The following is a 144,179-nucleotide window of genomic DNA, read 5'->3' as shown; positions in this document are numbered from 1 at the left end:
ACACAACGAAGCGAGAGCATGAATCACATGCTCAAGAAAGGGTTTGTCAAGGGGACCCAGAACCTACACACGTTTGCTAGGCCGGTAAATGCTTGCATACAAACTCGGATGTAGAAGGAGAACTAGCAAACAATGACCAGCATGGTATTAAGACAAAAAAACACCCCCATATTGTGACTAACTTGAACATGTGCACTTGGTATTTAAAAAATGAAACCCATGACTCTGCTCGACTAATATCTTATTTTTTGACATGTGCAGAGCAATCCTGTGAAAAAAACAACTTACGGCTATGAGGAAGACATGGCTATCCAGTACAGGAGAGCCGTGCACAGCGAGATGAGAACTAGGCTGAGAAAAAGCCACACTATTTAGCACAAAGCCTACAACAGAGCCCACTAAGTACCTTGTGTACTACCGCAACAAGGCTGGCCATGATGATGAAGAAAGATTTGCCTGGTCAAAGCATGAATTCCAGGTTGTAGCCGCACAGAGAATGAAATATATAAGTGCGAATGCAAGCTTTGGACACACACAGGTGAGCAAAAAAACAAACTCATTAAATAGCTAAACTAGTAAAATCATATCAATATATGAAACTCATTGCTGGCTCACAAACTATATATTCTGCATTCATCACAAAAATGCAGGTCTGTTCTGCCTTCACATAATGAACATACTGGACTACTTGAAGCCTGACAAATTTCCAGCCAAGTATATCCTCAAACGGTACAAAAAGACTGCAAAGTCACAACCAAAATTTGATACAAGGGACTACAACACAATTGCATCAGATGGCAGCTCAAGACTATCCAAGCAAGACATCCTACTGCAGCTAAATTTGACAGCTAACAAGAAAGCGATGAGATGTGAGCAGCAATATGACAGAGCCTTCTATGTTCTCAAGAGGCTCATGGAAAATCTTGATGCAATACATTCAGCAAATCAAGCAGATGCTGGCAAAAGGATGGCTGAAGAGGATGCTGAAATTGAAGATGACCTTCATTATTATGAAGCTGAAATGCTCCAGATCGCTGCTCAAGCCAACCGATGCAAGCAGGATGTTGACCAATTAACGCAGCAGCACAAAGAGATAATAAAACTACCGTTGTACTTTGAAACAAAGGGTAGGAAGAAACTTCTGCAGCAAAGAAAAGAGACCAGAGAGCTCAAATAAAGGCACCATCTACAGATAGAGTTGTCGTGTTGGATGAGAATGGAACGCCACTTGGACAAAGGAAATGTAGTGTGTGCAAAAAGGTTGCAGGACACGACAAACTGACTTGTCCAACACTCTTAGAAAGAAACAATGCCGAGGAGGTCAAGCAACCCAAAGTTCAAAAACAGTAGCCCAATGTTCTAAAACAAAAGAAGGGACCACACCCAGACAAGGTTAACAGCAGACTTTGCAGCATATGCAAGGAATATGCTCCACAAAATGCATGAACATGTCCGAAGGACGTAGAAGCTGAAAAGACAAGCCAAAAGCCAGAAAAGAAACAGAAAGTAAAACCTAGAGCCAGCAACAAGAAAGTGGTGGAAGATGAGGAAGACGAAGACATCATCGGCGAAGAAGAAGAGGAAGAGGCAGAGGAAGAGGAAGATGAAGACAAAGAGGAAGAGGAGGATGAAGAGGAAGAGGAAGATGAAGAGGTACATGTCAAACAAAAACCACTACAAGCAAAGCCTAGGAGGAGCGCAAGGCTGATGAACAATTAGACTAGGTCGATTAAACAAAGCAAACTTATGTCATGTCAGTGTGCAAAATGTTGTTCCACTATTGAGCAGTATTTTAGGAGAAGCTTACTTGAACTTCTATTGTTGAAGTTTCAAAGAAATAATACAGTAAAAGTTCAAGTAAGCTTACTGTAGAAGTCCTTGTATATTATGACATGAGGTGCTGGTGATGTATTGCATGAAAGAGCAAGCAGGAATAAAATGAAATATACATTGTGAAGTTAAAGTAAGATTACTATTGAAGTCCTAATATATTATGAGAGGAAGTGTTGTGTTGGTGATGTATTCCATAAAAGTGCAAGTTGAAATAAAATGAAAATATACACTATCAAGTTCAACTAAGCTTACAGTAGAAGTTCTGGTATATTATGAGAAGATGTGTTGGTGTTGTATTCCATAAAAGAGCAAGCAGCAATAAAATGAAAATATACAGCATGAAGTTCAAGTCAGCTTGTAGAAGAAGTTTTGGTATAATATTCGACATAGGAAAAAATATGCTTGACAAATAAGTTTTGCTGTATAAACTAAGGTAGTAAGCTTAAGACGACGCGTTCAGATATGAAGTTCTGTTTGGATATGATAAGTTCATGTAGAATGCCAACAAAAGATAAAGAAACGTAAATGAGTGTATGAGAATATTTTTACACGAAGTTCTAGTTGAAAACTATTCGCAGTTAAGCACATATAGATTCTATGCAAAAGGTTACATCTTGGTTAAGTTGAAAAATAACAATACAATACACAACACAAAAATTCTATCCATCTGAAACCAGCAGCCCAGCCAGATCTTAAGCAGAAGTTCAAGTTCATATGTTGGGGCCAAAAATTAAACAACACTGGATTTGTGGGGAAACAAACATTGTCCACAAAAAAACTAGTAGTTCAACCATAACCCAGACAGAAGTTCAAGTTGATATGTTGGGGAAAAAACATACAACACTGGAATACTAAAAACGACGCAATATATTGAAATCCACAAGCTAGTCATTCTTCATACTAGATACATTTGTCCTCAGTAACATAAATAACAGTGTTGCAGCTATAGATACGCAAGTTACTAAACCATTCTTACAACCAAATCTTTATGAAATCGTTCCAATCATTATCAAACCTAAACCTTTACGAAATCAAATCTACACTAAAACTAATGTTTCTACAAGCAGAATTCACTGGCCCAAGGACTGGATCACGCAGGAAGCTCTCCACGCACAATTTCATTCTTCTCGCTAAAGACTAGAGTGTGCATGAACTCGGCCTTACAGTCATCTACAGCAGCTTGCAAACAAAAAAGAATGAAGAATAAAAAAATAGCAAAGGATAACTAAAACCACAGCAGGAGCGTGTCAGCAAAAACACACAAGAAAAAGGAAAGGATGGTGAGACAAGAACAAGGACAAAACATACTTCCACATCACCAAAATCTTCAACAAGCTCATTGCCATCATATGTAGAGCAAAACTTCACGGCGAAGAAACCACAATCACTATTCACAAGCTTTGGAACATCTATAAAAGTCGGCCTCTTTGCAATATTCACCCAGTTTGGCTGCTTGCTAGCTTTGTAAGAAGCCTTGTCGTACATCTCCTCCAGAAATGACAAATAAGATGAAATCAAAAACATCTTAACCAAAATAGTTAAGTTCACATACATAAAGTGACACTTGAATAAAATCCAGCTAAACGATACCAGAAGTTCAACTGTCAAATGATAGTCAGTTCAAGCACACAACTTTCAAGTTGTAGCGACCAAACCTCAAACAGTCTGATCTCTGTGCATCAGTGTCATCCATGGATTGGTAATGCTGACACACATAGTACTTGAAGGATTTATAACAGAGTAGCAATCACACACTTATTACATCGAATGTCTCAAAAGAGAACTTATTACAATAAATATGGCTTAAGGCCATCTAATAATGATAATAGCGGAAGGATTGGAAGATAAGCGAGTCCATCAACTCCAACGGCATCACTGAGTATAAGACCACGACCTAATGGCACCTTACTCATCGTCTGAAAAGTACACAACATGAACGTTGTAGCCCAAAAACGGGTCAGCGCATGGAATATGCTGGCATGTAACACATAGAGAGTAATGAATGGAATAATGCTATACTACATGCATATATGGTTGGTGGAAAGCTCTATGGTTACGGTTTTGCATAAAGCAAATTTTTTCCTACAACAAAGGGATAAATTTTATTTAACTATCATGGTGGTTGTTAAACATTGAGAAGGTTCCTCCAACTCAATCCCAATTAAGCATCGACATTAACCCAACATAATTAAATTAAGTAACATGATGAGATTCACATGATAATCCAAGTACTAGATACTCAAAACGTCCATAACCGGGGACATGGCTAACCGTGATTAGTTTATACTCTGCAGAGGTTTGCGCACTTATCCCCGCAAGACTCGATCTCCTCCACTTGATTTCTCGCACTACATGCTGTTTGAGAAACGGATGACTGAGACACAGTCTTTCAGAAGCATTAACTCTCTACTCCGGGTAGACAGTACCAACCTACATCCCCTACATCTGCTAGTCTACCTCTTCAAGAGCTCACGCAGCATACTCAACTATGCTAGAGCCCACAGTAGCATGCGGCTGCACACGGAAGTTTCTAGCATGAATAATCTCATGATCCCTTTGAGCCTGGGTGGCGGTCCATAGGAAAATCACACGGTACCCCGGGATTTCCAAAAATACAGGCAACACTGGGTTCCCCAGGTGCCTCAATCCACCCAGATGTGAATTTAAGTTACCACCTTAAATAAACCATTAATTAACAATCTCACATCTGTCATGGATACACTCACCCAAACCACGTCTACTAGCATAGCATAGCAATATAAGCAAACGTAGAAGTAACTCCCAAAGGTTTGATAATAAAACAGGTAATAGGTACTACCTCATCTACTTCCCAAAACCCACATATTAATCAGATCCTAATCATGCAATTGTTTGAGGTTTGATCTAATTCAAAAAAAACTAGGTAGTAAAGAGGTATGATCAAAGTGTTACTCGCCTTGCTGATGATCCGTGAAACCTAGAGATTCGAAGTAGCAAGCGGCGCACTTCGGGTACTTATCGCAAACAAACAAGCATACAATAAGCACTCATCTAATGCATAGGTAAAACTCAAATAAAAGATCTAACCAGAAAGTTCAACTTAAGAACTCCGGTTTGCAAAAAGAATCAAATCAAACGAAGCAACGAAAGTCAAAGGGCGAAAGAAACAAGCTTTGTTTACTAATCTGAACCTAAGTCAAATTTTACAGTATCAAAAACTTTTTTGTGTTGGTTAAACAGAAAGAGGGTTTCGAGACGAAACTCTAGGCGCTTGAATCGCCTGATTCTGATAAACGAGCGAAAAGTTATACTAGAACGAAAATCGGATCAGAAATCGCGGTCAGAAATAATAGCGGAAAATCCGAGAAAAAGAAAAAACGGACGAACAGGCTAAAGAACAAACGTTCTCTGTCTGCGGCTAAACGAGAAAACCGTACGTTAAAATGAACATACGGATGAACGTTCGCTAAATAAACTAAACCGATAAAAACGAACCGGATCTAATAAAAAATGGATCTAGGTTTTTTTTTAAAACCAGAACGGTTTTCTTCGCGAAAACCGAGGCAACAGCGGCTTCCTCGGGCGGCTTCGGCCAGACGTCGGTGGCAGCAGCGCGTAGCGGCGGGTGGCGGCGGCGGCGGGCGGCGAGGCGAGGGGCGGTGGCGGCGACGGATTCGCGCGGCGGCGGCGGGCGGCGACGGCGGGCGGCGACGGTGGCGCACGGATCGAGGGCGGCGGCAGCTAGGGTTCAGACTGGGGTGGCGGCTGGCTCGGGCCCTCGCGGCTTTAAAGGCCGGCCGGGCCAGAGTCCTAGTCGGACACGGCCCGGTTAGGTCGGTATTTTTTTTAATAATTTTGGAAAAACAAGTAAAAGAAATACTAAACGGACTCCAAAAATCCCGAAATAAATTTTCCCCGTCCTCTAAAATCAAGCCGAACAAGATGAACATTTATTTGGGGCCTAAATGCAACTTTGAAAAATGCACATTTTTCCTAATTCAAATAAAATAGCGATAAAACTCCGAAATAAAATTTTATTTGACTTTATTATTAAATGCTCAATATTTATTAATTTTGGGAAAGTCATTTTATTCCCTCTCTCATATTTTTATAATTGAAATAATTGAAGATAAAATAATTAAAATCAAATGATCCTATTTTCAAAATTTGAGAAAACTCAAATATGGAAATAACGAAATCCCCAACTCTCACTGTGGGTCCTTGAGTTGCATAGAATTTCTAGGATCAAGCCAAAACGTAATAAAAATATGATATGCAATGATGATCTATGTATAATATTCCAAATTGAAAATTTGGGATGTTACAAACCTACCCCCCCTTAAGATGAATCTCGCCCTCGAGATTCGGGTTGGCTAGCAAATAGGTGAGGGTGGTCCTTCAGGAGATCTTCTTCTCGCTCCCAGGTGGCTTCATCTTCTGTATGGTGGCTCCACTGTACTTTGCAAAACTTGATAACCTTGCTGCGCGTCACTCGGCTGGTATATTCGAGAATCTTGACCGGTTTCTCCTCATAGGTCAAATCACTATCCAACTGAATCGCTTGCAGTGGTACTGTATCTCTTAGCGGTATATCAGCCATTTCTGCGTGGCACTTCTTCAACTCGGAAACGTGAAACATATCATGAACTCCTGACAATCCTTCGGGCAGTTCCAACTTGTAAGCAACTTCTCCCATACGCTCCAAAACTTTGTATGGTCCTACAAAATGTGGTGCTAACTTTCCCTTAACTCCAAAGCGCTTAACTCCTCGAAGTGGAGATACACGAAGATAAACTCTGTCTCTGACTTCATAAACTGTCTCCTTGCGTCTAGAATCTGCATAGCTCTTCTGCCTGGACTGGGCTACCTTGAGCCTATCACGAATCAACTTCACCTTATGTTCAGACTCTTTAATCAAATCTGTTCCAAACAACTGGCGGTCTCCAACTTCGTCCCACAACAATGGTGTCCTGCACCTCCTTCCGTACAGAGCTTCAAAAGGGGCCATCTTCAAACTGGATTGATAACTGTTGTTGTAACAGAACTCCGCATATGGCAAATTGTCGTCCCAACTAGATCCGTAATCTAGCGCACAAGCTCTCAGCATGTCCTCCAGAATCTGATTGACTCTTTTGGTTTGTCCATCTGTCTGCGGATGAAAGGTTGTACTGAACTCTAGCCTGGTACCCAAAGTTTCGTGTAACTGATTCCAGAACTTTGAGGTAAACTGGGTTCCTCTATCTGATACAATGCTCCTCGGAACTCCATGCAGACATACGATCCTGGTCATGTATATCTTTGCCAACTTAGCACTGGTGTAAGTGGTCTTCACTTGGATGAAATGAGCTACCTTCGTCAAACGATCGACTACAACCCATATCGAGTCATAGCCTGAACGAGTCCTAGGCTACCGTGATAAAATCCATACCTAACTTATCCCACTTCCATTCGGGTATCGGCAATGGCTGTAGCAAACCTGCTGGCTTCTGATGCTCTGCCTTCACACTCTGACATACATCACATACTGCTACATACTCTGCAATATCCTTCTTCATTCCGGTCCACCAGAAAGTGTCCTTCAAATCCAAATACATCTTGGTATTTCCTGGGTGAATCGAATATGGCGAATCATGGGCCTCTTGCAGAATCAACTTCCTGATCTCCGGGTCATTAGGCACGTAAACGCGGTCCTCAAACCATAAGGTATCGTGCTCATGTCATCCTCACGAAAACCTTTAGCTTTTCATTTGCTCATCTTCTCTTTTATCTCGGCAACCTCCTTGTCAGTCTTCTGAGCTTCTATGTTCTTATCCATCAAAGTAGACCGAATCTCCAATGCTGCTACATAGCCTCTTGGAACTATATCCAAACATAGTTCGCGAAGATCCTCGGCTAACTCCTTCGGTAACTCTCCAGTCATGAGTGTGTTGACATGGCACTTGCGGCTCAACGCATCGGCTACTACGTTAGCCTTTCTGGAGTGATAATGCAGTCTCATATCATAATCTTTAATGAGCTCCAACCATCTCCTTTGCCTGAGGTTCAACTTCTTCTGCGTGAAGATGTACTTCAAACTCTTGTGATCCGTGTACACCTCACAATGGTTTCCAATGAGAAAATGTCTCCATGTCTTCAAGGCATGCACTACGGCTGCTAACTCCAAATCATGTGTAGCATAATTCAACTCATGGGGTTTAAGTTGTCGTGAGGCATACGAAACAACTCTTCCCTCCTGCATAAACACTCCTCCAAGTCCTCGATGAGAAGCGTCGCAATATACTTCATAATCCTTGCGCTGATCTGGCAGAATCAACACTGGTGATGTAACCAGACGTTTCTTCAACTCCAGGAAACTGGCCTCACATTCCTCAGTCCATTTGAACTTGGTGTCCTTCTTCAATAACTCCATCATGGGCTTTGCTATCTTCGAGACATTCTCAATGAACCTCCGGTAGTATCTTGCGAGTCCAAGAAAACTCCGGATCTCTCAAACTATTGTTGGGGCTTCCCAATTTTTCACAATGACAACTTTGGTGGGGCCTATTGCTATGCCTTCTCCGGATATAACATGTCCGAGGAATCCAACTTCCTTCAACCAAAACTCACACTTGCTGAACTTGGCATATAACTGATGTTCTCTGAGCTTCCCAAGTACCAAACACAAATGCTCCTTTTGCTCCTCTTCATTCTTTGAGTAGACCAGAATATCATCAATGATCCCCACGACGAACTTATCCAGAAACTCCATAAACACCTTGTTCATCATGTTCATGAAATAGGCAGGTGCATTAGTCAGACCAAATGACATAACGTTATACTCATACAGCCCGTACCTAGTGGTAAAAGCCGTCTTAGGTATATCCTGCTCTCGAATTTTCAACTGATGGTATCCTGATTGTAGATCGATCTTGGAAAATACCTTAGCTCCTTGCAATTGGTCAAACAAGTCATTGATCATCGGCAGTGGGTACTTGTGCTTGATAGTCACTTCATTCAATCCTTGATAATCAACAACCATCCTTAATGATCCATCCTTCTTCTCCACTAGAAGCACTGGCGATCCCCAAGGTGATGAACTTGGGAGAATATAGCCTTTATCCAGTAGCTCCTTTATCTGCTTCTTAATTTGCTCCAAATCTTTTGCGGGCATCCTGTACGGTCTCTTTGATATTGGCCCTATGCCTGGCAAAAGCTCAATCATAAACTCAATGTCTCTATCCGGTGGCATGCCTGGCAACTCCTTTGGAAATACGTCGGGGAAATCCTTTACCACTGGTACTTCCTTCTGTACAACTCCTGATAAGGAATTTACTTGAGTCCTCTTCGGCACATGCCTAATATCACATCCACTCCTTGTGATTCCAATACAATTAGGTCCGAGGGAAACACGTAGTTACCAATCCTTAATGGTAACCGATCACACCATAGACTAGCCATATACTCTGCTCCTGGCGAGGTTACTAACATGGGTGACCTAAGGGCTTGGGTTGGTAGTTTATACTTATCCACAAATACCCTTGATATGTACGAATGCGATGCACCAGTATCAAAAAGAACGATTGCAGTAAATGACTTAACCAAAAACTTACCTATTACTGCATCCTGCTGGGCTTCAACCTCCTCCACGCTAACGTGGTTCACCTGTCTTTTGTTGAAAGGGTTGGGCTTCTTCCGAGAGCTCCCATTGCCATTTCCATTCTTCGCTTCAGGACATTCAGTGGCATAATGTCTAGTCTTCTGGCATTTGTAACAGGTGATGTGCCTCAGATCCCTCTTGGCTGGTGCTGATGGGTTGGTACGGTTCTGTCCGTTGCTTCCTCCATTCCCATTACCATTCTTGGGGCCACTATGGTTGTGCGAACTCCCTCCTCCATGGGTATGCTGAAAATGTCCTACCGAGTTCGGGGTAAAACGAGGCTTCTGCTGAGCTCCAGAATTGTACTTCCCTTGTCCATACTTCCTCTTGCGGCTATCAATCTGCTACTGCTTCCCTTCAATCATGAGAGCTCTATCTACCAACTCCTGGTAGTTGTTGAAGGTTGCTACCATCAACTGCATGCTCAGCTTATCATTCAGTCCTTCCAGAAACTTCTCCTGCTTAGATGCATCCATAGCAATGTCATCTGGGGCATAATGTGTTAGCTTACTAAAGTCATCCACATACTGGCCAACTGTACGTCCTCCTTGGCGCAAGTTGCAAAACTCACGCTTCTTCATGGCCATAGCTCCTACTGAAACATGAGCTGTACGGAAAGCCTACTGAAACTGATCCCATGTGACAGTGTCGATGGGATAAGTGGCGGTGAAATTATCCCACCATGATGTTGCGGGTCCATCAAGCTGATGTGCGGCAAAATGCACTTTCTCCGCATCTGTGCATCCTGCAGTGGTGAACTCCCTTCCCATCTTGCGGAGCCAATCATCTGCAACTATCGCCTCGGTGCTACTGGACAACACCGGCAGATTCAGCCTCAAGAAACGGGCTAAGTGATCAACAGATGATGGTGGTGGTGGTGGGTTGTTGTTGTTGTTGTTCCCCTAGTTCTGATTCTGGACTAGCATCTGCATCAATGCATTCTGCTGCTGGATCAACTGTGTGAGCTCCGGTGGGAAAGCAAATCCATTATCACGTCTCAGAGGCATCTGAGGGTTTAGAAAAGATGAGAATATAGAATAGAATGAGGTCTAGAGAAAAAGACACTACCCATATGCGCATGAGACAATTGCAAACAATATCACTTCAATCAATCAAACAAGGGCATACAATGATCTAACTACCATTACAAAAGTGCTCGGACTATATTATATACATGGGGGAATACTACTATTGTTATGGTGGTCGACTAGAAAAATTGATCGGTCGAAGACTCCATGATATCCGCTCCAGCTTCATCAACAAAGTCATCATCGCTATAGTCTGGGTCCAAGTCGGTGTCGTCGATGATGATGTAGTTCTCTGAGCAAGTGCAATCACCATCTTCTTCTCTAGTCGCGGGGAATCCCATAAATACTTTTAGCTTCTTCTTCAGATCTTCATTGTTTACCACGAGTGTCGTCATTTCCTCCTCATAACCATCGCTTGTATACTTGAGTTCTTCCTCCAGCACCGTGATCTTAGTCATAGCCTTCTTCAGATCTATCATGCCTGCACACATCTGGTTCTCCTGGCGACGAATGTGCTGGTTTAACTCCTGGATGAAAGCAGCAATTGATCTATCCTTCATGCTGCTGATCATCTCCTATTGCTCATCTCGGTGCCCACAAATATGGTAGATAATATCCTTGAGATCCTTGTGGTAAACTTCTCCAATGCGTCCCATGGTGATGTGGGTTGCCATGCTCTTTCCTAGACTCCAGGTTCGTGCATCAAAGGATAACTCTATGGGCTCAGTGACGGGCATGAACGTTCTTCCTGGAATTTGAACTTGAATCATCCAACGCTCCTCTTCTGGTAAAGTGGCGATGTAGGTCCCGGTGAAGCTTGGTACTCCGATGTTCAGGTATCTAGTGACTTCCTTCAAGTGGCGTGATACGTCCATTTTGCATCATGCTTTTATATCAATATTTATTGCATTATGGGCTATTATTACACATTATATCTCAATACGTATGGCTATTCTCTCTTATTTTACAAGGTTTACCATGAAGAGGGGGAATGTTGGCAGCTGGAATTCTGGCTGGAAAAGGAGCAAACATTGGAAACCTATTCTGCACTGCTCCAAAAATCCTGAAACTCCACGAAACATGTTTTGGGATTAATAAGAATTATTGAGTGAAAGAAATACACCAGGGGGCCCACACCCTGTCCAGGAGGGTGGGGGTGCACCCCTTGTCTCCTGGGCCCCCTGGTGGGCCTCGGTGTCCATCTTCTGCTATATGAGAGCTTTTACCCTGGATAAAATCGTGGGCAAGCTTACGGGACGAAACTCCGCCGCCACGAGGCGAAACCTTGGTGGAACCAATCTAGGGCTCTGGCGTAGCTGTTCTGCCGGGGACACTTCCCTCCGGGAGGGGGAAATCATCACCAACGTCATCACCAACGATCTTCTCATCGGGAGGAGGTCAATCTCCATTAACATCTTCACCAACACCATCTCCTCTCAAACCCTAGTTCATCTCTTGTATCCAATCTTGTATCAAAACCACAAATTGGTACCTGTGGGTTGCTAGTAGTGTTGATTACTCCTTGTAGTTGATGCTAATTGGTTTACTTGGTGGAAGATCATATGTTAAGATCCTTAATGAATATTATTACTCCTCTGATTATGAACACGAATATGCTTTGTGAGTAGTTACGTTTGTTCCTGAGGACATGGGTGAAGTCTTGCTATTAGTCATGTGAATTTGGTATTCGTTCGATATTTTGATGAGATGTATGTTGTCTTTTCCTATAGTGGTGTTATTTGAACGTCGACTACATGACACTTCACCATTATTTGAGCCTACAGGAAGGCATGGGGAAGTAATAAGTATATGATGGGTTGCTAGAGTGACAGAAGCTTAAACCCTAGTTTATGTGTTGCTTCGTTAGGGGCTGATTTGGATCCTTATGTTTAATGTTGTGGTTAGGTTTACCTTAATACTTCTTTTGTAGTTGTGGATGCTTGCAATAGGGGTTAATCATTAGTGGGATGCTTGTCCAAGTAAGGGTAGTACCCAAGCACCGGTCCTCCCACATATCAAATTATCAAAGTACCGAACGCGAATCATATGAACGTGATGAAAACTAGCTTGACGATAATTCCCATGTGTCCTCGGGAGCTCCTTTCTCATTAGGCTTATCCTTTGCTACATAAAGGATTGGGCCACCTTGCTGCACTTATTTACTTTATTTACTTGTTACTCGTTACTATTTATCTTATCACAAAACTATCTATTACCCATAATTTCAGTGCTTGCATAAAAAACCTTACCGAAAACCGCTTATCATTTCCTTCTGCTCCTCATTGGGTTCAACACTCTTACTTATCGAAAGGACTACGATAGATCCCCTACACTTGTGGGTCATCATGGCATCCAAAGTGTGTATCTTCATCCAGTTGCGTGAACTTGTTCCTTGCATCCGCCATCCTAAAAGAGTAGAAAAGATGAGGAGTCAGAAATGAGAAGACAGAGTAGCGATCTAGGGCTTTAGCTTAGTAGTCGTGTCCTACAGTCAGCGTGTGCTCTGATACCATCTTGTAGCGACCAGGCCTCAAACAGTCTGATCTCTGTGCATCAGTGTCATCCCTGGATCGGTAATGCTGACACACACAGTACTTGAAGGATTTATAAGAGAGTAGCAATCACACACTTATTACATCGAATGTCTCAAAAGAGAACTTATTACAATAAATATGGCTTAAGGCCATCTAATAACGATAATAGCGGAAGGCTTGGAAGATAAGCGAGTCCATCAACTCCAACGACATCACTGAGTATAAGACCACGACCTAATGACACCTTACTTGTCATCTGAAAAGTCTGCAACATGAACGTTGCAGCCCGAAAATGGGTCAGCACATGGAATATGCTGGCATGTAACACATAGAGAGTAATGAACAGAATAATGCTATACTACATGGATATATGGCTGGTGGAAAGCTCTATGGTTACAGTTTTGCATAAAGCCAAATTTTCCCTACAACAAAGGAATAAATTTTATTTAACTATCATGGTGGTTGTTAAACATTGAGAAGGTTCCTCCAACTCAATCCCAATTAAGCATTAACATTAACCCAACAAAATTAAATTAAGTAACATGATGAGATTCACATGATAATCCAAGTACTAGATACTCAAAACGTCCATATCCGGGGACACGGCTAACCATGATTAGTTTATACACTCTGCAAAGGTTTAAGAAACGGATGACCAAGACAGAGTCTTTTAGAAGCATTAACTCTCTACTCTGGGTAGACAGTACCAACCTACATCCCCTACATCTGCTAGTCTACCTCTTCAAGAGCTCACGCAACATAACTCAACTATGATAGAGCCCATAGTATCATGCGGCTGCACACGGAAGTTTCTAGCATGAATAATCTCATGATCCCTTTGAGCCTGGGTGGCGGTCCATAGGAAAATCACACGGTACCCCGGGATTTCCAAAAATACAGGCAACACTGGGTTCCCCAGGTGCCTCAATCCACCCAGATGTGAATCTAAGTTGCCACCTTAAATAAACCATTAATTAACAATCTCACATCTGTCATGGATACACTCACCCAAACCACGTCTACTAGCATAGCATAGCAATATAAGCAAACGTAGAAGTAACTCCCAAAGGTTTGATAATAAAATAGGTAATAGGTACTACCTCATCTACTTCCCAAAACCCACATATTAATCAGATCCTAATCATGCAATTGTTTGAGGATTGATCTAATGCAACAAAACTAGGTAGTAAAGAGGTATGATCAAAGTGTTACTTGCCTTGCTGATGATCCGTGAAACCTAGAGATTCGAAGTAGCAAGCGGCGCACTCTGGGTACTCTATCGCAAACAAATAAGCATACAATAAGCACTCATATAATGCATAGTTAAAACTCAAATAAAATATCTAACCAGAAAGTTCAACTTAAGAACTCCGATTTGCAAAAAGAATCAAATCAAACAAAGCAATGAAAGTCAAACGACGAAAGAAACAAGATTCGTTTACTAATCTGAACCTAAGTCAAATTTTACAGTATCAAAAACTTGTTTGAGTTGGTTAAACGGAAAGAGGGTTTCGATATGAAACTCTAGGCGCTTGAATCGCCTGATTCCGATAAACGAGCGAAAAGTTATACTAGAACGAAAATCGGATCAGAAATCGCGATCAGAAATAATCGCGGAAAATCCGAGAAAAAGAAAAAACGGACGAATAGGCTAACGAACGAACATTCTCTGTCTGCGCCTAAACGACGAAAACCGTTCGTTAAAATGAACGTACGGACGAACGTCCGCTAAATAAACTAAACCGAAAAAACATAAACCGAACCGGATCTAATAAAAAAACGGATCTAGGTTTTTTTTAAAACCCGATCGGTTTTCATCGCGAAAACCGAGGCAACGGCTACCTCGGGCGGCTCCGGCGAGACGGCGGCGGCGCGGCTCCGGTGCAGCGGCGAGGGGTGGCGGGTGGCGGCGGCGGCCCCGACGGCGGGCGGCACGGCGGCGGCGGCGGGCGGCACGGTGTCGGCGGCGGGCGGCGAGGCGAGGGGCGGCGGCGGCGCGCGGATCAAGGGCGGCGGCGGCTAGGGTTTAGGCTGGGGTGGCGGCTGGCTTGGGCCCTCGCGGCTTTGAAGGACGGCCGGGCCAGAGTCCTAGTCGGACACGGCCTGGTTAGGTCGGTATCTTTTTTTTAATAATTTCGCTCAGAAAAACAAATAAAAGAAATACTAAACAGACTCCAAAAATCCCGAAATAAATTTGCCCCATCCTCTAAAATCGTGCCGGACAAGATGAACATTTATTTGGGGCCTAAATACAATTTCGAAAAACGCGCATTTTTCCTAATTCAAATAAAATAGCGATAAAACTCCAAAATAAAATCTTATTTGATTTTATTATTAAATCCTCAATATTTCTTTATTTTGGGAAAATCATTTTATTACCTCTCTCATATTTTTATATTAGAAATAATTGAAGATAAAATAATTAAAATCAAATGATCATATTTTCAAAATTTGAGAAAACTCAAATATGAAAATAACGAAATCCCCAACTCTCTCCGTGGGTCCTTGAGTTGCGTAGAATTTCTAGGATCAAGCCAAAATGCAAATATTATATGCAATGATGATCTATGTATAACATTCCAAATTGAAAATCTGGGATGTTACACAAGTAGTATTACCAAATAGAGACAAAGAATATTTTGTCAACAGAAGGCAAAATAAACTTCATGTCAAAAAGAGAATATCATGGGAGGTTGAGGCTAAGAAACACTCATGATTTTGGCAGTCTCCGCGGAAACTTGTTCATGAAATTTCCTTCTTAGAGTACAGAAGTCAATCAAGGATGTCAATGCTCCCACGATATCTATTCAGCGCATACACACTGTAGTGCGCTATTTGTCAATTGGCTTGAAAACTATCAAAAAAAACTGTCAAGATTGTAAAAACTGGTGAACACAAACTATAAAGCATAAGTATGGAACAACCGACATGAACAAAAACTTCTAGACAAACTCAGCAAAAGGATGTCCATAAAATTAAAAAAAGCAAGAGTTATGAAAACATAGCCAGCTTTGCATCAAGAAGTTCTTCTTCCTTGCGAACAAACATTGGGAGGAGTTTAGCCATTTTTTTGCAATGAATTTTGGAACTCATGCACCAAAAAAATCATACTCCAGGCAGTACTGCATTCACAAAACAAACAATAAACAAAAAAGATTACACGAAATAATCACGACAAAATTAAAACACCTCCCAATGCCACTACACCAAAACTAGCGCAAAAAGGGAGATAGGGTTACAAGAACAAAAGCCTGTATGAAGTACGGACTCAGTACAACCCTATCAGCACAAGAGAAGATATCAGAGGTCTCCATATTATCCTTCCACAAGTTTATGAGAAAGTCCATTACGTCTCCTTCAATCTGCTACCCTTCACCGAAAAGAGTATAAAGGACACGTCCTGTGAGGTCAATCACATTCCCAAGGACGGTAAACATGCGGTAGCTTGTACTGCAGATTTAAATGATGGGAAAATATTAGAAGCACAACTCCAAGACAAGGAGAATGAATAGAAGTTCAGATACCATAACATCAAAAGTTCACAAAAAGTAGCATGTCTGGTAGCAAAAAACATAAGAAGAAAATACTCACTCAGAATACTTCTTCAGACCATCTTCACTAAGCACATACTGTTTCATCCTCCGGGCCTCAGATAGATGAGGGTAATTGTATTTATTTAGGGGAGTGATAGTAGAACACCACTTCATAGGCAATCCTGCTGCTCTCTTCGAGGAAGTTATGTTGCCAGACTCAACTGTCGGATTCCTCCTGGTGATGACAACATTCTTCCCACCTCTCCCAACAATAGTACCATTAGTAGACCCTTCTTCGAGTAAGCATTCTTCTCAAAATCATCATCCGACGAAATCACCTCTACTTCGACTGCACCAACCTTCCTGGAGCAAGGGGTATTTGGAGCAGCACAAATACCGATAGCTTGCTGCCCCAACTTGGAAGGAATAAGGGTTCAAGAGCTATCATATTCTCTCGGAGTTGTACTCATCAATCCCTCCCTAGGCTGGTATTCCTGTGACCTGAGGAATGAGTAGTGGTAATTGGCCAAGTCCAATGGCTCCACTGTCAAAAAAGGAAAAATGACCATTAAATATAACTAAAGTTCAGGTACAACACAATGTACAGTCCAAATAAACAAAGATGACATGATTACTACCCAAGTTGAAATAAAAATGTGTTGCATTTAAAAACTAATGAAGTTCAGGCATAGCCCAAGGCACAGTTCAAGATAAACTGATGAAATGGAAAACATTCAACTACAGCTAACAAAAGTATATAAAGGTATCTCTCTGAAGTTCAAGTAGAAGAAATGTTGCTGTCCAAGTAAACAATGAAAGGAAAAAAAATACTAAAACAAAATACACAAGCAAAATAAAAAGAAGAATGAAGTTCATGTAGAATAAAAGATGCAATCCAAGTAAGCAATCCAAGTTTCGAGACATACATGTATTGTAGCCAACCAGACCATGGAAGTCTGTTTGAAACAAGTTGGAAGTAGCAATTGAGTACAACCGTGTCTTCCTGATATCCACGATATTTCATGGGAATAGTTTGCAAGAACCCCTTTGTGAAACAAATTAACATTCGTAAGCATGAAGAATCCGCAGTCGATGCTGTCATCAAACAAAGAGGACAATGTTAAAAACAAAATAAAGCCGGAGAATAAAAGACATTGCTGCTTACGTACAATACAACTAAAGAGAAAGTGATAGACAGAAAGAGGAACTCATACTTGTTAGTCTCCTGGGGGACATCAATCCAATCCAAAGGGAAATGGTCAATAGAAAGTGGACTAAAGGGTGTCTCCCTGTCATTGGTGGCATCGTTCCAAAGCTTCTTGATGTTATCAGTCATCTGCCGAAACAGGTCAACCGCACAGTCATCATTTGGTCCATAGTAGGAGTCGAGAAGCTGGAACCTAGAATTATTCAGGTCCAGAAATATGGAAACCCAATGAGCAACACCACCCAAGTGAGCAGATAGTTCAGGTGGGTCAAAAGTGGGGGAAACAACCTGACGCAAGATAAACACAGAAATCACTAAAACTGAAATTAATATCAACATACTAGTGCAGGATGCTGATAACGCGACACTACGATCAGAGACCCTTCAAGAAACTGTGTGCGATGCAATAATCGCAAACGGTGGTGTCAGAGAACCGTCAAAAATGTCCAAAATGTTTGCGATGACGGATGCATCAAACACGGTTCAGATTTTAGTTGCGTGTGCGATGCAGGGCATATGGCTCATTTCAATTAACTGTTTGCTATGAGGAGTAACGAAAGAAACGGGAAGCCAGATGAAGGCGTGTGTGATACACAACATATGGTTCACTAGGATGAACTATTTGTGATTAGGCAACACAAAAGAAATGGTCAGCCAGAACTAGGTGTGTGTGATATACAACATGCGGTTCACTCGGATGAACTGTTTGTGTTGAGACAAGCGAACATAAACGGTTCAATATAACAAGATGTATGTGATACGTAGAAAACAGGTCTGTAATCAAAAATGCACACGAAGACCGATAATAACACAGGCGATAGCTTCTAATAAGACGTATGTGATATGCTCTGTCTACACAACATGTATTGGCCATTGGGGGACGGGCGGTCATCCGGTTACGCCATAAGGATGCGAAGAGGCATCCTATATCAGCAAGGACTAGTTGTTCCACCAGTAGCTCATCTAAGAGAACTCTCAAGTTAAGTGTGCTTAGGCTGGAGCAGCCATGGGATGGGTGACTGGATGGGAAGTTGTGTTGATGTTAAATTAGCTGATAGGATGGGTCATTTTGGTCATCAAATGACAGAAATGCCCCATTCCCTCAGCTAATTTAACCTCGAGGTCCTTGTTTTTTATTTTTATTTTACTTTTAACATATGTTAAAGAAGGTCTACCGCATTACTTTTTGACAATGTGTATACGTGGCATACAGTTGATCCACCCAGCCTATTTGTGATGGAATAAGTCGTGTGTGTTGTGGGCAAACACTTGCTGGTGTACAACCATTTGCGATTGATGAATTCATCACCGACGGGTTTCCTAGTGTGGTCCGTGTTCATCTCATCATGTATACGTGTCCTTTCGTCCTTCTCTCGCACGTCTTGTCACCCCGCTGCCGCACACGGTCGAGCGCAAGCTTGAGCAGCATGCGGGGGTGTTCTTTTGGCCAAACGGTGCTGAGCCCGTTCCCGCACAACCGTGTAGGTTCCCGCGCAAGCTTCCCGCCCAACTCAGTGAAATCCCCCAAAGCCCCAATGCTTATCAGCCTACTATATAAACCCTCACGGTCGGCGAGTCCTGCGTCGCATTTCCCCCCTTCCTATAGCTTATCTCGTCTGCTTCTCCCAAAATTGGCAATGGCATCGGACCGTCGTCATCGCTCAGCCACTCCACCGTCATCAGAGCACAGCTCCAGCTGGGAGGCTACACCCCGGCTGCGGCACAGTCCCCGGTGTAGTATAGTGCACGCGGCATCCCAGTTTGGTGTGCGCAGAACACGCACCACACACTCGGCCGCTGGTGCCCGTCGGCAGCTGTTGCCGACCGCCATTGCCGCCACAGCTCCGTTGAAAGCCAGGGCCATCACCCGCTCCGCCACTGTGGCCATCACCCGCTCTGCCACCATGGCCATCACCCCACTGCCAGCCACCGTGGCCATCACCCTCTCCGCCACCGTGGCCCGAAGGCGGGAGGTGGTGGTCATTGCCAGCACCCCATCATCGTCCGCCATGGCCGCTAGCCAACCGTCGACCGCCGGGATCATCACCCGCTCCCCCATCGTAGCCTGCAGGAGGGAGGCAGAGGTGGAGGCCCGCATGTGCGGCAGCGACCTTGCGCGCTAGATTGAGTTCCTGTCGGAGGAGGAGGAGCGCCTCGTCGAGCACGCCAAGAGCCATACCGCCGCCATGGCCGTGGCACACGCCGACGCAGAGGCGAGGAATCGTAAGATCTACGAGGAGAACCACCGCTTCTAGAGGGGTCGTCTGGAGCGACAAAGGGCGTTTGAGGTGAGCGTCGCTTAAGGTGCAGCAGCGGCAGGCACCGTATTGCAGTTGTCCAGTTCGTCGGTAGCCTCCTCCTCCTCTTCCTCTTACTGAGTGCTCGGCAGAGGAGAGGCTACCGGAAGTAGTACAAAGCCCCTCCGTAGTAGTATTTAGGGGCTATTTTGTTCGGTTCATCTAACTATATATGTGGTGAAACTGTACAACGTACTTAAAATTAGCTAGTATATATAGTTGAACTAGCTATTTCAGTATGTGGTCGGCAACAATTGGGGAAAAGTTTGGTCGGTTCAGCTATGAAGTTGAACTATTTGTATAAATTAAGCACAACTGCTTAATCTATGAATGAAATCTATGCTTAATTACTGAATATTAGTTGCAAAAAGTTAATAGTGCTAGTGATTTTTAGCTGCATATTTTGACAAATCGTAGTCTTACAAGGATTGACAAATGCCAATGTTACTAGATCAACAATTGTCAATCTTTCCGATTTGACAAATGGCAATATACCCAATATGACAGATGCAAATCTTACCAAATTGTCTGTACGTGGTTGCACACGGGTCATTTGAACAAACCGTTTGCATTGAAGGGAGCTAGAAATTCTGCTTGCCAAATTTTCTCTTGGCTTAGTGCCAAAGCCTCGCTTTGCGTACCTTATTCAATATGAACCGTTTGCATTGAAGAGATGCACAAATCTTGCACAACGAATTTTCCCTTGGCTTACTACAGAAGACCATAGCTCTCACTTTGCATACATGTGTTCTATCTAAAACATTTGCGATGAAGAGCTGAACAAATCCTGCTTGGCACATTTTCCCTTGGCTTACTGGGGAAGTTGTCAGTGTACATACGGGTGTTCTATCTAAAACGTTTGCGATGTTAGAGTGGCAGCTAGTTGTTTCAAAATGCCTTTGTTGACTGTTATTTGAGTGCGCCTTCTCTCAAAATGGACACGAAAATTACCACAACATGTCGGGTGCTATTCCACGATAGCATGCCAAGTTTCATGAATTTCAGACGAGTTTTAGATTTACTAGAATTTAAAAACAAAGTATCTCAACGTTTTGTCGACAGTCAATAGTGCTAGTGTTTGAAATTCATTCCCATTTCTTGCATGGGACCTAAGCATGCACCCAAGGACACATATTTGATTTTTCAACCAATTTATATGCACTGGAGCTTGTGCATGTAGTTCAAATTTGAATTATGCACATAAAATGCCTAGAAAACCCAGTTAATATATGAAAATGTCCAAACGAACCCCGAAAAATTCCAAAATTGAACACAACACTCCTATTGTTCTATGTTGACACTAGAAATTTTTTGGAAAGCAATAACATGCAATGGGTATCGTTTTGGCCCCAAAGGTGGCACGTTCCCTACCGAAACCATCAAGCTTGTTGTGAGAAGCTCTGGTTTGTGAGGAACTTATACCCAAACCTGCCCCAAATGGGACAAAGAAATTTACCATGGCATGTCGGGTGCCATTCCATGATAGCATGCCAGGTTTCATGAATTTCAGACGAGTTTTGGATTTACTAGAATTTAAAAACGAGGTATCTCAATGTTTGCGGCCGAGTGACAGTGGCAGGGTGTTTAACATCCATTCCCATTTCTTGCATGGGACCTAAGCATGCAACCAAGGAGATAGATTCGAGTTTTCAACCAATTTATATGCATTAGAGCATGTGCATGTATTTCAAATTTGAATTATGCACATAAATGCATTGAAAGGTCAATTAACGCATAAAAATGTCCAAACAAACCCTGGAAAAATCCAAAATTTAACACAACACTCATGTTGTTCTATGTTGACACTAGAGCAAAAATTGAAATCAAGAAGAGGCAACAGATATCGTTTCGTCTAGAAAGGTCAAACGTTCCCTACCGTAACCATGAGGCTTGTTGCGAGAAGCTCTGGTTTGTGAAAAGCTTTTACCCCAACCTGCCCCAAATGGGACAATATTTTTACCGCTTCATGCTGCTGCCGTTCCATGATAGCATGTCAAGTTTCATGAATTTCAGACGAGTTTTCAATTTACTAGAATTTTAAAACCGTGTATCTCAATGTTAGCGGCCGAGCGACGGTGGCAAAGGTGTTTGACATTCATTCTTGTTTCTTGCATGACCTAATTAAGCATGCAACCAAAGACACAGATTTGAATTTTCAACCAATTTATATGCATTAGAGCATGTGCATGTAGTTCAAATTTGAATTATGCACATGAATGCACAGAAAACTCAGTTAATGTATAAAAATATCCAAGCAAACCCCCAAAATCGTAAAAATTGACACAACATCCCTGTTGTTCTATGCTGACACTAGGAAAAAAAAATTGAAATCGAGAAGATGCAATGGATATCATTTTGTCTAGAAAGGTGAAACGTTCCCTATCGAAACCATCATGCTTGTTGTGAGAGAAGCTCTGGTTTGCGAGAAGCTTATACCATAACCTGGCCCAAAATGGGACAATATTTTTTTTACCCCAGCATCTTGATGCCGTTCCATGATAGGATGCCAAGGTTCGTGAATTTCACACGAGTTTTGTATTTACTAGAATTACAAAAGCAAGCACATCAACATTTGATGGAGAGCCACGGCGTCGTGCTGCTTGAAAGCATGCTCCTTTCTTGAATGGGACGTAAGCATCAACCCATGGACACATATATCATTTTACAACCCATTTTGGTGCACCGGAGCATGTGCATGTGGTTTAATTTTGAATTGTGCACCTGAAATTCCTAGAAAACCAAGTTACCGTATAAAAATGTCCAAACGAACCCTGAATAATCCTAAATTTTTTGACGACACATTGCGTGTTCACTACAGATAGAAGTTCTAGCAATTCAAACACCATCCTTTGCAACTGTTACCCCATTATGTAATTCAAATCAAGATGAAAAATCAAGTAGATCCCACACAGTTTATTATCACCAACCGTGTGAGATGCAGTACAAAATATCCTGGGGCACAGTCGGTGCATGGCACGCTAATGGATAACGTGAGAAGGTTCATCGGCTATAGTCCACAGCCGGCGTGTCAAGCACACTAGCTCGCTCACCAAATATCATTTCACTGTTTAATCATCGCTGGTGAAAGATGGGGACGTGGACCCGCGTCCCAAGGGCAACTTCGGCGGCCCACTCCGGCGAGAGCACGGCCGCAGCCACTAGGCACGTGCTAACAAGCTTCGTGAGGGCGACCAGAATCTGCAACCGGGCGGCAAAGGCAGCCCAAACGGCCGTTGTTGCTTCTCAGGCGGCGGCAACAACATCTGCCTCGGGGATAGCAACTGGCGAGAGCGGCACAACAGCTGTCCATTCTGCAGCGGCGGCCTTAGCCCTGATGGAGGCCGCCAAGGACCATGTCGAGGGCCCACGCCCAGCTCATGGTAGTCACCGCACAAATCAAAACAAGCTTCTCCGACAACGGTCGGCAACCCACGACCAAAGAGTTGGCAATCACTAAGAGCGTTCGAGTAGTCGTCCGTTCCTGTGCGGCATACCTTGCCACGACGGAGCCCGTCAAAGCCCAGATGGAGGCAGCCCACGCCCAGCTCGTGGCGGCCTTTTCCAAAGAGATGGCAGACGCGGATGGCGATATGCTTTCTGAGTATGGTGTGATGGATGCCATGGAGCCCCTTCCCAGTCGACCGTCGGACGCGAGCTGGACATGGAGGAGGCGGCGGAGATCGACGAGCACCAGCCGTAGTAGTACTCTTTGTTTTGTTTAATTAAGAGCGCCAATCTTTAATTTGTTAGAGTAATGTTTAGGCCAGCTAGCTCTATTTAATTACTGAACTTGCTCAATTAAGAAGTGTGGGTGTGCTGTAGTCTCCTTTGTGTACCCAAATTATGCAATGACGTGGATGAGCACTGTAACCAGGGATATTGGAACCAAAAATTTTGACGTTCAAACTCATCGCACATGGGTTAAGCTATCTGAATCGTTTGTGATGTTCACATATCATACACATCTCTGAATAAGGGACCGTGTCTGATGACCCTTTGCGTGCCAGTTTTTCGCTGAAGCTATTCCAAATTTTCGGCTTCCGCAGAAATATCTACCTCCCCGCCCCTCCCCCTTACGAAAAGCCACATTTCCCCTATTTCCGCCTTCCTTTCCAAGTTGAAACCTTCACTCCTTGCTTGTAGCGCCACCCCCCTCGCCGGCGACCCTCCTTCACGCTACTCGGCGTCGCCTATCCAGGCAGGTAATCCACACCCGACCCCCATCCTCCTCCTCCTTCCACATCCCACATGCCCCGACCGCCGGCGCGAGCGCGACACCTTCCACCCAAATCACCTACCCCTCCACCAAATAAGCGCCGCCCTAAGCCATGGTGCACGTAGTATAGCCAGGATCTCAAGGAGCATTTGGCAGCGGAGAAGCAAATCGCGGCCGCATGCGCGGATGAGGTCGCAATGGCTGCCATTCGTGCTGACCCCTAGATCTTGGAGGAGCACCTTGCCATTTGCTAGCTATGCCGGTTAAGCATGCTCGGCTTACCCGCTGCGTATGCCGCTCCTGCCTTTCCTTTACAAATTCTAGTGAATTGTGCTATGTACCTTTACCATGCAATCTGTTGCTCTAGTGTATATGTTCTATATGTCGTGCAATGTGGTGCTCACTTATTAACTGTTTGGTTAATTAGTTGTCATGTTCACTTAACTGTTTGGTTCAATTCTACAAATGTGATGTTCAATTCTTCAGGGTGCAATTTTGTATTGTCTTCCATGTGAGAAATAAATCGATTTTTTCTTTACAAAATACATGAGAAACAAATCCAATTGCTATATTTCCAAGTTGTCAAGCATGCTTGGTTTGGTTAACTATTTGATCATCTAGTATGTTATACATTGTGCAATGTAGTGCTCAGTTAACGTTTGGTCCAATTGTTGTGGTGTTTAGTTAACTGTTTGGTTCCATTCTGCAATGCGATGTTCAATTGTTGTGCGTGCATTCTGTTATTGTATACCATGTGAGAAATAAATTGAATTTGGCTATACTAAATACATGAGAAACAAATACAATTGCTATATTGCCAAGTTGTTAAGCATGCTTGGTTTGGTTAACTATTTGATATTCTATTAGGAGTATGCTGTATTGTGCAATGTGGTGCTTAGTTAATGTTTGGTTCATTTGTTGTGGTATTTAGTTAACTGCTTGGTCAATTCTACAATGCAATGTCCAATTATCATGGGTAGAATTTTGTATTGTTGTGCATGTGAGGAATAATCGAATTTGGCTGCACTTAATTCATGGGAAACATATACCATTGCTATATTTCCTAGTTCTTAATGATGCTTGGTTTGGATAAATGGGTTTTCCATGTGGCTTGAATTAATCTGATGAATCTGCAATGTGCTTATTTTTCATCAACATATTTTACTAATAGCATGCGGACCCTCACTTAACCTGATCACTAACTAACTTATATGTGTTGCAGGGAAGCAATGGGAAGCACTGATGTTTACAATCGAGGTTTGCACATGCATGGTCCTTTGTATAATAGCACATTATTGTGCAATTGCAAGAACCATTCTAATACTTAGGTTTTAAACAATTTAGTCTTGCACATGTAGGTCGTGCTGTCAGAGGTTTTGACCCACTATTCGACCCTTTTTGCATATGGGGAAATGAGTTGTCCATGAATATCAGTCAAGTCAACAAACTCAGAAAGATTATTAGGATAAAGAAATTAGCGACAAAAAACAACAAGATCTTTGTCTGCACAATGAAGAAGACATCAGTTCACTACAGGATGGTACTAACTATTATACCTTGTCTTTTTATTCCTTTGCCCCATTTCCAATATAAAGAAGATATTTATGCACATCCTTGTTTTCAGGCCTTTCCAAAATAGTTCATTGATGATTACCTCCCAAACCACTTGTATGGATAGGAGGCGAGGAAGGTATTCATACAACACCCACGGTTCAATATTGAAATGTTCCTAAAGAGGACGAATGATGGACGGTCAATCATCCACATGCACTGGCCTAAAGTTCCAAAGACCTTCAACATCAATGAAGGCTCAATATTCGCCTTCCGCTTCAGCAGTTTTCCCGATGAGATGCATCTGTCTATGTATCGTCTATGATGCTAATTTCGAAAGGTCATGTGAAACTTGGTGCTGGTGCAGTTGTGTAATAGGGTAGATGAGTGCTGAAGCTATCATGTTGTACTCTGATGTATTTCAATTATGAAATCCTGCTTCCTTAAGATGGGAATGAAATATATTATGTGTTTAATATGAATGTCAATTAGATTAATAAATGGATTATTAATAATAGGGCAATTAGCCTGCTAATGGTGAATTAGCCTACTAATTGGTTTTTGGTATTGCAAACGGTTATTGAGAAAATACCGTGGGCGATGACCTAAGGCAACGCACACAATTTCTAGGAATAAACCGTGTTGGATCGATGAACAATCACACACGACATCTCTTCAAAACTGTTTGCGTTAGGCCACCTTGTACAAACGTTTACCACATAAAAACTGTGTGTGATGGACAGCCTTTGCCACACAGTTTCTTCTATGCACTGCTTGTGATGCATTCAATAACGCAAACGATAATTTTTTTGATATTGTGTGCGATGGGAACGCCATCACAAACGATTTAACGGGGAAAATTGTGTGTGATGTACCTACAAACGGAAACGTTTTCCTTGCAGCGACTATGTGGGATGTATATATGAACGAAAACGTTTCGCGGGGATTGACTGTGTGGGATGTACTTACGACTGGAAATGATTTCGCCTGTATAATTGTATTTTTTAGCAGTACTGTACGTATAACCGTATTTGCTCGTTCGCCGGTCGCACACGACCTCATTTTGACGAGCGTGTGTGCCAGGAGGGCATATCCCCGACAGTTTCTGGGTCGTGTGGGAAGGCCCCCCTAATCGCCCACACTCACTAGGTGACGGTTCCAAATGTCGTCGCGGAAAGGGGTTTAAAACTGTTTGTATAGCACCGACGCGTACCAGTGATAGCACAAGAAAATAAAACAATATGAACATAGTGGATCACAGTGGAAACAAATACAGAGACAAAGAACAAAATATTACTTACAGAATCATGGACATCCATGCTATCTAGACCAGTCGCTAAGAAGTACTTCCCCACACGGGAATCAAACTGTCCTCTGACAAAGGGATATCATGGACTAAAACCAACAACAAAAGGGATGGGGATGGGGAAGGAAGAGAGAAGCATGCTCCTCTCTTTATGGATTCTTGCCTAGACCAGTTGCAGCACTCGAACGATCATTCTCCTTTCCCAAGCTATCGCTTTCAGTGTCATCATCATCATCTCCAGTAGACATTGCGGTGTCGTCGGCAAGGACAGCAGTAGCAGCTGGAGCAGCCGGAGAATCTGAAACAACAAAAGTTGTTGGTTGTGCTCCAGTAGGAAGAGCTGAAGAACCAGCATCAACATCAACTGATGGCTCTATCGCAGGAGACTTCTACGGGCCTGCAGCAGCACTACCAGTCTCAACAGCAGCCTCGATGGGATCCTCCTCTGAAATGATATCTCCAGCTGTCTTGCCCTACTCAGCATCAGAAACCCCAACACCAATGGACAACTGAGGTTCAGTTCAGTCCAACCCATCGGAGCAGCCGGTGCCTGATACAACCTTGTCTGCAACCTTCTCTGAAGGAACACTAGCATCGTCATTCTGCAGAAAGAACAAAAAGTTATTAAAAATGGGCACATAGTGATAAAATGTACAAGAAGTAGAATAAAAAATGAAACAAATGGACAAGAAAAATGGTACTTTATGATCACTGCCATGAACCTCATCAACAAATAAATCACTTTCTTGGAGCAGATTCATGCATAGGGACAGATGCACTTTCAGGTAAAACACCCTCATCAACTGTAGCACCAACATCAACATCCTACAAAAAATCATATAGAACACAATATCTAATCAGGAGAAGTTTAGATTACATAATTAAAGAAGGTTAGCTATGACCACTAACACATGGAGGAAGTCCAAAGACAGTAAACATAGAAGGTTAGATATCATACAAAGGGAACAAAGGGCCAGTTATGGAAAACTTAGAAGTTCAGGTACTATAGTCCTGGAAGTTCAGATACTATAAATAGAGAAGGTCGCCTATGAAGCACTAATACTCAAAGAAGAAGTTCAGAACACATGAAATCAAGAAGGGTCACCTATGACAAAAACAAGTAATAACTAAAAGCTAACAATGAACATTAATGCAAAGAACTATCGAAGCCAACATAAACAAACCTCTTCAGTATGCTCCTCGTTGCCTCCTTCATGACCCAAACAAACAAAATATTGCCTGTGAATGTGTCTGACAACAACACTAGCCTCATCTTCAAAAGGCTTGCAACAAGCATCCTGCATTTCCTTGAACAACCCAAAGCTAGTCCGAAGGTGGGAAGTGCTTTGACGAAGCTCAGCAAGAAATATAGCTTCAATTGACAAAACCTCCTTCGAAGACTCAAAATCAAAACCATGGCTGGCAGGAAGAACCCCATCGACGCGACTAAGATGCTCAACAGTTGTCGGAACATGGGCCATCTCCCCACAAACAGTTTCCAGAAGACCATCAATCCTAGCAAGGGAAAGATTGGCAGCATCAAACAAACCCTCAGAAGACACGCCACCTGCAGCACTCACACGGGCAGAAGAACCTCCTGGATCTACAGGTGGAGCACCAATATTGGCATCCCAGGAGAATTCAAATCTTGGGGAAGTTCCACTCCCTAGGCCGGTGGCACGAGGCATAGTAAGAATAGGACATTCAATGCGCCTAAAGAACCCAACCTCAGCTTGTGTCTTCCACTGCATCCAAAACAAAAGTCAATGCATCAAAAAAACAAATGAAGGAACATGGAACAAAATATTGAAGACAGTATCAGAAGTTCAAGTTAATACACAGGAAAGAACGATGCATAGAAACATGCACATGCAGTTTCCCAAACACCCAGTTGGTTGGGTCATCATCACCCTTCTTAACCAAGTCAGTAGCAGCAAGCTCAAAAAGTTTGTCCTAATCCATGAAATTTATGTGAGGAATCCTCAAGTCAGGATTAGGCATCTTGCCAATGATAAGGCAGTCCAGATACATAAGAAGAGGTGCGATGCCATAGCATGTGACAACTTTCCCTCTGCAGCCCCCTGCTGATACCTAGTAACAACCCTTCGAATATCATCAAAAACCAACTGGCAATAGTCTATTTTTCCATATCTTCAAAGACAACATTCTCAGCCATTGCTGCCTCCCTAGACACTTGTGTAGACATACCAGGAATAATAACCTCCATGAAAAGAATCAGGTAAAACACCTGCAGAGCCAGATCATCCTTCGTCTCATCCTTCACAAGTTCCCCGAGGATCTTCCACAGATCCTTTGTCTTAATGTCATCACTCCTCTTGTAGCCAAGTTTGCCTTCAGCCTCATAACATCATCATCAAAACCATCCTCCGAGGGCCTTGGAGGGGTACGACCACCTTGAGGGAATCCATAAATATGGTGAACAACATCACTTGTAATACGCAAAACCTTGTTTGCCTCACCCATGTCCAGAAGCATAGTTGAAGGGTCAATCCTCATGTAGATGTGGCCCATCAAAGGACGAGAAGTGTTGGAATCAACCATCAAGTCAAACACACAACCAAAACCAGCCTTGATAACCCTCACCTTGTGCCTAAGTTGTAGCAATTTTGTGCACAACTTGACCTCTTTCAGTGAGCAACGAACCGTCTTGTTAAAAAGCTTCGCATCATCTCCTCCTTCATCACCTTCTTCGACTGCTTTGCCTCCTCTCTTCCTCTTCTGGGGCTGCACCACAAGCTGATACTCCAAAAAATGCAATGACAGAAAAAAAGGCAAAACAATGAGATAAACAAACTAGACAAAAAGTTCACTAATGCTGAATTGTAAAAACTACATAAGCAAATAGAGCATGGACCAAAACAATGTATATAGCAGAAGTTCAACCATTCAAAAAAAAGTACAACTGCTTCCTAAATGTTAGCAATGTACATTTCAGAAGTTCAACTATGTCTACATAGGCAGTACAACCATGTATGACCGGAAGTTAAGATGCTTACTAAATGTTAGAAATTTACAGAGCAAAAGTTCAACCATGTACACCAAGGCATTAAAACAATGTATACGAAGAAGTTCAGCTAATTTCTTCATACATATATCCAAAAGTTCAGCTATGTAGACAAAGGTAGTAATACCTTATAAACCAAGCAGGTCAGCTAATTTCTTCATGTCTATATATAGCAGAAGGTCAGCTATGTTCACCAAGGCAGTACTACATACACAAATATAATAACAAATCTACAAAATGTTCTAAAAAACAGTAAACATGAGAGATTCATACCTGATCAGCAGCAGCAGCATCATCGCCATCCTCCTCATCAGCGTTTAAATCAGCATCACCCTGTTCGTCTGGATTGACACGAGAACGCTTCTTGCAACCCTTGTTAACCTTTGCCGGTGCAACCTTGCGCTTAACGCCACATTTCTTGCCCTTACCAGATGCACCAGCACCAAGAAGAGAAAGTCTAGGCGCCGCAGTGGCAAGCACACGAGGACTACAACGTGGCGTACCACCTCGGGCTTGGTTTTCCACTTCAGGAATTTCACCCAAACTTGGTCCTGCAGCCCTTGAAACATGTGGGCTCCTCCAAGGAGTAACTTCACCAACTAAATGCTTCCTCGCTGCGGTCTTCTTGAATTTATTCTTCACAAGGGTAACCATGCCATTAGTGGCACACGACACGTCTTCTCCAGCAACAGGGCCATGCCCAACTATGAGCTCAGCAACATCACCAGATTCAGGAACATCAGAACCTTTCTAAAGGCGGGCCGGTTCTGAAGGCGGGCTGCCATCTTCTTGTCATCTTCTTGCTTCTTCCTCTTGCTTTGACCCTCTAGAAGAAGCTGAAGGGCACATCCTCATCTTCCGTGACAGGATCAGTGCCATCAACAAACTAGGACTGCATCTCTGACATCTGAAGAGAGCACAAATGCTCCAGAACGGAATCACAACCTTCAACTGATGGAGCCCCCGGCTCGGCCGCAATAGTGTTTTCTAGCACACCCAAGTCAGATAGTACATCGTTGATGGTGTTCACAGCTTCCCCCTCTGTGGATACATCCGCAAGAACACAAAAAACAAAACAAAAAGGAAAATAGTTAGGAACACATACAAAAACACACAACAAGAACAAGTTCAAAAACATGGCTCGAGAATTTTTTTTTAAAAAAAGAAAAGGAGTTGCACATACTAGGTGAAGCAAGAGATGCAGAAGCAAGATCCTCAAGGCTTAAACTTTTCTCAAGGCTCGAAGCAACCTCAACAATCACAGTCAAAGGAATAATATGTGTTTTAGTCGCATCAGATCTTGGAGCATCAGTATTAACTTCTGAAGCTCCATCTTGATGACAGGCATTTTTTCAGAAATATTCAATTCACCACCAACTACAAAAAATGGAAGTAAAAGGGCAACTGAGTTCTAATCCACCAACCTACACTAAAGGAAGTACTACTTATACATGAATGTCCAGAAGTTCAACAATACCTAACAAAGCAGTAAAACAATGCAAAATCTGCAATCTACGTACTAAAGATAGACTACACCAGAGGGAGTACTACATATAGATGAATGTTCAGAAGTTCAATAATACATAACAAAGCAGTAAAACAAATGTGCAAAACAGAAGTTTAACCAAATTTCATTATAAACAAAAATACTTAAAACCAGAAGTTCAAATATGTGACCCAAGGAAGTAGTACATAAAAAAGATGAAGCATGTGCAGAAATACTATTTCACAGCCAAACTAATTATCACTACCGTGAAAATGATCACAAAAATACAAAGATATACACTATAAATATGAAACATTTGAGAAGTCCAAAAACACTTGGTCACATAGTTCACTACCAATTCATCAAACAAAAATTAAGCAACAATCTACTAACTTAAACTAAGGGTAAAATGCATACACATCACCTACGTTAGAAGTTCACACTTTTAAGAATGGGCAGTCCAACAAGGCAACCAAGCAAAGATATGGGTAGACATATAAAAGAAAACTGCTATTTAAAATACAAGATGCATATACCTTAAAAAACCTGAAGAAGGTTTTGTAGCCATGACAACCCAACCACCTTGATGAATGGTACTCCAAACCCTCGATCAACCTACAAAAAATAGGGGAGAAATTACATATAATTAGCAAGTAGAAAATCATACAACAATACAAAAAGCAACTAAATCAAACCCTAGGATGAAACAACTAAAACACATCAACAATCATGGAAGATGTATAGTAGCACATCTAGGCAAGCACAGCAAAAACAGTACTCATAAACTAACTATCATGTGACAGACACAATCTGGACTATGAAATCAATAACATGCATCTCACTCACACCACATCACACCCTTCTTACATGCATCTCACTCATGAAATTACCAAAAGGGGGAATCAAATCCACACAAGTATGACAGCTAAAATAGCACAAACAAGCATATCACAGATAAAAAAGGACCACAGGGGAATCGAATCCACCCACCACACGCACAAGAACCCTACCTAATCTCGCATCCAACCATCATAAGAAAAGAGAGGAGGCAGATGTAAGAGCACACAGACGAAATAGAGAAAGCTCGTCAGATCTAGCGAAAACTAAGAGCAAGTATTGGGGGGAGGCAGCATTTGTACCTCTCCAAGAGACCCCAATGCACGAATCTGCGACGGTTCTTCCACCCCCATGACGCCACGCTCACCTTGGAACTGCATAGACTGTTGCCGGCTTCGCTTCAGAGGAGAAGAGAGCGGGCTAAGGAAGGGAGAGCGGGTCATGGGTAGAAATAGGAGCGGGGTGTGCGCCGGTCACTTCACTCACCAACACAGGAGACAGCGGTGGAGAACTCGGGGGAAGTTGGAGGAAGCGAGCGGAGTGACAGAGAGGGAGAAGAGAGCGAGTGATAGGGGGAAGTTCTTTCTGACAGGTGGTGCGTGAGCGAGATGGGAAGTAAATGCCTCTCTCTAGCAGTTGTTGGAGCGCAGGGTTAATTACAGTTTTACCCCTAAGCCACTAAAAAGTAAATACATCTCCTAAAAAATGAATGCACCATTTGAATGCATCTCATTTAAAAAAGGTAAGATAAAAATAACAATCTGCTGGTATCCCTTATAACCAAAAGTTGAAGTGCACTACCAAGGGAAGTAAAATACATACACAAAAAAAGCAATTACAAACAAAGAAGAAGTTCAAAAAATAAATAACAAAAGATCAAGTACACTATCGAGGGAAGTAAGGCATATGAATAAATAAACACTAAGAAATAAAAAAAAGAAGTTCAAATACAAAAACATATGAATTCCATATCTAACTAAAATAAACAACATAGAAACAATATAAAAGTTCAAAATTCACCTACACACAAAGTACAAATGCGACTTGGCCTCGCGTTACCGCATTGGTGCGTGCTAGGTTGATAGGCGCAATGCAGTTATTCTGTTTCCACCCCCACCGCATGCACCCAAGAGCCACACCCCTAAGATAGATAGTGGGGTCACGGATGTGACGGACTCGCCTTCGCATGCGACGATGTGGCACGCCGCATCGTCACCTGCTACGGCTCATTCCTGTCTCAGCCTCGCAGGGGGAGGGGAGGGGGTCAGGACCCCATTCCCCCTCGGCTCGGCCTCGCACTACCGCATTGGTGCGCGCTAGGTTGACAGGTGCAATGCGGTTATTCTGTTTCCACCCCCACCGCACGCACCCAGAGCCACACCCGTAAGATAGATAGTGGGGTCACAGATGTGATGGACTCGCCTCCGCATGTGATGACACGGCACGCCGCGTCTTCGCCTGCTCCGGCTCGTTCCTGTCTTGGCCTCGTAGGGGAGGGGAGGGGGTCCCGACCCCCCTCCCCCCGGCTCGGCCTCGTGCTACCGCAATGGTGCGCGCTAGGTTGACAGGCGCAATGCTGTTTTCAATGATTAAATATTTAAAATCCAAAAAAAATTTATCAAAATTTATTGATGAAGTTCAAATTGTAAAGACACAGAAGTTTGGGGGTTTGAAAAGAAACATCAGATGAACATTTCAAAAAAGCAAATTATATAGGAGCAAAAATCTAGTAAGTTCAGGTTAAATACGTACTAAAGTGCTACCCCTGTTCGAAGTATGCAAACATGTTACAAAAAAATAAAAAAGCATGTGCGCATACTTGGGACTAATCCCATTGTTGCCCATGGGACAAACTCAAAAATTGAAAATTACAAAAAAAAACAAACAAAGAAATATAGGGCACAATGCTGCACCACCTTGCGATGTGGAAACCAAGAAGTTTAACCACTGGTACCATAGAAGTCCAACTTCTACTATAGACCGTGGATGATCCAGAAAACTATCCCCAAATATAGATTGAAGATAAAGAGGATGCATGTGTCTATGGACCAGCTCCACATTTACACATATGAGTACTGCGAAAAACAAAAAACATACACAAAATTTTTATAACAACACCAACCGAACAGATCATATTGCAGCATCACCTAAAAACATGCATAAAAACGACACAAGTTCTAACACAAAAGATATAGAAGTCCAACTTGTAAAGCAGACCATAGAATGATTGAAAAATACACACTATCGAATTTGGTTTCCAGATTCAATCACTTGGGTGATTAGAACTTGTGAGTCCGCGACCTCGAATGATATCCTACTCTCCTCCCCTAACATCATACGATGCGCCACCATGCTCTCTCATCGAAGAACCAACCAAGGCAGGCGGAAACAAGATCCAGTCGCCCGATATCAGAGTGTATCGGCCTCCCCGACCAAATTAACAATGTATGAAGGATTCAATCTCACTACTGCAAGCAAATCCGCTGCCTATCTTCACAGAAAAATGACAGAATTGACATAAGCGGCAGAAACAACTCCCGCGGATGAAGAACACAACCCGAAATCAAATCCGTTGAAATTAACAAAAAATTGTCCATGAAACTCGTACCTATACCCAATTCCCATCATGTTAGAGGTTCAAGAATATCCAGTGCATGCATTAAACTTGTAAACAGACACAAGTTCATCCCATCCCGAGAGCAAACTGCCAATGAGCGAAATTCTGAATCAAAATGACCATTTAGATGCTAGCAATGTTATTTGGATTACACTTATATCACAAAGAACATGACTGACCAGAATAATTCGCGGGGAAAGGCAATGTTGCGAAGATAGCCCAAAGGTCGGGTTCCTATACAGAGGGAAGTTCAGGTTGTGCAACTCATGAAGTTCAGGTTGTGATCAATATAATATTCTGATCCCGTGATCAGAATAATACATATATATATATATATATATATGTGTGTGTGTGTGTGTGTGTGTGTGTGTGTGTGTGTGTGTGTGTGTATGTATATATATATGACTCATATTTTATACTCCCAAGTGTATGTACTCCCATAGGCTAAACGGGCTAGCGGTTGTTAGATCAGCCGTTAGATCTATCTCCTAATTACTAGATGGGCTGAATAAATAATTTTCTATAGCGTGCATGCATTAACAGACGGAGATATTTGAGGGACCATCCTAATGGTAGTTCACTATTTTTATATAAAAGATTGATATGCATGGCCGATATATACTACTTTCTTTTTGCGATGAGATATACTACTTTTTTGCACGTAGTATATACCACTTCTTATGGAAGATCATTTTTATGTAGAATATATATACTGCTATTTGCATTGTAGTATATAGAACATTTTCTACATACAAGTATATGTACACCGTGTGGGACGCGTGGTTAGCAAAATCAATATTCATATAGTATACGTACTATTTTTGTTGATGTATAGTTTTTTGTTCTATTTGTGCACGACAAATATATACTAATTTTTTTGGTAAGGAGTACATACAACTTTTTTATGTAAGTATATAATTATTTCTTTTATATTGCAGCATATAGTCCTTCCTTTGGTCTGGAAGCATATACTTTTATTATGTGAGTATATATATACCACTTCTTATGGAAGAACATAATCTTTTTTTACAGAGTATATAAACTGCTATCTGCATTGTGGTTTATAGAGTTTTTTTCTACATACAAATATGTATTATCTGTGCGCGGCAAATATATACTACTTTTTTGGTAAGGAGTATATACAACCTTTTGTATATGAGTATGTACATGTTCTATATTGTAGTATATATTACTACTATGTTGGTCTGGAAGCATATACTGTTTTATGAGTATGCCCTGCTTTTTTCATGGGGTATATACCACATATTGTGACTCTTTTTTTGGTAAAGGAACATATGCTATTTATATCAATATACTTCACAATATAGTTTACTTAGAAATGAAGTATAATCCACTTGGAAATATAAATAACTACAAACTAAGGAGTATTCAGAATGAAGATTGAGCAAAAATAGGTATAATTTGTATGGCACTGAGCAAACAAGAGCATAAATAAGAGAGTAAGAAACCATATAAAAATGGGGTATTATTCTTTTAAAAGACGCCAAGCACACAAGGCTTGTGCGAAGCAAAAATGAAACACTTGTAGCAGGGAAATGCATGTACCCTTCTACAAATGGAAAATTAAAGCAGTAATTTCATAAAACTGCTACTTACATAAAGGAAGCAAGGTAGTACACTCTTGGACAACTAAACAGGTAGGATCCTCTAGCTTCAATCAAAATAGTAGTCTTCTACATAGTACTTTAGCAACCGGAACTACTTCTCCTTTTGCTGGGTATGCCAATTTCCCAAGACGAAACAACAGTTGTAGACAAAACTATACATTTTATCATTTATCCACTAACAAAAGTAATTAGGAAGTATGCTAATCATGTTTACGGCTAGCTGGGCGCCGCTGGCCATATGAACGTGAGAATTCGTTGGAGATCGACAAGCACACCGCGCGTGATGTTGCCTCCATCAACCACCAAAAGCCACTGAACTGGTTTTTCCATTCTAGACGCGGTCAGCCACAAGCCTATAGAAACAACCACATAGCACACAAATATTGTTCCGTTCACAGAATTAACGTCGACAAATGATGAGACCCATCTCCTGGAAGGGATCATATATGCGTATGCCACTCTTCAGATCTGGAAGCAAATCAAGAGGATTATGATGAATGGATATGAAGATGCTACAGATCTAGCCACGGAATCGGCATGCACAGAAAGTTCAAGGACAAATCGCGTTGACCTCTGATTCCAATCAACATCGTGTCGTGCTCTCTCATCCATCGGCCAGCGGCAGCTACAATTTGGATCGCTTGGAGAAAACTAGGAACATCAAGGATTAAACTGGTGGCATGAGGTGGTAGATGCATGCGAAGGAAATGATCAGCTCATTGCTCCCGGATAGATCATTTAATTAACAATCGGCTCACTTCCCAATAGGATGTGCTTAGATGGCCACAAGATGAGTTGCACGCTGCTGGACTAAATCCAGCGAAGATGACAAGTGATTAAATCCACCGGTGATCGCCGACGTCCGCCTAATCGGCCTGGCTAGGTATTAATGGGTAAAGAACATTCCTACCGTCACGGAAGTTGTTTGAGTCAGGGAGATAACTGAGACGGTATCTAATTATTTAATTAGATAAAATAATTAATCAAAGACTAAATGGGCACAAGTTTGTTGCCCGCTAGGACGTGCATGCGTGCAGTTTGAAGGTGAGAGTATGTACTCCTAGGAGTACTGACCACACACACACACACACACACACACACACACACACATATATATATATATATATATGTATAGATGTGTGCGTGTGTGTGTCGCCCCACTTCAAGTCGGTGAGAGGGATTCATGTGTATGCATGTGCACTCAAACTTCGGTCTGGAAGCAGTATAATAAAGATAAATATTTTCCTCAGTTAAGAACCAATGTTATGAATTCGGTAGCAGAACCACACAGAACCTCGTTAGCAGCACCTGCACACACAAAAGTAAAAACTTACACCCAACACAAGTAAGGGGTTTTCAATCCCCTCGTCGGTTATTTGCAAGGATCAAATCTCGTAGTGGTAGGAAAATTAATAAATTGCAAAATAAAATAAAAATAAATAGAAGTTCAACAAGGTATTTTTGGATTTTATATATGATAAAGATAGACCTGAGGGCCATAGTTCGTACTAGAGGCTTCTCTCTCCAGCACATAACGTACGGTGGGTGAAAAAATTACTGTTGGGCAATTTATAGAAAAGCGCATAGTTATGACGATATTCAAGGCAATGATCATGTATATAGGCATCACATCTGAGACAAGTACACCGACTCCTTCCTGCATCTACTACTAATACTTCACCTTTCAACCGCTGTCCAGCATGCATCTAGGGTATTAAGTTAATAAAAACAAAGTAACCGTTAAGCAAGATGACATGTGATGACCCACAAGTATAGTGGATCAATCATAATCCTTTTGATAAGTAAGAGTCTCGAACCCAATGAGGAGCAGAAGGAAATGACAAGCGGTTTTTAGCAAGGTATTTTCTGCATGCACTGAAATTATCAGTAACAGATAGTTTGGTAATAAGATAACTTGTAAAGGGTGACAAGTAACAAGTGTAGCAAAGGTGCAGCAAGGTGTCCCAATCCTTTTTATAGAAAATGATAATCCTAGATGAACTCTTATATAAAGCAAAGCGCTCCCGAGGACACATGAGAATTATTGTCAAGTTAGTTTTCATCATGCTCATATGATTCACATTTGTTACTTCAATAATTTGATATGTGGGTGGACCGGTGCTTGGGTGTTGTCCTTACTTGGATAAGCCTCCCACTTATGATTAACTCTGTGACGCCCGGATATTTAAACTACAGTGACCACATACTAATCGTGCCATATCATCATTTTTTTTCTTAAGCCAAGTTGCCACTTGTCACAATCAAACTCAAATTTAAATTCAAAATTCCATTAAAATATTTACTTCTTCAAACTGAAAAACAAAAGTTTTCATAACATTTCAAATAATTCACTTATATTTTTCATGAAGAAACCCCACTTGAGAGAATTTCTAAAATGCCCCTAATTAATTTTGGAATGTATCAACAACATTTAAAGTGGTTCAATTAAATGCAAACACAATAGTAAACTTTTTCAGTTGGCCTTAAACATCTTGAGCAACCTCAGAATATTCCAAAGAATTTATGTACCAAGTTTTATAGTTAGCAAAAGTCATTTGGACACTCAACTAATTAGAAAACAGTGGCCAAAATTGGAAATTGAATATAAACATATAGTAAAGAAAGATATAGGCCCAAACCTCATTGTGCACTCAAGTCCAATTGCTACAGCAACAGGCCAAGCCCATTCCTGGTCATCCCCTTGCTCTCTGTTCACCACGCACCCGTGGACACAGGAGTGTCGTCCCTAGCCAGTGATGCCGCCGCGGCGGCAATCCCGCGGTTCCCCGTCATGCTTAAGGCCACCCCTCGCCCCCCTGCAACCCGGAAAATAATTCTCTGAGCCAGGTCTCACGGGTTAGTAGGTGAGACCCATCCTGATGGATAACACGTGGCATTCACAAATTATAAAGCATCTATCCCACCCCCACTTAAAATTAGGAGGGGAGATTAAATGCTTTGTGATTTGTGAATGCCACGTGTCATCCATCAAGGTGGGTCTCACCTGCTAATCGTGAGAACTGGTCTCATATAATTTTTTTTCCTGTAACCCCCGACCTAACCCTAGCACCTTCCCTGTCCCTCCCTCTTTCTTTCCGCGTAGATCGAGCCGGCCCCCGAGACTGTGGTTGTCGCCGTCTCGGCGTTGCCCCGCGCCACTGGAGGGTGCCCAGGAGGTGCGCCTCCGTTGTCTTCGTCGCCTGCGCCAGCTGAATCGGAGTGAGGAGCCACCATCTCTTCGTCCGTGCCGCCTTCTTCCTTGTCGGCTGCCGCATGTTGTCGCTGTCGGACCGCCTCTCCGGTCCACCCCGACCCTCCGCCAGCGCTAATGGACTCGTGGTGAGCAACTCCTCCAGATCCCCCTTTCTCCGCCTCGATTGGGTCGTATTTTGCCGTCCCCGAACACATTCGATCTCGCGCGTATGCGTAGGTACGTATGTGCGTGAGCTGCTGCCCACTGCTACTTAACTGACGCCTGCGGCTGCTGCGTACTGCTGGTTGCCGTCGCGTGACCTGCCCGCAGCCGCCAATCGCCCCTGCTACCGCTTGCTGTCGTTGCCGCAAGCTCCTGCTGCTCCCGCTTGTTGCTGCTCACTGCCGGTGCCCGCCGCTGCTGCTCCTAAGAGCTGCTCCTAGCTGCTAGCGACTGCTGCTCCTAGATGCTGTTGATTGCCGGCTGCTGATTCTTCCTACTACCGCTCCTAGTTGTCGTTCCAGCCGATGCTAGTTGCTGCTAGTGTCCATGGCCGTGGCCAAAGTCCAAGCCCGTGTGGTGTGCGTGTGTATGCACAACCACCGCCGGCCGGCCATGCATTTTATCTTAGGAGCTAATTACTAATTAGTTTAACTACTAGCCAATGACAGTAGCCCCCACTATTAGCTAATCTAATTTAATTAAAGTCTAGTTAACCATAGCCAATGACACATAAGACCCACATAAATTATTCACGGGTTGACCTAGTCAACAGCTGATTGTACTGTTGACTTTGATCTGGCCCCATATGTCATAGATCGTGGCTGGCAACACACTAGGTGACAAAAGTAACTTTACAGTTTTTATTGCGAAATTAATAATAAATCCAAAGATTTCAAAAAATGTTTAAATCTTTATAAATTCATATAAATTAAACCTAGCTCGGTTGGAAAAACTTTATACATGAAAGTTGCTCAGAACGACAAGACGAATCCGAATACGCGCCCTGTTCGTTAGCCACACGTCCCTAGTATAGCGAACCTGCAACATTTCACCTCCGGTTCATCTGTCCGAAAACGTGAAACACCGGGGATACTTTCCTGGATGTTTTCCCCCTCCGCCGGTACCCCCTATCCCTACGTTAGATCACCCCTGGCACCACGTATTGCCTTGTTATATTTTGTGATGCTTTGTTTACTCCATATTTACTGTTTTCCCCCCTCTTCTTCTCCGGTAGACCCCGAGATCGGTGTTGATGCGATTGAGTACGACTACGTCACCGATGACCCCTCCTTGCCAAAGCAACCAGGCAAGCCCCCCCTTGATCACGAGATATCGTCTATTCTTCTCTCTACTGCTTGCGTTAGAGTAGTGTAGCATGTTATTGTTCTGTTACTCCTATTCTGTTGCATAGCCTGTCATTGTTGCTACTGTCATTGATACCTTACCCGCAATCTTAAATGCTTAGTATAGGATGCTAGTTTATCATCATTGGCCCTACATTCTTGTCAGTCTGCCTTGCTATACTATCGGGCCGTGATCACTCGGGAGGTGATCACGGGTATATACTATACATACATATACTATATAGATGGTGACTAAAGTCGGGTCAGCTCGTTGAGTACCCGCAAGTGATTCCGATGTGGGGGCTGGAAGGACAGGTGGCTCCATCCCGGTAGAGGTGGGCCTGGGTTCCCGACGGTCCCCGACTTTTAATTTGTGGCGGAGCGACAAGGCAGGTTGAGAGCACCTAGGCGAGAGGTGGGCCTGGCCCTGATCGGCGTTCGCGGTTACTTCATAATAACACGCTTAACGAGATCTTGGTATTTGATCCGAGTCTGGCACTGGCCTATACACACTAACCAACTACGCGGGAACAGTTATGGGCACTCGACGTCGTGGTATCAGCCGAAGCCTTCGTGACGTCAGCGACTGAGCGGCGCGCGCCGGATTGGACCGTAAGCCTGCTCTTGTATTAAGGGGGCTAGGTCTGCTTTTGGCCGCCCATGCAACATGCAGTGCAATGGGCGATGGGCCCAGACCCCTGCGCGCATAGGATTTAGACCGGCGTGCTAATCTCTCTGTTGTGCCTAGGTGGGGCTGCGACGTGTTGATCTTTCGAGGCCGGACATGACCCAGGAAAGTGTGTCCGGCCAGAGGGATCGAGCGTGTTGGGTTATGTGGTGCACCCATGCAGGTACGTTTATCTATTCGAATAGCCGTGTCCCTCGGTAAAAGGACGACCCGAAGTTGTACCTTGACCTTATGACAACTAGAACCGGATACTAAATAAAACACAACGACAACAGGCACATCCTCACAAATAGTAACGTTAAAATAGTAAAGTTTGCAACTACAACAGGCACATCCTCACAAATACGGACAGGTATAGCAGTTGATTTATCAACCATTTGCAAAGATATTTCAGTAGGTGTCAACTTATTCAAGTGAAGTCTACGATATAAAGAGAGAGGCATAACACTAACACCGGCTCCAAGATCACATAAAGCAGTTTTAACATAATTTCTCTTAATAGAGCATGGTATAGTAGGTACTACTGGATCTTCAAGTTTCTTTGGTATTCCACCCTTAAAAGTATAATTAGCAAGCATGGTGGAAATTTCAGCTTCCGGTATCTTTCTTTTATTAGTAATGATATCCTTCATATACTTAGCATAAGGATTTTTTTGAGCACATCAGTTAACCGCATATGCAAAAAGATGGGTCTAATCATTTCAGCAAAGCGCTCAAATCCTCATCACCCTTTTTCTTGGATGGTTTCGGAGGAAAAGGCATGGGTTTCTGAACCCATGGTTCCCTTTCTTTACCATGTTTCCTAGCAACGAAGTCTCTTTTATCATAACGTTGATTCCTTGATTGTGGGTTATCAAGATCAACAGCAGGTTCAACTTCTACATCATTATCATTACTAGGTTTAGCATCATCATGAACATCATCATTAATATTTTCACTAGGTTCATGTTCATTACCAAATTGTGTTTCAGCATCAGACATAGAGATATCATTTGGATTCTCAGGTGGTTCAGCAATAGGTTCACTAGAAGTTTTTTTACTAGGTACATCAGTATTATTTCTCTGAGAATCTTGCTCGATTCTCTTAGGGTGGCCTTCAGGATACAAAGGTTCCTGAGTCATTCTACCAGTTCTAGTAGCCACTCTAACAGCATAATCATTTTTCTTACTATTCATTTCATCAAGCACTTCTTTTTGAGCTTTAAGTACTTGTTCTACTTGAGTGGTAACCATAGATGCATGTTTGCTAAAAAGTTTAAGTTCACCTCTAATATTAGCCATATAATCACCCAAGCGTTTAATCATAAAGGTATTTTGTTTTAGTTGTCTACCAAAATCAGCATTAAAGTCATCTTGCTTAAACATAAAGTCATCAAACTCATCCAAGCACTGACTAGCAATTTTAGTAGGAGGGACTTCAGCTTTATCATATCTATAGAGAGAATTTACCTTTACTACCTGTGTTGGGATATCGGGATCACGAGGTTCTTCAGTAAATAAGGAATTGAGATCATATACTTCTTCAGTAGGCGGTAAATTAAGACCGTGTATTTCTTCAATAGGAGGTAAATTCTTAACATCTTCAGCTTTAATACCTTTTTCCTTCATAGATTTCTTTGCCTCTTGCAGATCTTCGGGACTGAGAAATTAAACACCTCTCTTCTTCGGAGTTGGTTTAGGAATAGGCTCAGTAATTGGCTCAGGAGCTGGCTCGGAAGGTGGCTCGGGAGGTGCCCAATTATTTTCATTTGTCAACATATTATTCAATAGAATTTCAGCTTCATCTGGTGTTCTTTCCCTGAAAAGGGAACCAGCACAACTATCCAGGTAATCTCTGGAAGCATCAGTTAGTCCATTATAAAAGATATCAAGTATTTCAGGTTTCTTAAGAGGATGATCAAGCAAAGTATTAAGTAACTTGAGAAGCCTCCCCCAAGCTTGTGGGAGACTCTCTTCTTCAATTTGCACGAAGTTGTATATTTCCATCAAAGCAGCTTGTTTCTTTTGAGCAGGGAAATATTTAGCAGAGAAGTAATAAATCATATCTTAGGGACTACGCACACAAGCAGGATCAAGAGAATTAAACCATATATTAGCATCACCCTTTAATGAGAATGGAAATATTTTGAGTAAATAAAGGTAGCGTGATCTCTCATTATTAGTAAACAGGACAATTATATCATTTAACTTAGTAAGATGTGCCACAACAGTTTCAGATTCATAGCCATAGAAAGGATCAGATTCAACCAAAGTAATTATATCTGGATCAACAGTAATAATCCTTATCGGGAACATAGATAGGTGAAGTAGCAAAAGCAGGGTCGGGTCTCATTCTATCTCTAAAAGATTCTTTACTCCATTTAACTAGCAGCCTTTTAAGTTCGTATCTATCTTGGCAGGCAAAAATAGCTGCAGAAGATTCCGCATCAAAAAGATAACCCTCAGGAATAGCAGGAATATTCTCATCATCACTATCATCGTCGTATTCAGATTCAATCATTTCTCTTTCTCTAGACCTAAAAATTTGTTCATCAAGAAATTTACCAAGGGGCACAGTAGTATCAAGCATAGAAGTAGTTTCATCAAAAGCATTGTAACATCCCAAATTTTCAATTTGGAATGTTATACAAATAGATCATTATTGCATATCATATTTATTGCATTTTTGCCTTGATCCTAGAAATTCTACGCAACTCAAGGACCCACAGAGAGAGTTGGGGATTTCGTTATTTTCATTTTGAGTTTTCTCAAATTCTGAAAATAGGATCATTTGATTTTTTTTATTTTATCTTCAATTATTTCAATTATAAAAATATGAGAGAGGGAATAAAATGACTTTCCCAAAATAAAGAAATATTTAGGATTTAATAAAAAAATCAAATAAGATTTTATTTTGGATTTTCTGGCTATTTTATTTGAATTTAGGAAAAATGCGTGTTTTTCAAAAATTGCATTTAGGCCCAAATAAATGTTCATCTAAACAGGCTTGATTTTAGAAGTCGGGGAAAATTTATTTCGGGATTTTTGGAGTCCGTTTAGTATTTCTTTCATTTGTTTTTCTGTGCGATATTTATTTTTAAAAAAAAGTCCGAACCGACCTACGGGCCGTAACCGGCCAGTACTCCGCCTGGCCGGGCCTTTATAAGCCGCCGGCTCGCCCTGGGGCTGAAACCCTAGCCACCGCCCGCCTCGAGCCCCGCGCCCGTCGCCGCCGCTTTCTGCCGCCGCCGCCGCCGCTTTTTGTCGCCGCCGCCACCTCGCGCGCCGCCGCTGGAGCCCGATGCCGCCGCCCCTCGCCGCCCCGCCATCCGCCGGAGCCGCCGCCGCCGCCCCGCACCCGCCGCCCCGAGCCCCGCCCGCCGTTGCCGCCGTCCGCCGGAGCCACCGCCGCCGAGGTTGACCCACCATCGATTTTTCCTAGAAAACCGTTCGGTTTTCGCCGGTTTTCGTTCGCTCGTTTGTTCGTTTTAACGAATGCGTTCATAGCTTAGATCCAGATAACGAACGTTTGTTCGTTAATCTGATCGTTGTTTTTCTTTTTCTCGGATTTATTCCGCGATTGTTCTGATCGCGATTTCTGATCCGATTTTCGTTTTAGTATAACTTTTCGCTCGTTTATCGGAATCAGGTGATTCAAGCGCGTGGAGTTTCATCTCGAAACCCTCTTTTCGAATAATCTACTCAAAGAAGTTTTTGCTTCTGTAAAATTTGACTTATGTCCAGATTAGTAAACGAAGCTTGTTTCTTTCGCCGTTTGAGTTTTGTTTCTTCGTTCGATTTGATTCTTTTTGCAAACCGGAGTTCTTAAGTTGAACTTTCTGGTTAGAGCTTTTATTTGAGTTTTAGCTATGCATTAGATGAGTACTTATTGTATGCTTGTTTGTTTTTTTGCTTGCGATAGAGTATCCGGATTGCGCCGCTTGCTACTTTGAATCCCTAGGTTTTGCGGATCATCAGCAAGGCAAGTAACAATTTGATCATACTTCTTTTATTACCCAGTTTTTATGCATTAGATCAATCCTCAAACAATTGCATGATTAGGATCTGATTAATATGTGGGTTTTGGGAAGTAGATGAGGTAGTACCTATCACCAGTTTTATTGTCAAACCCTTGGGAGTTACTTCTACGTTTGCTTATTATGCCATGCTATGCTAGTAGACGTGGATTGGGTGAGTGTATCCATGACAGATGTGAGATTGTTAATTAATGGTTTATTTAAGGTGGCAACTTTAATACACATCTGGGTGGATTGAGGTACCTGGGTATTCTAGGATTGCCTGTTTGTTTTGGACCGCCACCCAGGCTCAAAGGGATCATAAGATTATTCATGCTAGAAACTTCCGTGTGCAGCCACATGCTATTATGGGCTCTAACATAGTTGATTAAGTCGTGCGAACTCTTAGAGTGGTAGACTAGCAGATGTAGGGGAAAGTAGGTGTACAGGTCTACCCATCGTAAGGTGCTAGCGCTTCTGAAAGACTATGTCTCGGTCATCCGTTTCTCAAACACCATGTAGTGCGAGAAAACCAACAGAGGAGATCGAGTCGTGTGGGGAAAAGTGCGCAAACCTCTGCAGAATGTATAAACTAATCATGGTTAGCCGTGTCCCCCGTTATGGACGTTTTGAGTATCTAGTACTTGGATTATCATGTGAATCTCATTATGTTACTTTAATTAATATTGTCGGGTTTGTTTAATTATGATGTTACTTAATTGAGATTGAGAATGCTGTCAACCATTCTCAATGTTTAACAACCACCATGATAGTTAAATAAATTTATTCCTTTGCAGTAGGGAAAAATTGGCTTTATGCAAAACTATAACCATAGAGCTTTCCACCTGCTAAATATGCATGTAGTATAGTTTTATTCTTTCATTACTCTCTATGTGTTAGTTTGCCAGCATATTCCATGTGTTGACCCGTTTTCGGGCTGCAATGTTCATGTTGTAGACATTTCAGACGACGAGTAAGATGCTTTAGGATTGTGGTTCTATACTCAGTGATGCTGTTGGAGTTGATGGACTCACTTATCTTCCAAGCCTTCCGCTGTTATCGTTATTAGATGGCCTTAAGCCATATTTATTGTAATAAGTTCTCTTTGGAGACATTCGATGTAATAAGTGTGTGATTGCTACTCTGTTATAAATCCTTCAAGTACTGTGCGTGTCAGCATTACTGATCCAGGGATGACACTGATGCACAGAGATCAGACTGTTTGAGGTCTGGTCGCTACAAGTATCATGCATAGCAGAAGTGGCATCATCAATAACATGCAACATATCGGAACGAATAGCAGAAGCAGGTTTAGGTGTCGCAAGCTTACTTATAACGGAAGGAGAATCTAGTGCAGAGCTAGATGGAAATTCCTTACCTCCCCTCGTAGTTGAGGGCAACATAGTAGTTCGATCGTCTTTCAAGTTCTTCATAGTGTCCAGTAGATATAAATCCCAAGTGACTCAAAGAATAGAGCTATGCTCCCTGGCAACGGCGCCAGAAAAAGGTCTTGATAACCTACAAGTATAGGGGATCGCAACAGTTTTTGAGGGTAGAGTATTCAACCCAAATTTATTGATTCGACACAAGGGGAGCCAAAGAATATTCTCAAGTATTAGCAGCAGAGTTGTCAATTCAACCACACCTGGAAACTTAGTATCTGCAGCAAAGTGTTTAGTAGCAAAGTAATATGATTGTGGTTGTAACGGTAACAACAGTAAAGACAGCAAAAGTAATGTTTTTGGTATTTTATAGTGCTTGTAACAGTAGCAACGGAAAAGTAAATAAGCGAGAACCAGTATATGGAAAACTCGTAGGCACCAACTTAGTGATGGATAATTATGCCGGATGCGGTTTGTCATGTAACAGTCATAATATAGGGTGACACAGAACTAGCTCCAATTCATCAATGTAATGTAGGCATGTATTCCAAATATAGTCATACGTGCTTATGGAAAAGAACTTGCATGACATCTTTTGTCCTACCCTCCCGTGGCAGCGGGGTCCTATTGGAAACTAAGGGATATTAAGGACTTCTTTTAATAGAGAACCGGAACAAAGCATTAGCACATAGTGAATACTTGAACTCCTCAAACTATGGTCATCACCGGGAGTGGTCCCGATTATTGTCACTTCGGAGTTGCCGGATCATAACACATAGTAGGTGACTATAGACTTGCAAGATAGGATCAAGAACACACATATATTCATGAAAACATAATAGGTTCAGATTTGAAATCATGGCACTCGGACCCTAGTGACAAGCATTAAGCATAGCAACGTCATAGCAACATCAATCTCAGAACATAGTGGATACTAGGGATCAAATCCTAACAAAACTAACTCGATTATATGATAAATCTCATCCAACCCATCACCGTCCAGCAAGCCTACGATGGAATTACTCACGCACGGCGGTGAGCATCATGAAACTGGTGATGGAGGATGGTTGATGATGACGACGACGACGAATCCCCCTGTCCGGAGCCCCGAACGGACTCCAGATCAGCCCTCCCGAGAGAGATTAGGGCTTGGCAGCGGCTCCGTATCGTAAAACACGATGATTTCTTCTCTCTGATTTTTCTCTCCCTGAAAGCCAATATATGGAGTTGGAGTTGGCGTCGGAGGGCTTCCAGGGGGCCCACGAGGTAGGGGGCGCGCCGAGGAGGGTGGGCGCCCCTCACCCTTGTGGACAGGGTGTGGGCCCCCTGGTCTTCATCTTTGGCAAGGATTTTTTATTATTTAATCTAAGATATTCCGTGGAGTTTCAGGTCATTCCGAGAACTTTTGTTTTCTGCACATAAAGCAACATCATGGCAATTCTGCTGAAAACAGCGTCAGTCCGGGTTAGTTCCATTCAAATCATACAAGTTAGAGTCCAAAACAAGGGCAAAAGTGTTTGGAAAAGTAGATACGTTGGAGACGTATCAACGTGCCGATGGTCCTTTTAAGGTATTAGAGAAAATACAAGATAATGCATATGAACTTGAGCTGTTTGCAGATTTTGGGGTTAGTCCCACTTTTAACATTGCAAATTTCAAGCCTTATTTGGGTGAGGAAGATGAGCTTCCATCGAGGACGACTTCATCTGAAGAAGGGGAGGATGATGAGGACATCAATACCATTGTTACACCCCATAACCGCTGTTGCTATACATACGAGACCAATTAGTAGAGCTCGCGCACGCCAATTAAATTACCAGGTACTTTGTTTCTTGGTAATGATTCTAATGTTCATGAGAATATGATGCTGCCTAAATTGGATACATTTGTTTTGCTTACAAATGAAGGGCCTAGCTTGGAGAAGGATGAACATTAGAGCAAGAACAAGCATGGAGATGATGGCATTCGCAAGGAGAACAAGAACGAAGTTAGAAGTGATGATTTCAGGACGTTGAAGCCACCATAATGAGTGCATGAAGCCTTGGACGAAATATACAAGATGCTACTACACAACTTTCGTTCAGAGGCTATTCTAGGTGCTGCGTCACCTTATTATTGGGCCAAGCCCATGTAATTTCAAAATACTTGAGTATAGGCTGTTTTTAGAGTTTGTATGTGCGGGGAAACAAGTGATAGGGTTGGTTTCAGACCCCTTCCCAAAGGGCCACGAAATTCCCCCTCTTCCTCCATATATACAACCCTTAGGGCATCGTTTAGACTTTGGGTTTTGTTTAGATTAAAAGTTTGCCATAGTTGCAACTTCGCGTACTTCATTTGTGTTCAACGACCAGACAAAAGACGTCACAGAACCCCACCTTCATTAATAAAACATTCCTCTTATATTCGCAATATCCAGATTGCAATCTCAGTTTCTTGCTTGTTCTTCGTTTGCTCGCAGGAAAACAGACCCTCGTGGTCAGGTTGGTCGTGCTCCAGCGTGGTCAATAACCCCTAGGAAGTTGGTTTAGCGATTGCTAAGGCGCGACGTCTCGCACGTTCGTAGTTGGATCGTGAAGGTCGACTCCCACAGAAAACGATAGCCACAATCTCATCGAAACATCGGGACACCTTCGCCTCTATCAATAGTTATGAGATCAAAGCTTCAATCAGACACATAAAAAGATAGGGGCTTATAGTTTCGCCTCCCAACCATTTAACTCAAGGGTATATGTCAATAATAATAATCTATGTTCACCTACATCCGGGTGGATATGTATGTCTGGATCCTTCCCCAACACATAGTGCTTTCCAAAAATAGAAAATTTAAAATGAAAGGTGAAGATCACCATGACTCTTGCACAAAGGTAGAAGGTAAAATTAAAAGATAGGCCCTTCATAGAGGGAAGCAGAGGTTGTCATGCGCTTTTTGGTTTGATGCACGAAATCTTAATGCAAAAGAACGTCACTTTATATTGCCGCTTGTGATAGAGAACTTTATAATGCAGTACATCACTTTTATTTCTTCCATATCACAAGTTTGTATAAAGATTATTTTCCTCACACTAAAAGATAATATGTATTTAAAGAGAAATTTTTATTGCTTGCATAGATGACAACTTACTTGAAGGATCTTACTCAATCCATAGGTAGATATAGTGGACTCTCATGGAAAAACTGGGTTGAAGGTTTTTGGATGCACAAGTAGTATCTCTACTTAGTGCAGAATTGTTAGCTAGCATAGGATGAGAAGCAAGCTCAACATGTTGGAGGATCCAGGACATTATACCTTCTATTCGAATATAACAGAACATAACACACTATGTTGTCTTCCTTGTATAAGATGAACTTATTAGCATATAATATTTTAATGAGTGCTTACAATCATAAAAATATGTCCAAGATAGTGTATTTTTATGTGAAGCTTCTCTTTCTTTATTACTTCCTATTAATTTCAACGGTGACCAATACTATGTTTGTCGACCCTCAACAAATTTCATGCATCAAACTTCTTATATGTGAAGTCATAACTCTCCATAAGATTATTATATAATCTTTTACTTCTTTTATTCCTTTTCTTTTCCAAGATCAAAGCAAGAAAGCAAAGAACTCAACTCAAAACAAATTTTTATTATATAACTCTCACGCTCGATTACATAGATAGGACACGAAGCAAAAACTTAAAAACTAGATCATGCTAAAAACTTTCATTCTACTAGATTACGATTTAACCAAAAGGATCAAACTAAGATAAACAATAAAGATAAAGATGTGATGGTGATACGATACTAGGACGCTTCCCCCAAGCTTGGCACAAGCCAAGGAGACTGACCACACCCATGTACTCAAGTATCCTTCTTCGGAGGTGGTCCTGATGAGGTTGATGATGTATCTGTCAGCTTCAATAAGGTACCCTTCGGATCCTGCAGTTCTTGGAGCACACGTTGGAGTATATTTGCATTCTTCTGAATTAACTCCGAAAGATGCTTATTTTCATGCCACCAAGAACCTTTCCCTGCATTACTTCCACTTGGACGGGATATATCCCAATTGGGGGGGTATATGTGCACGAGGAGTATTCTCCACTTCTTAGTTATGAACCAAATTATGCAAGTTGTTCCGATGTAACCTGTGTAAGGGCCTCCTAGGGCGAAGCCCTTCTCGTATCTATTGGACTTCATGGTTGCTTGTGTCCCTATTACTCGATGGGTATTTCGAATAGTGGAGATGCCAGCCAGAGTGCCTCTCTCCGAAGCCCAAGGGTGGACCTCAAGTGTATCTCCTTCATCTTCCTCCATCATGACTTCTTCAGCATCCTCCCTCCTAAGTTCCATCTGCATCAACCAAGCATCATGATGAGGACATCAATACCATTGTTACACCCACGACCCCTGCTGCTATACATACTGGACCAATTACTAGAGCTCACGCACGCCAGTTAAATTATCAGGTACTTCCGTTTCTTGGTAATGATTCAAATGTTCATGAGAATATGATGCTGCCTAAATTGGATATATTTGTCTTGCTTACAAATGAAGGGCCTAACTTGGACAAGAAGGATGAACATTGGAGCAAGATCAAGCATGGAGATGATGGCATATGCAAGGGGAACAAGAACGAAGTTACAAGTATTGATTTCAAGACTTTGAAGCCACCATAATGAGTGCATGAAGCCTTGGACGAAATATACAAGATGCCACTTCATAAATTTTGTCCAAAGGCTATTATAGGTGCTGCATCACCTTATTTTTGGGTCAGGCCCATGTAATTTTGAAATACTTGAGTATAGGCTGTTTTTAGAGTCCGTATGTGTGGGGAAACAAGAGATAGGGTTGGTTTTAGACCCCCTCCTTCAAGGGCCATGAAATTCCCCCCTCTTTATCCATATGTACAACCCTTAGGGCAACATTTAGACTTTGGGTTTTATTTAGATCAAAAGTTTGCCACAACTGCAACTTCGCGTACTTTGTTTGTGTTCAACGACCAGACAAAGGCATCACATAAATCTTTATCAATAAAGCTTTCATCTTATATTCGCAATATTCAGATTGCAATCTTAGTTTCTTGCTTGTTCTTCGTTTGCTCGCAAGAAATAGACCCTCGCGGTCAGGTTGATCGTGCTCCGACATGGTCAATAACCCCTCGGAAGTTGGTTTAGCGATTGCTAAGGCGTGACGTCTTCGCACGTTCATAGTAACGTCAAAGTTGACTCCCATAGAAAACGATAGCTATCTCATCAAAGCATGGGGACACCTTTATCTCTATCAAGTGGTATCAGATTTCCAGGTTGCTCGGTGAGATTTTACAGTTTTTCGTAGTTTACATCGAGTTTGTTCTTCATACCTACAGTCCATGAAAAAGCCAAAAAATAGGGTTAGTTCATCATATCCTAACCAATCTGAGCCTTTGCAGAATCTTTTCTTTATTTTCTTTGTTGAATTTGCGGTTGCATCATCGTGTCAAGTTGCTGGTCTTAGCGTCTAGTATTTTAGAGTTCCGAGTTCTGGTCATAAGTTGTCACGCCGCCGCCGCACCATCATCATTGAGCTGCCATCTACTCTAGATAACCCACAAGTGTAGGGGATCGCAACAGTTTTCGATAAGTAAGATGTCGAACCCAACGAGGAGCTAAAGGTAGAATAAATATTCGCTCAAGTTCTATCGACCACCGATACAACTCTACGCACGCTTGACGTTCGCTTTACCTAGAACAAGTATGAAACTAGAAGTACTTTGTAGGTGTTGTTGGATAACTTTGCAAGATAATAAAGAACGCGTAAATAAAAAGTAGGGGATGTTTAAATAAAGATGCCAAAAATTATATAAAGCGAGTGTGGAAAAGTGGTGGTAGGAGTTGTGACAGTGTCCCTAGGCAATTGACTACTTTACTAGACCGATAGCAAGTATCGTGTGGGAGAGGCCACTGCTAGCATGTTATCCCTGACTTGGAATTCTATGCACTTATGATTGGAACTATTAGCAAGCAGTCCGCAACTACTAACGTTCATTAAGCTAAAACCAAACCATAGCATTAAGATATATTGGTCCCCCTTCAATCCCGTATGCATCAATTTCTATGCTAGGCTGAAGCTTCTGTCACTCTTGCCCTCCAATACATAGTCCTATCAACATACAACTAACCCTATGGTGTGATCCACGCGCGCGCTCATATGATGGGCACCAATGGACAACAACATAACCACAAGAAAATTAAATCAATCATAGCAATTCATCAACCACCAATAGGACAACGAAAATCTACTCAGACATCATAGGATGGCAACACATCATTGGAAAATAATATGAAGCATAAAGCACCATGTTCAAGTAGAGGGTACAGTGGATTGTGGGAGAGTGGACCACTGAATATAGAAGGGGGAAGGTGATGGAGATGTTGGTGAAGATGGCGGAGGTGTTGGTGATGATGATGGCCCCCGGCGGCGTTCCGGCGCCACCGGAAGCAAGGGGGAGAGAGCCCCCCTTCTTCTTCTTCTTACTTGACCTTCTCCCTAGATGGTAGAAGGGTTTCCCCTTTGGTCCTTGGCTCCCATGGCTTGGGAGGGGCGAGAGCCACTCCGAGATTGGATCTATCTCTCTGTTTCTACGTTCTGGAATTCTGCCCTGGCACCGTTTCCTTTATATCTGGAGATCCGTAACTCCGATAGGACTGAAACCTTCGCCCAGATCGTTTTCCAAAAATTAGCTTTCTTGCAGCCAAAGAAGGGCATCAACCGCCTTACGGGTGGCCCACGAGATAGGGAGCGCGCCCCCTGGAGTGGTGGCGTGGGCCACTCTCGTGGCCACCTCGGGCACCGTTTCGCGTTGATTCTTCCTCCCAAAAATCACAAATATTCCAAAATAATTCTCCGTCGTTTTTATACCGTTTGGACTCCGTTTGATATTGGGTTTCTGCGAAACATAAAACATGCAACAAACAGGAACTTGCACTGGGCACTGGATCAATATGCTAGTCCCAAAAAAATAGTATAAAAAGTTGCCAAAAGTATATGAAAGTTGAATAATATTGGCATGGAACAATCAAAAATTATAGATACGACAGAGACCTATCAGCATCCCCAAGCTTAATTCCTGCTCGTCCTCGAGTAGGTAAATGATAAGAAAAAGATAATTTTTGATGTGGAATGCTACCTAGCATAATCTTGATCATATGTCTAATCATGGCATGAATATTAAGATATGAGTGATTCAAAGCAATAGTCTATCATTTTACATAAAAACAATAATACTTCAAGCATACCAACCAAGCAATTATGTCTTATCGAAATAACATAGCCAAAGAAAGCTTATCCCTACAAAATCATATAGTCTGGCTATGCTCCATCTTCATCACACAAAATGCTCCCATCATGCACAACCCCGATGACGAGCCGAGCAATTGGTTCATACTTTTTAACGCGCTTCAGCTTTTTCAACTCTTACGCAATACATGAGCGCAAGCCATGGACATAGCACTATGGTGGTATATGGTGGTGGTTGTGAGGACAAAAAGGGAGAAGATAGTCTCACATCAACTAGGCGTATCAACGGGCTATGGAGATGCCCATCAATAGATATCAATGTGAGTGAGTAGGGATTGCCATGCAAAGGATGCACTAAGAGCTATAAGTGTATGAAAGCTCAAACTGGAAACTAAGTGAGTGTGCATCCAACTTGCTTGCTCATGAAGACCTCGGGCGTTTGAGGAAGCCCATCATCGGAATATACAAGCCAAGTTCTATAGTGAAAATTCCCACTAGTATATGAAAGTGAAAGCATAGGAGGCTCTCTCTATGAAGAACATGGTGCTACTTTGAAGCACAAGTGTGGTAAAAGGATAGTAACATTGCCCCTTCTCTCTTTTTCTCATTTTTTTCTTTTTCTTTTTCATTTTTTTTCATTTTTTTTTGTTTTTTTTCTTTCTTTTTGGTGGGCTTCTTTGGCCTCTTTTTTATTTGGGCTTCTTTGGCCTCTTTTATTTTTCATAAAGTCCGGAGTCTCATCCCGACTTGTGGGGGAATCATAGTCTCCTTCATCCTTTCCTCACTAGGGCAATGCTCTAATAATGATGATCATCACACTTTTATTTACTTACAACTCTATATTACAACTCTCGAACAAAGATATGACTCTATATGAATGCTTCCGGCGGTGTACCGGGATGTGCAATGATCTAGCATAGCAATGACATGAAAAAACGGACAAGCCATTAAAACATCATGCTAGCTATCTTACGATCATACAAAGCAATATGAAATGAATGATCAAGTCATGTATATGATGATGATGGAAGTTGCATGGCTATATATCTCGGAATGGCTATGGAAATGCCATAATAGGTAGGTATGGTGGCAGTTTTGAGGAAGGTAAATAATGGGTTCATGATACCGGCGAAAGTTGCGCGGCCCAATAGAGGCTAGCAAAGTGGAAGGGTGAGTGTGCGTATATCCATGGACTCACATTAGTCATAAAGAACTCATATACTTATTGAAAACGTCTACTTAGCCCTCAAAGCAAAGTACTACTACGCATGCCCCTAGGGGGATAGATTGGTAGGAAAAGACCATCGCTCGTCCCCGACTGCCAGTCATAAGGAAGACAATCAAAGAGCACCTCATGCTCCAACTTCGTTACATAACGGTTCACCATACGTGCATGCTACTGGACTTGCAAACCTCAACACAAGTATTTCTCAATTTCACAATTACTCAACTAGCATGACTCTAATATCACCACCTTTATATCGCAAAACTATTGCAAGGAATCAAACATATCATATTCAGCGATCTACAAGTTTATGTAGGATTTTATGACTAACCATGTGAATGACCAATTCCTGTCATCTCTCTAAATAGATATAAGTGAAGCAAGAGAGTTTAATCTTTCTACAAAAGATATGCCCACGCTCTAACAAATATAAGTGAAGTAAAAGAGCATTCTACAAATGGCGGTTTTCTATGTGAAGAGAAACAGGCAATCCAAACTTCAAATGATATAAGCGAAGCACATGAAGCATTCTATAAAGCCATACTCAAAAGATTTAAGTGAGGTGCAATGAGAATTCTAAAAATCTACCAAGGACTATCTCATACCAGCATGGTGCATAAAAGAAAAGTGAAAACTAAATGCAAAAGACGCTCCAAGACTTGCACATAATGCATGAACGAAACGAATTCGAAAACATACTGATACTTGTTGAAGAAAGAGGGGATGCCTTCCGGGGCATCCCCAAGCTTAGACGCTTGAGTCTCTTTGAATATTTACTTGGGGTGCCTCAGGCATCCCCAAGCTTGAGCTCTTGCCTCTCTTCCTTTTCCTCATATCAAGACCTCCTCGTTTAGACACTTCATCCACACAAAACTTTAACAAAAAACTTGGTAAGATCCGTTAGTATAATAAAGCAAATCACCACTCTAAGTACTGTTGCAAACCAATTCATATTTTGTTTTTTCATTGTGTCTACTATAGCATAACTTTTTCATGGCTTAATCCACTGATACAAATTGATAGATTCATCAAAACAAGCAAACTATGCATCAAAAACAGAATCTGTCAAAAACAGAACAGTCTGTAGCAATCTGAACATCCACCATACTTCTAGTATCTCAAAAATTCTACAAAAATTAGTAAAAATAAACAAGTTGTATAGAAATAAATTTCAGGAGGAATCAGAACCATTTGACGTTCCAGTTAAAAATGTAAAATCGTGCACTACAGCCAAAGTTTTTGTCCTGCACCGTACAAACCAACAAGCATTGTAAACATCCTAAAGGCAAACCTTGGCACATTATTTTTATAATACAATGGAATTATACAAGGGGATAATTATTTTTGTTGAAAATTTTCTGTAATCAAGATTCACAAAGTTTCCGTGAGCATGAACAAAGTTCAAGGCTAGCTCCCACTTCAACAATGCTTGTCTTTCTCACTTTCACTTTCCTTTTTGAAAAGTTTTTAGGTTCCCCTCTTTTTTTGTTTTTAAACTATAGGAAAGCACTCAACAGAAATAAATGACTCTCTAATACTTCCGGGTTGTCTCCCTGGCAGCGCTTTCTTTAAAGCCATTAAGCTAGGCATTTAGTGCTCAAGTAATGAATCCACCCGGATCCCAAGGTATATCAAAGATAATTTTAATTAACAATGATTTGTAATTTAGTAGTGAGCACAAAGTAACATATATCAAGCAACAACGAAGTCTAACTCTCTTCGTATGCATTGGCATGTCATAAAAGAACAATTCATGCACACATAGTAAAGGCCAATGCATAGTATAAGCAGTTTCTTGCAAGTCTATCGTGTTGGAAACATAGAGAGGTGGAGACATAGTTCCTCTCTCATAATAACTGCAAGTAGGAGCAGCAAGCACATGCATATTATATCTATTAGAATCATCATGTGCAATGGTAAAAGGCAACCCATCAATATAATCCTTAATAAGCACATACTTCTCCGATATAGTGTAGTTTGGAGAATTCAAAAAGATAATAGGACTATCATGTGTGGGTGCAATAGCAACAATTTCATGTTTAACATAAGGAATTATAGCAAGTTCATCTCCATAAGCATCATTCATATTGGCATCTTGGCCACAAGCATAGCAAGCATCATCAAAAAGGGATATTTCAAGAGAATCAACGGGATCATAGCAATCATCATAGCAATCATCCTTCGGTAAGCACGAAGGGGAATTAAACAATCTATGAGTTGAAGAGTTACTCTCATTAGAAGGTGGGAACGGGTAGCTAATCCGCTCTTCCTCCTTTTGTTCTTCGCTCTCCTCATCATCTTTTTCATCCAATGAGCTCATAGTTTCATCAATTTCTTCTTCCATAGCTTCCTGCAAAAATATTAGTCTCTTCTTGGACAGCGGAGACTTCCTTAATAAATGCATTAATATAGTAATTGTATTCATAATTTTCATAGCAATATCTAAGTATAGCAAGATTTTCAAGCCTATAAACACCATCATCATCAAAAGCTTCATACTTTTCAAACAAAGATTCAATTTCATAAGCAGCCTTAAAAGCAACAAATTCTTCTATTTGTTCCACATCATAGTAATCATATATACCATTAGCATAAGAGGATAAGGTTTCATTATCATTAAATTTGCATGAAAAGGGAAGGTGTGGAGCCTTCATCCTAGAGCAACAAGTAATATCATATCTCAAGCATAGTTCCCGGGCATACGAATGCAACATAATAAACTGGTCCCATAATAGTTTCCATTTTTGTGTCGAGCGATAATCCCTAAAGTATTCACGTTGATCCAACGTGTCTCCCATTATAAAGTTTAATGGGGTTTTCTCAGGATTATCAAAGTAGTACATAATATCTTTCACATAATGAGAATCGAGGGTTTTAGGAGTTACCCCATCTCTATGAGTAGCAAGTACACCTTTTTTTTTTGGTATTTTGTGTTCCATATCCTTAACTAAAGATAGAGAACAACTTAGAACAGCAAATAAAATTACTTAGTGATAAAGCAAACAAGCACACACGAGAATATTCACCCCACGCTATGACTCCCCTGCAACGGCGCCCGAAAAAGGTGTTGATAACCCACAAGTGTAGGGGATCGCAACCGTTTTCGATAAGTAAGAGTGTTGAACCCAACGAGGAGCTAAAGGTAGAATAAATATTCCCTCAAGTTCTATCGACCACCGATACAACTCTACGCACGCCTGACATTCGCTTTACCTAGAACAAGTATGAAACTAGAAGTACTTTGTAGGTGTTGTTGGATAACTTTGCAAGATGATAAAGAACGCGTAAATAAAAAGTAGGGGCTGTTTAGATAAAGATGCAAAAAATTAAATAAAGCGAGTGTGGAAAAGTGGTCGTAGGAGTTGTGAAAGTGTCCCTAGGCAATTGACTACTTTACTAGACCGATAGCAAGTATCATGTGGGAGAGGCCACTACTAGCATGTTATCCCTGACTTGGAATTCTATGCACTTATGATTGGAACTATTAGCAAGCAGTCCGCAACTACTAACGTTCATTAAGGTAAAACCCAACCATAGCATTAAGATATATTGGTCCCTCTTCAATCTCGTATGCATCAATTTCTATGCTAGGCTCAAGCTTCTGTCACTCTTGCCCTCCAATACATAGTCCTATCAACATACAACTAACCCTATGGTGTGATCCACGCGCGCGCTCATATGATGGGCACCGAAGGACAGCAACATAACCACAAGCAAATTAAATCAATCATAGCAATTCATCAACCACCAATAGGATAACGAAAATTTACTCACACATCATAGGATGGCAACACATCATTGGAAAATAATATGAAGCATAAAGCACCATGTTCAAGTAGAGGGTACATCGGGTTGCGGGAGAGTGGACCCCTGAATATAGAAGGGGGAAGGTGATGGAGATGTTGGTGAAGATGGCGGAGGTGTTGGTGAAGATCACAGTGATGATGATGGCCCCTGGCGGTGTTCCGGCGCCACCGGAAACAAGGGGGAGAGAGCCCCCCCTTCTTCTTCTTCCTTGACCTTCTCCCTAGATGGGAGAAGGGTTTCCCCTCTGGTCCTTGGCTCCCATGGCTTGGGAGGGACGAGAGCCCCTCCGAGATTGGATCTATCTCTCTGTTTCTGTGTTTTGGAATTCTGCCCTGGCACCATTTCCTTTATATCTGGAGATCCGTAACTCTGATAGGACAGAAACCTTCGCCCAGATCGTTTTCCAAAAATTAGCTTTCTTGCGGCCAAAGAAGGGCATCAACCGCCTTACGGGTGGCCCACGAGATAGGGGGCACGCCTCCCTGGAGTGGTGGTGTGGGCCACTCTCGTGGTCACCTCGGGCACCGTTTCGCGTTGATTCTTCCTCCCAAAAATCACAAATATTCTAAAATAATTCTCCGTCGTTTTTATCCCGTTTGGACTCCGTTTGATATTGGGTTTCTGTGAAACATAAAACATGCAACAAACAGGAACTTGCACTGGGCACTGGATCAATATGTTAGTCCAAAAAAAAAGTATAAAAAGTTGCCAAAAGTATATGAAAGTTGAATAATATTGGCATGGAACAATCAAAAATTATAGATACCACGGAGACGTATCATCTACCACCACCTCTTATGCGCCACCGCTCTAAATCCGTATCCATATACCACCACCAATCCGTATCCATATGCCACCACCGATCTGTATCCATATACTACCACTGAACCGTATCCATATACCACCACCGCTACAATATACCACCACCGCTGCTATATCCTACCACCATATATCCACCACCAATCCAAGTTCTTTTCATATTAGGTTTGTTTTCAGATCCATATATTTTCCGATTCGTGTTTCCTTTGAGTAGGTTTCAAAAAAAAGAAGAGTCTGGAGACCTCCGGGCAGTTTTTAGGCCAAAACAACGGCGGCTGAAAATATTTTTTCCCTATCCTAGTTTTATGACCCAAGGAGCGTTTTGAGACAGTCGCCATCATAGTGGTTTTTTGTCGCACTTTTTCGTCGTCGCTACCCTGATTTCCAAAAAAAAGAGTCAAAAAAAATTCATGCCTATCCTGGTACTTTGACTTGGGAAGAGTTTTGAGACACTTGCCATTATAGTGAATTTTTGAAAAAAAGAGGAGCGCAAAAAAGTGGAAAAAAGAGCGATTTTTTCATAGTGTGCTTTTCCCTTGTGTTCATGCCGTGTCGTCAGTTTGTTAGTGTTCTAGGCTCGCGTCTCTAGTACGGTCTAGCCTAGGACCAGCACAGTACCATCGTTGAGCATGTATTCAACTTTGCATCTCTGAATTGATTATTGCCGACCCTTTTTGCTACAATATCATAAGCCTTTACAGCTGCACATATATCTACGTCGTGCATTTGACTCTCCCTGGCCATCGCTCTATCCAAGCTTTGAGAGTTTTGACTACAACGGTTGTCGATCACCACCTGCTGCTGGGTAAGAACTGGTAAGAATTTGAGATTTGCTTCATGGATTTGTGACACACCACCACCACCACCACCTCCTAGTAGTCTGTAGCATCATATTCTTGTGTGTTTCTATAGCTGCTAACCATGGCAGGATCACAAGCTGATGAGACCGATTGGGAGAACATGACGAACAAACAGCTACATGATAAATTTCGGCAAATGATGAGTGGACAAGTGGAAGATGTGCTAAACAGATTTGAAGAGGCCATGGAGAAGATAGATGGCATTTAGAAGACGTTCGAAACAAAGCTCGATAACAAGTTTCATGAATTGCTCGCCCGTCTTCCACAACCACCGCCGGCTGCACTTGTCGCACCTCTACAACAACAAAAACATCGCCTTCCAAATCAAGTGGGACGTGCACTGCGCCTTCCCCTTGAGCCTATTCAAAAATTTGCTGCCACTGCACCTACTATTGATGATTCTGTGGCTCCTGCTGCTGCCAATGAGGAGGACGTTCACGAGGGCGATTACGAGGATTAGGTTGATCAAAATCAGCACTATGTGCAATCACCAGCACCACTACTAGGCCATCCTCATGCCTATATTCGTAATGGTAGGGCTGCACCACCACCTCAGGTACGAGATTATGACCATGTTCCTAAACTGAAATTGAATATTCCACCATTTGAGGGTCGATACATTCTTGATGTCTATCTTACTTGGGAGTTAGAAACTGAACAACGTTTCACATGCTTACAATATCCTGAGGATAGACGTGTTGCCGCTGTTGTTTGTGAATTCAGTAGCTTTGCTTCTGTTTGGTGGTCTGAACATTGTAGATTATATCCTATTCCAGCTACTTGGGCTGCTTTGAAAACTGCTATGCGCGCTCGTTGGGTTTCACCATATTATCAACGTGAATTACTTCAAAAATTGCAGCAGTGAAGACAAGGAATTTTTTTTGTAGAAGAATATTATCAGGAATTACAAACTGGCATGGTTAGATGTGGTATTGTTGAGGATAATGAAGCTATGCTTGCATGTTTTATGGGTGGATTAAATAAAGAGATTCCGACCATTCTAGAGTATAAGGAGTATAATAATATCACTCATTTATTCCATCTTGCTTGTAAAGCTGAACCAGAAGTGCAGGATCAAAAGGCATTGGCGCGAACTAATTTTTCTGCAGGTCGATCTTCATCATGGACACCACGTACATCCTCTACTCCCACACGTCCTAGTGCAACACCACTTACTTCAGTTGCCAATTCCAACCGAGATACAAGAAAACAGGCATCACCACCACCATCTGCCAGGAGTACACATTCCGGTCCTGCACAGAGCTCTTCTTCATCCATGGCATCAACACAAGATATTATTTACCGCCGTTGCAAGGGTGGAGGTCATTATGCGAGAGAATGCCCATCTAAGTGTGTGATGATTGCTACTGAGGATGGTGGGTATGAGTCCGCTAGTGACTATGATGAGGAGACTTCGACTCTTATTACAAGTTAAGAACACAGTGGAGATGATTCTAAACATGAGACGCAATACATGGCTACTGAAGATGCTGTCAGGTATGAAAGTTTAGTTGCTCAACGTGTTTTGAGTGTGTAGGTCACACAAGATGAGCAAAATTAGAGGCATAATTTGTTCCATACAAAGGGAGTTGCGAAGGAATGTTCTGTTCGCGTCATCATAGATGGAGGGAGCTGCAACAACTTGGCTAGCATGGAGATGGTGGAGAAGCTATCTCTCACCACAAGACCACATCCACATCCTTACTACATCCAATGGTCCAACAACAGCGACAAGATTAATGTAACACGGACTGTTCATGCACATTTTAGTATCTCATGCAAGCATGTTCCTTATTACTTGGCAGACCATGGCAATTTGATAAGAGTTCTGTACACCATGGTAGAAACAATCCGTATACTCTGTTCATAACGATAAGCATATGACTTTGCTTCCTATGACTCCTGATTCCATTTTGAAAGATGATACTAATGGAGCTAATAAAGCAAAACAAGAGAAAAATAAGAGTGAAAAATCAGATTGTGGCAAAAGAATTTGAGCAAAAAATGAAGCTTGATAATAAACCATCTATTGTTGCTTCTGAAATTAAATTGAGAAGTGCATGTTTACTTGCCACCAAATCTGATATTGATGAATTAGATTTCCGCAAATCTATTTGCCATGCTTTTGTGTGCAAAGAGGCATTATTTTCATTCGAGGATGTGCCTTCCTCTTTTCCTCCTACTGTCACTAACATTTTGCAGGAGTTCGCTGACGCCTTTCCACAAGATGTGCCACTGGGATTACCACCCATTCGAGGGATTGAGCATCAGATTGACTTAATTCCTAGTGCTTCGCTGCCAAACCGTGCGCCATACCGTACCAATACAGAGGATACGAAGGAGATTATGCGTCAAGTACAGGAGCTGCTCGACAAAGGTTATATACGCGAATCTCTTAGTCCTTGTGCTGTTCCTGTTATACTAGTGCCAAAAAAGGATGGTACATCCCGTATGTGTGTTGATTGTAGAGGCATTAATAATTTTACTATTCGTTATCGTCATCCTATTCCTAGGCTAGATGACATGCTTGATGAATTGAGTGTCTCTACAATATTCTCCAAAGTTGATTTGCGTAGTGGATACCATCAAATTCGTATGAAATTGGGAGATGAATGGAAAACAACATTTAAAACTAAGTTTGGATTATATGAGAGGTTAGTCATGCCTTTTGGGTTAACTAACACACCTAGTACCTTCTTGAGATTAATGAACGAAGTTTTACGTGCTTTCATTGGACGATTTGTGGTAGTCTATTTTGGTGATATACTGATTTAAAGTAGATCTTTGGAGGAACATTGGAACATTTACGTGTTGTTTTTATTGCTCTATGTGATGCACATTTGTTTGGTAACCTTGGGAAGTGCACCTTTTGCACCGACCGAGTATCTATTCTTGGCTATGTTGTTACTCCACAGGGAATTGAAGGTGATAAAGCCAAGATTGAAGCTATTTAGAGTTGGCCATGACCCAAAACGGTCACACAAGTGAGGAGTTTTCTTGGACTCGCTGGTTTCTATGGGCGTTTTACGAGAGATTTTAGCACGATTGTTGCACCTCTCAATGAGCTTACAAAGAAGGATGTGCCTTTTGTTTGGGGTACCACATAGGAAGAAGCCTTCACGGTGTTGAAAGATAAGTTGACACGTGCTCCTTTACTCGAACTTCCTGATTTTAATAAGACTTTTGAGCTTGAATGTGATGCTAGTGGAATTGGATTAGGAGGTGTTTTATTACAAGATGGAAAACATATTGGGGAAACGACACCTATGGGATCATGAGGATCCCTTCTACGGTTGGCGGGGAGAGAGGGTTGCACAAAGAGCAGGTCTGGTGATCAGTGCCCAGGTTTGGGCCGCTGAGGAGCGTAAAACCATAGTCCTTCTTTGAGTGTATATTTGGTGTTGTTGAACCTTAGCTAGCTGCTATGCGTGCCTATTCCAAAAGTTTGAATCCTCCTCCAGTACGCCTTGGGCCTCCTTTTATATGCCAAAGGGTCGCCACAGTGGCACACATGAGGTGTAAAGTAGCTACAATGTACAATCTTATCCCTGACATCGTAGGACAAATGCATTAAATGCGTTAATTACATGCCCTCCAACTTTATCGGGGACGGTAATAGAACCTGCCCCGTTCGTCGCCGCCTCACCCCATCTTGACACGCGTCTAGGCTGACGAGGCAAGCAGCGCCAGGCTAGCTGGCTAGCCGCTGTGCTGGTGCGGTGGCAGGATCTTCACGAAGGTCTGCATGCCACCATGTAGGTGCTTGCTTAGTTGGCAGGCTGGTCGCCGCGCTGGAACGGCTGTGAGGTGGCGAAACCTTGTCAGGTGCGGGCCTAGTTGTGGACCCGCAATTGTCCACGACAAGGGTATTGCCGGGGCCTCGTAGTCGTCTCCGGCAAGGGCCTTCCCGGGGGTCTTCGTCTTCTGGCCTCCATGTAGACATGCATGCCACCGGTCTTCACAAAGTTTTGCATGCTACTACGCATGCGCCACTGAGTCTTGGCCTTGACTTGTCGATGGTGTCAGAGCTCTCAACTTCAAGGGTGATGGCCTTGCCGGTGCTTCACAAGACGCCCCGGCAAGGATCTTGCTGGGGCTACGCAGGCTGCCCCGGCAAGGGTGTTGCCAGGGGAGGTATAGCTCATCTTCTGTTCTCTGTTTAGTGGCTTGAGTGCTTCCTTGGTAGTCTTGCATCTTGCCTTCTACTACCCCGTCAAGCCTTTGCCATGGGTGCGGCTACAACTGCCTGTGCACAAGTAAGTGGTACAGAAGGGCCCAAACTTATGTACACCGACAGGAGCCCCCGGGCCTGGGCCACACATAAGTGTGAAGCATCGTTGGCCCAGGCCCAAAACAGTGTGCGGGCATGCATGGCAGGGATTAACTGTTGTAATCTTCTCGTCAGTTGTGCTTCCCCATGGTCCGCATTGAGTGCATCACGTGGGGGTCGTGCGTGGAATGGTCACAGCACGCCTGTGATGCCTCGCATCGAACAGTAAAGAGGTGGCCCGCGCCTTCCCCATAAAAAGAGGAATCTGTAGGGGCGCTACTCATTTACACTTCTTGACTTTCCCAATCTAGGTACCGTTGCTGTCGGTGTTCTGGGAACGGGGGTCCCAAGACTTTCCTGCCTGCGGCCCACGACATGGCTCCACTAGTGGCCCTATACGACCCGTCTTCGTCAGCCAACACTCAAGACCCTCGCGAGGGGCCAAGCCTCACGAGGCGGATGACACAAGGCCTCCTCAGGAGCGGCCTCACCAGGAAGGCTCGCGAAGGGGTGGAGAGATCAAGGCAGGGGGTACCTTGTGAGGTTCCCGTGACGTGAGCCACGATGACCAAGGCCAGGCGGGCGCTAGGTGGGCGCCAGCTTGCAGTGTCCTCGTTTCTCCTTTGGTGCTAAGGGGCAAGAGCAGGCACGGAGTACCGAGGCATCAGGCAATGGTTTCCATCTCGGTGCAACAAGACCAGGACCAGCAGGACGGCAGGATGGAGGTCATCGTGGAGCCCATGACGGCGTCACCACCAGCGCCTTTGACAGGCGAAGACCACCTTTAGTCAGGATAGCTTGTACTAGATGTCCCCTTTCAAATTGTCCGTTGTTGGATCCCTTCCCGCTCAATATTTGGGGAGAGGACCAGGGCCTCTATAAATAGGACTAGCCACCACACTAGAAAGGGGACCGAAACCAGAACAAGTAGAACACCACACCAGCTCAAGAACTCCTCACCTCCTAGGGCTTGTTCATCCTTTGTACTAGTTCATCCATAGCCCCTCGAGGCAATCCACCACCACACTGGAGTAGGGTATTACACCACAACGGTGGCCTGAACCAGTATAAATATTGTGTCTCTTGTGTTGTGAGTTCATCGAGCTAAGCTTAGAGATCGCGGCAAGGTTGAGGGCGAGATTCGGTAGGGGGAAATCTTCATGCGCACCCTAGTGTTTGAACCTCAAGGGTTTTGTTGGAACCCTAAATCCGACATTTGGCGTGCCAGGTAGGGGTGCACCGAAGTCTTCCTTCCACTGATCCGCGTCCCATCACTTCGTCGCATCCATGTCTAACGCCCGTCGAGCCCGCGCTGAGCACCGGGCCGCTCTCGCCGTACGCGTCGGCCAGACAGCTCCTTTCGGCGGACCTCCCCATCGTTCTCCGCCGCCTACCGCCAACGCCGCCACCGGCCCGGCGGGGAACGAGTAGCAAGCATCCTCGATGCACCCCTCGAGGCGGTGGGACGGCCGCACCGCCACTCTGTGGCTGACCCTAGCCGGCTCGTCGTTCCACGCTCGTCGCGCCCCCACGGACGCATAGGCGGCGCTGCTTATGGCATGCGAGGTCCTGTGTTACCGCCTCGTCGACGACCTCTACGAAGAATGGCTCGCTCGCATCACTGAGTTCATCAGCACCGTAGGGGGCTCTCCCGCGCCGTCCCTCTCGTTGCCTCGCGCCTCTTCCAGGTGCAGGTGACGTGGCTCATGGAGCGCCTCCACCACCTCTGCCCCAAGACGGCACCCTAGCGCTAAGGCGCGCGGCCCCTGGGCATGACCCGCCACGTCCGGCGCCCACGCGAGAAGAAGGAAGCTGTCAAGAAATCCCTCGGCCTCGAGAAGGCGCCCCGTGCTTCCTGCACCGGCACGACAAGACCGCGTCCTGCCTATGGCAGCGGTGCGCGAGTACCATCAAGAGCAAGCTCCACGTCAGAAAAGGGCCCCGGTGACCACAGCAGGCTGCCGCGCCTTCACCCCCGAGCTGCGTAGCGTCACCTAGCCGGGCAAGTTCAAGCCGGACCTGCCTCCTCGCTATGATGACACCCCGACCCCATGGAGTTCTTGCAGCTCTACGAGCTGAGCATCGAGGCGGCCAAAGGAGATGAGAAAGTCATGGTGAATTGGTTTCCCATGGCAGTCAAGGACGGTGCCCACTCGTGGCTCCTGAACCTGCCTCCCGGCTCGATCTCCTCCTGGGACGAGATGCGCAGCCTCTTCATCGCCAGCTTCCAGGGCACTCGCGACCGCCCCCCGGCCGCGGGTGACCTGCGCCGCAAGCAGCAGCCTGGGGAGACCCTGCTGAAATACATCCAGCACTTCAACATCGTCCGCCTCAAGATCCCCAAGGTGACGGATGAGGCCATCATCTCAGCGCTCTCTGATGGTGTCCGTGACGTCAAGATGAAGGAGGCGCTCACCATCCACGAGGATTTGTGCACATCCCTGGAGTTGTTCAACCTGGCGACCAACTAAGCAAGAGCTGAAGAGGGACGCCTCTCCCTCCTCGAGCTCCCAGCTGCCGACCCGGAAGAAAAGAAGACCAAGGACAAGGACGTGAAGCGCAAGGGAGTGGCCATGCTCGCGGCGGAACCAGACACGAGGCACGGCAGGGACCAGCCGGAGTCGTCCAAGGGCAGCCGACCGTTCTGCACCTACCACAACCGCCACACCCACAACACCAACAATTTCCAGGAGCTTAGGGCCATTCGAGAAGGACGCTTCGGTCGACGCCCCGAGTGCAATGACCAAGACTACGGCCGAGGATGAGGATATGGCGGAGGACGATGGGATGACTGTGGCCCTCGCCAGGAGTGGCGTGACCGACCTCGTGAGGATCGCTGCTAGGACCAGCCTCGCGAGGGCGCTTGGAGGGACCAGCCTCGCTAGGGCCCCTAGATGGATCAGCCTCGCGAGGACCGCCCCCAGGGTAAAGCGGGCCTTCCTCCACTACCACCGCCGCCAAGAAGGAATGACGACCATCATCAGGACGAGGGGAATGGGGGCTTCCAGGAGCCATGTGCTATCGCTTGCATCTTGGGCGGAGCTCAGGCCCCAGCCTCTCAGCGTATCTTCAAGCAGTTTGCTCGCGAGGTGAACGTAGCCCTCCCCAGGCTCGAGGCCACGTGCCCGCTCAGGTGGTCCAAGTGCGCCATCACCTTCAGCTCGACAGATCAACTCAAGTGCACGGCTAATGCTGGAGTTCTCCGGATGCTCTGTTCACCAGTCATCAGCAATGTGCAAGTTACCAAGACCTTCATCGACGGTGGCACAGGGCTTAATGTCCTGTCCATTGAGATGTTCGACAACCTTCAAGTGCCATACGACCAGCTTCAGCCCAGCAAGCCCTTCTCAGGAGTTACCGACGGTTCCACCACCCCGATAGGGCAGGTCCGCCTCCCTGTCACCTTCGGACAGTGCGACAACTACCGCACCGAGCCCATGGACTTCAACATCACCCACATCCACCTGTCGTACAATACCATCCTCGGGTATCCAGCCCTGGCCAAGTTCATGGCAGTGACCCACCACGGCTACAACGTCCTCAAGATGCCAGGAAGGGCGGAATCATCACGGTCTCCTGCGAAGAAAGAGATGCGGTGTGCTCCCTCGAGCGTGCCTTCCAAGCTGCAGCAATCGAGGACCCGAACAACAAGGGCGAGAACCCTCCTGAGGCCATCCCCAAGAAGAAGAAGCAACCGCTCCGAGCAAGGCGGAGCTTGTCTTCTGCGCCCCTAGCCTCCATAAGGGGAGCGTACGCGCTTGAAGCAGGGCACCCGCTACGTCAGGAACTCCCTCAGGAGCACGACCCCCGTCAGCTTCGCCGCCTTTGCTTGCCCAGCTTCAGGTCGGCATTCATCCTCTCCAGCACCAGCACCGCCCGACTGTCGGTAAGCTTCACGCGCAACTACCCTTCGTCGGACTGGGGCTTCTCCATCGGCAACACCAAGCGTGGGTGGACGCACTTGGCATCCACCATGATCTATTTGCTCCTAAAGTTGTCTGCCTTCTTCTTGGTCTTCGAGATCGAGTTGGCCTTGCCGGCCGCGATGAAGTTGGCGCATCCAGTGGTATGGCCCTCGTTGATCCGGAGGAAGAAAAAGTGGCGCAGCAGAGCCACGGATGGCAACACCCCGACATGCGCCTCATAGTAGTAGGCAAAAATCGACAGGAGCAGAACAGAGTTGGGATGAAGGTGCAGCGCCTGCAGCCCGTAATGGCCGAGGACCTTGTAGAAGAAGTCAGAGAAAGGGGGGACCAGCCCTGCGGCGGCTGCCGAAGAAGAAGGGGAAGAAAGTGCTTCGCGTATGCTCCGGCGTGACGGAGCCAACCCGGAGCTCGGTCTTCCCCCTTTCGTTGCTCTCTCCCGCCGTCAGAAGGCGCATGACGGCGAGGTTCTTCTCCGAAACATTGGGGGTGTCAAGGGCCGACACGTACCAAGCTAGCAGCGCACAGACCTTGGCCTTCCGGGGCGCCATTTTTTTTTGAGTGTGAACTGTGGGGAAAACCCCCACAACATATCAAAACTTTATTATTAAAGCCAGACAACAGTTACAACAACATGATTACAAGAGGTAACTGAAAGGAAAGGAGAAAAACAAAATAAAAAAGAAAAGGCTAAAACTTAAGGTGGCAAGAAAGAAATCCACTTGAGTAACTCATCCTTGTATCCAGATTTGATTCGATGCTGCATCAGAGTAATATCATGCCTGAAAGCTCCGCTCCATTTGTTGAAACTTGCCCTCTCACCTCTGAACACTTTGGCATTTCTGATGATCCAGATATTCTAGCAGGCAATAAATACTACTTCATTGAAAAAGGGCTTATCAAAACTTCTCCTTGCCTGGAAGACTAGGTCAGACATTGAAGTTCCAGCCGACCAATCGATCTGCAAATAATTCCAAACTCTGACACTGAAATTGCAGTTGAAGAAGAGATGGTCCCTGGTTTCTCTCACTTGAAGGGGGCATAGCCTACAAGTAACACCATCATCCATGTGCCAGTGCCTTCTATCAACCATATCCTTAGTGTTGAGTCTATCCATGATGAGCATCCATGCAAAAACCTTGATCTTGATAGTGCAAGAGGATTTCCAGATCCAGCACAGCCAGTGGTTGAATGTTTCATTCTGAAAAACATGACCATAGAACAGCTTAGGTTTGTAAACCTTTGAAGAGCCCTGCCAGAACCATAAATCCTTACAAGTGTCATCTCTTGTATGGGAGACCAACATATTTCTTATCAAGTTTAGCTCATCAAAAGCTTGAGCAGACAAAGGTAGGTGAAAGTGTTGGTACAAGTCTATTGAATTGAAGATGGCCTTAACAGAAATCCATGGTTCCTTGGCAAAAGAGAATAATCTTGGGAATCTAGACTGCAAGCTAGAAACTTCATTGCCAAGATTCCAGTTATCAGACCAAAAGAGGGCAGTGTCCGGGGCGCCATTGGTTGCTCAAGGGGAAGGATTGAAGCGGATCGGGAGATTTCGGAAGCGAGGAGCGAGGAAGGGGATCTGGAGCAAGACGAAGGAAAGCAATGAAGGCAAGTGTTGCCCGCGCCAACCTTTTTGTCAGACAAGCAGTTGCCGAGGCAGCATGGGGAAGGAAAGACGCCCACGTCCAATCAGTCGCCATGCATCGACCAAGGCTGCAGGCTGTTGGGGCCCGCGACGCTCCACACTTGCTCGTTGGCTTCGCCGCTAAGCTAAGTCCGAGCGCGCCCTGGGCTCGGGGGCTACTGTCGGCGTTCTGGGAATGGGGGTCCCCTGATTTGCCTGCCTGGAGCCCACGGCATGGCTCCACCAGTGGCCCGGTACGGCCCGTCTTCATCAGCCAACACTCAAGACCCTCGCGAGGGGCCAAGCCTCGCGAGGCGGACGACACAAGGCCTCCTCAGGAGCGGCCTCACCAGGCAGGCTCGCGAAAGGGTAGAGAGATCAAGGCAGGGGGTACCTCGTGAGGTTCCCGTGACGCAAGCCATGACGACCAAAGCCAGGCGTGCGCCAGTGCGCGTAGTGTCCTCGTTTCCCCTTTGGTGCTAAGGGGGCAAGCGCAGGCGCGGAGTACAGAGGCATCAGGCAAAGGTTTCCATATCGGTGCAACAAGACCAAGACCTGCAGGATGGTAGGACGGAGGTCATTGTGGAGCCCAAGACAGCGTCACCACCAGCGCCTAGGACAGGCGAAGACCACCTTTACTCAGGATTGCTTATACTAGCTTTCCCCTTTCAAATTGGCCGTTGTTGGATCCCTTCCCGCACAATATTTGGGGAGAGGACCAGGGCCTCTATAAATAGGACTAGCCACCACAGTAGAAAGGGGACCGAAACCAGAACAAGTAGAACACCACACCAGCTCAAGAACTCCTCAGCTCCTAAGGCTTGTTCATCCTTTGTACTAGTTCATCCATAGCCCCTCGAGGCAATCCACCACCACACTGGAGTAGGGTATTACACCACAACGGTGGCCCGAACTAGTATAAAAATCTTGTGTCTCTTGTGTTGTGAGTTCATTGAGCTAAGATTAGAGATCGCGGCGAGGGTGAGGGTGACATTTGGTAGGGGGAAATCTTCGTGCGCACCCCAGTTTTCGAACCTCAAGGGTTTTGCCGAAACCCTAAATCCGACAGCCGCTCCCTTCTTCTTCCTCGAGCCCAAACCAGAGCCCTTGCCTCTGCTCGCTGCCGCCGCGCTCTCACTGCTCTTGATCCCTCGCGCCCTCTCAGCCGCCATGGCACCCAAGACAGCCAAGGGCAAGGGAGTGGCCAAGGCCACCGAGGGGAAGGAGGTGCCGGAGAGCGAACTGGTGAAGCTGCAGAAGAAGCATGCCATCTTCACCTCGATGATTAATGCGCTCATGCTCAAGGACCGATTCCAGTGCATGTGGGAGAGAGAGACATCGGGGCACCCCACCACGCGCATCATCCCTGCTCCCTTCACCAAGCCCGGTCCAGATAAATATCCTTTCTTTGTTGATTACTTCTATTGCGGGCTCTGCCCCCCATTCTCAGAATTCTTCAACGACATCATGCACAACTTCGGCTTCCACCTTCTGGATTTCACGCCGAACACCATGGCATGCATGGCCCTCTTCACCCACCTCTACAAGGGCTTTGCCGGGGTGGTCCCCAACACGGCGCTCTTCCGCCATTACTTCGTCCCTCGCCTCCAGCCAGGAGACGCTATCTCTAGTTGCATCACTTGGATCCCGAGGGCCTTGAGCAAGAGCGTGTACTCTAGAAGGAGAAGTGGGACGAATGGCGGGGCCGATGGTGCTGGATCGTGGAGGAGGAGCCGAGGCCATTCTGTCAGGTCCGTCAGAAACCGCCAGTCCGCGGCAAGCACTGGGGTGAGTTCGACGTTGATGACAAGAAGCTCACGGTCGCCACCACCAGAATCCATCGCCTCAAATCAGCCGGTCTTACGCTCGAGATGGTTGGGTCCGGCTGCCCCCGCCATTGTATCACTCCTCTTCACAACAAGGGGAGGCCGGCTTGGGACTTCAAGAACGCGGCAGACATCATGAAGCTTCGCCCCAGCCCAAATTACAATTTCACGGTAATGCATCATGCGTCCCTCTGCCAGAAACTATTTCAGCTCAAGGTCGACAAGGCCAGCAAGTCTTACAAGGCCGGCAAGGCCGACAACCCGTTTAGGTTGCCGGCGGGGGTGGTCCCCTTGAGAACAATTCCTACATGACCTCCATCATCGCCATGATGCTGGTGTTCAACACCCATGGCCTGTACCCGACCTGGGACAAGCCACAAGCGGTGCTGGTGCATGAATTCTTTGACAACTTATTGGAGAAGTTCATCCGCAATGAGCCGCAGCTCATCCGCCCCACCACCGAAGAAGGGGTGGCGTACATCACCAGTAGGGCGAAGGAGGCAGCTCTTGCCGAGGAGGCCGGCAGTGTCGGCACCGTGGAGGACGAGGCCGACGAGGCCGATGAGGAGAAGGAGTTTGCTAGGTGGAAGGAGTCTGCCGAGGACCACAGCGGTGCGGGCCCCGGGGTTCCCCCTGCTGAAGAGGCGGCCGAGGAGTCGGCCGAGGAGACAACTGATGCGGACGAGCCTTCAATCCCAAAGAAGAAACGTGTCCTGCGGAGGGCCATCTCCTGCGAGCCAATCAAGAGCTCCGGCAAGGGAGCGGCCGGCAGGGCCGCACAGCGGCAAGAGTCCTAGGCGCAACCCATGCGGCATAAGAGGGGCGCGGTTGCGGTAGCAGCGGCAGTAAAGAAAGCTGCAGCCGCTGGCTCCTCCTTGGCCAAGCGGCCTAGGACTCCATCTCCTCCTCCTCCCTTTGCGGACACCATCCCGACGGCTGATTTCGACCTCGCGTCCTTTAGCCCGAAGAGGAAGAGGATGCCAGAAGGGGAAGATGAGTAAGCATCTTGCCTCTTATTCATTCCTTGATCCTCCATTTTGGTTGTTTCATCCTGACCCGATCTTGTCTTGATTTGTCTTTGCAGTGATACAGAGACGCCGGCCCAGAGGATGGCGAAGAGGGCCAAGGCTTAAACGGGCGACGAACCCCCGACAAGCACTTCAAGTGCGCCGGTGACGATCACAATCAGCCCGAGCACCAGCCCTCAACACAGCCCCCAATCCGGCCCCCAGTGTGAGTCCATTACTCATTTCCCGCTGGCGGGCCGCAGAGTGTGCATCTTCAATGCTAACCTCGCCGGGTTCGTAGGAGGAGAGCGGCAACAGGACGAGCCGCTGAGGGCCACCCCTGACACGCCGCCCCCGTCGACCACGGCACCCAAGGGGTCCCTAGCAAGGGCACACACTAGCGAGCCCACACACATGGAGGAAGAGATGGCGAGCACAGGCACCGACGTCTCTATCCCAGCAACGAGTGTTGCCGGGGAGGGAACCACTCCTCCTCACCTCTTCACAGGTAAGCCACCTGCCTCCTGTCTCTTGCCGTCCTTGCCATGCGATTTTCCTTCTTTTCCTTTTTGCTTTTCTGTGTTTTGACTTCAGTTTTGCCTCATTCTCCCTTTTGGCTTTCAGATCCCCTCTCGACGGCCCATACAGACATCGAGGCCATCATTGAGGAGACCGCCAAGGACGCCGCCACTGAGGCCGCCAAGGTTGCCGCCGACGAGGCCGCTAAGGATGCGCACAAAGAGGCCGCCAAGGGGTCTGCCGAGGAGGCCAGTAAGGAAACTGGTGCCCGTACTGATGGTAATCCTGCCACAAGAGCGTCTGGCACTGCACCGGTCCTGGAGCCCTCTACTACCTGGGAGAAGGTGGTTGATGATCAACCATCAACCTCTGAAGCCCCCACCCCGAGCAAATACCTGAAGATGGGCGATGACCTATTCGTCGGCATTGCAGGAACGGCGAGCACCGGAGCACCAACCGAAGGGGAGGCTTTTTAATGAAGAAATTCTTGCCGCTGGCGGGCTTCAGGTTGTTGACGAGCCGAGTGCCAGCGGCAGCGGCTCCAAACAAGGCCAGCTCCTCCAAGCCATGAGCATTAATTTCCAGAAGCTTCAGGCGCTTCACCGTGCTCGCAAGGAGAAGTTGGACTCCAGGACAACAGTCATCGACAAGGCAGAGGCAGACTTCCAGGAGCGCATTGCTCAGGTGTAGAGCTGGTTCACCGAGGCCCAACAAGAGCTGAAGGCTGGCCAGGAGCAAATGAGCGAGTGCTGGTAAGAGCTCCTCCTGAAGCAGGCCGATGTCGGTAAGGTCGAAGAGGTGGCTGCTGCACAGGCCGCCAAGGATGAAGCTGCCCAGAGGGAGCGTCCTATTCTGCTCGATGCCTAGGAGGAAGACCTTGTCGCCCGGGAAGAGGCACTTGCTGCCAAACTCCGCGGCAAAGAAGAAGAAATCGAGAAACTTGTTGCATAGCAGACCCAGGAGCTGAAGTAGGAACACACAGACTCACTTAATGCTCGTGCCCTGGACCATGCCGACAAGCTGAAGGAGGCTGTTGACGGTGCTGAGGCTGCAGAGGCCGCCAAGAATGAGCTGGCCGGCAAGGTGGAGAAGCTGGAGCTAGAGCTAGAGGAGCATAGGAAAGAGGTCTCCACACTGAAGAGCAATAGGGACAAGACCGTTGACACCTTGGCGGAGCTGCATGTCGCCATATCAGACAAGACCAAACTGCTCTCCGAAGCCAACGACTCTATTGCCGATCTGAAGCTGAAGCTGACCACCTTGGAGGAGACGCTCTCGGAAAGCAGGGACCGCGGAAAGGCCCTGGCCAAGGACCTCGAGGATGAGAAGCTGCTGCTGTAGAGTGCTGCCGCCACCCACAACGACTTTGTGGATGGCACGACGGTCTGGACCGCGCGCCTCGTTGATGTTGCAGAAGGCTCACCACACAGCTGTTCGTCATGGACATGCCGAGCTTCAGGTTCTCCTAGGAAGAGAATGTGAGCCAAAGTGCTAGGCTGACCCTGTTCTTTGAGCGCGTCCTCGGCGCCCTTGCACTGCTCCACTCCAACCGAGCGACCCATCTGGCTAACGAGGCCCAGAAACTTTGCCGGGGCGCCCTCCTCAAGGTGCTCAGCTTGCCAAAGGACGCAGACCTCAAGGCGCTCGAAGAACTTGTCGAGCACATCATCAGCTGTGTTGACAGAGTTAAGAGGGTTGAAGGCCAGCGCCGGGATTAGCCACTCCGCTCTTTATTGCCGCTGCAAATTCATGCCCAAGACAATTTCATCTTAAGTTAGAAATGCGACAACCATCTATGTAATATAACTTGCTACGTTTTGAACTGAGTGCATGCTATCTTCCCGCTTGATATCTCTTTGTATGTACTACACCCTACGCTCATTTGGATAGGATTGCTTGTGCGCACACCCTTGCTGCAAGCGCATTGAGGAACGGTTCCTTAGCAGCCTACTGGGGGTGTCGCTGCCGGCAAGACACGTTGCCGCTCCTAGTGCATCCACTTTGAACTGCTGAGCGGACTCGAAACAGAAAAAGGGCACTACTAGTTGTGGAAGGGTTCTATCATGTGTAGGTTTTCCATACTAGATGAATTCCTTTGAGGAAAATAATCTTATATTTAAATAAAATCACTAAAAGTTTGCCTTGACTTAGCTTTTCGCTATTGCATTCTTTTCTGCAAGATGCTACTTTGAACGGCGCCTGTTGGTGCCCATACTCTCTATGCTCCCTGGCAAACCTGTATGCGAGGGAATCTTCTGTCCTTTGAGAAAAAAAAGAAGAGAAAATAGGAACATGGATGTCGGTGGGAAACGACACCTATGGGATCACAAGAATCCCTACTACGGTTGCGGGGCGCGGGGTTGTGAGAAGAGCAGGATTGGTAGTTGACACGGGGATCGTTTACCCAGGTTCGGGCTGCGAGGATGCGTAAAACCCTAGTCCTGCTTGGTGGATGTATTGAGTGTTCTTGAGCTCTCGAACTAGCTATGGATGATGTGTGGTTCGAAAGAGCCGAATCCTTTTCCTGTATGCCATGGGCCTCCTTTTATAGGCGAAAGGGGCTGGCACAGTGGCACACAGGAGGTGGAAAGGCCTACAGTATTGCGAGCTTATCGCCCATATTATAGGACAAGATGCATTAAATGCATGGCTTAGGTGTCCCTTCACTTTATCGGGGGCGGGGCGAGGCCCGTCCCGTCCATCGCCGGTCCTCCTCGCTTCGACAGGCGCCCTGGCCAGCGATGCATGCAGTGCCATGTAGGCAGGCAAGCAGCTGAGGTGGCGCGGTGGTGGAGCCTCCACGAAGATCTGCATGCCACCACACAGGTGCATGCTGAGTTGGCCTGGAAGCTGCATGTTGCCATGCAGGTGCCTACCCAGTTGGTTGGGCTGGCAGCTGCATGCGAATGGCGGTGGGGAGTTGGTTGGTGCGGGCCTGACAGTGGCCCTGTTGTCGCCTCTGACAAGGGTCTTGTCGAGTGGCCCGGCAAGGCTCTTGCCGGGTGGCCCGGCAAGGATCTTGCCGCGGCGCGCTGGCGTCCCCAGCAAGGATCTTGCAGGGGGTCTTGTGGGTCCCTTCGGTGAGGATCTTGGTAGGGAGTGTTGCCTTCCAATCCCCATCTGATATTGGGCATTCTATGTCTTCACAAAGATCTGCATGCCACCATGGAGGTGCCTCCTGAGCCCCTGGTCCAACGTGGTTGTTGACATTGGAGACCGTGGCTCGAGGGTGGCCCGCTTCGCTGGTGTGGGCGAGCTGCCCCGACAAGGGGCTTGCCGGGGCTGCCCCCGGCAAGGGTCTTGTGGGGGAAACCTGCTTTGCCCATCTGCACTTTGTGGCCTTGGTCCTTGATCTTGCCTTGTTCTTCTTGAGCCTTCGACTTCTCTTCAGCTTCCCTCCTTTGCCCCATTATGTGAGGTCATGGCACGTGGCTCAGACTGCCCGTGCACAAGTAAAGGGGTCAAAAGGAGAGCCCCTACTTTTGTACACCAACAGGAGCCCCCAGGCCTGGGCCATACATAAGCACGACACGTTGTTGGGCCAGGCCCAGAATGGTGCGCAGGCACGTGGGGCGGATTTTACTGCGGTAACTGCTCCATCCGTCACGCTTCCCCACGACCCACATTGAACGCGTGACGTGGGGTCGTGCGCGCGCGCATGACGTGGGCATGTTGGCGTCATCTTGTGGTGGGCAGTAAAGAGGCAGCTTGCGTGTCTCTTTGAGACCACAGGGACGCTTCTCATTTACTGCCCTCACTCGGAACCGTCGCTACACGCGTCCCACTGCGCCTATCCCTTGCGCCACGTTCGCTGCCTGCACGATGCAGAGCGGATGACAGGCGCGCGGGATGTGGGAAGTCGCACGCGTGCGCGGGTCGATCCCCACGCGCCTTCAATGGAGCGGGGAGGGTGGTCGATGGCCCCACTTGCTGTCACTTCAATGGGCCAGATTGGCCAAGAGAGGGCGGCCAAGCCTCGCCTCCGCCCCTTTATAAAGAGGGGAGCGAGAGGAACGGCGCGTCTCAATCCTTTGCCATCTGCCTCTCCTCATTCCCGCTTCTTCCTTTCTTTTGCATGGCGAGGGGGCGTGGTGACGCTTTGTCGGTGGCGGTGAGGGTCTCCGCTCGACAATGCATCGCCCCTCCCGAAGATCTCGTAGAGGTGGATCCAGCCGCGAGAGGGAGGGGGAGGGGGTGAGGTCGAGGCTGTCGTGGCGCTCGAGGGAGAGGAGGACGGGGCGGCAAATCGGCCTCGCCTCCGCCAGCGGCCCCTCCTTCGGTGGAGGGCCACGTCAGGGACAACCCCTGCGAGTTTTTCGTCAGGCTGCGCCAGCCACCGCGTCGTCTTCTTCGTCTTCTGACTCCATTCGTGCGGGAGATGGAGCTGGATCCGCCGCAAGCGTTGCGGCTGCACATGAGGGGTTGCGGGAACAGCGGCACGTGGGCTGACGTCGAGTTCCCCGCCCCTCACGTCATGTATCTTCGCAGAGGGTGGAAGACCTTCGCCCGTGTCCACAACTTGACGGTGGGGCTCGTTCTCTTCTTCAAATTAATGGAGAACGGCCTGCTCTCCGTCAAGGTCTTTGGAGATCTCGGGACTCACTTGAAGTGTTGCATGGAGAGATCCTCCAACGACAGAAACACTTCCTCAAGTGAGAGTGATGAGGAGGACAGCGGGGCAGATGACGGGGACGAGTACGACTAGGCGTCGGACGCCCCGCGCCTGGGCAGGTGTGCAGCAGTAGCATCTGCACCTGGTCGCTCTTCCGACGGGACCCGCCGGGGAGGGGCCAGCTTCTTGAACTTCCCGGGGCCGTCTTCTTGGGCGGCTGGCGTAGGAAGGCTGGAGAAGGTGAAGAAGGCGGGTGGCGGGCCGTCAGGTCAGATTACGCAGGCGCAGATGCCTTCATAGCGTATTGACTGACCGCTGCCTCGTCTTCCAGCTTTCCCTCCGGTGCCACCACTGCCAACCCTCTCCTAGGCGACCGCCAGCATGTTTTCCTGGCGCCTTCTGCTCTTCGTTCGTCGCTTAGGCGCCACTTTCGCCCTTTTTCGCTTCCTGGACCTGCCTCCTGAGGACAGGGACAAGAAAGGGATTACAGGCATCTTATCTCTTTTTAGTCTTGTAAGCCTTCGGGCCTCTGTTAACTTTAGAACTTGTAATTCCCTTGCTCATGTTTTTCATTTCGTATGAACTATACCTATACGGGATGTTTTTTTTAATGAAAAAGGGATGTTTACCGGGTTTTTTGTTAGCGGGTGGAACCCACGACATGGAGTGAATCCTCGTTATTTTTTAAGGCAAACATTTTTCGCCCGGCAACAGGCCTTGCTGCCCCCCCACTTCACTCGACCTTTCTCATGCCCTTGGCGGAGGCAGGGAGGAGGTGGGCTTAGGCTCCTCGTTCCTCTTTTTTGCTACCGTGGCTACGACCAAACTCAGACCCAGGGGATAATCCTCGGGTGCCGAAAAAGGGGAGCACGGTAGCTTAGAAATAAAACGAGGTTTCACATATCCCTGTCCATAAAGAAATGCATGATGGAGGATAGGGAACTTATCTGGATCTGCTGCCCCCAGCAACCTTGTTTTGCCGTGGATGGATCCTTTCCCTTGCATCCCCCAGCAACTTTGGCTTGCCGGGGCCCGGACGCCGGTCCGTCCCCTTTCTTCCAAAATAGCTCGGCAATAATACTTATGTGCCCTGCAAACTAAAGAAGACAAAGAATAACAGAGAGACACGCACTCGACCTCTAAGCTAGGGGTTATCCACCGCTAAGCACTATCAACCCTAACCGAGGAAGAGACTCAACCTAGCATGCATGCTATAACGTAGGGCGCCAGCGCTTCGCTTATTTATGCTCAGGGTTTGCGCCTGGCTTTGTACAAAGGGTTACATGCCTTGCTGGCAAGGCTTGTACAAAAGGGTGGCTTGCCGGGAGGCCCGGCAGCAGCGCCTTATGGGTAAAACTTGCGGAGATGCTCGATGTTCCAGGAGTTGCTCATTGGAACGGCATCTTCGGTCTCCAGCCGGATTGCGCCGGGCCTGGTGACTCGTGTTACCCGATAAGGGCCTTCCCACTTTGGCGTCAACTTTTTGGAATTCTTGGCCGACTGAATGTGCCGAAAGACAAGGTCGCCTTCCTCAAAGCTCCGGGCATGAACCTTGCGGCTATGGTAGCGATGCAAGGCTTGCTGGTAGCATGCTGCTCTCACAGCCGCCCGGAGACGATCTTCCTCAAGGAGCGTTGCGTCATCTTGCTGCAATCGCTCTTGCTCAAGCTCATCATAAGAGAGCACTCGAGGTGACCCGTATATGAGTTCCATGGGGAGAACTGCTTCTGCCCCGTAGACCAGGGCAAAGGGTGTTTGGCTGGTGGCTCGATTTGGCGTTGTTCTGATCGACCAAAGAACAGCTGCCAACTCATCAATCTAGGGCCTTGCACTCTTGCGCAGCCTGTCAAAAGTCTTTGTTCTTAAGCCTCGCAGAACTTGAGCATTTGCTCTCTCCGCTTGGCCATTGCTCCGTGGATGTGCCATGGAAGCAAAACATACCCTGTTGCCGAGATCCTCAATGTATTGCATGAAGGCATGGCTTGTGAACTGTGTGCCGTTGTCGGTGATGATCCTGTTGGGCACCCCAAAACGGCACACTAGTCCCTTGAAGAACTTGATGGCTGACTGCACCATCACCTTCCTCACTGCTTCCACCTCTGGCCACTTTGTGAACTTGTCGATTGCAACGTACAAGTACTTAAAGCCCCCGATAGCACAGGGGAAGGGGCCCAATATGTTGAGCGCCTAGACTGAGAAGGGCTAGGAGAGAGGGATAGTTTGAAGGGCTTGAGCTGGTTGATGAAGTTTCTTTGAATGGAACTGGCACGCTTCACACTTGGTTACTAGTGTCGTCGCATCCTGGAGGGCGGTGGGCCAGAAGAAACCTTGCCGGAAAGCCTTGCCAGCAAGGGCCCTCGACCCTATGTGGGAGCCACATATGCCTCCATGTATCTCTGCCAACAGCTTTAGTCCTTCCTCCCGGGAGATGCACTTCAATTTCACCCCATTCGGTCTTTTTCTGTACAACACGTTATCAACGAATTGGTACAGAGCAGATCGGTGGGCTAATCTTTCTGCCTCTTCTTGCTCCTCAGGAAGCTCTCCCTTTTGGAGGAATTGGACGGTGTGCTGCGCCCATGCCGGAGCCTGTGGCTCGATGACAAGGACCAAAGGCATCTCTTCTGCCACGGGGGCGGCCGTCTCCATGGCCATGACCTAAGGTCCTGCCGGAGTTGGTTGCCCTATGGCAGGATCGGCATCCACGACAACAGCTTCGCTGGTGGCTCCGGGGAGCTCGGTGGGGAAGTACTTGCCGGAGCCTAGCTTCCTCCGCTTGCTCTGCCCGGTTGATGGGTCAACGGATGGTTGAGTTCATTGAAGCACAAACGTACCTAGTTCCACAGGTAGCTTGAGGGCTCCGCGCTTTGACAGGTAGTCAGCGATGTCATTCTCAGCCCGAGGGACATGCTCCGCTTGTATACCGTCAAAGCGCTCCTCCAGTTTCCTCTCCTCATCCACGTAAGCTTCCATCAACGGGCTTTGATAATTTTTGTTGATCTGCCTGACGACGAGCTGTGAGTCGCCCCTGGTGATGAGCTTTTTAACCCGAGGTCTGCTGCGATCCTAAGACCGGCAAGCAAACCCTCGTACTCAGCGGTGTTGTTGGTCGACATCTCTCGGAGGAAGTGCATTTGGATGACATACTTGAGGTGCCACTACAGGAATCAACTACTTTGCCATCTGCCACGGTGGACGGCAAAGGCCTTTGCCGTCAGCCACGGACGGCAAAAGGGGACGACAAAGTAGGGGACGGCTAAGAGCTGCGTTGTCCTCCGCTTCGGGCAGCTGACGGCAAAGGGGCCTTTGCCATCAGCAGTGGACGGCAAAGAAGGCGGACAGCAATAAATGCGTTGTTACTCCATTAGGTGGTTAATGGCAGGCCTTTGCCGTCCGTTGCGGACGGCAAAGCCTGTGCTGTAGGCAAACTTACCAGATTGGTCAGGCTCCCAGGAAGCACAGTTGCCTGCCACGTGGCCTCTTTACCGTCCGTTGCTGATGGCAAAGAACCCTTTGCCGTCGGTGGTAGACGGCAAAGAGGCTGCATATTGTCTCTTTTTCTATTTTTTTAATTCAACAATTTTCACAGCAAATATATATGACATATATAGATATATTTCACAGGGCTATTTAACAGCAATCATATCACATATCCAGCACATAAGTTTCATCCATTCATACATAAGCAAGTTCCATCCATACACATTGTTCCATACATATACATATTACAATGCAAAGTTTCATCAACATATCAAGTTCCATCATAGCAAGCTAGATACAATGCAAAGTTTCATCAAAGGAAAAGCAAGCACTCCATCATAGCAAGCTAGCTTCCATGAAGTGAATGAAATCTGCAAAATGGTAAATAAGAAAGTTAGAAATAGGTGACTAGAACAAGAATAAGACTAGAACAAGAAGTATATGTCATTTATGAGCTAACTTAGGTGAAATGGATCATATATGAGCTAACAAAGTTGAAATGGGTTGTTTATGAGCTAACTTAGTTGAAATGGATCATTTATGAGCTAACTTAGTTGAAATGGGTCGTTTATGAGCTAACTAAGGTGAAGGGCATCATTTTTCAGCTAAGTAAGGTGAAATGGATCGTTTTTGAGCTAACTTAGGTGAAATGGATCATTTATGAGCTTTTATGAGCTAACTTAGTTGAAATGGGTTGTTTATGACCTAACTAAGGTGAAATGCCACATTTTTGAGCTAACTAAGGTGAAATGGATCGTTTTTAGCTAACTTAGGTGAAATGGATCATTTATGAGCTAATTTAGGTGAAATGGATCGTTTTTAGCTAACTTAGGTGCAATGGATCATTTAGGAGCAAATCTAGGTGAAATGGGTCATTTTGGAGCTAACCTAGGTGAAATGGGTCATTTTGGAGCTAACCTAGGTGAAATGGGTCATTTTAAAGCTAACGTAGGTAAAATGGATCATTTAGGAGCTAATCTACGTAAAATGGGTCATTTTAGAGCTAACTTGGATAAATTGGATCACTTGTAAGCTAACTAAGGTAAAATGAGTCATTTTAGAGCTAACTTTAGGTAAAATGGATCGTTTATGAGCTAACTAAGCTAATTATGCAATTTTTAACATAAGTAACCTAAGTACATATCGTTTTACAGCTAACTTAGGTAGAATGGATGGTTTATGAGGTCAGTAAGCATATTAAGTCATTTTGGAGGAAAAAAGCTAACTCTAGGTCATTATGGTAAGCATATTGGAGGAAATAAAGCTAAGTCTAGGTCTTTATGCATTTGTTAAGCAAAACACTAGAGAAACTTACCGTGATCAGGGAGGTGTACGAGCGGGCTGGCTCGCGCCGGTAGCTGGAGAAGGATCGTGCGATGCGTTTCTGGAGTTAAGCTGCACCAAAGATCATTTCCAATGTCTCGTTAGCATTATGACACTCAAATGTTAAGACTATCAAGTAATGTCCATTCTAATTAAACTCACCGTGCTCCCAGGAGCAATCACTGGCATCGGCGGAGCGGTCTGACCGGACTTCTCGCACACAGACTGCACATTTGGTTTTCACAACAGAGTCATACTAGTTAGTAATGAGACTCAAATGTTAAGACTAGCAAGTAATCTGCAGAAGAAACTTACCACAAGGAGCTCATACATGGCCCTTGCCTGCATGTCATTCCGTGCCCTCTCCTCCTCCAACATCTTTGTCGTCCTCTCCTCCAACTCCCGCTGCCTCTCCGCCGCCTCCGCCAGAAGTTTCTCCATTCTATCTCTCTCACTCTGTATAGCAGCCGGCAACACCACTCACATGACCATTTGTAATCATTGATGGAAGCGCACACAATGTAATGGAGAAAGATAGCTGAGTACTTACAACTAACCTTGAAGGCGAGTTGGACTGGTCGTTCACGAGGCCTTATCTCAGGAGCGGAGCTCGACTGGCGCGCCTTGATCTCCGGGAGAGTGCTAGGACAACGGATAAGTCCATCTCCCATGGCTATGGAGCCATGGGACCTCCCACCACCAGATACCATCAGCAGCTCTATATCAATGGGACCCTGGCTCGGGTTAAAGTCCTCCCCTTTCCTCGCCTTCCCCTGATCTCTATATTGCACGAGCTTGTCGTGGGCGAAGATGTTGGTGAAGTTCTTTGGATCATCGAGGTCAGACGCAGAGAATGCCTTGACTTTCTTGTAAGAGCCAGTGTGGGCCATGGCATACAGGTCGTACACCTCTGGTACCTTATCTGCCTTATTGTAGCGTGCCTGAAAGAGAGAAACAAAGTAAATTAGTAATTAAAGGGCTAAAGCTAGCATGATGAATGAATTGCATGAATCATGAAGCAAACCACATACCCAGTTCCGCCCATACGGAAATAAGTTGGAGCTGCCTTGGTGGTGTGGCACACCTTCCATTTGGGCACGTTTGTCCTTGGCCTCGTTGTGGGAGGCCCGCCATTGTTTTGAGCACCACGCATTGACCAACACCTCCCAACAATCCATCCGATCCGCACACCATCTCGGAGGGGCCTAAGTTAGCAAATAGAAACTTTAGCGCTATGGCTATGAATTACTAAGTGAAGGAAGTAAGTACAAGGCCTTAAGAATTACCTTCATGTACTGCTCCTTACTCAAGAACTTATCGCGGCACTCATGCTTGGGCTTCTTGATACCACGCCCGGCGTAGTAGTCTCGAACAGCCTGCACCCGAACCTCATGCCGTAAGTTCTAAAGTAGGCGCTTGCACTCCTTGTCGATAACATCTGCCACCTCCTCCTCGTATCCCTCCTCACACCTGTAGAATGTCTGCAATCAAATGATACAATATTGATTAGTACAATTAATAACTAGCTGGTTCAAGATTTTTAATTGTGTAAAGGACGTGATTATCGACAATTAATAACTTTCTGATCACCACGTCTGCCCTCGTCTTGCACAAGACACCATCGATAATCTCACCGGCGGGGCCGGGGCAGCCAAGTAGTGCTCCCAACTCAATCCAACCTCTGGAAGCCGACCCTCACCAGGCAACATGACAAACCCCGGGAAGTTTTGCCGAATCAGAACTCCAAGGACGGAGTTGGGCCGGCGGACACTTTCATGGTGGTCCCAACCCCTGCAGCATGATAAGGCCAACACATTAGTTATTTGAAGAAACGTGAATGCAGAAGGTACAAAAAGATTAAATGCACTTACCTCTCCCCATCAGGGAAAATCAACCACCTGTGCTCGCGGGTCGCCGGCACGGATGGGAGCCGTGTAGCACCACGCGGGTCCTCCTCAATATCAGTCGGCTGCCCGTCATCATCAGCATGGCCACTCGGCTCCCCTCCCTCATCAGCATGGCCACTCGGCTCCCCTCCCTCATCATCATGGCCACTCGGCTCCTTAGGCTGACCCGACCAGGTACCCCATCCAGACGTGTGCTCCTCCGGGGTCTCGTGGGCCCAACTCTGGTGGGCCGAAGGCCCGTCGACCGGAGGCTCGTGGGACGAAGGCTCGTCGACCCAAGGCTCGTGGGCCGAAGACCCGTGGACCGGAGGCTCGTGGACCGGAGTCCGTGTAGCCTCCTCCTAGGACGAGTCCACCCTAGCAGTCACGTGCTCGGGTGAAAAAGCTGGGGGTGGCGGCGAGGAAGGAGCCATAAGAGTCACTGATGAGGACATCAATACCATTGTTACACCCACAGCCCCTGCTGCTATACATACTGGACCAATTACTAGAGCTCACGCACGCCAACTAAATTACCAGGTACTTTCGTTTCTTGGTAATGATTCTAATGTTCATGAGAATATGATGCTGCCTAAATTGGATACATTTGTTTTGCTTACAAATGAAGGGCCTAGCTTGGAGAAGGATGAACATTGGAGCAAGAAAAAGCATGGAGATGATGGCATGCGCAAGGGGAACAAGAACGGAGTTACAAGTGATGATTTCAGGTCTTTGAAGCCACCATAACGAGTGCATGAAGCCTTGGACGAAATATACAAGATGCCACTTCATAAATTTCGTCCAGAGGCTATTATAGGTGCTGCGTCACCTTTTTATTGGGCCAGGCCCATGTAATTTCGAAATACATTAGTATAGGCTATTTTTAGAGTCTGTATGTGTGGGGAAACAAGAGATAGAGTTGATTTCGGACCCCTCCACCAAGGGCCACAAAATTCCCCCTCTCTTCCTCCATATATACAGCCCTTAGGGCACCGTTTAGACTTTGGTTTTTTTTGAGATTAAAAGTTCGCCATAGCTGCAACTGCGCGTACTTCGTTTGTGTTCAACGACCAGACAAAGGCGTCACAGAACTCCACCTTGATCAATAAAGCCTTCATCTTATATTCGCAATATCCAGATTGCAATCTCAGTTTCTTGCTTGTTCTTCGTTTGCTCGCAGGAAACAGACCCTCGTGGTCAGGTTGATCGTGCTCTAGCGTGGTCAAGAACCTCTCGTAGTTGGTTTAGCGATTGCTAAGGCGCGACGTCCTCGCACTTTCGTAGTCGGATCGTCAAAGTCGACTTCCACCAAAGCGATATCCATCATCTCATCGAAAGACGGGACACCTTTGCCCCTATCAAGTGGTATCAGATTTCTAGGTTGCTCGGTGAGATTTTACAGTTTTCGTAGTTTAGATCGAGTCTTTTCTTCATACCTATAGTCCACGAAAAAGCCAAAAAAAAATTAGGGTTAGTTCATCTTATCCGAACCAATCTGAGCCTTTGCATAATCTTTTCTGTATTTGCTTTGTTGAATTTGCGGTTGCATCGTCGTGTCAAGTTGCTGGTCCTAGCGTCTAGTACTTTAGAGTTTCGAGTTCTGTTCACAAGTTGTCACGCCGCCGCCGCACCATCGTCATCACCGCTGCCATATACCACCATCGTCATCACCGCTGCCATATACCACCATCGTCATCACCGCTGCCATATACCACCATCATCATCACCGTTACCATATACCACATATCCCTGCCATCACGCTAATCCGAGTCCACCTCCATCAAAGATTCGCCACCAGTCCGGGTTCCATCGCCCTGCAAATATCCGCCACCAGTCCAAGTTTCCACCAGATTCATCTCCGCCACCAGTCCTAGTCTGAGTCCAGTAATTGTTGCTTTGTTCTCGATTTCCAGATCACGCGATACTCCGAGTCATGACTGAGTAGGTCTCCCCAACTTCCGAACCATCCGCAGAAGAAAAATAGTTCCAGTTTCAAAAAAAAACTAAGTCTGGAAAATTTTGGCTAGGCAGTTTTTAGACCATTTGTAGACTTCTTTGAAAAAAATTTGTTGCAGAGCAAAAAAAAGGAAAAAAAGAGAATTTTTTTTCAGAGTGTGCTCCTCCCTTGTTTACGTGCAGCGCCGTGATTTTGTTAGTGTTCTAGGCTCGCGTCTCTAGCACAGTCTAGCCTAGGACCAGCAGTGTACCGTCGTTGAGAGTTTATTCAACTTTGCATCTCTGAATTGATTATTGCTGACCCTTTTTGCTACCATATTATAAGCCTTCCTAGCACCACATACATCTACGTCGTGCGTTTGATTCTCCCTGGTAATCGCTCTATCCAAGCTTTGAGAGTTTTGACTACAATGGTTGCCGATCACCACCTGCTGCTGGGTAAGAACTGGTAAGAATTTGAGATTCGCTTGAAGGATTTGTGACACACCACCACCACCACCGCTTCCTAGTAGTCTGTAGAATCATATTATTTTGTGTTTCTATTGCTGCTAACCATGCCAGGATCACAAGCCGATGAGACTGATTGGGAGAACCTGACGAACAAATAGCTACATGATAAATTTCAGCAAATGATGAGTGGACAGGTGCAAGATGTGCTAAACAGATTTGACGAGGCCATGGAGAAGATAGATGGCATTGAGAAGACGTTCAAAACAAAGCTTTATAGCAAGTTTAATGAATTGCTCGCACGTTTTCCACAACCACCGCCGGCTGCACCTATCGCACCTCTGCAACAACAACAACCCCCATCTCCATCAGGTGCCATCTCTAGCCGTGATACAAGAAAGCAGGCACAACCACCACCATCTGCCAAGAGCGCACCTGCCGGGCCTGCACAGAGCTCTTCTTCTTCCATGGGATCAACAGGGCACATAAGTGATATTATTTGTCGTCGTTGTAAGGGAAGAGGTCATTATGCGAGAGAATGCAAATCTCAGCGTGTGATGATTGCTACCGAGGATGGTGGATATGAGTCCGCTAGTGACTATGATGAGGAGACTTTGGCCCTTATTACACGTGAAGAACATGGTGGATATGATTCGGATCATGAGACGCAATACATGGCTCCTGAAGACGCTGATAGGTATGAATGTTTAGTTGCTCAACGTGTTTTGAGTGTGCAGGTCACACAAGCTGAGCAAAATCAGAGGCACAATTTGTTCCATACCAAGGGAGTTGTGAAGGAACGTTCTGTGCGCGTCATCATAGACGGGGGGAGCTGCAACAACTTGTCTAGCATGGAGATGGTGGAGAAGCTTTCTCTCACCACAAGACCACATCCACATCCTTACTACATCCAATGGTTCAACAACAGCGGCAAGGTTAAGGTAACACGTACTGTTCGTGTGGAATTTAGTATCTCTACATATGTTGATTATGTTGATTGTGATGTGGTACCTATGCAAGCATGTTCCTTATTACTTGGTAGACCATGGCAATTTGATAAAAATTCTGTACACCATGGTAGAAACAATCATTATACTCTTGTTCATAAGGATAAAAATATTACTTTGCTTCCTATGACTCCTGATTCCATTTTCAAAGATGATATTAATAGAGCTAATAAAGCAAAACATGAGAAAAATAAGAGTGAAAATCAGATTGTGGAAAAAGAATTTGAGCAACAAATGAAGCCTAATAATAAACCATCTAGTGTTGCTTCTGAAATTAAATTGAAAAGTGCATGTTTATTTGCCACCAAATCTAATATTGATGAGCTAGATTTCAGCAAATCTGTTTCCTATGCTTTTGTGTGCAAAGAGGCATTATTTTCATTCGAGGACGTGCCTTCCTCTTTGCCTCTTGCTATCACTAACATTTTGTAGGAGTTCGCTGACGTCTTTCCACAAGACGTGCCACCGGGATTACCGCCTATTCGAGGGATTGAGCATCAGATTGACTTAATTCCCGGTGCTTCACTGCCAAACCGTGCGCCATACTGTACCAATCCAGAGGAGACGAAGGAGATTATGCGTCAAGTACAAGAGCTTCTCGACAAAGGTTATATACGCGAATCCCTTAGTCCTTGTGATGTTCCTATTACTCTAGTGCCGAAAAAGGATGGTACATCACGTATGTGTGTTGATTGTAGAGGCATTAATAATATTACTATTCGTTATCGTCATCCTATTCCTAGGCTAGATGATATGATTGATGAATTGAGTGGCTCTACAATATTCTCCAAAGTTGATTTGCGTAGTGGATACCATCAAATTCGTTTGAAATTGGGAGACGAATGGAAAACAACATTTAAAACTAAGTTTGGATTATATGAGTGGTTAGTCATGCCTTTTGGGTTAACTAATGCACCTAGTACTTTCATGAGATTAATGAACGAAGTTTTACGTGCTTTCATTGGACGATTTGTGGTAGTTTACTTTGATGACATATTGATTTATAACAGATCTTTGGAAGAACATTTGGAACATTTACGTGCTGTTTTTATTGCTCTACGTGATGCACGTTTGTTTGGTAACCTTGGGAAGTGCACCTTTTGCACGGACCGAGTATCTTTTCTTGGCTATGTTGTTACTCCACAGGGAATTGAAGTTGATAAAGCCAAGATTGAAGCTATTGAGAGTTGGCCGCAGCCCCAAACCGTCACACAAGTGAGGAGTTTTCTTGGCCTCGCTGGATTCTATAGGCGTTTTGTGAGAGATTTCAGCACCATTGCTGCACCTCTCAATGAGCTTACAAAGAAAGATGTGCCTTTTCTTTGGGGTACCGCGCAGGAAGAAGCCTTCACGGTATTGAAAGATAAGTTAACACATGCTCCTTTACTCCAACTTCCTGATTTTAATAAGACTTTTGAGCTTGAATGTGATGCTAGTGGAATTGGATTAGGAGGTGTGTTATTACAAGATGGCAAACCTGTTGCATACTTTTCTGAAAAATTGAGTGGGCCTAGTCTGAATTATTCTACTTATGATAAAGAATTATATGCTCTTGTTCGGACTTTAGAAACATGGTAACATTATTTATGTCCCAAAGAATTTGTTATACATTCTGATCATGAATCTTTGAAACATATTAAAAGTCAAGCTAAACTGAATCATAGACATGCTGAATGGGTCGAATTCATTGAGACTTTCCCTTATGTCATTAAACACAAGAAGGGAAAAGAAAATGTTATTGCTGATGCATTATCTCGTCGCTATACTATGCTTTCACAACTTGACTTCAAAATATTTGGTTTGGAGACCATCAAAGATCAATATGTGCATGATGCTGATTTTAAAGATGTAACGCAGAATTGTAAAGAAGGAAGAATGTGGAACAAGTTTGTCGTTAACGATGGATTTGTGTTTCGTGCTAACAAGCTATGCATTCCAGCTAGCTCCATTCGTCTTTTGTTGTTGCAGGAGGCGCATGGAGGAGGATTAATGGGACATTTTGTCGTGAAGAAGACGGAGGACGTACTTGCTACACATTTCTTTTGGCCAAAGACGAGACGGGATGTTGAGCGTTTTATTGCTCGCTGCACTACATGTCAAAAAGCTAAGTCACGACTCAATCCTCATGGTTTATATATGCCTTTGCCTATACCTAGTGTTCCTTGGGAGGACATATCTATGGACTTTGTTTTAGGTTTACCTCGAACAAAGAAGGGGAGGGATAGCATATTTGTTGTCGTGGATAGATTCTCGAAAATGGCACACTTTATACCATGTCATAAAAGCGATGATGCTGTTAATGTTGCTGATTTATTCTTTCGTGAAATTATTCGCTTGCATGGTGTGCCAAATACTATTGTTTCAGATCGTGATACTAAATTTCTTAGCCACTTTTGGAGATGTTTATGGGCTAAGTTGGGGACTAAACTGCTTTTTAGTACTACTTGTCACCCCCAAACTGATGGACAAACTGAAGTAGTCAATAGAACATTGTCTACTATGCTTAGGGATATTTTGAAAAATAATAAGAAAATGTGGGAGGAATGCTTGCCTCATATTGAATTTGCTTATAATCGTTCACTGCATTCTACTACTAAGATGTGCCCTTTTGAAGTTGTGTATGGTTTCCTACCTCGTGCACCTATTGATTTGTTGCCTCTTCCATCTTCGAAGAAGGTTAATTTTGATGTTAAACAACATGCTGAATTGATTTTAAAGATGCATGAGTTAACTAAGGAAAACATTGAGCGTATGAATGCTAAATATAAACTTCCTGGAGATAAGGGTAGAAAACATGTTGTGTTTGCACCTGGAGATCTTGTTTGGTTACATTTGCGTAAAGATAGATTTCCTGATTTGCGCAAATCAAAGCTAATGCCACGTGCTGATGGTACCAGGTGTTAGAGAAAATAAATGATAATGCATACAAACTTGAGCTGCCTGCAGATTTTGGGGTTAGTCACACTTTTAACATTGCAGATTTGAAGCCTTATTTGGGTGAGGAAGATGAACTTCCGTCGAGGACGACTTCATTTCAAGAAGGGGAGGATGATGAGGACATTAATACCATTGTTACACCCACAGCCCCTGCTGCTATAAATACTGGACCAATTACTAGAGCTCGCGCATGCCAACTAAATTACCAGGTACTTTCGTTTCTTCGTAATGATTCCAATGTTCATGAGAATATGATGCTGCCTAAATTGGATACATTTGTTTTGCTTACAAATGAAGGGCCTAGCTTGGAGAAGGATGAACATTGGAGCAAGAAAAAGCATGGAGATGATGGCATGCGCAAGGGGAACAAGAACGGAGTTACGAGTGATGATTTCAGGTCTTTGAAGCCACCATAACGAGTGCATGAAGCCTTGGATGAAATATACAAGATGCCACTTCATAAATTTCGTCCAGAGGCTATTATAGGTGCCGCGTCACCTTTTTATTGGGCCAGGCCCATGTAACTTCGAAATACATTAGTATAGGCTATTTTTAGAGTCCGTATGTGTGGGGAAACAAGAGATAGGGTTGATTTCGGACCCCTCCACCAAGGTCCACGAAATTCCCCCTCTCTTCCTCCATATATACAGCCCTTAGGGCACCGTTTAGACTTTGGGAGTTTTGTTTAGATTAAAGTTCGCCATAGCTGCAACTTCGCGTTCTTCGTTTCTGTTCAACAACCAGACAAAGGCATCACAGAACCCCACCTTGATCAATAAAGCTTTCATCTTATATTCGCAATATCTAGATTGCAATCTCAGTTTCTTGCTTGTTCTTCGTTTGCTCGCAGGAAACAGACCCTCGTGGTCAGGTTGATCGTGCTCCGGCTTGGTCAATAACCTCTCGGAGTTGGTTTAGCGATTGCTAAGGCGCGACGTCCTCGCACGTTCGTAGTCGGATCGTAAAAGTCGACTTCCACCAAAGTGAAATCCATCATCTCATTGAAAGACGGGACACCTTTGCCTCTATCAGTCACCCTACCTCCTCTCCCGCGACCACGTGCTCCACCTCCTCTCTTCTTCTTACCTCGTCCCCTGCTGGGCACCACAGTTGACGAAGAAGGGCCCGGTGGTGTCGACATACTGTCCAGCAACGCTCGGCGGAGAGGTGTGTGTGCAATGGAAGACCTCGCAACACGCACTGACGAAGAAGGGGCCTTGGCGCGCTCCCGACCAGCGCCCACCATCTTTCAACACCTGCCATGACAAAGAATAAACAAAATTAGTACAACATAAAAAAAAGTACCAACATGAATAATAATATGTATATCACTTAAGTGTATCATCATCAAGTACAACATAAAAAAATTGAATACCTGACACTACTAATAATCTCGATCAGTATCATCAATAAATGCATAATCATCATCATCACTATAATCAATGATGGGCTCACTATAATCATCATCATCACTATCATCACTATAATCATCATCATCATCACTAGACACACAACAATTATATATATAATTCACCACGAAATTTATGCGTCGAATCCGGAGCAAAGCATATGCGTCGGATTGGGTGTTGTTTCGGGGTCGTCGGTTCGGTTGTCGGGGTCGGTTGTCGGGGTCTGGGTGTCGGGTCAGGTCAGGCTCGGGGTCGGGGTGTCGGGTCAGGCTCGGGGTCGGGGTGTCGGGGTCGGGGTCGGTCTCGGGGTCGGGGTGTCAGGTCGGGGTGCCGGGTCGGGGTCGGTGTCGCGGTCGGGGTGTCGTTCGGGTCAGGCTTGGGGTCGGGGTGTCGGGGTCGGGGTCGGGGTCGGGGTGTCGGGGTCAGGATGTCGGGGTCAGGGGGTCGGTTGTCGGGGTCGGGGTGTCGGGTCAGGTTAGGCTCGGGGTCGGGGTGTCGGGGTCGGGGTCGGTTTCGGGGTCGGGGTGTCAGGTCGGGGTGCCGGGTCGGGGTCGGGGTGCCGTGTCGGTGTCGCGGTCGGGGTGTCGATCGGGTCAGGCTCGGGGTCGGGGTGTCGATGTCGGGTGGGGTCGGGGTGTCGGGGTCGGGGTCGGGGTCTCGGGGTCGGGGTGTCGTGTCGGGGTGCCGGGTCGGGGTCGGGGTGCCGTGTCGGGTCGGGGTTCCCCCCCCCCCTCTTTTTTTCCTTTTCTTCTTCTTCCTTTTCTTCCTTTTCTTCCTTTTTTCCTTCTTCTTCTTCTTTTTCTTCCTCCTTTTCTTTTTCCTCTTCTTCTTCTCCTCTTCTCCTCTTTTTTCTTCTTCTTCTTCTTCTTCCTCTTCTCCTTTTTTCTTCTCCTTCTCCTCCTCTTCTTCTTCCTTTCCTTTTTCCTCTTCTTCTTCTCCTCCTCTCCTCTTTTTTTCTTCTTCTTTTTTCCTAAACCTAAATCTAAACCTAAAACTAAACCTAAATCTAAAACTAAAACTAAACCTAAACCTAAAACTAAACCTAAAACTAAACATAAACCTTAAACTAAAAAAACAGAAAAAATTAGAAAAAAAAGAGGAGGTAGAGCTCACCTGGGGCAAGGCCGGTGGAGGAGGTGGCCGGTGGAGGAGGGCGGCGGGGTGGCCTAGGACGGCGGCGCCGGGCCCAGGGCGGTGGGGCGCGGGGGGGGGGGGGGCACCGGGGCGCGGCGGCGCCGAGACGGCAGGGCGGCGGGGGCGACGGGGCGGGGGGCCGGTGGGGCGACGACGCCGGGCAGCAGTGGCGACGAGGTAGGGGGGCGGTTGAGGGGTGGCCTGGGGCGGCGACGCCGGGCCCGGGGCGGTGGGGCGCGAGGGGCCGGGGCGCGGCGGCGCCGAGATGGCCGGGCGGCGGGGGCGATGGGACGGGGGGCCGGTGGGGCGACGGGGGAGGGGGGGCTGTGGGGCGACGGGGGGGTGGCCGGTGGGGCGGCGGGGTGGTGGGGCGACCGGGCGGCGGCGAGTGGTGGGGGCGGCGGCGCGCGTGTGGGAGCAGGGAGAGAAACAGAGAGAGAGGGCGGGGTGGGGCGCGCCGTTAGATATGTTAAATGTTTGTCGTCCGCTTTTTTGCTCTTTGCCGTCCGCTAGCAGACGACAAAGAGGGGGGCCGTTAAGTATTTTTGAAACAGCTCCTCAGTGCGGCCCCCCTCCCTCTTTGCCGTCTGTTAGCCGACGGGAAAGAATCTTTGCCGTCAGCTAGCGGACGACAAAGAACTGGCTGATGGCAAAGACTTTCTTTGCCATCAGCCAGTTCTTTGCCGTCTGCTTTTGGGTAGCTGATGGCAAAGAGCTTATTTGCCGTCCGCTAGCAGACGGCAAAGAGCTGGCAGATGGCAAAGTAGCTGATTCCAGTAGTGTGCTCTCCGGTGGGTGCGACAAGCATCACACCAGCATCGGCGCCTTGCAGTGAGAAGGCACCGTCAAAGTACATGATCCAGTTACGGCTCGTTTCCTTGCCGGGGAGAGTGGTTTCCTGCACCTCTTCGTCAGGCGTCGATGTCCATTCTGCAACAAACTCCGCCAAGACTTTGCTCTGAATTGTCGAGGTACTTTCGAACTTCAAACCGAAACTTGACAGCTCCAGGGCCCATTCCACGATCCCCCCCGTTGCATCTGTGTTATGCAGTATCCGTTGCAATGGGAGGTGGGTGACCACCGTGATCTCGTGCGCTTGGAAGTAGTGGTGCAGCTTCCTCGAAGCCATAAGGAGGCCGAAGAGCAGCTTTTGCACACCCGAGTACCTCGACCTAGCCCCCTGCAAGAGGGAGCTGACGAAGTAAACTGGGTGCTGTACCATTTTCTTCTTCTGCGCCTCCTCACCCGGTCGCATGGGCCCTGTCGCTCTGGCGTCGGCCTCTGTCGGGGACTCAGTCTTGCCGGGATCGAGCCCTGCCGGAGAGGGTTCGGGCTTGCCATCTGTTGACTCTGCCGCTGCCGCTGCCACTGCCTTCTCGTCGACCTCTCTCTGCGTCACTAGTGCGGCGCTAACCACTTGATTTGTTGCCGCTAGATAAAGCAACAACGGTTCTTGTGGTTTGGGCGCAACCAGCACTGGGGTAGAGGAGAGGTATTTTGATGAGGACATGACTACCTTGGATATGACCAAAAATATTGCATATATGCATATTTGTCAGGTGATTTCTAGTGCAAACTATTCAATAATCTATTTATGTTATCCAGAACAAAAATACTTCACACACTTTTGTGTTTTGTCTAATTGCAGGTGTATGGGACATTTGTACAATCCACATATGAAGATAAGGAAGAAAGAGATGTTTATTTGCTGTCCAAAAAGTTCTCTCACGTCACTTTTGGCCCAAGAGAAGATAGAGTCCAAGTCTCTCACGTTCTGGATTCAGATTCGGACTGCACAGACATACCTGACTCAAAACGCACACAAGTTTTTCATACGGACTCCGAATTGGGTGATTCTTTTTTTTGGAAACTAGATTTCGTGCACTTTCCAACCCAATTGGAATCACCTTCAAATTCGTCCGGAGCGTTGAGTTGTGGACGAAACAATGTGATGCTGCAGCAGAATCCGAGTCAAACTACAAGTCCAAAGGTGTTACATCACCTCCACTTGGGCCCATTGGCCTTGTACGACCTAGATTTAGTTTTAGGCTGCCTTGGGACGTCCTCCCACCTCCTTGGCCACCACCCCTTGCTCCTATATAAGTAGATCCATCTAGTAGTTTTTCTTTGGGATTTGTTTAGTTAAAAGTTAGCCATTGCAACTTCGTGTACTTCGTTTGTGTCCAACGACCAGACCAAGACCGCTTACGGATCCCCACCATTATCAATACCTCATATATATTTGCAATATTCAGATTGCTTTATCATATTCTTGCTCGTTCTTCGATTGCTTGCAGGAATAGACCTTCGTGGTCAGGCTGACCGTGCTTCCGGCATCGTCAGTAACCTCAGGAGATTGGTTTAGCGATTGCTAAGGTGCAACGTCGTGCACGTTTGTAGTCGGATCGTCAAAGTCGTCTCCACCAAATCGATAGTTATCATCTCATCGAAAGATCGGGACACCCTCGCCTCTATCAAGTGGTATCAGTTTTCAGGTTGCTCGGTGAGAATTTCCAGTTTTTACTAGATTAGATTTATTTTCTTACCTATTGTCCAAGAAAAAGCCACAAAACAAAAGTTAGATCTATTCATCCTTTGTCCTAGCCAGACTGAGCCTTTGCAATTTTCTTTTCATTGTTTGCATTACTGAATTATCGGTTGCATCGCCGTGTCGTGTTGCTGGTCTTAGTGTCTAGTTCCTTTAGAGTTTCGAGTTCTGTTCACATTAGTCACGCAGCCGCTGCATCATTATCCCATCCGCTGTCCACCATCCCATCCACCAATTTCCACCACGTGCTACGCACTGTTTATTGTCATAATCATAGTTGAGGTCACTCACATCTTCGCCAGATCGAATCTGCATCTTATCTAGTTTGTCTTGGAAAGAGGGAGAAAAAGAAGATAAAGAGAAAAAAAAGAGAAAAAAGGAAAAAAAAAGAAAAAGAGAATTGTTGTATATCCTGCTTGGCAGTTGTTTTTCATCATTATCTTCACTGCCGTTGTGATCTTCACTTATATCTTGCTGTCAAGAGCTACTTAGTGTCCTTCATTGATGCTAGTTGTGCTACGCCGTGACCTCATTAGTGCTCTAGGCTCGCGTCTCTAGTCCGGTCTAGCCTAGGACCAGCACAGTACCGTCGTTGAGCGTTTATTCAACATTGCATCTTTGAATTGATTATTGCTAATCTTTTGCTACCATATATAGCCAACCCAGCTCCACATATTTCTACACCGTGTATACGTACGCTCCCGTGGCAATCGCTTTACTCAATATTCGGAGTTACTTGACACCGCTGGTTGCCGATCACCGCCTGCTGCATGGTAAGAACTTGTAAGTCATTGATATTTGCTTTACTGTGAGCGTTTCACCACCACATCCTAGTAGTTATAGGAACATTATTTTTGGGTTTTGTTTCTTGTTCGACTAATCATGACAGGATCCAGAGTCAATTCATGGGCTTTGTCGATCGCGGGAGACGTGCCACCACCTTTGCAAATACCACAACCGTCACGAGAGGTGCACAAACATCCAAATGCACATGATCAGGTTAATGTATCTATACCACCATTTAATGGCCGTTTTAAACCTGCTTTATATATTGAATGGGAGTTCGACATAAAAAATATATTTGCTTCCCATAATTTCAATGAACATAAAAAGGTTAAGGTTGCGGTTGGTTCTTTCACTGGTTATGCTTTGGTTTGGTGGAGTGAATATTGTCGGTTACACCCTGATTATATACCTACTACTTGGGATGATTTGATACTTGCCATGCGACATACTTTCGTCCCTGCTTATTATACTCGTGACATGATTAAGAAGTTGCAACACTTAAAACAAGGTAGTGAAACTGTAACAAAATATTATGATGATTTACAAACTACCTTATTGCATTCCTCTTTAGAAGAAAGTGAAGATGATTTTATGGATAGATTCTGGAGAGGATTAAACCGTGATATTCAAGAGATACTAATTCATGAAGAGTGTTATCCTATGGACCATTTGTTTCATCTTGCTTGCAAAGCTGAACAGGAAATAAAACGACGTGTTGGCCACGAGGAGAACAAGCGCACGGTGCACATTCCAAGAGTTGATATGATTGTTCCTTCAACTACTAGGCATACTATGACAACCACATCCGTTGTTGTCAGGACTACATCACCTCCACCATGTGACACATCGCCCCCGAGAGTGGCTACATCATCTGAGTTGATCATAAGACGTAATGACAAAGGTACTGATCTTCCATCTCTACATGAGAATGATGAATGCCTTGTCAATTTGAATGCACCATCTGATGAGCTACCCACTACTTTGATCACACCACCTATTTTAGAGGACTACGTTGATAATTTGACTTTGCCATGTGATCAAACAACTGAAATACCAACAATTTTGAGTGCACCCATTGAATTAACTATTGATGCAAAAGAACCAATGTTTAATCATTTTGATATGACCTCTAATCTTGGTGATGATTCTGTGTTGAATGACTTATTGCATGTTTGCTTATTTAAGCATGTTGTAGCATGTAAATTTGATGCAAGTAAGGTTTATTCACCAATGTTGGGATGGTTTAATGATGAACATTGTCAATCTTTTGAAATGAATAAGAGCTTCACTTATATGTGCAAACTGAGTTGCAATATTTTCATGCCTTCTACTTCTTGTGCTAATTTTTTGGCTTTAGATTTTATGAACTATGCAAGTTACTCATTTATTCATGTGTCATATATGCAAAAATCAAGGGAAGTAAAAATGGATGACATATACATATACAACATGTACACCATGTCTCTTTTGTTAGCCACATTTCAGATTAAGCAACGCCGAGGACGGCTTTATTTTCAAGAAGGGGAGGATGATGAGGACATGACTACCTTGGATATGACCAAAAATATTGCATATATGCATATTTGTCAGGTGATTTCTAGTGCAAACTATTCAATAATCTATTTATGTTATCCAGAACAAAAATACTTCACACACTTTTGTGTTTTGTCTAATTGCAGGTGTATGGGACATTTGTACAATCCACATATGAAGATAAGGAAGAAAGAGATGTTTATTTGCTGTCCAAAAAGTTCTCTCACATCAGTTTTGGCCCAAGAGAAGATAGAGTCCAAGTCTCTCACGTTCTGGATTCAGATTCGGACTGCACAGACATACCTGACTCAAAACGCACACAAGTTTTTCATACGGACTCCGAATTGGGTGATTCTTTTTTTTTTGGAAACTAGATTTCATGCACTTTCCAACCCAATTGGAATCACCTTCAAATTCGTCCGGAGCGTTGAGTTGTGGACGAAACAATGTGATGCTGCAGCAGAATCCGAGTCAAACTACAAGTCCAAAGGTGTTACATCACCTCCACTTGGGCCCATTGGCCTTGTACGACCTAGATTTAGTTTTAGGCTGCCTTGGGACGTCCTCCCACCTCCTTGGCCACCACCCCTTGCTCCTATATAAGTAGATCCATCTAGTAGTTTTTCTTTGGGATTTGTTTAGTTAAAAGTTAGCCATTGCAACTTCGTGTACTTCGTTTGTGTCCAACGACCAGACCAAGACCGATTACAGATCCCCACCATTATCAATACCTCATATATATTTGCAATATTCAGATTGCTTTATCATATTCTTGCTCGTTCTTCGATTGCTTGCAGGAATAGACCTTCGTGGTCAGGCTGACCGTGCTTCCGGCATCGTCAGTAACCTCAGGAGATTGGTTTAGCGATTGCTAAGGCGCAACGTCGTGCACGTTTGTAGTCGGATCGTCAAAGTCGTCTCCACCAAATCGATAGTTATCATCTCATCGAAAGATCGGGACACCCTCGCCTCTATCAAGTGGTATCAGTTTTCAGGTTGCTCGGTGAGAATTTCCAGTTTTTACTAGATTAGATTTATTTTCTTACCTATTGTCCAAGAAAAAGCCACAAAACAAAAGTTAGATCTATTCATCCTTTGTCCTAGCCAGACTGAGCCTTTGCAATTTTCTTTTCATTGTTTGCATTATTGAATTATCGGTTGCATCGCCGTGTCGTGTTGCTGGTCTTAGTGTCTAGTTCCTTTAGAGTTTCGAGTTCTGTTCACATTAGTCACGCAGCCGCTGCATCATTATCCCATCCGCTGTCCACCATCCCATCCACCAATTTACACCACGTGCTACGCACTGTTTATTGTCATAATCATAGTTGAGGTCACTCACATCTTCGCCAGATCGAATCTGCATCTTATCTAGTTTGTCTTGGAAAGAGGGAGAAAAAGAAGATAAAGAGAAAAAAAAAGAGAAAAAAGGAAAAAAAAAGAAAAAGAGAATTGTTGTATATCCTGCTTGGCAGTTGTTTTTCATCATTATCTTCACTGCCGTTGTGATCTTCACTTATATCTTGCTGTCAAGAGCTACTTAGTGTCCTTCATTGATGCTAGTTGTGCTACGCCGTGACCTCATTAGTGCTCTAGGATCGCGTCTCTAGTCCGGTCTAGCCTAGGACCAGCACAGTACCGTCGTTGAGCGTTTATTCAACATTGCATCTTTGAATTGATTATTGCTAATCTTTTGCTACCATATATAGCCAACCCAGCTCCACATATTTCTACACCGTGTATACGTACGCTCCCCTGGCAATCGCTTTACTCAATATTCGGAGTTACTTGACACCGCTGGTTGCCGATCACCGCCTGCTGCATGGTAAGAACTTGTAAGTCATTGATATTTGCTTTACTGTGAGCGTTTCACCACCACATCCTAGTAGTTATAGGAACATTATTTTTGGGTTTTGTTTCTTGTTCGACTAATCATGACAGGATCCAGAGTCAATTCATGGGCTTTGTCGATCGCGGGAGACGTGCCACCACCTTTGCAAATACCACAACCGTCACGAGAGGTGCACAAACATCCAAATGCACATGATCAGGTTAATGTATCTATACCACCATTTAATGGCCGTTTTAAACCTGCTTTATATATTGAATGGGAGTTCGACATAAAAAATATATTTGCTTCCCATAATTTCAATGAACATAAAAAGGTTAAGGTTGCGGTTGGTTCTTTCACTGGTTATGCTTTGGTTTGGTGGAGTGAATATTGTCGGTTACACCCTGATTATATACCTACTACTTGGGATGATTTGAAACTTGCCATGCGACATACTTTCGTCCCTGCTTATTATACTCGTGACATGATTAAGAAGTTGCAACACTTAAAACAAGGTAGTGAAACTGTAACAAAATATTATGATGATTTACAAACTACCTTATTGCATTCCTCTTTAGAAGAAAGTGAAGATGATTTTATGGATAGATTCTGGAGAGGATTAAACCGTGATATTCAAGAGATACTAATTCATGAAGAGTGTTATCCTATGGACCATTTGTTTCATCTTGCTTGCAAAGCTGAACAGGAAATAAAACGACGTGTTGGCCACGAGGAGAACAAGCGCACGGTGCACATTCCAAGAGTTGATATGATTGTTCCTTCAACTACTAGGCATACTATGACAACCACATCCGTTGTTGTCAGGACTACATCACCTCCACCATGTGACACATCGCCCCCGAGAGTGGCTACATCATCTGAGTTGATCATAAGACGTAATGACAAAGGTACTGATCTTCCATTTCTACATGAGAATGATGAATGCCTTGTCAATTTGAATGCACCATCTGATGAGCTAACCACTACTTTGATCACACCACCTATTTTAGAGGACTACGTTGATAATTTGACTTTGCCATGTGATCAAACAACTGAAATACCAACAATTTTGAGTGCACCCATTGAATTAACTATTGATGCAAAAGAACCAATGTTTAATCATTTTGATATGACCTCTAATCTTGGTGATGATTCTGTGTTGAATGACTTATTGCATGTTTGCTTATTTAAGCATGTTGTAGCATGTAAATTTGATGCAAGTAAGGTTTATTCACCAATGTTGGGATGGTTTAATGATGAACATTGTCAATCTTTTGAAATGAATAAGAGCTTCACTTATATGTGCAAACTGAGTTGCAATATTTTCATGCCTTCTACTTCTTGTGCTAATTTTTTGGCTTTAGATTTTATGAACTATGCAAGTTACTCATTTATTCATGTGTCATATATGCAAAAATCAAGGGAAGTAAAAATGGATGACATATACATATACAACATGTACACCTTGTCTCTTTTGTTAGCCACATTTCAGATTAAGCAACGCCGAGGACGGCTTTATTTTCAAGAAGGGGAGGATGATGAGGACATGACTACCTTGGATATGACCAAAAATATTGCATATATGCATATTTGTCAGGTGATTTCTAGTGCAAACTATTCAATAATCTATTTATGTTATCCAGAACAAAAATACTTCACACACTTTTGTGTTTTGTCTAATTGCAGGTGTATGGGACATTTGTACAATCCACATATGAAGATAAGGAAGAAAGAGATGTTTATTTGCTGTCCAAAAAGTTCTCTCACGTCAGTTTTGGCCCAAGAGAAGATAGAGTCCAAGTCTCTCACGTTCTGGATTCAGATTCGGACTGCACAGACATACCTGACTCAAAACGCACACAAGTTTTTCATACGGACTCCGAATTGGGTGATTCTTTTTTTTTGGAAACTAGATTTCGTGCACTTTCCAACCCAATTGGAATCACCTTCAAATTCGTCCGGAGCGTTGAGTTGTGGACGAAACAATGTGATGCTGCAGCAGAATCCGAGTCAAACTACAAGTCCAAAGGTGTTACATCACCTCCACTTGGGCCCATTGGCCTTGTACGACCTAGATTTAGTTTTAGGCTGCCTTGGGACGTCCTCCCACCTCCTTGGCCACCACCCCTTGCTCCTATATAAGTAGATCCATCTAGTAGTTTTTCTTTGGGATTTGTTTAGTTAAAAGTTAGCCATTGCAACTTCGTGTACTTCGTTTGTGTCCAACGACCAGACCAAGACCGCTTATGGATCCCCACCATTATCAATACCTCATATATATTTGCAATATTCAGATTGCTTTATCATATTCTTGCTCGTTCTTCGATTGCTTGCAGGAATAGACCTTCGTGGTCAGGCTGACCGTGCTTCCGGCATCGTCAGTAACCTCAGGAGATTGGTTTAGCGATTGCTAAGGCGCAACGTCGTGCACGTTTGTAGTCGGATCGTCAAAGTCGTCTCCACCAAATCGATAGTTATCATCTCATCGAAAGATCGGGACACCCTCGCCTCTATCATATTTCTTCAAATCTGCAGCGCTGCCTCAGCCTCTGGGGTCCACTCCACTGGCCATGCTTTCTTCAAGATCTTAAAAAAAGGAAGGGCACACTCCGCGGACTTGCAGATGAATCGGCTCATGGCAGCAACGCAGCCAGTGAGCCGACGCACGTCCTTGATCTGCTTAGGTGCCTCAATCTGCTCGATGGCCTTGATCTTATCTGGGTTTGCTTCAATCCCGAGCTGGGACACAAAGAACCTGAGAAGCTTGCCAGACGGGACGCCGAAGACACACTTCTCAGGGTCCAGTTCGAGGTTGATCTTGCGCAGGTTTGCAAATTTTTCCTCCAGATCTTGCACAAGGGCTGCTTTGTCCTTGGTTTTGACCACTATGTCATCCATATAAGCTTCCATATTTCTACGTAGCTGGGGTTCAAAATCAGTTTGGACCGCTCTGGCAAAGGTTGAGCCAGCACTCTTCAACCCGAAAGGCATCCGTAAAAAGCAATACGTACCACATGGGGTGATGAATGCTGTCTTCTCCTCGTCCTCTTTCGTCATGAAGATCTGGTGGTATCTCGAGTAGGTGTCGAGGAATGATAACAGGTCACACCCAGTCGTGGAGTCGACAATCTGGTCGATGCGCGGTAACGGGAAGGGATCCTTTGGACAAGCCTTATTGATGTATGTGTAATCAATACATAGTCTCCACTTCCCGTTTGCCTTGCGCACCACCACCGGATTGGCCAACCATGTCGGATGGAGCACTCCTCTTACCAAGCCTGCCGCCTCTAGCTTTTTGATCTCCTCCGTGATGTACTCCTGCCTATCCAGAGATTGCTTCCTAACCTTCTACTTGACGGGCCGCGCATGAGGACAGACAACAAGATGGTGCTCAATCACTTCCCTGGGAACGCCAGGGATGTCGGAAGCTTGCCATGCAAACACATCGACATTTGCCCGCAGGAAAGTGATGAGCTCGCTTTCCTATTTGCTGTCGAGGGTGGAGCTTATGGTAAAAGCTCCCCTCATGTCGTCCTCCTTGACGGGCACCTTCTTGGTCTCTGGTGGTGCAGCTCTGGACTTCTTGTTCTTGCCAGTGGAGCTCTCTGGTACTTCCTCAATGGGAGCGCAACACCCCGAAGAGGTGCGCTTGCCAGGGTAGGTGCGAGGGGTCTCGCCGGTCTTCTTCCCTCCTGGGGCTCCGTCGGTAGGAGCAGGTGCCTTGGCGACAGCTGCTGCAACTTCTTCACGGTAGAGTTGGTCGGTGAAAATCAATGCATCTTTCTTGTCGGAGGGGATGGTGATGATGTTCATCGGTCTGGGCATCTTCAACATGTTGTACGCGTAATGTGAGGTTGCCATAAATTTGGCTAGCACCGGGTGGCCGAGAATCCCGTTGTAGGGCAAGGGGATCTCAGCTACATCAAAGACAATCCTCTCCATCCTGTGGTTCAGCTCGCCTCCGAACGTCATGGGCAGCGTGACCTTTCCCTTCAGCTGGCTCCTCCCCGGGTTGACCCCTTGGAACATGCCCGTCTCCTCGAGATCTCCATCAGGGATTTGCAGCCTCTTGATCACAATAGGTGAGATCAAGTTCAGACCGGCCCTGCCATCAACCAGAATCTTCGTCACCTTGAGGTTGCGGATTGTTGGTGAGACCAACAACGGCAAGCACCCGACCACGATAGTGCGGTCAGGGTGGTCCTCGGTGTCGAAGATGATAGGCGTGCTGGACCACCTCAGCAGCTTCCGTGCGTCGACCGGTGGCTCCACCGCTGTGATCTCACGCGCCCACTGCTTGAGCTGGCGGTGGGATGTGTGCAGCGAGGCGCCACCATCGACGCACATGGCCTCTGTGGCTTTCTGAAACTCGTGGTCGCTGGACTCGTCGTCCTCATCATGATCATCGTCTTCCTGCTTCTTGTCGCGGCCCCGGGCAGGCCTTTCCTGCTGATTATCTTTGCCGCGACGACCTCCTTGGCCACCACGCTTCTTGCCGGATCCTTCGGCTCCCTCTGGACCCTTCTCCTTGTCCCACCGCTCATACTCAGCTTTCTGCTTCTCAGCGAGCAGCTCCACCTGCCGGCAGTTCTGGAGATCGTGGCCTTTGGTGCGGTGGATCTTGCAATACTGCTTGTCGGAGCCTCCTGGCTAGTCGGTAGCCGCCAAGGCCCGGCAAGCGGCACACTCGGCAACCTCCTTGCTGGGGTCACTTGCCTTAGGCTTCTTGGTGGTGCGGGTGTCATCGAATCCCTCGACGGCAAGCACGGTCTTGCCACTCCGCTTCCTGTTACAGCGCCGGCCCTTCTTCGCCGGGGTGGCGGTATCATCTGTGGAATTGGTTTCTGCACCGGCGTCTTCGCCGGGGTACCTCCTTCCTTCTTCAGCACGAGCGCATCGATCGGCCAGGACATAAAGTTCGGCCACATCCCTGACCTTGTTCTTTGCCAGCTCTTCACGCATCTTACGATTGCATAGATTCTGATGGAATGCACTGATCACAGCGGCAGGATGAACGTTGGGGATGTTGTACTGCACTCGGCTAAACCTTTGGATGTACTTGCGCAGGTTTTCTCCTTCCTTCTGGGGTATGATATGCAGATCACTCGCCTGGCCATGAGCTTGGTGGCCTCCGGTAAAGGCGCTAACAAACTCATGACACATATCTGCCCAGGAAGAAATGGAGTCTCCCAGCAAGTGCATCAACCATGACATAACATTGGGCTTGAGTGCCAATGGAAAATAATTGCGAAGCACCTTGTCGTCTCAGGCCCCAGCAGCTTGCATCACGATGGTGTAGATATTGAGGAACTCCGACGGGTGAGTCTTGCCGTTGTACTTTTTGCCAACGTCGGGCTTGAACGTGCGGTGGGAGGGCCACTGGAACTGCCGCAGCTCACGGGTGAAGGCCGGACAACCTACCTTGTAAGGTAGGCCACCGTAACCCCTCGGTGCTGGGTGGTCCTTAGTGGGCCCTGTCTGCTGGTCCAACTGGTGGCGCGCGTCACGCCGGCACTCGATGGTGGTTCGAGCGTCTTCATGAGCTCGTTCCCAAAGAACCTGGCGTTGGTCGCGATGGGTTCGCGGGTCGAACGATGCTATGGAGATATCGTCACGAGCGTCATCGCGATGGGCCGACACCAGCAGTGGTCGGGATGGAGGAGGAGAGTGCATCGTGGCCGCATCGCCTCTGGCCCAACCTCCGCTGGCATGCGATGGCCCGTCAGGGCGACGACCCACGGGTCCCTCTGGCCGCAACTCATCGTTGTTGGCGATGCTGACGAGGCTCCGGACCGTGGCTCTCCATTCGTCGAGCTTCTCCGCGGCGGGAGGAAAATCGAGGAGCAGCTGCGCGTGTGCCAGGGCTTCTGCTGGCGTGGGTGGCGGCGAAAGCCGGGTGGTCCGCGATGCGCCTCGACTTCTAACCGCGTTAGCAGGAGCCGCATCACGGCCCCGCGGCCGTTCGCCATCTCCGTCAGCACCTCGGCGCGCATGCTGGCCTTCCTCATCATGTGAAAGGCGCATGGGACCCTTCCCAGGACGGCGCACAGGGTCACCAGCAGGGTGGCGCTGCTCGTCACGCACAACCTGAGACAAGCGCGCCGTGGGCGCCGGGTTTGGCGTCTTGGAGGCCGCTGCGCCACCGTCTGGCGGGATGGCGGCGCCCTTGGAGGGCCCTGCGCCGCCTGCGCGGGGCCCGACTCTGTCCCTGGAGCCCGGGACTGGTGGCTCATAGCTTGGCGTGCGAACAACGCCTCTTGCCAGGCCTGGACCGCCAGGGTGATGTGAATGTTCGTGGGCCGCGCCACGGGTTCTCTCCTCGACTGGCCCGCTACTGGTCCGCATCGGTATTGGCAATCCGGTCCTGGACGAACCGATCACCATGGCCGTCTTCTTCTTAGGAGCCATGGCGATGAAGAATAGTTAGGTCAACTGCTAGACAAGATTCTCACAATTGCGCCCCCTACCTAGCGCGCCAAATATGTCGGTGGGAAATGACACCTATGGAATCACAAGAATCCCTACTATGGTTGCGGGGCGTGGGGTTGTGAGAAGAGCAGGATTTGTAGTTGACACGGGGATCATTTACCCAGGTTCGGGCCGCGAGGATGCGTAAAACCCTAGTCCTGCTTGGTGGATGTATTGAGTGTTCTTGAGCTCTCGAACTAGCTACGGATGTTGTGTGGTTTGAAAGAGCCGAATCCTTTTCCTGTATGCCATGGGCCTCCTTTTATAGGCAAGAGGGGCTGCCACAGTGGCACACAGGAGGTGGAAAGGCCTATAGTAGTGCGAGTTTATCGCCTGTATTATAGGACAAGATGCATTTAATGCATGGCTTAGGTGTCCCTTCACTTTATCGGGGGCGGGGGCGAGGCCCGTCCTGTCCGTCGTCGCTCCTCCTCGCTTCAACACGCGCCCTGGCCAGCGATGCATGCAGTGCCATGTAGGCAGGCAAGCAGCTGAGGTGGCACGGTCATGGAGCCTCCACGAAGATCTGCATACCACCACGTAGGTGCATGCTAAGTTGGCCTGGAAGCTGCATGTTGCCATGCAGGTGCCTGCCCAGCTGGTTGGGCTGGCAGCTGCATGCGAACGGCGACGGGGAGTTGGTTGGTGCGGACCTGACAGTGGCCCTGTTGTCGCCTCTGGTAAGGGTCTTGTCGAGTGGCCCGGCAAGGCTCTTGCCGGGTGGCCCGGCAAGGGTCTTGCCACGGCACGCTGTGGTCCCCGGCAAGGATCTTGCAGGGGGTCTTGTGGGTCCCTTCGGTGAGGATCTTGGCAGGGAGTGTTGCCTTCCAATCCTCATATGATCTTGGGCATTCTATGTCTTCACAAAGATCTACATGCCACCATGGAGGTGCCTCCTGAGCCCCTGGTCCAACGTGGTTGTTGACATTGGAGGCCGTGGCTTGAGGGTGGGCCGCTTCGCTGGTGTGGGTGAGCTGCCCCGGCAAGGGGCTTGCCGGGGCTGCGGAGGCTGCCCCCGACAAGGGTCTTGTCGGGGAAACCTGCTTTGCCCATATGCACTTTGTGGCCTTGGTCCTTGATGTTGCCTTGTTCTTCTCGAGCCTTCGGCTTCTCTTCAGCTTCCCTCCTTTGCCCCATTATGTGAGGTCATGGCGCGTGGCTCAGACTACCCATGCAAAAGTAAAGGGGTCAAAAGGAGAGCCCCTACTTTTGTACACCGACAGGAGCCCCCGGGCCTGGGCCATACATAAGCACGACACGTTGTTGGCCAGGCCTAGAATAGTGCGCGAGCAGGTGGGGCGGATTTTACTGCGGTAACTGCTCCATCCGCCGCGCTTCCCCACGACCCACATTGAACGTGCGACGTTGGGTCGTGCGCGCGCGCATGACGTGGGCATGCTGGCGTCATCTTGTGGTGGGCAGTAAAGAGGCGGCTTGCGTGTCTCTTTGAGACGGCAGGGACGCTGCTCATTTACTGCCCTCACTCGGGAACCGTCGCTTCACCCGTCCCACTGCGCCTATCCCTTGCGCCACGTTTGCTGCATGCATGATGCAGAGCGAATGACAGGCATGCGGGATGTGGGAAGTCGCGCGCGTGCGCGGGTCGATCCCCACGCGCCTTAAATGGAGCGGGGAGGGTGGTCGACGGGCCCGCTTGCTATCACTTCAATGGGCCGGATAGGCCGAGAGAGGGCGGCCGAGCCTCGCCCCTCCCCTTTATAAAGAGGGGAGCGGGAGGAACGGCGCCTCTCAATCCTTTGCCATCTGCCTCTCCCCATTCCCGCTTCTTCCTTTCTTCTGCCATGGCGAGGGGGCGTGGCGACGCTTTGTCGGTGGCGGCGAGGGTCTCGGCTCGACAATGCATCGACCCTCCCCAAGAGCTCGTAGCGGTAGAGCCGTCCGCGAGAGGTAGGGGGAGGGGGCGAGGTCGAGGCTGTCGTGGCGCTCGAGGGAGAGGAGGACAGGGCGGCAGATCGGCCTCGCCCGTATTACAGGACAAGATGCATTTAATGCATGGCTTAGGTGTCCCTTCACTTTATCAGGGGCGGGGGCGAGGCCCATCCCGTCCGTCGCCGCTCCTCCTTGCTTCGACACGCGCCCTGGCCAGCGATGCATGCAGTGCCATGTAGGCAGGCAAGTAGCTGAAGTGGCACGGTGGTGGAGCCTCCACGAAGATCTGCATGCCGCCACGCAGGTGCATGCTGAGTTGGCCTGGAAGCTGCATGTTGCCACGCAGGTGCCTGCCCAGCTAGTTGTGATGGCAGCTGCATGCGAACGGTGGCGGGGAGTTGGTTGGTGCGGGCCTAACAGTGGCCCTGCTGTTGCCTTAGGCAAGGGTCTTGTCGGGTGGCCCGACAAGGGTCTTGCCGGGTGGCCCGGCAACTGTCTTGCCATGGCGCGCTGGCGTCCCCGGCAAGGATCTTGCTGGGGGTCTTGTGGGTCCCTTTGGTGAGGATCTTTGCAGGGAGTGTTGCCTTCCAATCCTCATATGATCTTGGGCATTCTATGTCTTCACAAAGATCTGCATGCCACCATGGAGGTGCCTCCCGAGCCCCTGGTCCAACGTGGTTGTTGACATTGGAGGCCATGGCTCGAGGGTGGCCCACTTCGCTGGTGTGGGCGAGCTGCTCTGGCAAGGGGCTTGCCGGGGCTGCGAAGGCTGCCCCCGGCAAGGGTCTTGTCGGGGAAACCTGCTTTGCCCATCTGCACTTTGTGGCCTTGGTCCTTGATGTTGCCTTGTTCTTCTCGAGCCTTCGACTTCTCTGCAGCTTCCCTCCTTTGCCCCATTATGTGTGGTCATGGCGCGTGGCTCTGACTGCCCGTGCACAAGTAAAGGGGTCAAAAAGAGAGCCCCTACTTTTGTACACCGACAATGGAACCTTGGCGGTTCATCAGTATTTGCTAGAAAAGATTGTACAGAATCTCGGACAGGCATGCATATATATGTATATGAACATGGAAATATACAAGAACTGTACATATTGGCAATTATTCAACTACGCACAGGGTCTGTGCCTGGCTTTGTACATAGGGTTACATGCCTTGCCGGCAAGGCTAGTACAAAAGGGGGTTCCCGGGGGTCCCCGCAACCGCGCTATACGGGTAAAACTTGCGAAGATGTTTGATATTCCAGGAGTTACTCACGGGAACACCATCTTCTGTCCCCGGGCGGATTGTGCTGGGCCTGGTGACTTGTATCTCCCGATAAGGGCCTTTGGATAGCAGCCCTCCACTCTTCTTGCTTCTCCATAGTAGGAGAAAAGTCGAGGAGTAGCTGTGCTTGTGCCAATGCTTTTTCTCGCGTGGGTGGCAGCGACAAATGTGGGGAACGTGAGGTGCTCAGAATTCTAACTATGTTAGAAGGAGCCCCATCACGGTTCTGCGACTGCATGCCTTTTTCACCAGCATCTTGGCCTGCATGCCGGCCCTGCACATCTCAAGAATGATGCTGAGGGCTCTTGCCGCGGCGACGCCCGGGGTCATCAATGTCGCGGCGGTGCTCGTCGCACACGACCTGGGAGGAACGTGGTGCGTGCATCGGCGGAGTCGTCTTCCTTCCCTTGGAGGTCCCCACGCCGCCCCTAGGCTGCATGGCTCCATCCTTGGACGCGGTGGTGCACGGATCGTCGTCATGACCACGAACGATGCCGCTCGCCTAGTTGCTGGTACCAGAATGAAAAGAGGGAAGACAATGGTGGCAAACACATTCGCAAAGCCAAAGACAAGGCTTTTCCAAGCAAGAACAACTTCACCAAGAATATACCTCCAAAGGGCTTGGTGGCACATGAAGAGTACGCCTTTGATGATGGTGACGAAGATACAAGTGGTGAAAGAATGGCAGCGCCAACCGTGACCATTGCCACCTCTTCCCCCTCCAAGGTGTCTCTCTTCGGCACCCCCAACGAGAACACCATTGCCAAGTGTCTCGTGGGCAAAGGTGTCAACAAGGTAACCTCAAAGATGAAAACCACCATCACTACTACTACTCCTTCATTGTTAGATTGTGTTGATGATAGTGAGGTGGTGAATAGTGATGAGAATGAGTTTACCAAGTTCATGAGTAAGCTCAAGGGTGAATCCAATAAGCACTTTGTTGCTCTATTGGAACAACTTGGTGAGGCCAATGATATCATTGAGTCCCATGAGGATACTGTCTCCAAGTTGGAGGGGCATAGTCGTGACTATGCCGATGAGCTTGTGCATCTTTCCGTTACTCTAGAGGAAGAGCAAGGTATTCGTTTGACTCTTGAGGAGTCACACAATGTTGATCATTCTAAATTGCAAAAATATCTTCATCCTGCTATTGTCCTTACTCGTGTGCTTATCCGAGAAAGTTGCACTTGGGGTTGGCCATGATAGACTCAAGGAAGAGTTTGATACACTTGACAAGGCTCACAAGGTCTTGAAGGGTGTTCGTGCTTCTCTCAAGGAGTCTCATGATCAACTCCAAGTGAAGCTAACCAAGGAGATTTCCACATGTCCTCCTTTTGTTCTAATTGATAATGCCCATGCTACTAACCCTTGTTGTGAGCATGTGCATCTTGTCGTGGAAAATGCCAAGTTGAAAGAGCAACTTGAGAAGGGCGTTGTGACATGCATACAAGGCGAAAAGAACCTCAATGCCCTTTTGAGTACTCAAAAGGAAGTTGTGGAAAAGGAAGGACTTGGGTTTGTACCCAAGTCAAAGAAGAAGAAGAAGAAGAAGAAAAAGATCAAGCAACCTTTCCCGCTCAAGGAAACATTTATCAAGGCGGGTGAGGGTACTCATGAGAAGAAGAAGAACAAGGAATTGGGTGGTAATGCCAAGAAGGGAAAACCCGCCCCTACCAACAAAGCCAGCGACTTTAAACTCTCTTATGTTTTGTGTCGTGCTAGTGATGGGCATGATTATGCCAAATTTGTTGGGTCTTCTTATGAGTACATTGAATGGTCTAGTTTGGTTCCTAAGACCCGTGTTGCTAACATCAAAGGACCCACTCGAAAATGGGTACCTAAATTCAAGCATTGATCTCTTGTAGGAGTTTGCTTCTGGTGGGGTGTCATGGTTGCTCGATGGTGGATCAACAAATCATATGACCGGGAGCAAGGACTTGATGGTGGATGTGCATCCAATTCCATCTATGCCCACCCATGTCCAATTTGGTGATGCTTCAACATCTAAGGTATTGGGACTTGGCAAGGTGGTCATCTCTCAAGATTTATCTATTGAGAAGGTCATGCTAGTTGAGTCCCTTGCATACAATTTTCTTTTTGTTGATCAACTTGCACTTATGGGCTTTGCAACATTCTTTGATCTTGGTACCATGGCCCTTTTGTGGAGCAAGACTCTTAAAGTAGCTTTCATTGGGCATGTCGAGAATGGTCTCTATGTGATGAACTTTTCGGAGTGACCCACAAGACCGCGACTTGCCTAATGGCTAAAGTTGATGTGGGTTGGCTTTGGCATCGCTGACTAGCCCATGTCAATATGAGATCTTTGCAAGGTCTCCTCAAAGGGGATCACGTCCATGGACTAAAAAATGTGAGTTTTGCCAAGATTGTGCTTGAAGTGCTTGTATTGAAGGAAAGTTGCATGAGACGGCTCATCGACCGTCGACTATCATCTACTCGAAGAGGCCCTTGGAGCTCCGTCACATGGATCTCTTTGGTCCTCCATCCTTTGATAGTCTTGGTGGAAGAAAGTATTGCTTGGTGATTGCGGACGACTACTCAAGATATACATGGGTATACTTCTTCAAGAGAAAGAGTGAGGCGAGGTTCCTCAAGACCACAAAGAGAGCGTCACGAGTAAGCTTTCGGGATTCGTCAGCAAAGCAGGCAGCCCAGTCGTCGTCATACATTTTCAGCCCTTCGATCAAGCCTTCAAAGAAAAGCGTCAGCTTGACGCTTGGAACTTCATCTTTAGCGATGGAGAAGGCCCGGCTCTTAATGTCCATTCGACGATCTGAGCAGAGAGGCATTCATCACCATGCTCTTGATCCAGAGGTCACGCTGCTAAATTGGATTTTCAAGCTTGTCTTCTGCATCTTTTTGGAGAGTTCTGGCCTTGGTGAGGTCCGTCATCAGCAGTTTCTTGCGGTTATCGGCGGATTTGATTTCCTTCTCCAGAGAGCCAAGCCTGGCCTTCATATCAGAGATTGTGCTTTTGGTAGTATCAAGGTCCTGGCTCTTGGAGGAAAGCTGTGACTGCACGCTCTTCAGATTGGCCTCTGCCTTCTGTGCTTCCTCTTTGAGGGCCAGGATCTCCTTGCTACTCCTGGCATGGTCCTCCGTCAGTTTCCTCACTTGATTTTCAAGGTCAATTTTGGTAGTGGATGCGGCAGCCAGCTCGTCGGTAACCTTCTTCAATTGGGCATAAGATTCAAGGGTGAGTGTGTTGAGGACGGCCTTGTGGCCATCCTCTAAATCCTTGGTATGCTGCTGAATGTGGGCTTACAGCTCCTCATCCTTACCACGAAGAGTTGCTTCGAGCGTCCCCTCCCTGGCGGAGATATCCTTGTCCTAGGCGTTTTGAAGTGCTTCGCGCTCCGCCAACCGAGCCTCCCGGGCAGCAACGTCCTCCTTGACCATGGACAACATGTCCACTTTCTGCATGAGGGATTAAGACTGTTTCTTGCACCACTCGCACAGTTCGTTTCCTTTGTCCTTCAGCTTCTGGTCCATGAGGTCGACAGAGTTGCGCTGCTCCTTGATTGCCTGCCGCTTGAGGTTGTACCTATTCTATACTTCCTTGAACACTGTCGCCATGGATTCCAGGAAGGCTAGGTCCTTGGCGCTATCAGTAGGATCACCAACCTCTTCAACTCTTCGAAATAGCGGTGCTGGTATGTGTTTGATTTCTTCATCAAAATCCGCGCACGCTAAAGCAGATGAGCCCGGAGCGGCTGATGTGCGAGGATTAGTGCCAGCTTGCGTGAGGATGGCTTTGGAACTGCGGCCTGTGAGCAGTATAGGAGAAGAGGTCCCATAGTTTGAAGAGGAGTTTTCTACTCAACAACTGTCTCCGGGCCAGATATGCTGCTGGGGGTTTTCTCTGCTTCCTTCGAGAATTCTTAGATATCCCCGCTAGTGTGCTCATGGCCTTCCGCGGCAGCAATCTTGACTGCTTCCTGGTCAGCACTCTTTCCAATGTTAGCCACTTCCTCCAAGAGCTCAGGATCTGTTGGGGTATAACTCCTAGTTATGACCCGCCTAGAAGGGGTTGGGTCATGCCAATCGGCGACTTAAGCATGAAGCTGGAGGTTCATGGATCAAGCTTGTTGAAGGCCCAAGGCCCGTGGGCGACTCAAGACTCGGGGGCGACTCAAGGCCCAGAAAGATGAGCTGCCATATGTTTAACTTATTCTGTAAGGAAAGCTTAGTTAGGAACCGAGCCGGACACGTTTTGCGTGAGCCGGCCGGGACTCTGTAAGCCGCCGGGCATCAACCTGTATATAAAGGGGTGACCCATCGGCGGGTTAACTCAAGAAACAATCGATTGAGTACTGGTAATTGAAACACAAGCAATAAAACCGAAACCAGGAGTAGGCTTTTACCTCATTGAGAGGGGCCGAACCTGGTCCTTTTGCTAAGGCATCTGCCGTGTTAAATCCATGACAATTGGCGCCCACCGTGGGGCCAGAGCATGGTGGTTTCGATTTCTTGAAGGGCAGCTTCTCAGGGATCAAGGGATACGCCGTGGGCCGGATGACTAAGAGTCTCCTCGGCAATGTCTACACCGATGACGCAGGCTGGGGTCCCGAGGCCGATTCAATTGAATATAGGTACCGGGCCCCCTTTGGTGGAATCCACGTCTTCATCGGCAAGATCGGTGAGTCAGAGCCTGAGCTGGACACCTGCACCAACATCATCGAGACGGCTCAGCGCGCGTGACCCGCCAAGGTTTGAGCCGCCCCGAAGCATGCTTTGTGGGTTTTACTCAAGGAGTCGATCTTGAGGTAGAATCTATATCCGGTGGAGAGATAACCATCTACTCTAACGATGAGTCCTCAACCGGCAAGACCAATTCCATGTATCAGTTGCAGGATGGCAGGCTTGGGGGCTGTTCCATGGTGACAGTATTCCAGACCCCTGTGAGCCGCTGAACAGAGTTACGATCTTCATGGCTGGCATGCAACAGGTGCAGAGTTCATCAACGGCGGTAACAATGATTTCCGGTTCAGCAGCTGCTGCGGCAGCCGGGGCAGGAAGCCCTGCGCGCCCGCCGACTCAAGTATTATCTGAACTCTTGGAGGCTTTGGCAACTTTGCTGATGGTGGAGGTAACCCCGGCGAATCAAGCACAACATAACATGGACGTTGCAAAGTTGTGTGATGAGATAGCTCAAGCTAAGGAGGATCTTAACGTTGAAAATGTCAGGATGGCAACAGAGCGAGCCACCTTGGAGGTGGAATCGCAGCGGATTCAAGCAAAAAAATTCACTTAAGCTTGGACCAAAATGCATCAACCGATGTTTTTCACAGGAGATACCAGAGTCATCTGCCTCACGAGTTTGATGCACGAAATCTTTTCAATACGCCTGGGGCAGGACCAAGTAACCCGCCTGGTGTGACCCGGGCCCCACCTACGACCAAAGCAGTGGCTCAACCCCACGCGGCGGATCCGGCTCGTGTCAATTTAACCCCCCTCAGCGAGTTTCCATACCTCTGGGTCACTTCTCTAACCCGTTGGACAACATGATCGCCGCGACATCATGATTGGCGCCTCTCCCGGTGACGGGCGAGATTCCTGAGGCGGCTGAGGCTTGGAAAGCTGTAGAACTTCTTCAGACGGCGGTGGATCAGCCGTGATCGAATACACTCAAATCCGCGTCAGAGTCGAATCTATAGCCAACACATGGAGTCACCGGCGGTTTCAAGCACTGAGCGGCATCGTAACCAGCCCCGTGGGCATGACCCGCCATGGGCTGATAATCATGCTCAGTTGTTGGTAGATCAGGCCAAGACATGCCGAGAGGTGGAGCTGGCGGCTCAGTTGGCAGCTCAGCAACCTCATTTACACCCTTCGATGTCCATAGAAGCTGGGATGACTTACAGGACGCTGGGTGTGCCGTGTTTCACCACAAAAAAAGACACATCTGTCACATTTTGGGCCGAAAGAATTTTTTTCTGTCATGCTTAAGACACTTCTATGACGATAATGAAGGAAATATGCCCTAGAGGCAATAATAAAGTTATTATTTATTTCCTCATATCATGATAAATGTTTATTATTCATGCTAGAATTGTATTAACCGGAAACATGATACATGTGTGAATACATAGACAAACTTACTGTCACTAGTATGCCTCTACTTGACTAGCTCATTAATCAAAGATGGTTATGTTTCCTAACCATAGACATGTGTTGTCATTTGATTAACAGGATCACATCATTAGGAGAATGATGTGATTGACTTGACCCATTTTGTTAGCTTAGCACTTGATTGTTTAGTATGTTGCTATTGCTTTCTTCATGACTTATACAAGTTCCTACAACTATGAGATTATGCAACTCCCGTTTACCAGAGGAACATTTTGTGTGCTACCAAACGTCACAACGTAACTGGATGATTATAAAGGAGCTCTACAGGTGTCTCCAAAGGTACATGTTGAGTTGGCGTATTTTGAGAGTAGGTTTTGTCAGTCCGATTGTCGGAGAGGTATCTCTGGGCCCTCTCGGTAATGCACATCACTATAAGCCTTGCAAGGAATGTAGTTAAAGAGTTAGTTACGGAATGATGCATTACGTAACGAGTAAAGAGACTTGCCGGTAACGAGATTGAATAAGGTATTGAGATACCGACGATCGAATCTCGGGCAAGTAACATACCGATGACAAAGGGAACAATGTGTGTTGTTGTGCGGTTTGACCGATAAAGATCTTCGTAGAATATGTAGGAGCCAATATGAGCATCTAGGTTCCGCTATTGGTTATTGACCGGAAACAGTTCTAGGTCATGTCTACATAGTTCTTGACCCCGTAGGATCCGCACGCTTAAAGTTCCGTTGACAGTTTTATTATGAGTTTACGAGTTTTGATGTACCGAAGGTTGTTCGGAGTCCCGAATATGATCACGGACATGACGAGGAGTCTCGAAATGGTCGAGACATAAAGATCGATATATTGGACGACTATATTTGGACACCGGAAAGGTTCCGGGTGAGATTGGGACAATACCGGATCTCCGGGAGGTTATCGGAACCCCCCGGGAGGTATATGGGCCTTATTGGGCCTGAGTGGAAAGGAGGGAGAAGGAGCAAAGGAGGGGGCGCGCCCCCCAAGCCCAATCCGAATTGGGAGTGGGGCCGGCCCCCCTTTTCTTCTTCCCTCCCCCCTCTTCCTTCCCTCTCCTACTCCTAATAGGAAAGGGGGGAGTCCTACTCCCAGTTGGCGTTGGACTCCCCCCTAGGGCGCGCCACCCCCTTGGCCGGCCCCCTCTCCTCCACTCCTTTATATACGGGGGAAGCGGCACCCCATAGACACAACAATTGATCTCTTGATCACTTAGCCGTGTGTGGTGCCCCCCTCCACCAAAGTCCTCGATAATATTGTAGCGGTGCTTAGGCGAAGCCCTGCGACGGTAGAACATCAAGATCGTCACCACGCCATCATGCTGACGGAACTCTTCCCCGACACTCTGCTGGATCGGAGTCCGGGGATTGTCATCGAGCTGAACGTGTGCTAGAACTCGGAGGTGTCGTAGTTTTGGTGCTTGATCGGTCGGGCCGTGAAGACGTACGACTACATCAACCGCGTCGTTCTAACACTTCCGTTTTCGGTCTATGAGGGTACATGGACAACACTCTCCCCTCTCGTTGCTATGCATCACCATGATCTTGCGTGTGCGTAGGATTTTTTTTGAAATTACTACGTTCCCCAACAGTGGCATCCGAGCCTAGGTTTTATGCGTTGATGTTATATGAACGAGTAGAACACAAGTGAGTTGTGGGCGATACAAGTCATACTGCTTACAGCATGTCATACTTTGGTTCAGCGGTATTGTTGGATGAAGCGGCCCGGACCGACATTACGCGTACGCTTACGCAAGACTGGTTTTACCGCCGTGCTTTGCACACAGGTGACTAGCGGGTGTCTGTTTCTCCAACTTTAGTTGAACCGAGTGTGGCTACACCCGGTCTTTGCGAAGGTTAAAACAGCACTAACTTGACGAACTATCTTTGTGGTTTTGATGCGTAGGTAAGAACGGTTCTTGCTCAGCCCGTAGCAGCCACGTAAAATTTGCAACAACAAAGTAGAGGACGTCTAACTTGTTTTTGCAGGGCATGTTGTGATGTGATATGGTCAAGACGTGATGCTATATTTTATTGTATGAGATGATCATGTTTTGTAACCGAAGTTATCGGCAACTGGCAGGAGACATATGGTTGTCGCTTTATTGTATGAAATGCAAACGCCCTGTAATTGCTTTACTTTATCACTAAGCAGTAGCGATAGTCGTAGAAGCAATAGATGGCATAAACGACAACGATGCTACGATGGAGATCAAGGTGTCGCGCCGGTGACGATGGTGATCACGACGGTGCTTCGGAGATGGAGATCACAAGCACAAGATGATGATGGCCATATCATATCACTTATATTGATTGCATGTGATGTTTATCCTTTATGCATCTTATCTTGCTTTGATTGACGGTAACATTTTAAGATGATCTCTCACTAATTATCAAGAAGTGTTCTCCCTGAGTATGCACCATTGCGAAAGTTCTTCGTGCTGAGACACCACATGATGATCGGGTGTGATAGGCTCTACGTTCAAATACAACGGGTGCAAAATAGTTGCACATGCCGAATACTCAGGTTAAACTTGACGAGCCTAGCATATACAGATATGGCCTCGGAACACGGAGACCGAAAGGTCGAACGTGAATCATATAGTAGATATGATCAACATAGTGATGTTCACCATTGAAACTACTCCATCTCACGTGATGATCGGACATGGTTTAGTTGATTTGGATCACGTGATCACTTAGATGACTAGAGAGATGTGTGTCTAAGTGGGAGTTCTTTAGTAATATGATTAATTGAACTTAAATTTATCATGAACTTAGTACCTGATAGTATTTTGCTTGTCTATGTTTGTTGTAGATAGATGGCTCGTGCTGTTGTTCCATTGAATTTTAATGCATTCCTTGAGAAAGCTAAGTTGAAAGATGATGGTAGCAACTACACGGACTGGGTCCGTAACTTGAGGATTATCCTCATTGCTGCACAGACGAATTATGTCCTGGAAGCACCGCTGGGTGCCAGGCCTGCTACAGATGCAACTAACGATGTTAAGAACGTCCGGTAGAGCAAAGCTGATGACTACTCGATAGTTTAGTGTGCCATGCTTTACGGCTTGGAACCGGGTCTTCAACGACGCTTTGAACGTCATGGAGCATATGAGATGTTCCAGGAGTTGAAGTTAATATTTCAAGCAAGTGCCCGGATTGAGAGATATGAAGTCTCCAATAAGTTCTATAGTTGTAAGATGGAGGAGAATAGTTCTGTCAATGAACACATACTCAAAATGTCTGGGTATAATAATCACTTGATTCAACTGGGAGTTAATCTTCCTGATGATAGTGTCATTGACAGAATTCTTCAATCACTGCCACCAAGCTACAAGAGCTTCGTGATGAACTATAATATGCAAGGGATGGACAAGACTATTCCCGAGCTCTTCGCAATGCTAAAGGCTGCGGAGGTAGAAATCAAGAAGGAGCATCAAGTGTTGATGGTCAATAAGACCACCAGTTTCAAGAAAAAGGGCAAAGGGAAGAAGAAGGGGAACTTCAAGAAGAACAACAAACAAGTTGCTGCTCAAGAGAAGAAACCCAAGTCTGGACCTAAGCCTGAGACTGAGTGCTTCTACTGCAAGCAGACTGGACACTGGAAGCGGAACTGCCCCAAGTATTTGGCGGATAAGAAGGATGGCAAAGTGAACAAAGGTATATGTGATATACATGTTATTGATGTATACCTTACTAATGCTCGCAGTAGCACCTGGGTATTTGATACTGGTTCTGTTGCTAATATTTGCAACTCGAAACAGGGACTACAGATTAAGCGAAGATTGGCTAAGTACGAGGTGACGATGCGCGTGGGAAATGGTTCCAAAGTCGATGTGATCGCGGTCGGCACGCTACCTCTACATCTACCATCGGGATTAGTTTTAGACCTGAATAATTGTTATTTGGTGCCAGCGTTGAGCATGAACATTATATCTGGATTTTGTTTGATGTGAGACGGTTATTCATTTGAATTAGAGAATAATGGTTGTTCTATTTATATGAGTAATATCTTTTATGGTCATGCACCCTTGAAGAGTGGTCTATTTTTATTAAATCTCGATAGTAGTGATACACATATTCATAATGTTGAAGCCAAAAGATGCAGAGTTGATAATGATAGTGCAACTTATTTGTGGCACTGCCGTTTGGGTCATATTGGTGTAAAGCGCATGAAGAAACTCCATACTGATGGACTTCTGGAATCACTTGATTATGAATCACTTGGTACTTGCGAACCGTGCCTCATGGGCAAGATGACTAAAACGCCGTTCTCCGGAACTATGGAGCGAGCAACTAATTTGTTGGAAATCATACATACTGATGTATGTGGTCCAATAAATATTGAGGCCCGCGGCGGGTATCGTTATTTTCTCACATTCACAAATGATTTGAGAAGATATGGGTATATCTACTTGATGAAACACAAGTCTGAAACATTTGAAAAGTTCAAAGAATTTCAGAGTGAAGTGGAAAATCATCGTAACAAGAAAATAAAATTTCTACGATCTGATCGTGGAGGAGAATATTTGAGTTACGTGTTTGGTTTACATTTGAAGCAACACGGAATAGTTTTGCAACTCACGCCACCCGGAACACCACAACGAAATGGTGTGTCCGAATGTCATAATCGTACTTTACTAGATATGGTGCGATCTATGATGTCTCTTACTGATTTACCGCTATCGTTTTGGGGTTATGCTTTGAGACGGCTGCATTCACGTTAAATAGGGCACCATCAAAATCCGTTGAGATGACGCCTTATGAACTATGGTTTGGCAAGAAACCAAAGTTGTCGTTTCTTAAAGTTTGGGGCTGCGATGCTTATGTGAAGAAACTTCAACCAGATAAGCTCGAACCCAAATCGGAGAAATGTGTCTTCATAGGATATCCAAAAGAGACTATTGGGTACACCTTCTATCACAGATCTGAGGGCAAGATTTTTGTTGCTAAATTCGGATCTTTTCTAGATAAGGAGTTCTCTCGAAAGAAGTGAGTGGGAGGAAACTAGAACTTTATGAGGTAACTGTACCTGCTCCCTTATTAGAAAGTAGTTCATCACAAGAACCAGTTCCTATGACAACTACACCAATCAGTGAGGAAGCTAATGATATTGATCATGAAACTTCAGATCAAGTAACTGCCGAACCTCGTAGGTCAACCAGAGTAAGATCCGCACCGGAGTGGTATGGTAATCCTATTCTGGAAGTCATGTTACTTGACCATGGCGAACCTACGAACTATGAGGAAGCAATGATGAGCCCAGATTCCGCAAAATGGCTAGAGGCCATGAAATCTGAGATGGGATCCATGTATGAGAACAAAGTATGGACTTTGGTTGACTTGCCCGATGATCGGCAAGCCATCGAGAATAAATGGATCTTCAAGAAGAAGACTGACGCTGATGGTAATGTAACTTTCTACAAAGCTCGACTTGTTGCGAAAGGTTTTCGACAAGTTCAAGGGGTTGACAACGATGAGACTTTCTCACCCGTAGCGATGCTTAAGTCTGTCCGAATCATGTTAGCAATTGCCTCATTTTATGATTATGAAATTTGGCAAATGCATGTCAAAAATGCATTCCTGAATGGATTTCTGGAAGAAGATTTGTATATGATGCAGCCGAAAGGTTTTTTCGATCCAAAAGGTGCTAACAAAGTGTGCAAGCTCCAGCGATCCATTTATGAACTGGTGCAAGCCCCTCGGAGTTGGAATGAACGCTTTGATAGTGTGATCAAAGCATATGGTTTTATACAGACTTTTGGAGAAGCCTGTATTTACAAGAAAGTGAGTGGGAGCTCTGTAGCATTTCTGATATTATATGTAGATGAAATATTGTTAATTGGAAATGATATAGAATGTTTGAATAGCATAAAGGGATACTTGAATAAAAGTTTTTCGATGAAAGACCTCGGTGAAGTTGCTTACATATTGGGCATCAAGATCTATAGGGATAGATCAAGACGCTTAATTGGACTTTCACAAAGCACATACCTTGATAAAGTTTTGAAAAAGTTCAAAATGGATTAGGCAAAGAAAGGGTTATTGTCTGTATTACAAGGTGTGAAGTTGAGTCAGACTCAATGCCCGACCACAGCAGAAGATAGAGAGAAAATGAAAGATGTTCCCTATGCTTCAGCCATAGGCTCTATCATGTATGCAATGCTGTGTACCAGACCTGACGTATGCTTAGCAATAAGCTTGGCAGGTAGGTACCAAAGTAATCCAGGAGTGGATCACTGGACAGTGGTCAAGAATATCCTGAAATACGTAAAAAGGACTAAGGATATGTTTCTCGTTTATGGAGGTGACAAAGAGCTAGTCGTAAATGGATACGTCGATGCAAGCTTTGACACTGATCCGGACGATTCTAAATCGCAAACCGGATACGTGTTTTTATTAAACGGTGGAGCTGTCAGTTGGTGCAGTTCTAAACAAAGCGTCATGGTGGGATCTACATGCGAAGCGGAGTACATAGCTGCTTCGGAAGCAGCAAATGAAGGAGTCTGGATGAAGGAGTTAATTTCAAATCTAGGTGTCATACCTAGTGCATCGGGACCAATGAAGATCTTCTGTGACAATACTGGTGCAATTGCCTTGGCAAAGGAATCCAGATTTCACAAGAGGACCAAGCACATTAGGAGACACTTCAATTCCATCCGGGACCAAGTCCAGGTGGGAGACATAGAGATTTGCAAGATACATACGGATCTGAATGTTGCAGACCCGTTGACTAAGCCTCTTCCACGAGCAAAACATGATCAACACCAAGACTCCATGGGTGTTAGAATCATTACTGTGTAATCTAGATTATTGACTCTAGTGCAAGTGGGAGACTGAAGGAAATATGCCCTAGAGGCAATAATAAAGTTATTATTTATTTCCTCATATCATGATAACTGTTTATTATTCATGCTAGAATTGTATTAACCAGAAACATGATACATGTGTGAATACATAGACAAACTTAACGTCACTAGTATGCCTCTACTTGACTAGCTCATTAATCAAAGATGGTTATGTTTCCTAACCATAGACATGTGTTGTCATTTGATTAACGGGATCACATCATTAGGAGAATGATGTGATTGACTTGAGCCATTCCGTTAGCTTAGCACTTGATCATTTAGTATGTTGCTATTGCTTTCTTCATGACTTATACAAGTTCCTACAACTATGAGATTATGCAACTCCCGTTTACCAGAGGAACACTTTGTGTGCTACCAAACGTCACAACGTAACTGGATGATTATAAAGGAGCTCTACAGGTGTCTCCAAAGGTACATGTTGAGTTGGCGTATTTCGAGATTAGGTTTTGTCACTTCGATTGTCGGAGAGGTATCTCTGGGCCGTCTCTGTAATGCACATCACTATAAGCGTTGCAAGCAATGTAGCTAAAGAGTTAGTTACGGAATGATGTCGTAACAAGTAAAGAGACTTGCTGGTAACGAGATTGAACTAGGTATTGAGATACCGACGATCGAATCTCGGGAAAGTAACATACCGATGACAAAGGGAACAATGTATGTTGTTGTGCGGTTTGACCGATAAAGATCTTCGTAGAATATGTAGGAGCCAATATGAGCATCCAGGTTCCGCTATTGGTTATTGACCAGAAACAGTTCTAGGTCATGTCTAGATAGTTCTTGAACCCGTAGGGTCCACACGCTTAAAGTTTCGTTGATAGTTTTATTATGAGTTTGTGAGTTTTGATGTACCGAAGGTTGTTCGGAGTCCCGGATATGATCACGGACATGATGAGGAGTCTCGAAATGGTCGAGACATAAAGATCGATATATTGGGCGACTATATTTGGACACCGGAAAGGTTCCGGGTGAGACTGGGACAATACTGGATCTCCGGGAGGTTATCGGAACCCCCCGGGAGGTATATGGGCCTTATTGGGCCTTAGTGGAAAGGAGGGAGAAGGAGCAAAGGAGGGGGCGCACCCCCAAGCCCAATCCGAATTGAGAGGGGGGCCGGCCCCCCTTTCCTTCTTCCCTCCCCCCTCTTCCTTCCCTCTCCTACTCCTAATAGGAAAGGGGGGAGTCCTACTCCCGGTTGGGGTTGGACTCCCTCCTAGGGCGCGCCACCCCCTTGGCCGGCCCCCTCTCCTCCACTCCTTTATATACGGGGGAGGGGGGCACACCATAGACACAACAATTGATCTCTTGATCTCTTAGCCGTGTGCGGTGCCCCCCTCCACCAAAGTCCTCGATACTATTGTAGCGGTGCTTAGGCGAAGCCCTGCGACGGTAGAACATCAAGATCGTCACCACGCCCGTGGTGCTGAAGGAACTCTTCCCCGGCACTCTGCTGGATCGGAGTCTGGGGATCGTCATCGAGCTGAACGTGTGCTAGAACTCGGAGGTGCCGTAGTTTCGGTGCTTGATCGGTCGGGCCGTGAAGACGTACGACTACATCAACCGCATTGTTCTAACGCTTCCGTTTTCGGTCTACGAGGGTACGTGGACAACACTCGCCCCTCTCGTTGCTATGCATCACCATGATCTTGCATGTGTGTAGGATTTTTTTGAAATTACTACGTTCCCCAATAGATAATTGTGACAAAACCCGGTATCATCATAGATGTGGTGGGATCCTACTTCTATGACAAAAGATCATGACAAAAAATGGGCTTTTCATCCTGGGCGGGCCGGAGACACAACTGCATTACATTCTTTGGGCTGTCGATGACGGAAAAATCCATGGTAGTAGCGAGGGCGAGGAAAATATTAGGGAGTTCCTGGTTATGGTGGGTGGTCGGGGGCCGAGCGATGCACGTTTCTCTCGTACACGTACGCAGGTGGGTGCGAGGCATTGGGCTCTAACTGAACCCGAGCGAGGCGTTCACCTACTGAACCCGAGCGATTGCACTGTAGGCTACACGTTACTGAACCCGAGCGATCGATCGATCCCTAGCTGTTAACTGTACCCGATCGAGCGATTCCGTCGCTACTGCTGCTAACTGGAGCCGATCGAACCTGCTGCCTCTTGATGAACAGTGAGCGTTGTTGGGGGGGGGGTTGATGAACATGACCCGTGGTAGTAGAGGCCGTTGCCGCTTGATGAACAGGACGCCGATCGATCAAGACTGTTGGGGGTGGATGAACAGGACCCCGTGGAGGGATGGATGAATAGGACGACCTCGTGGAGGGATGGATGAATAGGACGACCCCGTGGAGGGCTGGTTGAATAGTAGTCAGTGGAGGGCTGGATGAATAGTAGCCCGTGGAGGGGTGGTTGAACAGGAAACCGTGGAGAGGGCTGGTTGAACAGTAGCCGGTGGAGGAGCGGTGGAGGCTGGATGAACAGGAGCCCGTGGATGAACAGTCACAGGAGGAAGCTGGAGGAGGTCGACGGTGGATGAACAGTAACCCGTGGAGGCTGGAGGAGGTCGATGGTGGAGATGAACAGTAGCCCGTGGAGTCTTGTTTTGTGGTATGCCACACCCCTCCCGATGAATAGGACCCTCGTTTCAATCTTAGAGCTCCAACACAAGTCTGTTTCCTCCATTTTGCGGTATGCCACACCCCTCTCAGTCAACAGGAACCTGTTTCAACCGTAGGCACTCGAACACAAGTCTGTTTCCTCTGTTTTGCGGTACGCTAGATCCCTCCTGATGAACAGGATCCCATTTAGACCATAGACAGTCGAACACAAGGCTGTTTCCTCCATTCTGCGGTACGCCAGGCATCATTTCGATCGGCTGTTACGTCCAAGCCGGTTGCCTCCGGATGAACACGACGGCGCAATTTCTCCGTTTCGACCCAGCCGGTTGGGTGCCGATGAACAAGACGCCTTCGCTACCTCTCCATGTACACGAGCCCTAGTCGTACGTATGCGCGAGTAGGCGTTCGAGACCCCGCCTGTATGTATGTATGTGGCCATATTTACTTTCTTGCACCCTGGCTGTACATACATGTACATGCTACGTGTGCGCCTCTACTACAACACGTTCCCTTCCTTACTCGGCCACGGTTCATCGCTGCAGCCTGCAGACAGACCAATCGACCAGTATGTATGTACACGTTCGCAACCAGAATGACAATGCTACGTACGCTTTGACCAGATGGATCCCGACTGTTAGGGAGGATAAGAAGGCACTTCCTTGCATCCGAAGTTATTGCTGGTGGGTCCCAGCTGTTAGGGGGAGAATCATTTTTTTTACTGTAATATGGCCGCTATTCCTTGCGTGCGAAGATGTAGCTGGTGGGTCCTAGCAATCAGGGGGAAACATTATTTTCGTGAAATACGGTGGCCCGTCCATTGGGTCCCCACGGTCAGGTGGAGGAATGATTATTTTATGCGTAATAAGGTTACACTTCCTTGTTGTGGCCGTGGACCCAGCTGTCAGCCTCTCCACGTACAATACTCTTTTGATGGAAGTCGTTCCTTGACCACATTGACCACGCCGCGCCGAGAGAAACAAGGTGGTGGACGATGGCGAGGCCTAGGAAGGGGACGACGCAGAGCCAGAAAAGACGCGGAAGTGGGTGCCCACGCAGAGAGGACTACAAGGGTTGACGTGTTCGGCTGCGATGTGAGGCTGCTGTCGCCGCGGAATAACAAGGGTTGTGCATGAGTAGAGGGATGGCCTGGTCAGAGTTTGGAGTAGGGTGGGCGGTCTGGCCTTCGCAGCAGCAGAGCCGGCCACCGGAGGTAGGAGTAGGCGGCACGACCGGCGCTGGTTTGGGCGGTTAGGCAAGAACACAAGAGGTTGAAGAAGCACTACGGCCCTTGGATGGACATCGTACGGTCACTGGAGCTAGAATCATTCATATTAACTAAGTTGACAAAGCCCTCCGTCTGCGTCAATTTAGTAGGCCCACAAGTTAGCCTTCCAGTATGGTGTGTCCCAGCTAGCAGGGGGAGTATTCTTTTTTTTGTGCATAATAAGGAGGCACTTTCTTGCGTGCGAAGATATAGTTGGTGGGTCCTATCTGTCAGCAGGAGGAACGTTTTTTTCGTGAAACTCAGAGGCCCTTCCGGTGGGTCCCAGCTATCAGGTGGAGGAATCATTATTTTGCGTGTAATAAGGAGGCACTTCCTTACATGCGGCCGTGGATCCAGCTGTCAGCCCCTCCATGTATAGTCGCCTTCCGATGGATGTCGTTCGTTGACCATGATGACCATGCTGCCGAGAGAACCAGGGCGGTGGACGATGGCGAGGCCCCAGAGTGGAACGACCCGGAGAAGCCCCACTGTTTTCGCGTCATAAGGAGGCGCTTGCTTGTGTGGGTCCCTACTGTCAGCCTCTCCACTTACATCCCTCTTCCGATGGCTGTTGTTTGTTGACCATGTTGACCACACCACACCGAGACCACAAACACGGTCGACGAGTGCGAGGTCGGGAAGGGAACGACTCGGAGCCGGCGAAGCCACAGCAACGGATGCCCATGCTGAGGGGAGTACGAGGGCTGACTGGTCGGCTCCAGGTGAGGCTGATGTCGCTGAAAAAAACAGGATGTGCGGGTGGGTAGAGGGATGGCCTGGCGGCAGCACAGCCGGCCACGGGAGGAGGGAGCAGACAGTCCCACCGGCGCTGGTTTGGGCGGTTGGAGCAGGAAGATCAGAGATTGAAGAAGCATGAAGACCGTTGGATGGACATCCAACAGTCACTGCTCTATCTTGACTAAGTTGACAAAGCCTTGTGTATGCGTCAATTTTTTTTAGGACAATGTCATCGTCAACTAAGTAGGCCCAGAAATCAGCCTCCAAATATGTGGAAAACAGCATATAGCCCATTAGCCATTATTTTCAATAACTTACATCCCATTTGCCAATTCTTAAGGATATTTTGAAGCCCATATTCTTTTTATTAGCATTACATACTATATTTTGGGCACTGCTAAAAAATTCAATGAAAATTTGCATATTTCTGTGGGGTCCGAACTATTTTAATCATGAAATTTCAAGTCACGTTAAAAATAATTTTTAAAAACTTATATCAAAATAAAATTTAGAAAAATCTCCACAAAAAAATGATTGAAATTTAAAAACTTGACTAGCAAGATGCCTGTGTGTTGCACGCAACATCATGATGCATTTGTATCAGTAGTTTATCTTGTGGGAGAAAAAGGATAAACGAGGGAAGGCCTTATCTAGAAATGTGGAGAGGAGTGCGGGTAAATTGTCATAGTATACTTCCTATCCATTAGATATAGATCGGACGTCCTATATTGTAGGATGGAAGGCACACCATAATCACCAACTCTGTTTTTATAATAGTAGATAGTAGAGATAGAGAAACCCGTGTGGAATGCGAGAAACCCACTCCACTCACACACATGTCCGTTTAGGAGCAGGATGTCGGCCAAGCTCCTCCTTCCACCATTTTCTGCTTTTTGTAAGAGTAGATAAATCCAGAAAAAACAATATTTGAATGTAATTGCCGGTTGGCTTTGGTTTCAAAATTTAAATCCCATTTCTTACTAACTTATAGCCCATTTTCTGCAGAAGCCCATTTCTTACTACTTACATCCCTCCTCGTCTTGGAAGATTTGTAGCCCAGCAAGGATGAGAAAAGCAAGTAGGCCTCGGTTGGTTATTCTCCAAAAAACTGAGCTAGCTGGGCTCGTCCTATTTTTTTAGCAAAGGAACTGGGCTTGTCATGTGCTTAAATAAAACCGTAAGCGTGGGCTAGACAGGCCACAGCCCCCGCATAGCCCGTAGTTGATTGAGCTCCGTCTCTAAAACTAAAAAACAACCGGGCGAGCTGCTGGGTCCCTGGTGTTATCCACTCGTTGTGTAATTTTCTCGTTTATTAAATATATTAACAATGGTGTGGGACCTAGTTGTCAAACAATTAGGAGGACTTTTTTGGCTTGTAATAACGAGGCACCTGCTTGCGTAATGCAAGGACCCTGGGGGGGGTCCCTACTATCAGCCTCTCCGCGTACAGTCATCTCCTGATTCCTGTCAGTTGTTAACCATGTTGACAACGCCAGACAATGGCAGGCACATCCAGCGAACCAAGGCGGAGAACGACGGCGAGGCCTCGGACGGGAACAAACAGGAGTCGTGGAAGATGCGGCAGTGTAGTGGCAGGCGGAGGGAGTACGAGTAGTAGCGGAGCTAGGTTCAGCCTATGTCCCAGGTAAGCAATGCAACTATAGTGAGCTACAGTGTCATTTGTGCTATAGTATGCTACAGTTAACAAAGAACAAATCCAGCACGCCAGTGTCAAGATCATCAAGTTATGATACACCATGTTTGCACTATGCAACAAGAAAAGAAGATACGCGTTGTTGTGCTCCTTTGGGACTGGTGGACATCAAGGAACAAAGCCAATGCAGGTGAAGTATAGAAGACGGCATCAGAAATTAGTTCTTTCATCACAAAACACTTGACTGATTTCACTTCGATGAATATTTAGAAAATGCCCCAGCCGCAACAACCCCAGGTTTGGATCCCTCCAGCTACAAACTTGATCGAGATCAATATGGATGCTACTTTCATGTGGAGTCTGAGACTGGTGTGTGGGGTTTCATTGCAAGAGACAAAATTGGCGATTTCCTGGCGACTGCTTCTGGCAAGATGAACCATGTAAGATCTGCATTGCATGAGGAAGTGATCGCTTATATGCAAGCTATTGAAGGGGCGGCTAACCTGGGTGCACAATGTATCAGTTTTGAATCGGACAGTTTGACAATGATTTCTGCACTTAAAGGGTGGGGCTATGCCACTGCGGAGCTGGGAGTTCTCTTCAGAGAAGCAAGAAGCCTGTGCCATGCCTCTTTTGTTTTCTAAATTCATGTTTTGTCCCTGGAACTGTAACCATGTGGCGCATGCTTTGGCCCAGTTTGCTATGGGAGCTGCTGAACCCCTCCATGTGCGGGCGAATGTTGCCCAGATTTTGTTTCTGTCTTGGTGAATGCTAATATGGCTTCCCAAGTTCAAGTGGAATATAATTTGTTCCCTCCCAAAAAAAATCCACCATGCCCCAGGCCAAGGCCATGGCTACCTGGGGCCTAGAACCACCTTTGAGTATGAGGGCAACAACATGTAACTCAAGCTTACAAACGGTAGAAAAAGCCCAAGGATTAATTGTTCATCAAATTTAGACAAAACACAGATTGAACATGGCAATAAATCTAACCCAACCACTCTTTTTTGCCGTCACAAACAAATGGATTGGTCTGATCCATAAAATCAACATCCTGTGCAAAACAAATCTATTGGACGATGACTACAAGTTGTTGTAAATAGAAGCCTAGCACGTTCAGAAGCCCATTATTCCACTCGAAACTTCTTTTTTGCTGTTCAACATGTCCGTCCGTGAGAAATCTCTTGTTGAAAAACTTAAGCCTCATGGATAATAGTAACCTCGCATTCAACAGGAAGAATGTGACAAAGCTTCTGTTTGCCTCGTTGGATGCATATCTTTCCATCGTTATTGTCCTCAAACGAATGTCATGAGAATTGAGAAAATCCTGGTGCTTATTACGCCACCGATTGATTATATGTTTTTCTCCATGTGATAGTGCCTAAGTAGACATGAAGATTGAAACAGTTAAGGTCTGAAAAAAGATCTTGTCGAAAGAGAGACAGGTGAACAATTAATTCTAGTACAATATATACGGGCTTTCAATGTGCATGAAATCATCACCTTTCTATATAAATTCTCCAAACATCGAAAGCATCACAACAAGCCAATAATTATGTTCAGATCATAACTAAACATTCTGATATATAAGATATTGATAGAATCCAGCAGCATTGACAGGCTATCCATGGACAAACTCTTCATTGAGCATATAACCCAAAGTGTACTCCTAGATGATATAAAACTTATGCGCACAAATGAAAATGAAGCTTATGATTACAAATGTGTAGATGATAATATACGGTACCTGAAAAAGTGAGGAGCCAAGTACCAACTTGTCCTGATCATTAAACGGATCACGAATTACACCCAAGGTGTCCAGTTTGGGTGAAGAGATGACAGTTATTTGCGAAGGTTTATAACAATTATCAAGGAGCAACCTTTGAAGTGAAGGGCATCTTCAATGATGAGTTGTTGTCCTTCAAAACAAATTCCAATGCTTCTAACATGAGGCGACTTTATTTGGAGACAACTGATAGGGATTCTATTCCCAAAACAATCACCAAGCGCTCCAGGGCAGTGCAACTGGAGTGAATGATGCTGTGCAGTGAGGCCTCCGGCAGATAAACCACCAGAAGCGAAAGTTTTTTTTTAGCAATGGGAGTCTAAGCATTTATACCAGGTCGTCTGGTAGATGGCACCGGGTGAAGGTGGTAGTGTGGAGAGAGGAGGAAAACCACAAGATGGACAACGGAGGTGTGGGCACAAATTCTTGGTGTTCGGTCCATGATATGAAACTTTTGTGGTAATGGTAGAACTCAAACTGCTGGAGTTTTTCGAATTCAGGGGATGTCAGCCAAGCGTCCACCATGCAGGATATGGACAGCAGGTAGCGTGTCGGGATGCAGAGGCATTGAACGGGGCCCTACTGGTGAGAGGAGACGATGGCTCTGACGAGATCAAATTCAAGAAGCACAAATATCTAACGACAATCGAGATTGAGGGGCGCGGTACGCCATAAAGGGCGCCACCGAGTTGAGGGGACTTGTGTGTGGCAGCAATCCTTGGTGGGGAGAAGCGAGATGATCTCCCCAAGAATGCCGTCTAGGAGATCGCTGATATGGTCAACTAGAGATTCTACGGGTTCCTCAGATCCGGGTGGGGGGGGGGGATCGCCGCTTCTCCCCGTGCTGCCGGGTGCGGGATCTACGATCGGCGTCGCCGCTGGCGGAAGCCTCATCTTCTTGGCACAGGGGCCAGCTAACTCCATTTTCCTTGCGGGTGTTGCACTGAGCTCACGGGTTTGAGCAGAGTAGCTAGAGACGAGCCTAGTGGCAGTGCGAGTGGGGAAAAAGGAGGGCTGGGGTTTTCTGTATGAGTGGAAGAAGAGGAGCAGGCATTTTCGGTACGAGTGAGGAAGAAGGTGAGCGGGGATTTTCTGTATGAGTGAGGAAGATAGGGTGCGTGGGGAATTGGGGGCGACAGAAGCGGGAGAGTCTAGCGAGCTGTAGTATAAGTGGAAGCGAGGAGGAAGGAGGGGTTTTCTGGGCTTTCCCCCTCTTTAAGAAATATGGGCTTCTCCTCGCAAAAAAACAAATGGGCTTTAAGATGGATAGGCTTTTGTATTGGCCTAGTCGGCTGCCCGTGTTTCGTACTGGAGGCCCTTAGCACTAGGGGCAGCCCATTAGAGGCACTCTCCAGCTTATTGCCCATTCGAAAGAAAAAAAAGAGATGACTCTATCTTAATTATGGCTCCTCATCTGTAACATTTTTCTACTTAAAAAAAGTTATTGCTCCTTTCGGGCCGGCTTGGCATCCACCAAATTAGAGGATGGTGTACTACATGCAGACACACACTGGTCGTAGCGCGGCAAAATGAGGGGTCAAATAACATGCCCACAATATACATAGATTGTAAAGGTTGACACGCTAACATTCAAACTAAGCTTCGCAAGATACAGTATGCATACTAGCTAACATGCACAAGCACTTAAGTTCAGTATGTTTATGCATCTAAATGATTCACAAGACTATAACCAAGACAAAGTTGTGAGAAGGTGTAGAAATAAAGAAAAAAAGATCAATGCTTCCCTGAGCAAAGGGCCTCCCTATGCACGCATTAATTTCCTGGGCATGCTTCTTTCTGCTCAATGTTGCATGCACTTTGAGCATTCTAGCTCATCTTGCAATTTACGCTGACACATTGCAGCAAACAGAGGAGGCAATAGAGATCACTCAACATCAGGCCATTTTGTGCAGTTCCACCAAAATCATCTTCATTGTCCTGAATGTGAAAAGATAGGAAAGTGTTGTACTTAAATGGTGCCACAAAACAGTAGCACATATCAATAGCTTGGCATGACAAAACACGATCATCTAGACGAAGGGGATACTTGTTGGATTGTGGGATCCACAAACCCTTGTGAGGTTCGAACTCTGGGGTGCGTGCGGAGATCTCAACCTACCCAGCCTGCCTACTCATGATCCTCGTAAGCCTAGCACATCGTGCTCAAAGGGACAAGAGACACAACAGTTTTATCCTGGTTCGGGCCACCGATGTGGTGTAATACCCTACTCCAGCGTTTTGTTGGATTGCCTCGAAGGGCTGAGGATGAGCTAGTACAATGGATGAACAAGCCTCAAGAGGTCATGTGTTCTTGAGCTGGTGTGGTGTATGCTAGCTCTACTTGTTCTGATCCCCCTTTCTATGGTGGTGGCTAGTCCTATTTATAGTGGCCTTGGTCCTCTTCCCAAATATGAGCGGGAAGGGATCCCACAACTGCCGGGTTTGAAAGGGGACAAGAAGTACAGTCTATCCTGACAAAAGTAGTCTCCGCCTGTGAAAAGCCTCTGGCCGTGACGCTGCAGTGGGCTCGTTGATGACCTCCGTCCTGTCGGTCTTGGTCTCGTTGCACTGGAATGGAAACCTTTGGCCGGTTCCTCAGGACTCCGCGCCTGTGCCCTTCTTCCTTTGCACCGAAGAGGAAACCTGCGCTCTGCGCCAGCCTGGCCCCGCCTGGACTTGGTCGTCACGGCTCACGTCAGCTGAGCCTCGTGAGGCAACATTGCATAGAACTCTCCGCCCCTCAAGAGCCAGCCTTAGGAGACCGATTCCTTCGCGGGTCTTGGCGTCGCCCGCCTCGCGAGGCTTGGCTCCTCGCGAGGGTCTTGTGTTGCTGATGTTGAAGCTGGGCCGTACCAGGTCATCGATGGAGCCACGTGGTGGGCCGCAGGCAGGCAGGCCTGGATACCCCCCAATCCAGGACGCCGATAATACTAACCTGCAAGAGGAAGACTATGCATAACTTTATAGGTGGTTACTTGATTTCCACCTTGGGGTCTCGTATGATGGCACAGACGGAATTCTATCCAATCGATAAGCGCATTTCCTTCCGTGTGGCTGTACAAAATTTTTCCGACTAACCCAAATATCTTTTTTGTGCAGTTCCACCAAAATAATGCACAACCATTTGAACGACCCCTACTCGCCGGCCAGGCCATCAATGACTCGGACCCTTTTATCTTGTGTTGATGGCACGGCTGCAGTGCTTGTTTGCTCCTCCACACATGACAGGCTCGTTCCACACTGCAAACATAAGTCAGCATAGTAATAAGCTTATTTCACCTTGCATTAGTCATTCAACTCCCTCCGTTTTCTTTTTAGTCTGCATAAGATTTGGTCAAATTCAAGCTTTGTAAAGTTTAACTAAATTTGTAGAAAAAATATCAAAATCTACAATACTAAAGTTATATGTTATGAAAATTAATTTCATCATACATCTAATAGTATTGATTCCATAGTGTGAAAGTTGATATATTTTCCTACAAAGCTAGTCAAACTTAACAAAGTTTGACTTTGACCAAATCTTATATGCAAACTAAAAAGAAACAGAGGGAGTACCTAGTTACGAATGTAGAAATACCTGGAGCACCATGATGTCAGCTCACAGCAGGTTCCACTAAAATCGACATTCGCGTCGGCTTCTTTCTGTGCCTGCATGGCTCAGCTACGCGCACGTCGATGGCGGATGGCGCAGTCGCAGGCACTGAAGGTGTTGGATGACACGACGGCATCGAAGACAGCGACAATGCCCGTGCTGCCGTGCTCAACGACAAGCTGGCGTGCAGCAAGTTGGCACTCTTCCTCGAGCTGTATTGGAGAGGCCAGATGCAGAACCATGCATTGGCTTAGTGCGGCAACTGCCTCCGACCTGCTAGGCAAGCTAGGTGTAGTAGCGAGCTGACTCGCTCGTATCTTCCGGGCTCGGCGGTCCACCTAGACCGCTATTATGTCTGAGAACTACACTTCCTGCTCGTCGAATGCCGCTTAAAGAATGGAGAAAATGGTGGAAGGAGGAGCTTGGCCGGCATCTTGCTCCTGAACAGACGTGTGTGGTGGAGTGGCTTTCTCGCTTTCCACGCGGGTTTCTCTATCTCTACTTCTCTACTCTTATAAAAAACAGAGTTGGTGATGATGGTGTGCCTGCCATCCTGCAATATAAGTCGTCTGATTTATATCTGACGGATAAGAAGGAAACAATGGCAATTTTGCAAAAAGATACCCACACCCACTCAACATTTGCAAATAAGGCCTTCCTTCATTCATCCTTTTCTCCCACAAGATAAACTACTCGTACAAATGCATCTTGATGTTTCATGCAACGCATGGGCATCTTGCTAGTAAATGTAGGTTTTTGAATGCGGCGAGGAGGCGGGTATAGCTGGAAGTGCAGTGGGCGGAACCCTCGGCCGGCAGGCCACATCAAATGGCGGACGCAGTGAGAGGTCGTGTCCGCCCTTACCCCCTTGACCATGGACCTTGACCGTGTACGTCTGGATTTGAGGATAACACTATCCTTGATGGTGTACGTCACCTTGTGTCCAGATCTGAGATGCCACGTGTACTAGATGAATGACTCCAAGTTTGACCACCGTGATGCTAGGTGTGAGCCGAGGAACACTGTTGGAGAGACCTGAGGGAGTCCTGGATTAGGGGGTATCCGGACAGCCGGACTATACACTTTGTCCGGTCTATTGGAGCGTGAATATACAAGACTCAAGACTCCGTCCCGTGTCCGGATGGGACTCTCCTTTGCGTGGAAGACAAGCTTGGCGATCCGGATAACAGATTTCCTTCTTTGTAACCGACTCCGTGTAAACCCTAGCCCCCTCCGGTGTCTATATAAACCGGAGGGTTTAGTCCTTAGAGGGACAATCATAATCATCATAGGCTAGCTTCTAGGGTTTAGCCTCTACGAGCTCGTGGTAGATCAACTCTTGTAATACCCATATCATCAATATCAATCAAGCAGGAAGTAGGGTTTTACCTCCATCGAGAGGGCCCGAACCTGGGTAAAACATCGTGTCCCTTGCCTCCTGTTACCATTAGCCTTAGATGCACAGATCGGGACCCCCTACCCGAGATCCGCCGGTTTTGACACCGACATTGGTGCTTTCATTGAGAGTTCCTCTGTGTCGTTGCTGCAAGGCTCGATGGCTCCTTCAATCAACAACAACATGGTCCAGGATGAGATTTTTATCCCCGGACAGATCTTCTTGTTCGGCGGCTTCGCACTGCGGGCCAATTCGCTTGGCCATCTGGAGCAGATCGACAGCTACGCCCCTGGCCATCAGGTCAGATTTGGAAACTTGAACTACATGGCTGATGTCCGCGGAGACTTGATCTTCGACGGATTTGGGCCTATGCCAGGAGCATCAAACAGTCACGACAAGCATGGCTAAGACCTGCTGTTTGACAATACTCGGGATATCGCACCTGCAGGAGCTCCGGACCTAAATCTAGGGCAAATCGCATCGTCTGAGGACGGGGGGATGGACCCCACCCCGGAGGCCGCACACTCACCGGCGGTAGAGCCGAACACATACTCCCCCCCCCCAAGGAAGCCTGTGACACCAGACCCCCGAACTTGTATCCGGCTGTAGGTTCTAGTCCGCGCACCCCCGAGCCCACCGAATCCGGTTGGGCTCCGGTAATGGAATTCACTGCTGCAGATATCTTCCAGCACTCGCCTTTTGGCGACATGCTGAACTCATTAAAGTCTCTCTCTTTGTCAGGAGACTCTTGGCTGAACTATGTCCGGCTTGAGTGGGAAGCAGGCGACGAGGGAATTCGTTGCCCACCCACCACCCACTTCATTGCCACGGTCAAAGATTTGACCGACGTGCTTAATTACGACTCCGAAGACATCGACGGTGTGGACGACAATGTAGGAGAGGAACAGGAACCACCGCACACGGGGCAGTTGACAACCAGCTCCTCATATGATATATATATGGTGGACACTCCGAAAGAAACCAATGGCGATAAGGCAATGGAGGATAACCCCTCAAGGAAGAAAGCAAAGCACGGGCGTCGTCGGCGCCGCTACAAGCCCCGCTATAGCAATACCGACACAGGAGACGAAAACAGTCCGGAGGGTGCCGAAGACGAATATAACCCCAATCATCCTGCCTTCGAGCAGGCCGAATAGGAAGACGGGCAGGTCAGCCCAGACGAACAGGCGACGGATGGATACCCGGAGGAGGACAACTACATGCCCCCCTCCGAAGACGAGATTAGCCTCGGCGACGATGAGTTTGGCGTGCCTCAGGACCCCGTAGAGCAGGAGCGCTTCAAGCGCTGGCTTATGTCCACTGCGAAGAGCCTGAAAAAGAAGCAGCAGTAGCTCCAAGCTGATCAAGACCTGCTGACAGACAGATGGATTGAAGTCCTGGCAGCCGATGAATATGTACTCAAGCGCCACACCGCTGACCTGCCACCTCGTGGCCGGGATAAAATGGTGTATCAGCCCGAATACCAGCCTGCACCCCCACGCCAATACACTACGGCCCGAAGCAATAGGCAGGACCTGCAAGATATACTGGAAAACAAGGTAGGACAGCCAAGATCGATCTACGGATCGCGGGGACGCACCCCAACACTTGACGATGATGGTCACGCCGGATACACTATCAACAAGTCCGGCCGGGCCGAATATAGCCAACTAGACTCATTTGAACTGCGTAGCCACATAGCCCGGGATAGAGGCGCCGCACACCCCCTCTGCTTCACTCACGTAGTAATGGATCATGAATTCCCAGAAGGGTTTAAACTCGTAAACATTGAATCATACGATGGCACAACAGACCCCGCAGTATGGATCGAAGATTTCCTTCTCCACATTCACATGGCCCGCGGAGACGATCTACACGCCATCAAGTATCTTCCCCTTAAGCTCAAAGGACCGGGTCGGCACTGGCTAAACAGCCTTCCGCCAAATTCCATTGGCAGTTGGGAAAACTTGGAGGACGCGTTCCTCGACAACTTCCATGGCACGTACGTGCGACCACCGTATGCCGATGACTTGAGCCACATCACCCAACAGCCTGGAGAGTCAGCCAGGAAATTTTGGACTCAGTTCCTAACCAAAAAGAACCAAATAGTCGACTGTCCGGACGCCGAAGCCCTGGCGGCCTTTAAGCATAATATCCGTGACGAGTGGATCGCCCGACACCTCGGCCAGGAAAAACCAAAGTCCATGGCGGCCGTCACAACACTCATGACCCGCGTTTGCGCGGGTGAGGACAGCTGGTTGGCTCGCAGTAGCACCACGCCAATAAATTCCGGCACCTCAGATATCCGCGACAATAACGGCAAGCCACGGCACAACAGACATAAGCGATGGAACAACGGCGATAACACTGAAGACACGGCAGTCAACGCCGGATTCAGTGGCTCAAAATCTGGTCAGCGGAAAAAGGCGTTCAAGAGAAATAATCAGGTACTGTCCAGTCTGGACCGCATACTTGATCGGTCGTGCCAGATTCATGGCACCCCGGATAAGCCAGCAAACCACACTAATAGAGACTGCTGGGTGTTCAAATAGGCCGGTAAAATAAACGCCAAAAACAAGGACAAGGGGCTGCACAGCGATGATGACGAAGAGCCTCGGCGTCCGAACACGGGGGGACAGAAGAAATTTCCTCCCCAGGTGAAAACAGTCAACATGATCTACGCCACCCACATTCCCAAACGGGAATGGAAGTGAGCACTATGGGACGTCTATGCGATGGAGCTAGTCGCCCCAAAATTCAACCCATGGTCAGCCTGTCCGATCACCTTTGATCGTAGGGATCACCCTACTAGCATCCGTCACGGCAGTTCAGCTGCATTGGTCCTAGACCCAATTATCGACGGATTTCACCTCACACGAGTCCTTATGGATGGTGGCAGCAGCCTGAACCTGCTCTATCAGGACACAATGCACAAAATGGGCATCGACCCTTCAAGGATCAAGTCCACCAAAACCACCTTCAAAGGTGTAATCCCAGGAATAGAGGCCCGTTGCACAGGCTCCATAACACTGGAAGTGGTCTTTGGATCTCCGGATAACTTCCGAAGCGAGGAGTTAATCTTCGATATTGTCCCTTTCCGTAGTGGTTATCACGCACTTCTTGGACGAACCGCATTCGCTCGACTCAATGCGGTACCACACTATGCATACCTCAAGCTCAAGATGCCAGGACCTCACGGGGTCATAACAGTCAACGGAAACATGGACCGCTCTCTCCGTACAGAAGAGCATATTGTAGCCCTCGCTGTAGAAGTACAATGCAGTCTTCTCCGGCAAACCACCAACCCGATGACAACAACCCCGAACACCGTCAAGTGAGTCCGGAGTACCACGCAACAAGATCGCCAGGCACGCCAAGAGCGCGACTAGCAGTCCGGCCTCCGCTCCAGCCCCATCAAGGCAGCATTCGTGCCGCGCGTACACAATTACGCACTCAAAATACCATGGGCATAGGCGGAGGCGCAATAATGACCCAGTCGACAGTGCGATATAGCCGCAACGTACTCTAATAACCCCCTTTATCTTTCAGGACCCTACTTTAGGGCAACCTCTTCAGAAGAGTCTGATTGTCGGACTTTCACAGGAGAGAAAACCAAGGAGGCAAAAAGGCTCTATGCACAAAGGGAATACCCAGGTGGAATCTATTCATGGTCGTTATACCTGTTTTATATACCTACTTGCGGCCCGCCCTTGGATAGGACATGTCAAATAGTCCTATTTACTTTGGTACGTTCAAATAGTCCTATTTAATATTGCATCCATACACTTTGGTACGTTCAGTTTGCCAGGGGCTTCTTATGGCGTCCCATAATACGGCAAGACAAGTCCGAACACTTTCAACAGTGTGGCACCCCAAACTTATAGCATTATATGCATCAGCTCCGAATCATGTCTTGGGTCAATAGTTGGGTTTGCTCGGCTCCCTTGTTTTGGTACCTTACATTCCGTTATATCGGCTAAGGTAGCACAGGGAGAACTACTGCGATTGTGTCCCGGTTCTTCCGGACAAGTACCTCAGTAGAAAAAGCCGAAAACTGACCAGTGTGATGAGGCGAGAGCTGGTCACTGTTCGAGAGGTATTAAAATCCTTAAAGATTGTTTCCGCTTTAGGCGAGGAATCGGCCTCGTCCGATTTAGGCGTATATAGCGCCCCAATTCGGCTCTCCAAATTCCAAGGGCTTCGCCGAAATTTAAAATTGTAGACTTCTATGGCTAAGTGAAAGTTATAAAGCCGCATAGTCCGATTGCCTTGTTCGCTGTGCCACACACCTCCTTCAGGGACCAAATATTTGGATAAAGAGTGTCTGGGTTTTTTCCAGGAACACCCCGGTACTAGTTATGTGGGGGCGGAAGCCGACGACTGGCCTACTTTCAGAATTTTAAACAGCCGCACAGAAGGTAATATTTTAAATCAAAAAGCGCTACATAGCGCAAATAACTCCGTCTTTATATTACAACAACGACAGAAGTACATTCACTCAAAGATCGTGTTCTTGGTACTTTCATCGGCCATGAGACGAGCGCCTTTCATAACGCCATCATAATATTTTTTGGGACAGCGATGCTCCTTGCCCTCCGGCGGTCCATTCTTCACCAGCTTCTTCGCATCCTGCTTGCCCCAATGCACCTTTGCACGGGCAAAGGCCCGGCGGGCACCCTCAATGCAAACAGATCACTTGATCACTTCAAGCCGCGGACAGGCATTCAACATCCGCTTTATCAGGCCAAAGTAGCTGGCGGGTAGGGGCTCACCAGGCCACATCCTGACTATGAAATCTTTCATAGCCACTTCGGCCGCTCTATGGAGTTCAACCAATTGCTTCATTTGGTCACTCAGAGGCACCAGGTGTTCGGCTCCAGCATATTGGGACCAGAACAGCTTCTCCGTTGAGCTCCCCTCCTCGGCACGGTAGAACTCCGCATCATCTGATATGCTGTGTGGCAGATCTGCGAATGCCCCCGGAGAGCTCCGAATTCGGGTAAGTAAAAGAAACGTCTCCTCCACATGCTTGCTTTGCATAAAGAATGTCTTACCCGCCGCTATCTTCTTGGCCGCCTGGATTTCCTGCTGGGCCTTTTCGGCTTCGGCCTCGGCGCCTTTCATGCCCAACAGGGCCTTCGCAAGTTCAGACTCCTTCGTCTTTAAGTCACGCTCCAAGGACTCGAACTTCTTGCCGAGTTCCTGGAGCTCTTGCTGTACCTCACCCACCCTAGCATTTTGCTTTTCGCGCTCAATGCACTCCATGGCCACCTTGCCTTCGGCCTCGGATAGCGCTTTCTTCAGGGACACCACTTCGATTGTGGCCCCTATTACAAAATCACGATGCTTTGTCGTTAGCATGACCATTTTTGTCTATTCTTTATGACATGTGAACGGAGTATCACTCACCTTTGTTCTCTTCAAGCTGCCTCTTTGTGAGGTTGAGCTCTCCTTGGGCCTGCTCCAGGTCCCATTTGAGTCCGGTGACCTCCGTTGTGCGGGCAGCAGCGGTAAGCAGCACCGCCTGCTCATTCACATAAACACCTACTATTAGACTCCTGCGGATTTTAATTGACCCTCCGCTTGGCTTTTATTTCTGAACACCAAACAAAGTATCAGGGTGATGAGGACATGACTACCTTGGATACAACCAAAAATATTGCATACATGCATATTTGTCAGGTGATTTCTAATGCAAACTATTCAATAATCTATTTATGTTATCCAGAACAAAAATACTTCACACACTTTTGTGTTTTGTCTAATTGCAGGTGTATGGGACATTTGTACAATCCACATATGAATATAAGGAAGAAAGAGATGTTTATTTGCTGTCCAAAAAGTTCTCTCACGTCACTTTTGGGCCAAGAGAAGATAGAGTCCAAGTCTCTCACGTTCTGGATTTAGATTCGGACTGCACAGACATACCTGACTCAAAACGCCAACAACTTTTTCATACGGACTCCGAATTGGGTGTTTCTTTTTTTGTTGGGAACTAGATTTCGTGATCTTTCCAACCCAATTGGATTCACCTTCAAATTCTTCCGGAGCGTTGAGTTACGGATGAAACAATCTGACGTTGCAGCAGAATCCGAGTCAAACTACAAGCCCAAAGGTGTTGCATCACCTTCACTTGGGCTCATGAGCCTTGTACGACCTAGGGTTAGTTTTAGGCTGCCTTGGGACGTCCTCCCACCTCCTTGGCCGCCACCCCTTGCTCCTATATAAGTAGATCCATCTAGTAGCTTTTTCCTTAGGATTTGTTTAGTTAAAAGTTAGCCATTGCAACTTCGTGTACTTCGTTTGTGTCCAACGACCAAACCAAGACCGCTTCCGGATCCCCACCATTATCAATACCTCATATATATTTGCAATATTCAGATTGCTTTATCATATTCTTGCTCGTTCTTCGATTACTTGCAGGAATAGACCTTCGTGGTCAGGCTGACCGTGCTTCCGGCATCGTCAGTAACCTCAAGAGATTGGTTTAGCGATTGCTAAGGCGCAACGTCGTGCACGTTTGTAGTCGGATCGTCAAAGTCGTCTCCACCAAATCGATGGTTATCATCTCATCGAAAGATCGGGACACCCTCGCCTCTATCAAGTGGTATCAGTTTTCAGGTTGCTCGGTGAGAATTTCCAGTTTTCCTAGATTAGATTTATTTTCTTACCTATTGTCAAAGAAAAATCCACAAAAAAGAGTTAGATCTATTCATCCTTTGTCCAAGCCAGTCTGAGCCTTTGCAATTTTCTTTTCATTGCTTGCATAGTTGAATTATCGGTTGCATCGTCGTGTCGAGTTGCTGGTCTTAGTGTCTAGGTCGTTTAGAGTTTCGAGTTCTGTTCACATTAGTCACGTCATTGCTGCATCATTATCCCTTCCGCTGTCCACCACCCATCCATCAATTTCCTCCACGTGCTACCCACCGTTCATTGTCATAATCATAGTTGAGATCGTTCCCATCTTCGCTTGATCCAATCTACATCTTATCTAGTTTGTTTTGGAAAGAGGGGGAGAGAAAAAAAAGGATAGAGAAAAAAACGAGAGAAAAAAAAGTAAAAAAAAAAGTCAGAGAAAAAAAAGAAAGGAAAAGAAAAAAAAGTGTGAGAAAAAAAAGAGAGGAGAAAAAAAAACAAAATTCGGGTCTATCTAGACTCAATCTCGTAGTTGAATTCGGATTGGAATCTGTTTTGTGCACTGTTCAGTAA

Source organism: Triticum aestivum, chromosome 1B (genome assembly GCF_018294505.1).
Source record: "Triticum aestivum cultivar Chinese Spring chromosome 1B, IWGSC CS RefSeq v2.1, whole genome shotgun sequence".
Taxonomy (NCBI): domain Eukaryota; kingdom Viridiplantae; phylum Streptophyta; class Magnoliopsida; order Poales; family Poaceae; genus Triticum; species Triticum aestivum.
The sequence above is the reverse complement of the archived record's forward strand: the minus strand, read 5'-3'. Positions refer to the sequence as shown.